The sequence below is a fragment of the Schistocerca gregaria genome, chromosome 1 (genome assembly GCF_023897955.1).
Source record: "Schistocerca gregaria isolate iqSchGreg1 chromosome 1, iqSchGreg1.2, whole genome shotgun sequence".
NCBI lineage: Eukaryota > Metazoa > Arthropoda > Insecta > Orthoptera > Acrididae > Schistocerca > Schistocerca gregaria.
The window spans coordinates 324,431,217-324,575,395 of NC_064920.1; the positions used below are offsets into that span (position 1 = coordinate 324,431,217).

At 41.4% G+C, this 144,179-nt stretch overlaps 1 protein-coding gene across 1 annotated transcript; it reads left to right on the forward strand.

Annotated features, from left to right (window-relative positions):
- The first annotated feature begins 47,467 nt into the window (after positions 1 to 47,467).
- Positions 47,468 to 99,011, forward strand: LOC126284436 (uncharacterized). Its single transcript, XM_049983769.1, has 12 exons — positions 47,468 to 47,525; positions 51,584 to 51,708; positions 51,975 to 52,042; positions 58,410 to 58,501; positions 59,074 to 59,259; positions 59,873 to 59,987; positions 66,698 to 66,755; positions 75,964 to 76,105; positions 79,910 to 80,048; positions 82,444 to 82,593; positions 93,834 to 93,997; positions 98,540 to 99,011. The coding sequence occupies exons 2-12, from the start codon at positions 51,627 to 51,629 to the stop codon at positions 98,712 to 98,714; spliced, it is 1,371 nt and encodes a 456-aa protein (XP_049839726.1). The 5' UTR covers positions 47,468 to 47,525; positions 51,584 to 51,626; the 3' UTR covers positions 98,715 to 99,011.
- Positions 99,012 to 144,179: the final 45,168 nt, after the last annotated feature.

Below are 144,179 nucleotides of genomic sequence, written 5' to 3' on the forward strand. Positions count from 1 at the left end.
CTATTGTAGATATCATCAATATTCAAGATTTATTGGGATCACCATTAAATTTATGAAGGACGCTAGATCAAATTTTCTGTGGCTTCATTCCCTGCAATACTACAGAATTAAATAATTCCCATAAATGTTTCCCTTTATGGCCTATCTTGGGGCCTCCATACTTAATACTGGTGCGCCTCCTTGGCCACAAGCGGCTGGTACTGGATTTCCCTATGACATAGGTTCTCGTCTGTCTCACTCGCACACTACAGCGCTTAGACCTCAATAGACAATAGACGCCTTTGAGTTTCCCCATCTCGTGGCGAATCTGCGCTCTTTGTGGCACACGGTTCCGGAAGGCAGGATTCGTTTCACAATTCCTGAAGGCTGACTCTTTCGGCCGTATACTTAAAATGAGAGCGAAATGCTCGTTAACTCGCAATGAAGAGTAACGAATGGAGAAGTGATCATCGTCACAAAATAAGAGAAATGAGAGCTCACACTAAAATATTTAAGAACTCGCTTTTCCTTTGCGCTGTTCTAGAGAGGAACGCTAGAGAAATAGTCTTAAGATGGCTCGATGTACCCTCTGCCAGGGACTTCAAGAATACCACTTTCTCTACATTAGTGTTTTCATTCTACATACTTCCACCACTCAGAACGTCGATTCACTAATTACTTTTTTTGAAGAATTAAGACAAAGAAAGATACATGTCTTATAACGTACGCTGACTGAAAAAAAACATCACCGACCAGTTGTGTGACGTAAACGAAAGATGATGTCTGTTCAAATTTCGCGCCGGTGGCATAAGACTGGCGCAAGTAGCACTATTATGGTTTAAACACACGCGGTAACAGTCGTGATACCTTTGATACTGGATGTGGTGAGTTGATTTTAGTCGAGAATGCCTTTTTAAGGCAACGTAGGCATTGATTTTGAACGAGGTTGTAGTAGGCCACAAGAAGCTGGATGTTCCTTCTGCGATACTGCAGACAGACTTGGCAGGAATGTTTGCTGACAGCGGTGGTCACGAAAAAATACAGTCGCAAGAAAACCGAGCTTCGGACGGCCTCGTAGCATTACCAAGAGGGAATACCATCGTGTTCGGTGTATGGCTGTGGCACATCGTACTGCATCTGCAGCAGCAATGTGAGTAGCAGTTGGCAGCACAGTGAAACCGCAAACTGTTACGAATCGGTTAGTTCAAGGACGGCTCCAAGCCAAACGCCTTGTAACGTGCACCCCTGACACCGCTCATTGGACTTCAGTGCTACCAAGCAAGAGCTCATTGGAGGGAGAGTGGCGGCTTGTTGTGTTTTCTGACGAAATCTGTTCCTGTCTCGGTGTCAGTGATGGTCATGTGTTGGTTAGGAGGCGGCCAGTTGAGGGGTCCGAGATCAACATGTCTGCGTGCTATACACACTGGACCTACAACTGGAATGAGATTTTTTGTGAGCAGGGCCAATCTCGTGATCTGGTGATCGAACCTATTGTACTAGCGTTCAAGAACAGCGTTCAAGGGGATGTTTTCCAACAGAATAACAATCACCTATATACCGTTATTGTTGCTCAACATGCTCTACAAAGTGTCGACATGTTGCCTGCTCGATCAACAGATCTGTCTCCAATCGAGCACATATGGGACATCGTCGGACGTCCACTCCAGCGTCATCCACAAACAGCATCAACCGCCCCGTATTGACCGACCAAGTACAACGGCATATCTCACGCTTACAATAACCTGCGATCTTACGATATTAATCATATAAATTTGTTACCTGGACCAATCTATTCCTGAAATTTCATTACTATACATTAATTATTTTTTGGTGTTGCGGTATTTCCCGTCTGTGCATATTAATTTTCGTGTTAATTACTATGTTGCGTGTATTGTAAGGTGCCAAAGGAGGTGTGGTGACAGCAGAACCAGCTATCAGAGATAAACTGGTTCACAAATGGTTCAAAATGGCTCTAAGCACTATGGTACTTAACATCTGAGGTCATCAGTCCCCTAGACTTAGAACTACTTAAACCTAACTAACCTAAGTTATACACATCCATGCCCGAGGCAGGATTCGAACCTGCTACCATAGCAGCAGAGCAGCGCCTAGAACCGCTCCGCCACAGCGGCTTTAAGATAAACTGGCATACAGAAAGTGTCGGTCGTCTACACCATAAATCACAGATTAGCTTCTTACTATTAAAATTGTTGTAATGAATAATATTCCCTCATTTTCCGGAAGTGAATTGATGTATGTAAGTTTTATGGAGAGAATGAAGTCCAAGTCAGCCATAGCAATTTGGTGACATAAAAATATGTAGTATACGTTTATCTTAATACGCTGGATGATACTGAAGGAGCGTGTTTCAATTCTGAAGCAAGACGTGGTGTTGAGTTGGCTTGGAACAAGTTCTGTAGATTATTATTGCTAGATTTATGATGATAGATAGAAGGCTGCGGCTGAAGAGGAGAAAGTCTCATTTTGTTTGGGTTTCGTTGACTTTGCCAAGTAGGATTAGCTCTGATTTTTGTTTCATATTTTTTGTGATGAGTAAGCTTAGTTTGGAAAGTGTAATGGTTAGACGTTTACTTTCACTCAACGCCATGCCAATTGTGCGAGATAAAACTCCCGAGGTTCAGCAGGCCTGATATCGAAATTGTAGTTAAATATCTTGCAATTTTTTTTACAATCCTGAGGTCGAAGTACTTACATGAAAACAGCAATGATATTTAAATAAAAGTAGTCACATGCGTACCAGCTTAAAAATACGAGTTAAGAGTTTTAATATTTTATTAGAAACAATGAAGTTTTTCCTTTCGTGCAATTGTCTATGCATCGATATTTCTGAAGGTGAGATATTGCTATCGAAGCAAGCCGCCAAACTATTCGGCATTGCACAATGTTATTTGAAGTTAAAAAAATATCTGCTCATCTAAGGGAAAAAAAACTGAATTCCGTCCGAAAAGGCCATAAATTCCCAACGGTATCGACCGGCCGCCGTGTCATCCCCAGCCCACAGGCATCACTGGACGCCGATATGGTGGGACGTGTGATTAGAACACTGCTCTACCGGCCGTGTGTCAGTTTAGGAGATTGGAGCCGCTATTTCTCAGTCAAGTAGCTTCTCATTTACCTCACAAGGGCTGGGTGCACCCCGCTTGCGAACAGAGCTTTGCAAACCGGATTGTCACCCATCCACTCTTTAGCCCAGCGCTTAACGTCGGTGACCTGACGGGAACCGCTGTTACCATTGTGGCAAGGCTGTTGGCATCTGCTCAGCTAACGAAGAGAATTTGTAGTTATAATTTGTTGGAAGGTTTTTTAAATACAAATGTGTGAACGCATTGCACTAAGAGCATCTCGTAACTATAGCACTATCCGACTACGACTACCATAGCTCCACAGAGTGTATTAGACACGACTATATTACAGTCGTACAAGGCCAAATTATTATTTTATTGGGCGACATGTTTGACTTTCGCCGTCACAGTTATTTTACAAAGTCGGAAATAAGAACAGAAGGATGAGGTGTCTGACACATTTAAGTATGAATTGCGAAGTAGTCATGTAGATGTAGATTTATCTGACAAGGTAGTCAATAACATGTACAAGTGACGTTCAAACTTTACATTTTCGCTGAACTGCAACAAAACGCAGTGCGCACAGGGTGTGACACGGAGCTCTTTGTTGCCTAAGCTAGTCAAACAGTCTGTGAAGTCCACCATTTTACATTCTTGGGACTGATGGTTTATGGAAGAGTTTCTTGGGAGTATCACCGTCAAAACCTTGTTCAGAAACTGATACTGCTCTCTTGACTATAACAATGATCTCCGTTATCTCTGAGACTAAAACAAAGTTCTTTTACTTTGCTTACATTAAGTCCATTATTGTTATGTTTTTATATTCTCTGGAATCTTTGCACACTCACCACCAACATTCTTATCTAAGAAGAGGGGGGGGGGGGGTCTTAACGATACATTGTGTTAGTTCGCTAACTTCGTGTAGTCCGTTGTTTAAGTGTCTTGGGATGTTAACTACACTATTTCATCATAGCATCTGTTATTGCTAATGTTAATTAATTAAGGAGACTCATTACGAAGACACAGTTCAGTGAACACTTTACGGAAAAACGATTTGCACTTCGTAATATTTTCTAAATCATTGCAAAGAAAGGTATGAACTGTTCGGCAGAACGTATAAAATTTGTATGATAAATTCCAAGCACTCGTTCTAAATTTTAAAGATTGTCTGTGTTCCATACAGGAATTCCCCACAGTATTGAGAAATTTTCGCTATAATGTGTTATTTATAAGTAAACTCTATTACAATTTTTCGTGTTTCATTAATTATTAATTTTTAAGTCACCATTCTTAACATTACATGCAGACTTGTTCTGCGATCAAGTAATTGTGTTTTATCTTGTGCCACGGAACCTAATAGATAAATAAAAAAAAATAAAAAAGTAGATAATAGCTTATCTCTTTCGAAGTACAAAAAACATTTCAATGTGAGGTAATAAGCCTCTTAGTTCAGTACGTTGTAGAAATGCAGTAAGGTCCATGACAAAACAGAATAATTATTAGATATGGTAACTTTCCCTTTGTACTGTTATTTAATAAGGAAATAATTATCTGCTTCTTCCTTTTTCTCTGCTTCAGTTCCATCTACAACAGTATTGTCCATATACGATGGAAACAGAAAATAAGAAAACTTCTTATTTTATGGCTACAGCGTAGGCCTTAATCTAACTCTCTCTCGATTAATTAAACACACAAAATAAAGCTGAATAATTCATCGCAATTTTTATTACGGCAACAAGTAAACTTCAGACAAAAGGAAAACAACACAACCGAGATGATGAATAATAGGTTGTTAGAGAGATATTGTGATTATATGCCACACGTAAGAGGAACACTGGGCAACAAAATTAATGAAAGATTAACGTATAGATGTAGCGCGGCTAAACAAAATGATGAAAATTCGTTTGATGGAAGTTAACAATACAAGAAATCAGATAGGCTCTAACATACCAAAAAATAAATTGAGATGGTTTGAAAAGAGTTAAGTTGTAGAAGTAAGAGGAGAGGAACGAGACATTGACTGTTGATTTTGTAGGCTAATACATTTGGGTACTCTAATGCCTTTGCTTAGTGTTCTTGATTACGCAAAACGAAAGCATAATGAACGCACGCAGTGCACCGCAAAGAAATCTAGTAGGCCTGTGCATTTCATGTGGTTGAGGTAAAGTGAACGTTCGCCATTCTTTCTACCTGATCTCTTCTGAAGGAGTAACTTCTTCACCAAGGAAAATAAAGATTCTGAATATAGCAAACATAACTGATGCTGTATGGCCAGAGGTCTGATATGAATTAGATTTACTTTGGTGCCAAGAGATTAAAAACGTCAATGATAAAGTCAAAACCTGTAGTCTTCCGAATCTATAGCCCACACGCAGATTACTGTGTGGTTTGTTCCAAAGGCAATTGGCCAAACTAGCGAAGGAGGTGAGTTTCAGATCTGTGTATAAGTACAGGCGCTATTCTGAAAGATTTGGGTGATACGTTGCAGCTAAACTATCGTTGTAAGTGTCTGGTAGTTTACGAAAGGTACCGAGAATCACAGTTACTAAGAAACTACGAAGAATGCAAAGCGTTGCTTATATGGTCGCATACACCATAAATAAGATTGATAAGGATTAATCTGAACCAGCTAACAAAAATGCTGCACATATGACAGGCAAACTTGAGTCCCTTGCAATTTTCAGTGCTTTTAGTGTGCTGAGTTACATAAAAGAAGTACAAATTACTTTAAATGCAAATAGTACTGTATTTTTCATGTTTTACAAAGACAATGAAATATCTAGCTCATCTGGAATGATGCGGGAACCATTTATTTAAGTGTAACAGTGTAACACGGTGCAAGCGATCACGGGGTAAGGAAAAAAATTACTAAATTTCGCAGACCAACTTTCGGTGTGGTGTTAGACTCAAATTTGATTGCTTAGGGTTCATGTTTACATCCAGGTTTCGTGCTCATCTTGATAATAAACGGGGAATATTTCCTGTTAGTCATACAATTTCGCCTCACAAAAAGTGTCTTGTTCTCAGCTTTCGAAGAGAGATGACTTTTTAACATATCTCAATACAAGAGTTACCTACTCCAAGACACCAGTCGCCTGATAACGAACATGTCGAAATCATTGACAATCGTTCTTACATAAGGTGAGGCAGCTAAGGCAGAAGAGCCCAAACACGCCCACAACGAGTAAATTTATCGAGCTCCGTTTTCCATTGGGCTATAACAGACAATGTGGTGGATGATTTGCCGCACCAAAATACCTTTTAGCCTCTACAGCCGCCGAATTAACATACAAAATTCTTGTGTTTTTGATTAAACTACACACATTTTTAGTGACACGGGGAAGAGCAATGGAAGAGGATTCAAGGATGTAACATGTCTGGAAATTGATCAAATAACAACAAGTTAACAGCGCAAACCGGTGTTCCAACGCTTAACCCTGGTAAGGTTAGATTGTGTTCCTCTGCATTGAAGCACATTAGTTTGCAGTCTACTGTTTTAGCAATCAAACAACTTGCTCGTGAAGATATTCTCACTTTCACTAAGTATATTACAGCCGAAAATGTAAACATGGTTTTCGTTTATGTCAAATGTCGCCGAATGCTTATACCGCAATACGGATGTATGTTGAAAGATATACAGATGCTGCCAAGCTCTCACTGTCTATATTTCCAAACATTATAAAAAATTTCAAGGTACAGGAAACGTGAAGAAAAAATACTCACGAAAGTATAGTGACTGATGACAAACCTTTTTGTAGTGGTAACACATCACCTACACGTCACCATGAGGCGTCTTCTGTATTCTAGCAAGATCAACTAAGGAAGTATAATGCAAATACTACATTCCAATATACCCCACCCTATCAACATTTCGCTTCGTCACGACTTTTGAAATCGCTTACAATTTTCCGAATGGCCTCTACGAAAACTGCGAAGCGGTACAGCGACACTATGCAAGGTTTTGTTTGTAGTTGAAGCATTGTTCACAAAGCAATCATCGTACAGTCTACTAGTGGCCAGTTGAAAATCAACGTTCGCTGAGAGAAGTCAATAAACGATATTAGTCTATCTATGGGAGATCATTATTTTTGATGACTGTAGTTACCTACTGATATGCTGCCATATTTATTGGAAGACTTCCTACCTGTTACAAAGCCGTTTTAGCACAAGAATATATTTAGCAACAGACAATAGAAGGACGTGGGCTCGGTGGTTCTAGACTTTAATTTGTTTAGAAAATTAAACATGTCTTCTACAAGATAACAGTGACTACTCTCGAAAACGTGACATGCTTCTTCGAAATCGATGTATGGTTTTTTTCAGCACTCAGGACCAACATTTCGGCCACTTAATATGACAGTCATTATAATAAACACACGAACGGTATCTGAGTTACGTGTTTCCTTACATTTGTTGCAGTAGGGTGGACGTTCCTTGGACTATTTTCTCATGGCGAAAGCACCGTGGTTTCTGACTTCTTTATCTTGAGGCTATTTGATCAAGTTCTAAAAATTTTATTTCGTTGAAGTCTCCTTCAAAGGAGCTTTCGCATGCCGAAGGTAACGTATGTAATCCCACTGAAAGTAACAGTAAAGTCAGTATATACATGAGTGAGTTAGAAAACTGGACACTTTGTCCTTTACATCTCGGCGAAAAACACAGCTCTAAATAATTAGTTGTTTTGGATATGGCTGGCCTCGTCTTAGATGCCTTACTTCCGACTTATCATCCTCAAATCGAATGAGATTTAGTGCTACGTAATGTACCTTTGGTGTTGGAATACAAACTCGGTGTGATAATTACGGAGAAAGTGGCGAACATTCCGTTGAAAAGAACAAGAAGCTTCCAACTGTATGTAGTTACTAACCTGCAGAATAATATTTCCGGAATCTGAACCGTGAAGTACGTTGTTTGCTGTCCGGCGGCTACGGAGGAACTGTTGGTAGCCGTTAGTGCTCTGAGTAGTATGTTAATGAAGTAAGCTGTGACAAAGAAACCGTAAGGCTATTTTGGTGTTAATGTGCTCCAATTACTCACGCATAACGTTTCTTCTGCTCTGGTCGCTGCAGAGAATAAGAAGATGCTTTCCGGTCAACTATGCCACTACTAGCTTGCAAAACATTTTATCGTGTCTGGGCCCATTAAATAAAATTCTCACTCTCTTTGTACAGTTTCTGTGTCTCTTAAGCTGAGTGGAGAAACATTAATAGGTAACACAAACATTCTTCTAGAATGGTCTGTGGTTAATGGCCTGTCACTAAATTTTAATTTATGGTAATTGCCTTAGGCAGTTTTGTTAGTTTGCTTTTCTTGAAGAAACATGTTTCTGCGCGTCAGCAGTGGTGTATTACTTTATTACCATCCTAATTAATAGTCGATTAGGCTGTGTAGGTCCTTCATGAACTGATAAGGTAACTCGTCAGGATTTGTACCACTGTCCTTGTCATCGCATACAAATTTCTCTCTTGCACACGGAGGCGCTGATACTCTGTCCTTGTAGTTTTTATTATTACTACCACTCAAAATGTTTACTCTCCAAACTTGACGGATATTAATTAAGACTTCAGTAAAATAATAGCGCCTGATAATGGCCCAACTTTTCTGGAACTTGTTCGACTATGAGAAGTAAAAAAAGATTTGATGATTTGCGCAAAAGGGTGGAAGCTGCTATTAGAGCATCAAAAATCTAGAAGACGAATGATGTCTTTACTTTTTGCTAGATTTTTAGAAACTAAAAAACTGCTTTTAGCACCATAATATCGTCCTTATTTGGACACAGCCGGATTGTATCTCAGTGTCATCATTACCTGCCAAACTTTTTGTAGCGTCCCTCACCATCACTTCAGGGATTACGTTTTAGCACTTGTCCACAGTATCATGTTAAATAATGTTTCAGTTGCCGTTACAGCCATCTCTCATCCAAAAAACTAATGCCTACAAATATCAGGCATGAAAAGGACATTCGATCTGAGTTACGACCTTTTTTTCAGTTTCATTGATTTTGCAGCCGGGTGTGTTGCACACATCTTCAGAAATGTATATCACTTGTACTGTATATCGTACGTGGGGGAATATAATAAAGTAGAGTGACGGTTATAAACTGTCTACTACTGTTTAGATACTTTTAAACGTGTCGAATGTATTAGATATCCATTAAATTTAAAATACCACTCTCCTAGACATGATATAGTGAGTGTTGAATTCTGCTGTGTGTCGTCCTGACCATTCTGTACCTACGAGTGTCTTTACAATGTCGTCGATCCTTTCTGAGACAAAGAGAAGAAATTGTTTCTGTTTATGAAACAGTCGAGATGTCGGCACGATTCCAACTGTGATACAGAAGTACTTATTACTTCGAAAACATAATTTGGTGTAACCTCTGGACATGTAACGAGTCTCTAAGCTCAGAGCCCGTATATCTGTCAGTCGATTGACGTTTTTATAGCTCTTTAAGTCTTACGGCGCAACCGTAGATTATCGCCTTCTATGAGACAGAACTGAAGTTTCTGTTCTATTTTTCTCTTTATCTGGAGTCCGGCAGCTAACTGCCATTTAGTCACCTAAAACGTACACAACTGCCAAACAGAACAAACATAAATTAATGACATAATATCAGAGAATATAGAGACAAGTTTAGCAAAATGTTTTAGAAACCTGCTATAGAGGACTATGCATAGAACATATTTTACATGGTTTGGTAATCTCAAGGAAAACACGGAAGAATAATATAACAATATTAACGGTTAATAACGGTGTAACGGCAGATATATAAAAAAGGTGAAAGTACACACAGAACAAAGCTGTTTGACATGCTATGTGAAATTTTGTACGGTAGTTTAACAGAGTTATTTGTTCTGGCGCCACAAATTCAAGGATTAAAACAAAAAGAATACAAACAATGAAAATATAAATGTTCAGTGGCTAAAAGATAAATGGCTATACATATAAATATATTACCAACATGGAACGATGTCTGATATAGTTCCCAGGGCTGAGTTATTACTATTAAGATACCTTGGCAGCCAGTAAATATTAACAAATGTCCTCATTACGTGTGGGATACCCCAAAGGAAGTACAATGGCGGCACTGGTAGGAAACTCTACTTTCAGACGACTTAAATGTTACAAAAACGATTGTCTGTGTATTTCCTATTTTCAACATTCAACGAGGTAGCGACTCACCTCACCTTATGTAGTGTGCAGTCACAGGATGGGTTAGGAGTAATTTCAGTGTGGAGAAGGTGCATCGAAAAACTTGCGTGGTTGAATCTCGTACGGTAGAGAATGGTTACTGGCCATCTAGGTAGGCAAACATCGCAGAAACAGGGTGTACATGGCATAACAGGCTGCACGCAAGCATAATACCTTCTCCTTAAGAACTGAGATACTTTGCACTTCATTTTCCATTTTTGAAAGGCGGTTTGTGTGTGCAGACCTATAGTTCGGAAAGTGGAAGTTTCAGGCCGGTGAATTTCCGGATTTTGTGGCCTACTTAGCAAGAAGATTGTCTTCTTCTGCAGTGAGATTTAACCTACAGGATCTCTGTCACAAGACTTGGGATTTCACAATGGATGAATTGCCAAATGGTTGCCAAAATGAGGTTGCTGGTATTTGAATTTCTTTTCTTGTGCTTCAGAGATTGTAAAACCGACATAGAATCTGATAGAATGAGTATCTTGGAAGCCTGAAGAGAGCAGAAACATTTGACGTTTCTAGTACTGCTACAGATTTCGCAGGAAACTCCAGTTTCTTTTGGTTGTGGAAACATTTTTGAAAGTTGTATTTGTAGCGCGATACAGGCACAGCCCACATTTTTTCCCTCTTTTCATCTGGAGACATCGGTATCAACGAGCAAAGGGGACTACTTGGCACATTGTATTGCGATATTTGAGTGGATTTCCCGTTAGTTTTGTACTGTCTAGATAGATACGCATTTCATGCGAGAGGACTGAGTGAATGTGCATATAGATGTGCTGAGAACTTTTAGTGGCGAGTGACCCCATATTCTACAGCTAATCACCAGGGCAGGGAGAGAGCGGGGAGCGAAGGCCTCATGAGAGCCACTCTTGTTTGGAGTGCGAAGGAACTCCTGTTTGGAGTGCGAAGGATGATTTGCAAAGGACACACCATTAAGGAGAAATTTTCCAGCTTGTAGCTGCCTTTTGATATGAAAGACAATTAAATGGGCATCAGTTAAAACAGCAGTCGTAGGGAATTAGATTAGCAAATGAGACACTTGAAGTAGTAACGGAGTTTTGCTATTTGAGGAGCAAAATAACTGGTGATGGTCGAAGTAGAGAGGATATAAAATGTAGACTGGCAATGGCAAGGAAAGCGTCTATGAAGAAGAGAAATTTGTTAACATCGAGTATAGATTTAAGTGTCAGGAAGTCGTTTCTGAAAGTATTTGTATGGAGTGGAGCCATGTATGGAAGTGAAACATGGACGATAAATAGTTTGGACAAGAAGAGAATAGAAGCTTTCGAAATGTGGTGCTACAGAAGAATGCTGAAGATTAAATGGGTAGATCACATAACTAATGAGGAAGTATTGAATAGGCTTGGGGAGAAGAGAAGTTTGTGGCACAACTTGACCAGAAGAAGGGATCGGTTGGTAGGTCATGTTGTGAGACATCAAGGGATCACCAACTTAGTATTGGATGGCAGCGTGGAGGGTAAAAATCTTAGAGGGAGACCAAGAGATGAATACACTAAGCAGATTCAGAAGGATGTAGGTTGCAGTAGGTACTGGGAGATGAAGAAGCTTGCACAGGGTAGAGTAGCATGGAGAGCTGCATCAAACCAGTCTCAGGACTGAATACCACAACCACAACATGTCTAAACTGAAATTTACGTAGTTTTCTCAGATTATCCTCTCGTCAAGTATGGAATGCCACCAATTAATGGGTTAACATGAGACACCCATGACTACAGCCATTACACTGGGTAACATTCTGAACCTAGAATAATACCATAGGGAATAAGTTGGTTGGAACACTTGTTGAATACAACGAAATATGACTCATCAACCGAAGCTTCAATGCCGTGTGTTACGCGCCAGCTTTCCTCACGGGACGTGGCATAGGAAAGTATGTCTACATATTTCTCAAAAAGAAGTGAACTGAGTTTACAAACATCATCTGCGTACCAAAGTATATTCGTCTCCCCTGTGGGAGACCATTTGAGACACTGCGATGGCCTTTCGTTTTACCCTGTAACCTGATTGTTACGGCGTAAAGTCAAGCAAAGTCACACCAGTCGGGGACGAGACAGCAGAGAGGGCTGTGTAGAAGACGCCAGACAGTTGCACGCTGACCGACCTGTCTCCAGGACGACACCACCACAGCAGCGGCCTCTATGCAAAGAGAACGTAAGCGTCGGGCCCGACTGGCCGTGGCCTTAGTTTTATGGCAGCTTGAAGACTAGCTGCTAGATAGAAGCGTCAAAACATTACTTTCCTCCTACGTTCTATTATGCTCAATCTTGGAGTGTTATACTGAAGAACATTGTTTATTTCGGATGTCGCCCTTTGCTTGCGACACAAGTTAAGTATTGTAAGTTATTTTCCGCAATGAAACTCATTACTACGATTTGCTTCAATTGTTGTCTAGCGATCTGAGAAAGCAGGTTTCCTAGACGAACCGTATTCGACGACAAGGCAGGATCCAACAGTGACGGTGAGTAAGAAGAGCCCCACGCCTGGCTGCCACAAATTCTTGATTTTTCGTGGGCAATTGTGTTTTGCTGGTTCCTTAATTCTACCTTGTCTTTTCTTAATTGAAGCTCGTGTTCCGTCACTAATAACATCGCTGCTAATGGGACGTTAAACATCAATCTTACTCCCTTCCTCCCTCGTCTAGGTATTTAGATTTAGGTTTCCCTTCGTTCCCATATATAACTTGAGGAAACGGCAGAACGGTATCCATTGGAACGATACGCTTCAAATGAGCTCTTCAAAGCTAAATTTTGTTGTGCTTACCTTGTTACTGGAAGAAACTGAACTGTGTACATATGAAGAAAATCAGCCCGTTTTCCGAAATATTAATGCTCTCCACACCTCTCAATTGTCACTCTGAATGTTAACGATGCTCAGATTATGGTTTCCTGTTCACTGCGCCTGTATAATGATTGGTGCCTAATTCCTAATGAAAATTTTCTTTCTCTGTCGGATGTAAAGTGATGGGTTTTTCGAATAAGAAAACAACGGAACTGAATGTTTAGCAACAAACAAGGCCGCTGCAATTTACATATAATTATATCTAACTGTAGAACAGTAAATTTTTAGTGTTATTATCACTGTTCCTGTTCAGAATTACCTTCTTTTTGCATGTAATGTTATGAATTTTATATTACAAACTTTCACGCTCGGTCACTCTCACAAACGCATGGTCGTCACAGTGCCAAACACTCAACCGACTGAGCAACCTTCCTCGTTACTGGTTACTATGGCGTTCACTAGAGACACCGAATAAACACTAGTGTAACAAACAAAAGAGAAATTATCTTACAGGAGCACTGGGTGCTTTACACCAATTTTTCCACAAATTATCAGTTGGATTGAACCAGTTTTCTGTATTCACACCATCCGTAATTGAAGATCTCTCAGACAGAGGACGATTTTTGATCCAGTTGCGTGTAGTCGACAGAACAACAAAGATCTTGAATTTACGCCGTAACAATCAGGTTACAGGGTGAAACGAAGGGCAATCGCAGTGTTTCAGCTGGTCTCCCACAAGAGACAATTTTCAACCTTTCACTACACGCTGTGTCTTTTCCTTGCGTTGATAATGTCTTTTATAGTGTTTGTGCTAATCAGTGTTCTCAGGTGAGCTTTGCGGAAATTTTCTTCGCTTGTGTGCTTCTTTTTATTGCTTGCCTTGTCTGTTTATTGCATTTGTCTCTTCTGATATGAGCAACCGACCTCTCCCACCCCCTGCTCAGGCGTCTCAGCTGCAAGCAGTGGAAGCAACGCAGTTAGTACACATGTTTCAGTTTCAGACGCAAGAAATTGTTTCGCAGCTAAACACGGTACAGAAGCTCCTGACGACTCAAGCCACAAACGCAGCACAAAATACAACTGTAGCTCAGGGGCCATGCCACTTTTTTACCAGTTTAATGAAAAAGACGGGGTTGCCACAGTTTGAAGTCCAGATGATTGCTCACAATGTGCCAGGTACTGCGAAAATACACTACTTTTTGTCCCGGAAGGAAGTGCAGTGTTTCAGAAATTGTTCCCTAACGCCACTCCAAGTGAACTTTCGTATGACCAGGTTGCAGATTCGCTAACAAACTGATGACCAGTTGACCCGCAGCGAGCGCCCGCCTGCCTTGCAACTTCTGCTGCGCCAGCCCGCAGGTGTGTGAAGGACATTGAGCCCGCGGATTTAGAAGGCTTCCACTCCCGCTGCGCTGCACGGTTATCGCCAGACAAAATTTCCGCAGCAATCCCAATGCGGGCGTCGCCCTTCGACAGCTGTTTAACCTTACGCCACACTTGAAACCATAAGCATAAATAACTCTTACTTAAATTTTCCCGATGGACAGTAAGAACGGCACAAAAATGGAAGGTCACCCATATTTAGTTGTATGTTGTTTAAGAACTGCTTGAATGCTGTACTGCAGATAATCTGCACATTTATAATTCAGAGATGACATACTTTGAAAGTGGAAACTTCGGAAATGACATACACTCGTTACGTAAAGAGCCCGCTGGAGAGGTACCTTCACATACAACATGCTGTCCGACCCAACAGCAAAGACTGCCTACATAAATACCGCTGCCACAACACATGTCGGCCTCAGTGCGTCACAGTGAAGACATGACAGTGAAATGGCGTTTGTTGTTCTGCCGACTACACGCAACTAGATCCGAACTCGTCCTCTGTCTGAGATCCTCAATTGCGGACGGTGTGAATACAGAAGAATGGTTCACTCCAACTGATAATTTGTGGAAAAATCGGTGTAAAGCACCCAGTGCTCCAGTAAGATCAATTTTCTTTTGTTTGTTACAATAGTGTTTATTCGGTGTCGCTAGCGAACGCCGTAGTAACGAGTAACGAGGAAGGTTGCTCAGTCGGTTGAGTGTTCGGCACTGGGAAGGCCAGAAGGCCATTCGTTGTGAGACTGACCGAGAGTGAAAGCTTGTAATATAAAATTTAGAACATTACATTCAAGAAGAAGGTAATTCTGAACAAGAACAGAGATAGTAACACTAACAATTTACTGTTCAACAGTTAGATATAATTTTGTGTAATTTTTTTTAGTGCTACTTATAGCGGCCTTGTTTGTTGCTAAACAGTCATTCAGTTCCGTTGTTTTCTTATTCGAAAAAACTATCACTTAACATCAGACAGAGAAAGAAAATTATCATATGGTATTAGGCACCAATCATTATATAGGCGCAGTGAACAGGAAACCATAGTCTGAACATCATTAACATCCGAAGTGACAATCAGGTATTGGTATGATGTTGTAACTATCTGTTTAGAGGTGTGGAGAGCATTAAAATTTCGGAAAACGAGCTGATTTTTTTCATATGTAAACGGTTCAGTTTCTTCCAGTAACAAGGTAGGCACAACCAAATTTAACTTTGTTCGGTGAATAGCTCATTTGAAACGTATCGTTCCAAGGAATACCGTTCTGCCGTTTTCTCAAGTGATATACGGAAACGAAGGGAAACCTAAATCTAAATGCCTAGACGAGGGAGGAAGGGAGTAAGTTTGGTGTTTAACGTCCCATTAACAGTGATGTTACTATGTTACTAAAGACGGAGCACGAGCTTGAATTAAGAAATGATTCGCAGGGAATTTCTTTCAAAGGAACCTTCCCAGCATTTGCCTTAAGTGATTTACGGAAGCAACGGAAAACATAGTACTGAATGGCAGGACGGGGATTTGAACAGCTTTCAGATTTACCAGTTGGTAGAACCAAAAATATTGCACGTATTTAGGAAGCAGCACTGCTTCTGGATGATTTAATTGAGAAAAAATCATAAGTGGAACATCATTCTGGGTTTAAAACAACAATTAAATATTTTTGAAAACTCTGCTGAAATTATGATGTTTCTTAAAACAAAAATGTTCTTTATTGACACAGTCTGTGTAAGCAGTCTTCTGTGTTGTGATTTGACTTTCAAGCCTCATATATTACGTAATGTTGAATGAATCAATTGTAACTGCTATGTTTTGTTCTGGGATATAAATTACTAGCTGTAGTGGCCGTAATTTTTCGGGATTTTTAATATCTACGACACAAAGTGACTGGCACTGTAAGTTAGTGTCGCTTTTAAGAAAAAATAAAAGTGAAACACGGACGAAAATTTCGTCTATATGTCATACATAACAACGGCTACTGATCAATAAGTAAGATCTTGCAGTCATATTTCTGTCGAATTCTCTATCTGCCGCTCGTCCCGCGATCTATTTACGTCGGACGATACTATCGCAAAGATGGGTAGTGTCGCTGTAGTTTATTCTCGCTATAGGAATTACAGTCAGTTTACCGCGATATATTTCCTTTGTTATTCCTTCAAAGTTTCACTGATATTCTTCTATATTTCATGTGAATGGAGAAATGTGAAGTAAAATGGCTTATATTTTCACATCAAAAAACGTTATTCATCACCTCGGTTCCGTGAGTTCCGGAACCTGTATAGAAAATTGGAACAGACATCAACATAAACATTAATTCCCCTCTTTTTATTGCTCATGAAAACCACATTACATGTTGTACCACCATACAGCGAGACCTTCAGAGGTGGTAGTGCAGATTGCTGTACACACCGGTACCTCTAATACCCAGTAGTAGCACGTCCTCTTACATTCTACATCTATATCCATACTCCGCAAGCCACCTGACGGTGTGTGGTGGAGGGTACCCTGAGTACCTCTATCGGTTCTCCCTTCTATTCCAGTCTCGTATTGTACGTGCAAAGAAGGATTGTCGGTATGCTTCTGTGTGGGCTCTAATCTCTCTGATTTTATCCTCATGGTCTCTTCGCGAGATATACGTAGGAGGGAGCAATATACTGCTTGATTCTTCGGTGAAGGTATGTTCTCGAAACTTTAACAAAAGCCCGTACCGAGCTACTGAGCGTCTCTCCTGCAGAGTCTTCCACTGGAGTTTATCTATCATCTCCGTAACTCTTTCGCAATTACTAAATGATCCTGTAACGAAGCGCGCTGCTCTCCGTTGGATCTTCTCTATCTCTTCTATCAACCCTACCTGGTGCGGATCCCACACTGCTGAGCAGTATTCAAGCATTGGGCGAACAAGCGTACTGTAACCTACTTCCTTTGTTGTCGGATTGCATTTCCTTAAGATTCTTCCAATGAATCTCAGTCTGGCATCTGCTTTACCGACGATCAACTTTATATGATCATTCCATTTTAAATCACTCCTAATGAGTACTCCCAGATAATTTATGGAATTAACTACTTCCAGTTGCTGACCTGCTATTTTGTAGCTAAATGATAAGGGACCTATCTTTCTATGTATTCGCATCACATTACACTTGTCTACATTGAGATTCAATTGCCATTCCCTGCACCATGCGTCAATTCGCTGCAGATCCTCCTGCATTTCAGTACAATTTTCCATTGTTGCAACCTCTCGATACACCACAGCATCATCTGCAAAAAGCCTCAGTGAACTTCCGATGTCATCCACCAGGTCATTTATGTATATTGTGAATAGCAACGGTCCTATGACACTCCCCTGCGGCACACCTGAAATCACTCTTACTTCGGAAGACTTCTCTCCATTGAGAATGACATGCTGAGTTCTGTTATCTAGGAACTCCTCAATCCAATCACACAATTGATCTGATAGTCCGTATGCTCTTACTTTGTTCATTAAACGACTGTGGGAAACTGTGCATGCCTTTATTCTTCGTGGCATACTATCCACAAGTTCATCAAGGCACTGTTGGTCCAGATTGTCCCACTCCTCAAGCCTGAACGGCAATTCGGCGTAGATCCATCAGAGTGGTTGGTGAGTCACGAAACAGCCTTTTTCAATCCATCCCAGGCATGTTCAATATGGTTCATGTCTGGAGAACATGCTGGCTACTCTAGTCGAGCGATGTTACTATCCTGAAGGAAGTCAATCACAAGATGTGCACGATGGGGGCGCGAATCGGCGTCCGTTAAGACGAATGCCTCGCCAATATCTTCCCGGTATGGTTGCACTATGGGTCGGAGGATGGCATTCACGTATCATGCAGCCGTTGCGGGGCCTTCCATGACCATCATCGACGTACGTCGGCCCTACATAATGCCACCCCAAAACAGCAGGGAACCTCCACCTTGCTGCACTAGCAGGACAGTGTGTCTAAGCCTGACCGAGTTTCCTCAAGAAACGTTTCCGAAGATTGTCTGGTGGAAGGCATATGCGACAGCGGTGAAGAGAACGAGATGCCTATCCTGAGCGGTTCATTCGGCGTGTTGTTGGGCCCATCTGTACCGTGCTGCATGGTTTCTTGGTTGCAAAGATGGACCTCGCCGTGGACGTCGGGAGTGAAATAATGCAGCCTATTGTGCATAGTTTGAGTTGTAACATGACTTCCTGTGGCTGCACGAAAAGCATTATTGACCATGATGGCGTTGCTGTCAGGGTTCCTCCGAGTCATAATAGGTAGGTATTGCTCATCTACTGCAGCAGTAGCCCTTGGGCGGCCTGGGAGAGACATGTCATCGACAGTTCTGTCTCTCTGTATCTCCTCCATGTCCGAACAACATCGCTTTGGTTCACTCCGAGGCACCTGGGCGCTTTCGTTGTGGAGAGTCCTTCCTGGCAAAAGTAAAAATGCGGACGTTATCGAATCGTGGTACTGACCGTCTAGGCATGGTTGAACTACAGACAACACGAGCCGGGTACTTCATTCCTGGTGGAATGACTGGAACTGATCAGCCGTCGTAAATGTACATTATGGAATCATCTAGGAATTCGAAGTAAACAGGCCAAGAACATTTAGAGGTATTTCTTTACAACCATTCACCTTTATATGCTACATACATATATGTATCAAGTCAGATTACGAAATCTTATGTAGACAGTGGCCTTCCTCTTCTGTTGAAGGTAAAGTGTGCAAAGTAGCTTTGTATGAATTACAAACAAACAAAGAAACTGATACTCTTCTATATATGTATAGATAATCAGGCTGGAGTACATTTTTTTTTTCTTTTTGCAATATGAGGTGAGTCTCAGACTTATTATTTGGAGCTTGTCACATGTGGAGAGCTTCCCATTAGCTACTTCATACCAAAGATAACTTACATTGGAGCGTAAAGCAGGATGTTCGATTTTTCGTTATATCTTTGTCAAGTTCTTATCTTTATATTTCATTTCAGTTGTATTCCTGGGATGAGCATTATTATGTGTACTGTATAATGTACGAGTACTAACATCTTGCATATTGTCGTACACATACCTTGGACGAAATATAATCGAACATAGTCCAGTCGGGACCGATTCGTTCACCATTTGTTGGAACACATCGATCATTAGAGCCTAAAGCTCTGAAGAGGTTTCGTGATCCGCTGAGTTGGTTACTGTGCAGTAGTTTGGAGGTGCGACTGAGAAACATCGCCGTAAATTGAGACTGAATGTCTTCAATACCCAGTCTTCGATACTCTGAGGACGTTGTCACTCGAAACATACCAGCATGCAACCACCCTATTTTTTTTTTCTTTTTGAGCGATGGCAGTGGGTAGTGGTAACACCGTACCAATGTGACACATCTCGCTTATTACAAAACTGTTGACGAATGGGATCCTCTGCAGTCTGTCTAATGACCTCATATTATGATCTGTGATCATTGTTCGTATATAGTGTTGTGTTTCTGATTCCAATTTAACTGATCCATTACTCGCAGGCTGATAGTAACCGTCATGAATAGGCGGTGAATCAAGTCAGATTTCTAGAAACTGGAGTAACCATATGTTCGGCATAAAAACCTAAAGAAATTATTTCGTACTTTCTGAGGACTAAGAAAAATTGGACTATGGGGACCAAACTGCTCAGGTCATCGGTCCCTGGGCTTACGGCTTACTTATCTAACTTAAACAAACTTATGCAAAAGAGAACACACACACCCATACCCGAAGGAGGACTCGAACCTCCGACGAAGGGAGCTGCGCGAACCGTGACAAGGCGCCTAAGACCGCACGGCTACCCCGCGCGACCCTGAGGACTAAGGCTGGAGCCACAAGAGTCAGCACGATGCATGATGATTCCTCGTACTCCATCTGTCTCCGTCTGATTTATAACAATAATACTAACGTCGTTTGCGTGACCGTGACACATCGTATTTGTATTTAAAATCTGCAACCCTTGCAATTTGAGAAGTAGCGTTTCGACTGCAATCACGTGCAAAGTCATGGTCAGTATGCAACCTACCCTGACTGATTGTTTGATAAGTACAGAAGCCATTATTTGGCCATTCATTTCAATCTTAGACTATATGCCACATATACTGTTTTGTATATGTTGCATGAATTGACCATTTGAACTGATTTTTCTGTTTGTAATCATTAAGAAATTCTGATTCCCTCTTCAAAAACCTTATTAAAGTGTAAAGAACATAATGCCAATTCGGTGTTTGCAGATTCACATTAAATACACTATGTCTCTACAGTCAAATATCCATCGCTGACCTTAATGGGACTGTACAGGCTTCATATTCTCCCATTACATTCACAAAGACTGGATTTGTTCCGATGTTTATCGGACTCGTAAGAATTTAAAGTCGTTGGGAAAAGTAAGAAGCTGCAGATCTTGCAATGTTTTCCTTTGCGGTTTCTTGGGAATCAGGACAACTGTGCCTTAGGTATTGGAAGGGAAGAACGTGACAGCAGATCATTGTACATGTTAGTAAGCTCGTGATCGGCCAGATTTCAAAATTTTGGATAAAATTCAATTGGCAGGTCATCAGAAGTTACAGATTTCTTGTGTGCGGGCTCGACGACAGTAGTTTTTATTTCTTTGTCTGTAATGACCTCTTAAAGTCCAACCTTTGCATCCTGATGGATTGTAATCTGGATTTTGCGTAGGAGATAACCTTCGGTGACGCATATGTTGCCGATTCGGAGCATAGGTTGATGTAGTATTGGACAATGTAGTTTCTCATATCCCCTTGTTCAGAGAAATCGTTACCATACTCGTCACTAAGAGTGATGATAGTCTGTCTAACTCGTTTACTTTCATTCAGCGTATGGTACTTCGACACGTGTTCCTGTTTGATTTTATTCGTGTTATGTGCACATACTCACAAGCGGTCTAGAGATTTCCGAACCAAAGCAGCGATCTTCGTTTTCATGTATTTCACCGTGAAGATGTTGTTTGTGAGCTTTGCTTTTATGTTATGCAATTAGCGCAGCAGGTGCAGTAATTTTACAGCGTGTTCCGTCACCAGTAAGCTACGTTGCGATCATATCGGAAAATGAATTTCCAGATTTGAGGTTTGACATACTGTGTCCACAACATTACTTGCTCAGAATACACTGGTAGTCGCTTCCACGTTCCAGTTAATATCGCCCTGCATTTAGGTGCGATAAGTCTTGTCCTAAGTAGGTTTTCTGCAGAGGTTGTTGAACCGTTAAGTGGTATGCAGAGTGTTCGGAAAAATTAATAGGCCAGGTAGAAATCAACATGTGACAGAAGGATCGATCCACTATGCTAACAGATACAGTTACTCTCTTGCGTATAACGTAGGAAGTGTGGGTACAGGTTAACTGAAGTACCTTTAAAATCGAAGCCATTTGTTAAAAAGTTCGCACTTCGGAAAGTTTAAATTTGGTAGCTATTCTTCTTTTCGCAATACAAAATTAATATCTCCCACCTAGTATTATACTGGATCTGATATTTGTTAAAAGAATGGCAACTCAGTCTTTAAAGAAATTCCTGTGATCAGTCTACCATTGCTTCCTGACGGAGCACATATGTTGACCAAATGCCGATCATTGATTCATATGCTATTTTTTAGAATTGCTTTTCCTGCAAAAGTTATTCCCTTCCCGAAAAATATTTCTGTTTCAGATTCATTTCTGACACTAAGAACGATATCATAACCCGGGATGTCGATTAGCTTTGATGTAATTACCTCTTTAAGGATTGGGGCCTCTATGTCAGCGGCGTAGAGATAATCTTTCAGGCGTTGGAATTTCGTGTCCAATACAATTACATTGGTGTTCTCTGTAGATACGAGTATTTTACAGGCTTTCATGAGTGAAGAGAAACTTCTTGTATTGTTTGGTGTCTGCAGACTATCTTACGTTCTTCTCAGGGGTATGTGGGCGCTCAGTTTCTATCACTCGTCAGTTCTGGTTATGGATATCCATGTTAACACCTCTCTCTCTAGTATGGACAATGTGTTTATTGTCTGCCTCGTCTTTTGTGATGTCACCACCAGTCTCTAAGGATCTTGCTCGTACGCTGTAATCTCAACGTCTCGAAAATCATCTTCACATTGTTTCTTTACTGGTGTTTTCGGTTCCATAGATTTTCGTCTGCGGCTTTCACTTTTGCTGTTATTTTCTACCTCTCGATCATTTGCGGTTTTATACGGATTCCCCTGGAACCACAGGAGCATCAAGAGAAGTACTAGACCGCGTCACGTCAGAATTATGAGGAACTTGACGCTGCTCGCTTACTTGCTGCGGGTTGGTCTGTGTAGGTAGCTGCGGCGACTTATCACACAGATTTGTGGTCGGATTGCAAGGAACGGCGGCCTCGCAAACTCTTTACTATCTTTGTTGCAGTTTATGGATTAACATTTTTCCTTGTCATTGGATTCCATGGACTCCATGGACTCCATGTAATTATTGGAACGATCTTTTTAATAACATGCTCGCTTCGACAATCAGTAAATCAATTATCACCAAGAGGCCGGGTGTTCCCTCTTGGGGTTGCCAGCTGCTGGTCACCCGACGGAGAACCAGCATGCATTTCCGTGTCTGTCGCTCTACGTGTTGCATCCCTCTCGTCTAAACTTCCGCGTGTATTAGGGTTTCTATGCACAGATTTGACACACAGACAAGCGGCTTTAACTTGCCAGGGATAAATCTAAACCACTTACATATCTGGATGCCAGTCATAGACAACAAGAACTTTGAAAACATGGATTGTTGTCTATGGAGGAATGTGCTTGCGTAATTCGATTTTCACAGAACGCAAAAATTTTTACTATAGATTTGTCGCACTGTACCACACGTAGAAAGCCAAATTTCGATCCGTGCAAGGTCTATTTCAAAAGGCAAATTGAAAATATGGATAGCTCGAAGACCTAATGCTGCATAAGTAATCTCGACTTCATAGACCTCACCACTACAACAACTGAAAGTAGCAACACCATCAGCTTTAGTCATGACATGAAGACATGTTTGATCGTGTAGCAGGTTGACGTAAAGGCAGTTTCCTAGAAAGTGATGTTGCATTGCGAAAACTTTTTCGACTTTCAAAGTAATGCTATCGAGTAGAATATCAACTGCTTGAAATATTTTAAGCACCTCAGATCCATACGGAAAGGCGATATTCACTGCATATTACATTATTGGGCTTCACTGGTACAAACATGAACTGGGTACTCACAAAGTTGCTCCAAGCTGCAGTCACCAGCAAGCGCGCGCGATGAGAGAGCTGCCACAACCGCTCTCGGACACAGCCGCGACGAAACTGAGGTCGCCTCGCTCGGTGGCTGCACAAATGCTTGGATCGTCGTTATCCTGAAAGCGAGCCCAATGTTTTATATTTCAGAAACAGAAAATATTTCAGAGAATAGATCGTCAGTTGTTAAACATCATCAGACATTATATATATAAGGTGCCCACTAAACACCGGCGGCTGTGGACGAGTGGTTCTAGGCACTTCAGTCCGGAACCGCGCTGCTGCTACGGTCGCAGGTTTGAATCCTGCATCGGGCATGGATGTGTGTGATATCCTTAGGTTAGTCAGGTTTAAGTAGTTCTAAGTCAAGGGGACTGATAACCTCAGATGTCAGGTCCCATAGTGCTTAGAGCCATTTGAACCACTTTCTTGCCCACTAAATGTAGCGGTGTTTTGTATTGAGGTTAAGGATGAAGACCACGCATAAACGATTCCTTTATTTTCGTGCAGGTTTTCTTGAATGCAATCGTCATAAGAAGTGTGGGAATTAATAATTTCCACTGTAATCGATTTAATACCTGTACAGTACCTGACCAGAAGTAGATCGAATTGATTTGTGGAAGGGGCAAGGAGTAGTAAGAGATTAAACAGCGTTAGTCCATCTAGAGTTAGCCCGAAATTCGATCAAATTGTGATAGTACCTATGAGTGGTAAAATCGAGGGTCTGATAGCAATATTTACGCCGAAGACGAGAAATAAATGAACGACAAGTAAGAGCCAGTCGGTAGGCATTTTACTTCTATTTGTTTATTTTACATTATAACAACTAGACGTAAAATTTAGCCATGGTGGATCGGAACAGTGGTTGTATGTCTAAGTCGGTAGACCATATGTCCATGAAAGGCAAGGGCCTTCGGTTTGAGAGACGCTTGGTATTCATCAACCAGGGGTTTTCAAATCAGAGCACACACAACTTCAGAGTAGCAAACCATTCTGGGAACAATCTTCCATCCTGTGGCTTAGCCATTTCTCCGCAACAGCAATGAACGCAGGAAGAAGCAAGGTTTAACGTGCTATCGACATCGAAGTTGTTAGACATGGAGATATCCACCGAGAACTTCCGTGAAGTTTGGGAGGTGGGAGAAGAGATACTGGTGCAGGTGGAACTGTGAAGATGGGTTGTGCGTCATGTTTGGATAGCTGCTTGGTCAATCGTTTGACCAATGAAGATGGGTGAGCAACGACGTATTGTTGCCTAAGACAGATTTCATAAGGCAGAAACCGCATTCTACTTATACACAGAGAGAAGCAAACTTATTTCACCATAGAAATATTTAATTTACAAATACAGAACAAGATATTTCACCGTTTGCTCTTACTTTTTGTTAGCATTCTCCTTAAGCACAAAGAAGACATTATTTTAAGTTCTATGAATATGTCTGTTTATCAAAGATGTTAAATGTCGATTCTTCAATCAGACATGATGTACTTTCCTCCAGCTGTTACGATAGGAAGTAGGAAGCCTGCTTTCTACGTAGAAGACGTCTTTTCTTAAATGAAATTGGTTTCTAATTCCAGACTTCAAATTATTATGAAAGAGAAATATTTTCACAAGTTACTAAAGCTTACGAAGCTGACCGAAGAAGGAAATTAAGTACAGAGATTGGCATGGCCTAGAAGGGATAAGGTTTGGACACACACACACACACACACACACACACACACACACACACACACACACGAATCTGCTTGGAAGCTTCAAATCAGTACACACTCCACTGCAGAGTGAAAATTCGTCTCGAACAAAGAAAGACATGTATCGCTTTAATTTTAGGGAAATTTTTATTTTAGTTATTGGTTGTAAATAGAAATTTAAAACAGCTGTTTTGAGAAACGTTAAGTAACACAAATAAAAATTCCATAATTGTAGCTTTAACAACGACAATGAAAAACAAGATGATACAATACTCATGGAAGAAATCGTTTGGCTATCAGTCCAACTTTCAAACTCGAGTCCTATCGACGATGATAACTGTTCTGTGCAAATCATATCTTGAGTAGTGGTTATATTGTATGTCTTTTACAATGTTTCATTATTTAACAGAAATAATGTTATTGAATTTATTGTCTTAGCATATTTTGTATATTTTTATTTCTTCCAGTGTTTTTTATTAGTAGTGTAGGTGACTATTACATTATTGTTTGTACCCGACCTCGAAGGATATCTAATGACTGGCTCCTTAAAGATGCAATACAGTTAGGTTGTTTCATTAGTTAATTTCTTGTATCTGCCTAAGAGATGACGGCGTGCATAGTAACATTCCTTACAGTGTTCTTGAGTATATAATTGTTGTGTGATTCTTCAATTTCTCCAAGCGTATTTCATGACGAAATAAATCTCGGGTGAACAGCCTGGTGTGAGTGTACAAAGGACACAATATTTCGGCAATCGACCTTGTTGCCATCATCAGCACACCTGATGATGGCAATAAGCTCGATTGCCGACCGGAGTGGCCACGCGGTTCTAGGCGCTACAGTCTGGAACCGCGCGACCGCTACGGTCGCAGGTTAGAATCCTGTCTCGGGCATGGATGTGTGTGATGTCCTTAGGTTAGTTAGGTTTAAGTAGTTCTAACTTCTAGGGGACTGATGACCTCAGATGTTAAGTCCCATAGTGCTCAGAGCCATTTGTAACATATTTTGAACAAGCTCGATTACCGAAATATTGTCTCCTTTATACACTCACACCAGGCTGTTTACCCGAGATTTATTTCGTTATATAATTGTTGTACGAAAATGGCATGGAAAAATCTTCAGGAAATATTCCTCACGCAGAAGAAGAACACATATTAGATGGATGTTTCCGGAAACGCTTTATTTCCACGCTAGATATCTTACTCTACAGCTCTTCATGTAAAACACATAGGAACGGAACGTAGCAGCATATCACGTGAAATTCTGTCCTGTGTGAACCAGTGCTCTCCATCGGGACTAATACATTCATCAACCTACCATCGCATTACGCTAGCATACCTCTGAAGTACTGCCTATGGGCCCGAAACCTTTGACAACAAGGGTGCCAAGGAACTCTGTACTTTCTCCCAGTCCATATTCATCTACTACTTTTTCTTCTTTTCCTCCTCCTAAAAATGAATTCTAGTTCCTCGTGACTATTATATTATCGTCTCCCTTAACTATCTGAATAATTTCGTTTACCTCATCATACATTTATTCAATCTCTTCGTCACTAGATGGTGCATCAACTTCTACTATTCTGGTGGGTGATGGCATTATATATGTCTTGGCTGCAATAATAAATCCACTATATTGTTCATTATAGCTTATCTGCATTCCTATTTTCTGATCCATTATTAAACCTACTCCTGCCTTGCCCCATGGTTTCAGTTTGTATCTATAACCTTCCATTTACCTGACCATAGGTCCTGTTCCTCCTGCTCCCGAAATTCACTAATTTCCACTATATCTAACTTTAACCTATCCGTTTCCCTTTTTCAAATTTCTGACCAACCTGCCCGATTAAAGGATCCGTCATTCCACGCTCCGATTCTTAGAATACCAATTCTGCATTCTGATAAGGACATCCTCCTCAGTAGTCCCCACCGATAAATGCGAATGGAGGACTATTGTACCTGTGGAATATCTTACCCAAGATGATGCGATCATAATTTAACCATACAGTAGCTCCGCATGCCCTCGTGGAAAATTATGGCTGTAGTTTCCCCTCGCTTTCAGCCATTCACAGAAGCAGCACAACAAGATCATTTTTGTTGATATCGCAAGTCTACGTCAGTCAATCATCCAGACTGTTGCTCCCGCAACAACTAAAAAGGCTGCTGCCCCTCTTCACTAACCGTCTGGCCTCATAGCAAATACACTCCATTGTGATTGCACCTATGGTATGGCTACCTGTACCACCTCCCAACCAACGGCAAGACCCATGGTTAATGGAGGAGGGGGGGGGGGGGGTTAAATATCGTTTGAACCTAGGCGCAAAAACGCTTCGATTATGAATCAAAGACACTGCTCCAAAACCACGTTTCTGTTGAAGGTACTGTTAGTTATTTACATACTACTATAGGTACCGGTATTCCTTCAACTAGACAGAAGAATCTAGACGCTGGTTCATAGACAGGAAGAATACATGTTGGTGACCCTGTCGACATTGTTTTAACGAACTATAAGCGCACGATCACTAACTGACAGAGAAATATCGCTTCGATAGTTTCGTACATCGTGTGGCGCTCGCTTTTTTTTTTTAATGAAGCCTGAATTAAGTGTTATTCAGTGCCGAGTGCTAATTTCAGTAATAGTTTTGTTCTCTGCATTTGACTAGAGTGAGCCACCGCTATAAGAGGCCTAAAACCAAAACCCCTCAATATTTGAGTTACCAGTATAAAAATGCAAAGCTGCGTCCATAATTTAACCTCTGCTGCACTACGAAATGTTCCACCAGTTCTGGCACCTCTCATAAAACAACTAAACAAAACGACAAAAAAAAGTAGGAATGAACGTTTATCTGAGGTCACGCAGCTATTAAAACTTGCTACCACGCTCTGTATAAATTCATTTTTTCAATTAAACCATTGTTTAGTGAATTAAAAACACAATACATTCTTCAAATAATATTACAAGCAGTGCCTCCCGTAGAAATAACATCGCAACGGTCTTCGAAAAATATCGGTGATAACTGCAACAGGTTTGGCGCAATTATGACTCTGTCAGATCAGTTTGAATATGGGCAACGACTGACTGTTAGTTTCGTTTGTTCATCCTTTTGTCAATCCTTTTAGAATGTCCAGTTTCATGTCGCTTTTTCCAAACATCTGTCATCGTCGATGAACATTTCCCCGTGCGCCAACCGCATTCAGTCAGTTTTCCGTGTACTTCTGCATTCCCCAGAACGAGAAGCTTGTTGTCTTCTCGGACATTCTTAGCAGTGAACATGAAGCAGTTTCTTTAGAATAATGACTAATAAAACCGTTTCTCTCGCTTGTCGCCCCAATCCCTTTGCTCGGCAACAGTCTGATATTTCTTACCCTAGCCTTATATTAGAAATTAGTACCTTTGCAGGGGAGTAAAGGAAACGTAAAGAACTGGATCATTGCATCCGGATTACCTTATACAGCGAAAAACAAAATCTCAAAACTCCTAATAATCTTGGAATAATAGCAAAAATATTCGTTCCCTCTTTTCATCACCTGAGGCTGAGTTGTTGTTGATCAATAGTCCTTGCTTCATTGGATTCTTTTTTACTTTTATGTTTATTTTTTAAAAGGGCATTGGATCTGATAATGATTTTGCTTCAGCACATGTCACACTTTAAAACCATCCGACATGTATACATTTCATCTTCAAAAATAAGCATTCTCACTGTAGAAATACAGTAACATGAGACGAGTGCAAGCTCTGCACACTGTGAAAAAGTTGCTCAAAGGCCGAAACTACAATTTTGAAATAAAAAATTTATACAGTCAACGACGAATATAATCTTCTTTAAAAAAACTCTACATGATGCCCGACCATGAGAAATTAATTAATGGAGAACGTTCAGTTTATTGTGCCTTATGGACTTTGCCGTAACGACTGACTTATTATATCCTTCAAAGGGGTTTTTCTAGATACCTCACGTACAACCTTAAGGCAAACGGTACTCAACAAGCAATTAGCATACGAAACATCAATACTTATTTCCCGTTGATATTACACAAGTTCCTTAAATATTACAATCCCACAATCTTAAACTTATAAAATTATCCTTCCTCATGACACACTACTTTGGTTCTAACACGTATTGTGGGTAGATTTAATCTGACACGCTAGTTGTACTCGAGGGACCGCTGACCAAACAAACAAAATCTGTGCAACGATTGTTCACTTTTAATCCATTCAATTCAGATAGCACTTATGATAGGTAATTTAGAATTGGTGGTTGACTCCCTCGCATCTAACGAATGAAAAGAATCACCACGGAATGAGTGCAGCACAAAAATATAAAGGAAGAAAAGCTCGCAAATAACTCGGTTTCTCTGTGTGTGTAGCCCCACATGTATACTAGAGTACAGCCCTGGAGAGCTCTTAGCGGCACAGCTTGCAAGGCAGTTCTAGCTTTCCAGAATTTGGCCCACACTTGACTACATTTCCCTGAAGGCCAAGGATTAGCACGATGCAATCGAGCACTTTCCACTCACGGCCTGTGCTGCGCCCACCTTGTCGGCACGTCCAGCATACAACTTGATGGGCCTCGATACTTGAAGACATATGGTGTTATTGGCTACACTGAGTACCTATCACATGTTCCATGGGTTAGTTTCTCTGTCTCATTTTCATCATGGGTTAAATAGTTCTTATCTTTCTGTCGGAGTTACATACACTCCTGGAAATTGAAATAAGAACACCGTGAATTAATTGTCCCAGGAAGGGGAAACTTTATTGACACATTCCTGGGGTCAGATACATCACATGATCACACTGACAGAACCACAGGCACATAGACACAGGCAACAGAGCATGCACAATGTCGGCACTACTACAGTGTATATCCACCTTTCGCAGCAATGCAGGCTGCTAGTCTCCCATGGAGACGATCGTAGAGATGCTAGATGTAGTCCTGTGGAACGGCTTGCCATGCAATTTCCACCTGGCGCCTCAGTTGGACCAGCGTTCGTGCTGGACGTGCAGATCGCGTGAGACGACGCTTCATCCAGTCCCAAACATGCTCAATGGGGGAGAGATCCGGAGATCTTGCTGGCCAGGGTAGTTGACTTACACCTTCTAGAGCACGTTGGGTGGCACGGGATACATGCGGACGTGCATTGTCCTGTTGGAACAGCAAGTTCCCTTGCCGGTCTAGGAATGGTAGAACGATGGGTTCGATGACGGTTTGGATGTACCGTGCACTATTCAGTGTCCCCTCGACGATCACCAGAGGTGTACGGCCAGTGTAGGAGATCGCTCGCCACACCATGATGCCGGGTGTTGGCCCTGTGTGCCTCGGTCGTATGCAGTCCTGACTGTGGCGCTCACCTGCACGGCGCCAAACACGCATACGACCATCATTTGCACCAAGGCAGAAGCGAATCTCATCGCTGAAGACGACACGTCTCCATTCGTCCCTCCATTCACGCCTGTCGCGACACCACTGGAGGCGGGCTGCACGATGTTGGGGCGTGAGCGGAAGACGTCCTAACGGTGTGCGGGACCGTAGCCCAGCTTCAAGGAGACGGTTGCGAATGGTTCTCGCCGATACCCCAGGAGCAACAGTGTCCCTAATTTGCTGGAAAGTGGCTGTACGGTCCCCTACGGAACTGCGTAGGATCCTACGGTCTTGGCGTGCATCCGTCCGTCGCTGCGGTCCGGTCGCAGGTCGACGGGCACGTGCACCTTCCGCCGACCACTGGCGACAACATCGATGTACTGTGGAGACCTCACGCCCCACGTGTTGAGCAATTCGGCAGTACGGCCACCCGGCCTCCCGCATGCCCACTATACGCCCTCGCTCAAAGTCCCTCAACTGCACATACGGTTCACGTCAACGCTGTCGCGGCATGCTACCAGTGTTAAAGACTGCGATGGAGCTCCGTATGCCACGGAAAACTGGCTGACACTGACGGCGGCGGTGCACAAATGCTGCGCAGCTAGCGCCATTCGACGGCCAACACCGCGGTTCCTGGTGTGTCCGCTGTGCCGTGCGTGTGATCATTGCTTGTACAGCCCTCTCGCAGTGTCCGGAGCAAGTATGGTGGGTCTGACAGACCGGTGTCAATGTGTTCTTTTTTCCATTTCCAGGAGTGTATTTTCCTGCTCTGATGACTTTCCGCGGCATTTTGCAATACGTTACGATGTATGATTTACTTTTGTCATCAACTATATCCCTTAATGGTTAACGAAGTTACCTTTCTTTTTCATGACAGTGGGATATTATCTATTAGCATGGGTTTTTATGTACTTAATTTACTGTGAATAGTTATTTGTAGGGCAACAGACTGGGAGCTGGTCTATGAAATTTGGAAATCTGTGGTAAGCTCCAGTGGGACCAAACTGCACTACGTAATCTAACTTGACCTAACTTACGCTAAGGAGAACACTCTCTGAACTGACAAAATCACTTTTGAATCGTTATCCTCCTAGTTTTCCAATTATGTATCTATGTTTAGTTATCTTTAGTGCAGGCCATGCTGGATGGTCTGATACGAAGTATGGGAGCCGTTGATCTTCCTATATTGTTGCATCAGGCTTCAAAACATTTGTTGGTATTCTGTACGCTTCCGGTGGAGGGATATCACTACGGTAACTGCCACGCATGCCTCGTAACTAGTTTTCTGGGACATCTCACACAAGTATCACTGACTTAAGTCTCAAATTCTTAACATTATACCTTTCAGTGCGAACATTATTGTCGTAGTTCGTGACGATAAATGGTGTAATTTGGATTTGAATATGTTTGCACTTTAACTTCTTATGCCTTCTATATTTGAGGTAGAAAATGGTAACAATAGCTGTAATCCTTAACAGAAAATCGATTTCAGCGCATCGAATCGGTTGTATGAATTACGTCTGGAAGCTACTGAAACTTCCAGACATTGAATTTCAAAACAGTCTGGAAAATGCTTTTTGTCTCCATGGGTACGTGAATTCACGCTCGATTGTAGGGCACGTTGATAAAGACCAGTAGATGCCTGATATTGCAACCGTGGAAACCGAAATACTGTATCGTAATGGGTGAACAGTCATTCACGTGCTGCAGGTAGAACCAATGTTACTTTTACTGTTATTATGTGGAGTGTAGCGACTCAGGCTTGATCAATCCGAACACTTTTTAATTTATAGTTATGTATTTTCTGTTCAGTGATTATTGTTTGCAGTGTACTTGTTAAAGATTTTGGAAGAAAGTCAGCTACTCGACTATGGAGTGGAAAAGATCGTCAAGGAAAAAATATCAATTGTTGATATTCCTCATATTTCATGTCTTTTAGAGATAAAATCATATTTTCACCTTTTTTACGATTATGGACATTGTCATTTCTTTTTCAATGCAATGGATCAGGAAATACAAATATCTCAAATGTACAGCATAATTCTTCAAAGGTTATCAATAAGTGATCGTCAAGCCCTATGCTATTGGGCGCTTTACGCAGGGAAAATCTTCTTCCTCAAAGACGATTTTCACCAAGAGACATCACAGAACGAAAACGGGGAAAATAACCAGATAGTGATTCACATTTCCCTGACCCTTGCAGTCACACAATGTTGCTGATTTCAGTTGCTTAAGAAGTCCGACATGTATCTCTTTCAATTTATTTTTCATAAGTACAATCAATAATTAAAATTATTCTGTCTCTATAGGTAACTATAGAGAGCTACATATGGTTCATTACTAGTGACTTATCTCAAAGTACTTTATACCAAGAGACCTCAAAGAACGAAAACGGGGAAAATAATAAGATGTTGTTGTTGTGGTCTTCAGTCCTGAGACTGGTTTGATGCAGCTCTCCATGCTACTCTATCCTGTGCAAGCTTCTTCATCTCCCAGTACCTACTGCAACCTACATCCTTCTGAAACTGCTTAGTGTATTCATCTCTTGGTCTCCCTCTACGATTTTTACCCTCCACGCTGCCCTCAAATACTAAACTGGTAATCCCTTGATGCCTCAGAACATATCCTACCAACCGATCCTTTCTTCTAGCCAAGTTGTGCCACAAACTTCTCTTCTCCCCAATCCTATTCAATACTTCCTCATTAGTTATGTGATCTACCCATCTAATCTTCAGCATTCTTGTGTAGCACCACACTTCGAAAGCTTCTATTCTCTTCTTGTCCATACTATTTATTGTCCACGTTTCAGTTCCATACACGGCTACACTCCACTTCCTTTGGCCAACACGTGTACACACACAGTGTATGGTGCAAGCGTTGTAAATAGTTAAAAATACACACTTTATTCTTTGTATTCTTTTACTAATAAAGGTAAATTTATTTCTTTTAACTGAGTACAAAGCACACGTCATACTTGTTCTTGTTGTTGTGGTCTTCAGTCCTGAGACTGGTTTCATGCAGCTCTCCATCCTACTTTATCCTGGGCAAGCTTCTTCATCTCCCAGTACCTCCTGCAACCTACATCCTTCGGAATCTGCTTAGTGTATTCATCTCTTGGTCTCCCTCTACGATTTTTACCCTCCACGCTGCCCTCCAATGCTCCAATTTGTGATCCCTTGATGCCTCAGAAAATGTTCTACCAACCGGTACCTCCTTCTTGTCAAGTTGTGCCACAAACTCCTCTTCTCCCCAATTCTATTCAATACCTCCTCGTTAGTTATGTGATCTACCCATCTAATCTTCAGCATTCTTCTGTAGCACCACATTTCGAAAGCTTCTATTCTCTTCTTGTCCACACTATTTATCGTCCACGTTTCACTTCCATACAATACTTTCAGAAACGACTTCCTGACACTTAAATCTATACTCGATGTTAACAAATTCCTCTTCTTCAGAAATGATTTCCTTGCCATTGCCAGTCTACATTTTATATCCTCTCTACTTCGCCCATCATCGATTATTTTGCTCCCCAAATAGCAAAACTCCTTTACTACTTTAAGTATCTCATTTTCTAATCTAATTCCCTCAGCATAACCCGACTTAATTCGACTACATTCCATTATCCTCGTTTTACTTTTGTTGATGTTCATCTTATATCCTCCCTTCAAGACACCATCCATTCCGTTCAACTGCTCTTCCAAGTCTTTTGCTGTCTCTGACAGAATTACAATGTCATCGGCGAACCTCAAAGTTTTTATTTCTTCTCCATGGATTTTAATACCTACTCCGAAATTTTCTTTTGTTTCCTTCACTGCTTGCTCAATATACAGATTGAATAACATCGGGGAGAGGCTACAACCCTGTCTCACTCCCTTCCCAACCACTGCTTCCCTTTCATGCCCCTCGACTCTTATAACTGCCATTTGGTTTCTATATAAATTGTAAATAGCCTTTCGCTCCCTATATTTTACCCCTGCCACCTTCAGAATTTGAAAGATAGTATTCCAGTCATCATTGTCAAAACCTTTCTCTAAGTCTACAAATGCTAGAAACGTAGGTTTGCCTTTCCTTAGTCTAGCTTCTAAGATAAGCCGTAGGGTCAGTGTTGCCTCACGTGTTCCAATATTTCTACGGAATCCAAACTGACCGAGGTCGGCTTCGACTAGTTTTTCCATTCGTCTGTAAAGAATTCGCGTAAGTATTTTGCAGCTGTGACTTATTAAACTGATAGTTCGGTAATTTTCACCCCTGTCAACACCTGCTTTCTTTGGGATTGGTATTATGATATTCTTCTTGAAGTCTGAGGGTATTTCGCCTGTCTCTTACATCTTGCTCACCAGATGGTAGAGTTTTGTCAGGACTGGCTCTCCCAAGGCCATCAGTAGTTACAATGGAATGTTGTCTACTCCCAGGGCCTTGTTTCGACTCAGGTCTTTCAGTGCTCTGTCGATCTCTTCACGCAGTATCATATCTCCCATTTCATCTTCATCTACATCCTCTTCCATTTCCATAATATTGTCCTCAAGTACATCTCCCTTGTATAGGCCCTCTACATACTTTTTCCACCTTTCTGCTCTCCCTTCTTTGCTTAGAATTGGGTTTCCATCTGAGCTCTTGATATTCATACAAGTGGTTCTGTTTTCTCCAAAGGTCTCTATAATTTTCCTGTAGGCAGTATCTATGTTACCCCTAGTGAGATAAGTCTCTACATCCTTACATTTATCCTGTAGCCATCCCTGCTTAGCCATTTTGCACTTCCTGTCGATCTCATTTTTGAGACGTTTGTATTCTTTTTTTCCTGCTTCATTTACTGCATTTTTAAATTTTCTCTTTTGATCAATTAAATTCAATATTTCTTCTGTTACCCAAGGATTTCTACTAGCCCTCGTCTTTTTACCTACTTGATCCTCTGCTGCCTTCACTACTTCATCCCTCAAAGCTACCCATTCTTCTTCTACTGTACTTCTTTCCTCCATTTCTGCCATTTGTTCCCTTACGCTCTCCCCGATACTCTGTACAACCTCTGGTTTAGTCAGTTTATCCAGGTCCCATCTCCTTAAATTCCCACCTTTTTGCAGCTTCTTCAATCTACAGTTCATAACCAATAGATTGTGGTAAGAGTCCACATCAGCCCCTGGAAATGTCTTACAATGTAAAACCTCGTACCTAAATCTCTGTCTTACCGTTATATAATCTGTCTGATACCTTTTAGTATCTCCAAGGTTCTTCCATGCATACAACCTTCTTTTATGATTCTTGAACCAAGTGTTTAGCCATGATTAAGTTATGCTCTGCACAAAATTCTTCCTCTTTCATTTCTTACCCCCAATCCATTTTCACGTACTACGTTTCCTTCCCTCCCTTTTCCTACCACCGAATTCCAGTCACCCATGACTATTAAATTTTCGTCTCCCTTCACTATCTGAATAATTTCTTTTATTTCATCATACATTTCTTCAATTTTTTCGTCATCTGCAGAGCTAGTTGGCATATAAACTTGTACTACTGTAGTAGGCATGGGCTTTGTGTCTATCTTGGCCACGATAATGCGTTCACTATGCTGTTTGTAGTAGCTTACCCGCACTCCTATTTTTTTATTCATTATTAAACCTACTCCTGCATTACCGCTACTTGATTTTGTATTTATAACCCTGTATTCACCTGACCAGAAGTCTTGTTCCTCCTGCCACCGAACTTCACTGATTCCCACTATATCTAACTTTAACCTATCCATTTCCCTTTTTAAATTTTCTAACCTACCTGTCCGATTAAGGGATCTGACATTCCACGCTCCGACCCGTAGAACGCCAGTTTTCTTTCTTCTGATAATGACGTCCTCTTGAGTAGTCCCCGCCCGGAGATCCGAATGGGGAACTATTTTACCTCCGGAATATTTTACCCAAGAGGATGCCATCATCATTAACCATACAGTGAAGCTGTATGCCCTCGGGAAAAATTACGGCTGTAGTTTCCCCTTGGTTTCAACCGTTCGCAGTGCCAACACAGCAAGGCCGTTTTGGATAGTGTTACAACGCCAGATCAGTCAATCATCCAGACTGTTGCCCCTGCAACTACTGAAAAGGCTGCTGCCCCTCTTCAGAAACCACGCGTTTGTCTGGCCTCTCAACAGGTACCCCTCCGTTGTGGTTGCACCTACGGTACGGCTATCTGTATCGGTGAGGCACGCAAGCCTCCCCACCAACGGCAAGGTCCATGGTTTATGGTGGGAATAATAAGATAGTGATTCATATTTCCCTGACCCTTGCGGTCACACAATGTTGCTGATTTTAGTTGCTTAAGAAGTCCGACATGTATCTCTTCCCATTTATCTTTCATAATTACAATCAATATTTATAATTATTCTGTGCAACTCATTAAATCCAGTCTGTAGAGGTAACTATAGAATGATAGGGAGGAGGAGGAGATTACCGTTTAACCTCCCGCCGACAACGAGGTCACTAGAGACGGAGCACAAGCTCGGATTAGGGAAGGATGCGGAAGGAAATCGGCCGTGCCCTTTCTAAGGAAGCATCTCGGCATTTGCCTGAAGCGATTTAGGGAAATCATGGAAAACCAAATCAGGATGGCCGGACGCGGAATTGAACCGTCTTCCTCCCGAATGCAAGTCCAGTGTGCCAACCACTGCGCCACCTCCCTCGGTAACTATAGATGCTACTCGTGGTTCATTACTAGTGACTTGTCTCAACTAAGAGAAACAGAGGTTGCAGTAAATCATTTACTAAGCTGTTTAAAAACGGTTAAAATTTTAGCACCGTCATCATGATATCTTTCTTTTCTGTTAAGGCTAGTGTGGTATTTGCTTTTTTAACGCCAAGACTCATGCGCTTTCATATATATGCATGTGGTTTGTTCAAGACGTATTCCTTTTCTAATAGACATGTGTGTGCTATTACGTGACAACTCTGTTCATAAGAAACCCAAAATCACTACCTTAACTGCATGTTTACCATACAACTCTTCATGTCACCAGTTAAGAGAGAAATCTCACCTACATTATCAGTAAGTTCATACACTTTTTTGTCTCACATGACACCTTCTATCATGAACATGTGCGTCATATATAGCACGCTTCCTATGTTACATTCTATCACAGGTCAATTGATTACTTGCTAAACTTACTTCTTAAGTGTATTCTAGAGATTTAGCATACCACATTCAAAAATAGGTTCTGAACATAGAGAGACATATATTTTGTTTCCTTTTATTCATCTCTATAATCTAGTACGCCACCATAGCCTTTACAAATATCATTGTAATTGTAGCCACCGTTTTGCTTTCTTTCTTTCTTTGCGTCTTAAGAAAATAACGTGAGCATCGTTTTGGTAGAAATGATTTAAAAACAAGAAGAAACATCAGATTCCGTCTACAAAGTCGAATCCTCTGACAAATAGAAAGAAAATTCGGATGTATTCTAAGAGACATTAGTACTGTACTTGGTGTTCTCTATAGTTTAAATTTTTGGTTGCTTCAAAACATTACTTTCGAGAACTGGAACCTTTCCGTAGCACCAATCCGCTTAGACTTACGAGGACATCAAAATGGCAAACATAAAACCACTAATCGAAATTCATAATGCTAAAATGCACTCCGCCTCATGACTAAGTATCATTCTCATTGTGTTACATTCGTTGCTTCCGCGAATGGCAATCATACTATCACCTAGCCTACACCTCGAAGTGCAGTAGAAAATATTAAGTCACCACAATTAAGATTTTATATTTTATTTGTTGACTTCTTCGTCACAAACAAAGCTATTGCCTTCTAATCTAGCATAAAGGTCGTTCAGCCAGTCAGATTATCACCTAGCCTAGACCCCGGACTACAATATAGACTATTAACTCACCACGACTAAGATTTTATATATTAATTCGTTGGCTTCGCCATTTCAGATAAAGCTATCACCTTCTAATCTAGCATACAGGTCATTCAGTCAGTCAGCACACGCTATATTTCAAGAACCAATACAAAGTAAAATAAATATTTTAAATATTATATTCCATCTCTTCTCAGAAACACCTGGCATCACAAATTGCAAGATAATAACGTCACGGCTCAAAGCTAATACCCAGCAATGATAGTTAAAGTTCACTCGTGATCGTGCTGGAATGATTCTATTTTAGCTTAGTGCATCAAATGAAGTGTTATTTTATGCGCCCACATGTTTATCATACAGATTCTCAACAGTTAGCCCAGTTTTTTGGGTGTAAAGCATCAGAGCAAGCAAGGGTAGGGTATAAACCTATCCCAAATAATGGGAAAAATCATTATAAATGACAAAGTTAGCCCAAATATTTGGCTTCTTTTAACAAAATAAAGGTAACCAGTACCTTATTGCGCAAAATATGATATACATAAATAGATATGGTCACTAGAGGTTTTTAGTCTCTTATTGATAACTTTATCGTTACTGATAAATTACGAGTCAAAGTAAGAGACGCAAGAGTCTAAACGGGGTATGACATAGGTTATGACCATTTCTTGGCGAAATATGTAGGTACACCAAATGGAGAAAGAACAAAAAGTTGACAGAAGACACTATGAAGAAAGAAATTTACAGAATACTTTCACTATATGTACGTAGCATACAGGTCTGTACCCGAGAATACTTAATCAAGAATTAGAAAAACAAGGAGAATCAGGGAAATATAGAAGAAATGGGGAAATATGAAAACTGTACGTAAGAAAGCAGCTGAGGAAGCATTATAAAGAAAGATAAAGAAAGTGTTAAACATCTGAACATCAGAATTTAAAAAATCTTATAAAGACAAAGCAAAACGCTTATCTCAGTGAACCAACAGCGGAGAACCACCAAATTTACCAACAAGAGGCAATGCAGAACATCGAGCTCTCATACGGGATCGTTGAGAAATTTGGGATAGATTTATAAGCGTAATAGAAGACGCTATTCACGGAAGGTAAACTAAAGCGTGTAAAAAATATGAAAATATTCAGTGAAACAGACAGAAAGCTACTGAAATAGCTAACATCCTACCAAAATGGATAGAAAATTACAAGACTTTGTGGTACGAAGAAACATGCTACACGTAGAATAAAAGGTATGAAATTGAATCCATTTATAGACGATTGATGTATGCATGAATTAATAGAACCCATCAACTTCAAAAAGAACAGAATGAATGACATAAACGCTGAACTATTAAAATACCGAAGCACCCTACTACAAGTGATACTACTAAGTTTATTTAATGTGTGCTGGAGAAATGGATCTACTTAAAAAAAAAATGTACCATAGTTACGACGGTCCCTTCAGAACCGTAGAGGAATCAACTTATGGTACACCACATTTAAAATTTATGGAAGAAAAGTAGACAAGAGATTGTAGGTCATAGTTGAGAAGTTATTAGGCGAAGAACAAATGGGATCTCGGAGGGGCCAGTAGCTGCAGTATTTATAATTAAAAAAATTAAACTACGTGTATTACATGAGTATGTGGTGTTCTTTTGGACATCTCTGAAACAACAGACACTACGCGAAATTCGCAGCTGTGATACATATTATGTTAATTGCTGGTGGAGAGGGGAGAATGAAAGGGAACTAATGACATCAACACAGCAGAACTTTTTGCAGAATCAGCTGCGACGAGTGATATTGATGGATCTAGACTCGAACTCGGGATTTCCTACTTACTGGTCAGTTGCGTTAATCATTACGCCATCCGGACGCAGTGCTTAACCCAAACGCTTGGATTATCTCTGCTCGCTTCCCAGCTGACCCGCTTTCCCACGTAGCACCACCTATCCTGAGTCCCCGTCCATGTCCTCCACGTTCGCTAATTTTTGATTTGCGCGGGGGTCTAACGTAAATGCGTATCTGCATTGAAGGTTGTGAATTCATCGCTACACACTGCTACACACAGCCATTGACACAAACAAAAGAGTGAACACAAGAGTGCAGCGTTTCACCCACACTTTCAACATTTATTTACGGAAGGAAATTTTTAACTGGGGAATGAAGACTAACAGAAATACCCACCTGAATCGCCTTCTATATGCAAATGACGTCACATTGATGACGGGGCAAGAAGATAACCAACAAAGGTAAGTTTTGAGAAGAGTACTACTTGACGATTTCAGGAAAGAAGACGAAAACCGAAGGCCTTCAAGAAGAAAGACCGTGATTAACAACATAACTGTAGAACATGTCAAACAGTTGAGCTATTTATGTTGCAACATCACATATAATTAGGATGAAGACAGAGAAGAAATTAGCAAAGTTTGGTAATATATGGGTCTAGTGGTTCTAGGCGCGCAGTCCGGAACCGCGGGATTGCTACGGTCGCAAGTTCGAATCCTGCCTCGGGCATGGATGTGTGTGATGTCCTTAGGTTATTTAGGTTTAAGTAGTTCTAAGTTCTAGGGGACTGATGACCACAGCAGTTAAGTCCCATAGTGCTCAGAGCCATTTGAACCAATTGGTAATATATGTGGCACAATAAACATGCCTAAAAAATAAAACTAGAGATAGAAATTTTATAAGACTGTGGCAGTTCCAATGCTTGTGAATCGCGGGGCATAAGTAAATATCAAGAAAGCCGCATACAAGCAACAGATACGATATATCTAAGGACAGAAAGAGAGATGCACAAGAACTGACAGGTTTAGAAATTTGCACATTACGGAGAACTGAATATTGATAATATCTTCAATAAAATACAAGGAAATAGGAAAATGGGAACGAACATCTCAAAACAATGATGGGAGGAAGATTACCCCTTCAGATAAGATGATTTATGCCAGTCGGGAGAATAAGTCAAAATGACTGCCATTACAGGCAGAACATAAACCAGCCTAATGCTGATGATGATGAACTGTTTATATTTTGTCGTATTTGAAATACACTCCTGGAAATTGAAATAAGAACACCGTGAATTCATTGTCCCAGGAAGGGGAAACTTTATTGACACATTCCTGGGCTCAGATACATCACATAATCACACTGACAGAACCACAGGCACATAGACACAGGCAACAGAGCATGCACAATGTCGGCACTACTACAGTGTATATCCACCTTTCGCAGCAATGCAGGCTGCTATTCTCCCATGGAGACGATTGTAGAGATGCTGGATGTAGTCCTGTGGAACGGCTTGCCATGCCATTTCCACCTGGCGCCTAAGTTGGACCAGCGTTCGTGCTGGACGTGCAGATCGCGTGAGACGACGCTTCATCCAGTCCCAAACATGCTCAATGGGGGAGAGATCCGGAGATCTTGCTGGCCAGGGTAGTTGACTTACACCTTCTAGAGCACGTTGGGTGGCACGGGATACATGCGGACGTGCATTGTCCTGTTGGAACAGCAAGTTCCCTTGCCGGTCTAGGAATGGTAGAACGATGGGTTCGATGACGGTTTGGATGTACCGTGCACTATTCAGTGTCCCCTCGACGATCACCAGAGGTGTACGGCCAGTGTAGGAGATCGCTCGCCACACCATGATGCCGGGTGTTGGCCCTGTGTGCCTCGGTCGTATGCAGTCCTGATTGTGGCGCTCACCTGCACGGCGCCAAACACGCATACGACCATCAATGGCACCGAGGCAGAAGCGACTCTCATCGCTGAAGACGACACGCCTCCATTTGTCCCTCCATTCACGCCTGTCGCGACACCACTGGAGGCGGGCTGCATGATGTTGGAGCGTGAGAGGAAGACGGCCTAACGGTGTGTGGGACCGTTGCCCAGCTTCATGGAGAAGGTTGCGAATGGTCCTCGCCGATACTCCAGGACCAACTGTGTCCCTAATTTGTTGGGAAGTGGCGCTGCGGTCCCCTACGGCACTGCATAGGATCCTACGGTCTTGGGGGTGCATCTGTGCGTCGCTGCGGTCCGGTCCCAGGTCGACGGGCACGTGCACCTTCCGCCGACCACTGGCGACAACATCAATGTACTGTGCAGACCTCACGCCCCACGTGTTGAGCAATTCGGCGGTACGTCCACCCGGCCTCCCGCATGCCCACTATACGCCCTCGCTCAAACTCCGTCTACTGCACATACGGTCCACGTCCACGCTGTCGCGGCATGCTACCAGTGTTAAAGATTGCGATGGAGCTCCGTATGCCACGGCAAACTGGCTGACACTGACGGCGGCGGTGCACAAATGCTGCGCAGCTAGCGCCATTCGACGGCCAACACCGCGGTTCCTGGTGTGTCCGCTGTGCCGTGCGTGTGATCATTGCTTGTACAGGCCTCTCGCAGTGTCCGGAGCAAGTATGGTGGGTCTGACACACCGGTGTCAATGTGTTCTTTTTTCCATTTCCAGGATTGTATAATTGATTTCGGTGTCCAGAAGCCTAATCCAAATACACTCACGCGAAAGCGAAAGCATTTAACGCCTCTTTTATTCATTCCACCACCTCTGATGCACTCACAACATATAACGTGTAAGGATCGTGAGAAGTTGGTACGAGATGTTAGGGCCTACGGTGAGGCACACAGATAACGCTCGAACAAAAGGATGAAAACGGTTAATATTGGTACGTAGCACCCTCCGCTTTGCAGTGTACACTGACTTTCATTGTGCAGATATGTAGACACAGATTATCTTTGGTACGCACATATTTAGCTTTTACACTGTCGTATGAAGGAATATCTATATTTTTTACTATTCCCCGATGTAATTTTCCCCTTTTCTTTATCGTATATGGTACCAATACTTTCGTTATTGATAACTACTTCTGAGGTCATTAGTCCCCTAGAACTTAGAACTACTTAAACCTAACTAACCTAAGGATATGACACCCATCCATGACCGAGACAGGATTAGAACCTGCGACCGTAGCGGTCGCGCGGTTGCAGACTGTAGCGCCTAGAACCGCTCGACCACCCAGACAGCCAACTACTTTTTCGGATATGGTTAATTTCTTGTCGTCCTCTTTGTTAATGTGCATAAGTTTTATTAATCTGTCACTGACTTAATGTCGACTTGCTAATCTGTTATGACGTTTGTTAATAGTGGTTATGATGCAGTGAGCCTTCTCAAAATAGCCCGAGTATCTCACTAGCTTTCACGGTTTTACGTAAAGGTAACACACACTGCCGTCTTTTCCTAGATCTAGCGTTAAAGTTATTTTAAGAAACAGAAAACTCATTTCAGCTGCAACAGCCTCGATTTAGGGATCCAAGTAAACAATAATATTATTTCATCCAAGTAACGCTCTTAATAGTAATATTCTTAAATTTATTCGTGAAAACACTTCAGATTACTCTGTTCCATGACCGTTCACAACGCATGGGTTACTGATGCCTCAGGTAGACTCTTGCTCATCCATATAGGCCGCCTAGTTGCTGGTGATTTTTCCCATTAAGTCGAAAATATTTACGACCAAAACCAATTCAAACATTTTAGTTAACTCCACATTTTCACGAGTAAATTACACTCAATTCATCTTAAGAGGGATTTTTATACAAATATTGGGGGGTACATCAAAGAACCTATGGCAAGATTATGTCAGAAATTCGTACCTGTTCGAAGTTTCTGACGTACCAAAACGAAGATGACGATGACATTGGTGTACGTAAGTGTAATATCTGATGACGTCATTGTGGTCTCTGTAAACACTGTCTCTGTGACTTTCTCTGTTAGTGCTTCACTACTAATAATTTTACAAGAATTTAGAAGAAGATAGGCAGATCGAAGTCCAACAGTTTATTCGTGTTACAGCTGAATGATCCGACGATGTCCACCATCGGCTTTGCATGCTTTTGTAATCAAACCTGTGTCCATAGTTCAGGAGAGATGGAGTTAAAGTCACAACTCCATCTCTCCTGAACTACGAGCACGGTTTGATTCAGGTAAATAAATACAAGACTGCCATATCGCAACTTCCATAGATCCAATAGTATATATTTATTATTATTATTATTATTATTATTATTATTATTATTAGACAACATAAATTACGCAAATTCATGTCTTCGCGGTAAAATGAAGTCTGATTAGGTGTAAGAGAGGACCGGAATATCATACTCTTGCCAGTGTGAAATGCGAGATAAATAAGCAAATATTTGACCGTGCGTGAGATGGTTGCTCCACAGCATGGTTTTCTACGTAAATGGCAAATATAGTTATCATGTCATAGTCTAATTTTAGCGCACTTTCAAGTTAAGAAAAACATTAAAGGCTATTGAGACTCACCTATTTTTAAATGAAGTAGCAGTGTTTTCTTGTTAACGTTATACACAGCACACTTTTCCGCTTCAGTCAAGGCTTAATATCACTGTTTAGTCTGATACGACGTGTCTCGAAAGAACTGTGGCGGCATCAGGTGTCTAAATAATAATAATAAGACAGTATTTTGCAATGAAATTAGCCAAAAGCGTGATACCGAACGAGGTGGCGGAGTGGTTAGCATACTAGACTCACATTCGGGAGGACGACGGTTTGAACTCGCCTCCGTCCATCCTCATTTACGTTTCCCTAAATCGCTCCAGGAAAATTCCGGGATTGTTCCTTTGAAAGGGTTCGGCCGATTACCTTCCCATCTTTAGGAAGCACAGATAAAAAAGAATCATGCTATCTGCTGCGATATGGATTTCATGAACGATCAAAGCAAGACGGGTTTCATACGAACGGGCTTCGTGAGAAGTGTTTCAGTTCCTTCAACTTCCATGTGTGTTTAGTTACAATGTTAATAGCTAGTAGAAAATAATTTAGCTGACGATTGCAAATGACGTACAAATAATTGGTTGGTAGGCAGTAATTGCACTATCAAAAAGTCGACCACCTTTTGAGAAAAAAATATTTAAGGACAATAATCTATTGCGGAAAAGAGCACCCTTAGAAAAAATGATCCATCCAGATTAGATTAGACTGCGTGACAAAAGTCATGAGATATCTGTATCAACATAAACACATGGTGGTAGTATTACATACATAAGGTGTAAAAGGGCAGTGATTTGGCGCGGCTGTCATTTGTACTCGGATGATTGATTTGAAGGCGTTTCTGACCTGATTATGAATTCACGACAGGAATGAACTTTGAAGGCAGAATGACTGTCGGAGCTACGTGCAAGGGCCATTTCATTTCGGTAATCGTTAGGGAATATAATATTCCGAGACCTACAGTATCAAGAGTGGACTGTCTTCACTTAACGACCGAGAGCAGCGGCATTTGCGCAGAGTTTTCAGTGTTAACAGACAAGCAACACTGCGCGAACGAATCGACGTGGGACTTAAGACGAACGTATCCGTCAGGATAGTGAAGTGAAATTTGCCGTTAATGGGCTAGGACAGGAAACGACCGGCGCCAGTGCCTTTACTAACAGCACTACATCGCCTACTGTGTCTCTCCTGGACTCGTGACAGTACCGGTTGGCCCTAGACGACTGGTAAGCCGCCAGGTAAAATGAGTTCCGATATTCTTCCAACCCATCTTTGACACGAATCAGTAAACCCGTGTTTAATAGTATTAGTTGCAAATAGCCTCGGCTGCAGTTGTTTTTTATTCATCAAGTTCGCGTTTCACCTTATTTAGGTATCTTCATACTGATCTCAATTTGGTATGTCTAATGGATCGTCCTGAGAAGTGCCAAATTCAGATGAGTCTGACGATGCCTAAATAAGGTGAAACGCGTAGTTGATAAACACAGAAACTAAAATACCTATCAAGACTGTTTTCAACTAATACTAAATGAGTTCCGAATTCAGATTGTAAGAGTTGATGGTAGGCTCGGAGTTTGGCGTAGACCCCATGAATCCATGGATCGAATTCGTCAACAAGGCCCTGTGGAAGTTGGCGGTGGCTCCATAATGGTGTGTGCTGTGTTTACATGGAATGGACAGTGTATATAAATATACTCAACAAACAGTATTTTAAAACACTATTCTGCGAATGAAAATTCTGCTAAATGTTTCCTAACCTATTACTGTCGGTACCATACTAAAAAGTGCTTATGTGCAGCTGTTGACCAACGGATGCACAGTCAGTTGTGAATAATATTTGTAAAAGTCGATGGGCTCCTTCTGATGCAGTTAGAAAAATGAGAGCGAACAGAGGATCTAAATACGGATGGCAAAGTGAACTAGCTTTTATTACGGTGGGAAACAAGACTGCGATTTGTTACTTCTAGTAATAAGTCTATGGGGGCAAAAACATCGACAGCTACATGGTTACTCTGCAATTCACACTTAAGTGCCTGGCAGAGGGTTCATCGAACCACTTTCATACTACTTCTGTACCTTTCCACTCTCGAATGTCGCGTGGGAAAAAGAGACACATAAATCCTTCCGTTTCAGCTCTAATTTCTCTTATTTTATTATGATAATCATTTCTCCCTACGTGGGTGTGTGTCAATGTAAGGATCTACGAACAACGACCTTCTCAGTAGCGAGTGAAATCTTCTTAGGCATAAAACATTGATTTACAACAAAAATACGTGCTTGACATTTCATAATCCTCCTGAGAGACAGGGAGATAGCTATAGCGGTTAGACAAACAGATCACAGCTGCCGGCAGAACAAAAGAGAAGCTAATTCAGAAAACAAGCCAATCTTGTGCAGGTGACATACGGTCAAGTACACTGACGAAACTGCGGCGCCATGAAAGATAAACAATCTCACAGAGTTTGAACTTGTCATAGGGTTATAGCAGGTGTCGATCAGTTATCTTCAAATCTCTCGCCCACTAGAATGCTGACACTAATGTTATTGTTATCGATCTACCACTGTATAATTGTGAAGTGTTTGCCAGATATCATGAGTCCAATAGTACTTATAGAAGACCTGCTTCTCAAGTGTAAACAGTGCTTGCTGCGACGCAACCTGTGATAGACACAGTAAGTTCTATTTTTCTAGGTGTGGTATGATACAGCAAGTCTCGTTTCTGTTCTTCTTCTGTCTCCCTCTGACGATCAATTTAACAAAAACCAAACACCAGTATTGTTCTTAGGTCACTTTCCCGTATCATTGTTTGGTATAGCTTCCCCGGAAAATGGTGTAATCTCGATTTGAGTATGTTTTCATTTTAATCACTCATGCCTTGGATATTAGAGGTAGAAATTTGGTGCAATAGCCGTACGCCCTAACAGAAAATCGATTTTAGCGTGTCGAATCAGTTGAAGAATTAATTCTGGAAGCTAGTGAAACGTACAGACATTGAATTGCACAGTAGTCCGGAAAATACTTTCTGAGTATATGGGTACGTGAATTCACTCTCGATTGTACCACACTTTAAGAAAGATTGAAAGATGCCTGAACTACGGAACCAAAATACTGTATCGTAATGCGTAAAAAAATCACTAGCCTGGTGCAGATAAAACCGATGTTACTTAATCTGTTATGATGTGGCGTCGAACTATTTAGGCTTCATCAATCGAAACACTTTTTAATTCATAGTTATGTATTGTCTATTTACAGTTATGTTGGAAGATTATAGAAAAAGTAAGCTACTCGACAGTGGAGCATAAAGTTCGTTAAGGAGTAAATATTAGTTGTTTATGGTCATCATACTTTACGTCTTTTAGAGATTAAATCTTATTTCCACCTTTTCCTCAAAGACGATTTTCACCAAGAGTATTACACCAAGAGACTTCAAAGAACGAAAACGGGGAAATATCAAGATAGTGATTCATATTTCCCTGACCCTTGCAGTCTCACAATGCGGCTGATTCTAGTTGCTAAGAAGTTCAACATTTGTCTCTTCCAACTAGTTTTCATAAGTTCATTCAGTAGTACAAATTATTTTGCGCTGTTCGTTCAATCTAGTTTTCGTAGGTAGCGGTAGCATCCTACTCATGGCTCATTACTAGTGACTTTTCACAACAAAGGGATACAAAATTTGCAGAAAACCATTTAATAAGCCATTTAAAAACAGTTTCCCTTTTTGCACCGTTATCGAGATTTCTTTTTTTTTCTATTAACGTTAGTGTGGTATTTGGTTTTTTAACACCAAGAGGCATTCTCTTCCCTACATGGAGATGTGGTTTATTCCTAACATGTTTTAAAGAATATTCGTCTGATGTAATGTAGCTTCAAGTAAACCACTAAAGACGAACATGAGATCCAAAATTAGTTCGGCATAATAATTGTTTCAAAATAAGTACTATGCAGCCATTGTCAACTTCTAGACATGACAAAGTTAATATGGATCAACACTAACAATAGGAATTATCATGTACAAGTCGAGCTAATAACTGTGTATTAAAATCAATACAATTGTTATTTAAGCTAAGCACTGCAGGGCACAAGATCAAACCACTTTGTTCCCTATTACTGATTTGACAACAACCATAACTTTTTCCATCTTCCTCATTGACTACTATTACTCTATTACAGCAGCATTTTTATGAAGCTTGAATTTTCTAACAAAACATCTTGAATAACACAGACAAATCTTCTCTAACAAACATAAAATTACCCATTGATGCTAATAGGGAAATAGTATCGAGAAACAGATAATACTGCTATCTAATATTTAATGTTTGAAGGATATTTTTATGACTAAATTGAAATAATAGTCTAAAGTGCCTTACACTAAGAACTATTTTAAAAGGATATGCCATATTTTAACTGTTTAGAAAAACATTTGTAAATGAAGTCACATTACTTATTTTGATCTCAGCACCAAACTTTTGCGAGAATTCCACAATTTAACGATTTATTGTAAAGTCCGATCAGAATTGTTTTGTATTTTAGTAGGGGTATTGAATGACACCTTGACAAACACTTAGCGTTTTTCCTGGTTGTTCTTCTAATTCTCTCGAGTATATCGAATAAATGATTATTAAGATGCTTGCTTATGAATTATTTGTGAATTGCCATTTCTTATAATTTCCTTTGAAATAATATTGGGTTTAACACAATATTTTGTTGGTTGCACTGCAATGTATTTTCCTGTAGTCTATAGAATTCTAGTAATGTTATCTAATTTGTTAATTTATACCCTATTGTATACAAACTATAGGTTTTAATAATTTACCTGTATTGACCTGAGTAATTTTTACAATGTGCAATTGGCCCTCTACGCTTTCTCATGTTTACACTTATTTATTCAAATGGTTTACGGTTTAATGTAGTATATGAACTGTTAATGTAGTTATTAAATGATTTGATGTGAAAGATACCTTACACCACGAATTTATCAAGAAATATAATTAATTCTGCATTGTCACCTTGTTTATGTTTATGATGTAGTTTATAACTTTCAAAATACCTAAGCTACGAATAATTGATATACGTGTCGTTGACAGTCTGAGCCACCCTACCTTCTCGTACAACTAACTAGGTTCATATTTCTACATTTTCATTTCACTAGAAAAAAGCTAATGGATTATGTAGAGGTCAGAAGTCGTATTACCTGTGTGTCCTCCCTTCCAGCCTTTTTCGAGATTCCTTCAGATCGGGAAAATAACATTTCGAGATTTTTGATGTAGTTCATAGAGGATTACTCTATTTACGTTGTTCAGTAGTTTTGTCTCTTTGGCTTATTTGAGAATGCTACTAAAGATCTTTAATGTGATATAATATCCTTACTGCACGATCTACAGAAATAGCGATAAATTAACAAATATTTTTCAAACGTTGTCCAGTAACAAAAACAGTGATTTTGTACTGAAACTAAGAACCATACACTAAACGAACTCTGAAATAATTGGAATGTGATACATACCGAGGTGACAGAAGTCATACCTCCCAGTTTTGTACAGGACCTCCCCTCCCGCTCCTTAGTGCAGCAACTCTACGTGGCATGGACTCTAAAGTCATTAGAAGTCCCCTGCAGAAATATTGAGCCATGATGCCTCTATAGCTGTCCGTAGTGGAAAGAGTTGCCAGTGGAGGATTTTGTGCCCATAAATTATTGACTGGATTCATGTCTGGCAACTGGGATGATCAAATCACTGGCTTAAATTGTCCAAAATGTTCTTCCAATCAGTCGGGAATAACTGGAGTGGTGACAAGAACTCTTATGTTGTCTGAGAACATGAAATCCGTGAATGGATGTAAATGGTCTCCAAGTAGTCCAAAACAGCTATTTTCAGTCAATGGTTGGACTTAGCTGGACCACAAGACCAAGTCATATCCATGTAAACACAGTCCATACCATTATATAGCCACCACCAGCTTGAACAGCGCCTTGTTGACATCTTGAATCCGTGGCTGCATGGGATATGTGCCACCCTCGAACCGTACCCCCAGCTTTTATCAACTGAAATCGGGACTCATCTGGACATGCCATGGTTTTTCCAGGAGAGGCACCAGAGGCGCTAGCGTGCTGTTATCAAAGATACTCGCGTCAATCGTCTGCTGCCATAGCCCATTAACGTCAAATTTCGCTGCACTGTCTAACAGATAAATTCATCGCACTTGTCACATTTATTTCTGTGAATGTTTCGTGCAGTGTTGATCGTTTGATAGCAGTTATAAGTCCTCACCAGTTCCAGTGCTGTCGGTCGTTAACTGAAGGCCTTGGGGGACCGCGTTCTCCGAGGTGATAAGTAATACCTGAAATTTGGTATTCTCGACACACTCTTGACACCGTGGATCTCGAAATATTGAATTCCCCAAGAACTGCAAAAATGTAAGGTCTCAAGCGTCCAGTTCCAAATGCCATCCCGCTTTCGGCGTCCGTTAATTCCCGCCGTGTGGCCATAATCAGGTCGGAAATAATTTCACATGAATCACCGAGTACAAATGAGTGCTCTACCCCTTTATACCTTGTGTACACAATTTTACCACCATCTGTATATGTGCGTATCCCTATCCGATGACTTCTGTCACCTCATTGCATTTCAACATGGGGAAAATAAAGAAACAGTTCTTTTATGTGGCACTTCGTGTAATTAGTGGTTGGCTTTATTTCATGCACATGCTTACTATATTTGTTTTCTACGTGTAGGTAGGTATCGTGTAGCAAATGCTGGTCATCTCCCGGTGACAACATGCAAGCCGCCTGCGTACCGTTGCTCATAGCCGTTGCCCTTGCTGCTGTTAAGGCCGACAAGCTGCATGGGTCATCTCTCGGTGCGTATCGGTGCATTGTCATAATAAATGTAATATTCCTCTACACATGGCATCAAATATTTACATGCATTCTAACGTTTTGTAATTTTACTGTACACAAACAAGAGAGCAAGAAGCAACTCTGAGCAAGTATAGAGGGAAGCCCATTTGGTGGCACCTATTAAACAGTTTTTACTACATAACCTTCTGGTTCTGAATGTAATTTACTTACGATAATATCCTTTCAGTGCCAGACAACCTTTTTATCTTTCTGGTTTTTCTCGTAGTTGCCAGTCAGGCCCTAAGAATTGCAGTGAAGAATGCAGAGCCTCTATTCAACAGGCGAATTGCCGCGGTAAGTAACAAGTGCCATTACAAGAAAATCTGCTCACCATAAGTGATATTTGTAAGGCATTATGAAACATTCACATCCTGGGCGATAGGTTACAATAGGCACTTGTGTCATTATCGCCTTTGTGAAGCTACTACGAGCTAAGTTCGTACAATTATATGTTCATAAGATTGCTTATTTACTTCTTCAAGCAGTGTATTTACGTTCCGTACGAACTATAGCCTGCGGCCTTAGAAAGATTGTATCCTCTGATCCTTTCTATGCCTGTTTTTATTTCCTTGTTCCAACAGATAAAAATACATTGCTTGAGAACTTTCTCCAAAACTGTATGAATTTTATTTGTTGTACATCTCCTCAGTTTCATGGTATTGTTGTTAGTAAACAATACATCTACTATGCTGTTAAGTATTATCAAATAATACGGAGTCTTTCTCCAACTCATGACGTACCTTTTGTTCAAATTGTGTTACTATTTGTGCTGTGTGTTTATTTTTACAATTGTTACAGGGAAGAATTTGTTATAATCGTTTCTATTAAAGGGAAAACTGTCACTACAACAAATTCAGGAATACTTGCCAGATACTTACGGAAACGTCCAAAATGACTCACTCCTGCAATCTACATACATTTTCTGAAAATGTTATTTGCATGGTAGGAGGATATGTGTATCACTCTAGAAGCTTAATGTCATGTGTAGGTAAAGGATTTACGGCAAGCTGTAGCACTGAGGTTCCATGTAGTAAAGGAACAGCTTCTGTACGTCTGGAGACTAGTATCTACGGAGAGTAGCGGTACAGTCATAATATACTCTACTTTATCAAAGGTATCCGGACAAATACACTGCCTGGGAAACCGAGTGAAGCGCCCATACGTCATGATGGGATGTAAATACAAATTCGTACGTGCGCACACTTTCGGCGGCTGTGGAAACGATTAGAACTGCAACTCTGCGGTAGGTAGATCGCTCTCCAGAACGCATTAGTGTTGCTCGCGTTAAGTGATGTTCTCAGATCTGATAGTGTACATAAGGAGCGTAAACGTCGTCAGCTGATGAGCGATCACAGTGAAAGACGCGGAGATGCTACGTACTAGTCTGAGACAGTGTTGCCAGCGTCTGAGTGCTGAAAGGTGCCTCCGTGTGGATCTCCATTTGGCTGGCTGTTCGAATCATGCAAAATACAGATCTGTGGGGCAGTCGTATGTGACAGTGGCCCGATGTTGGACTTAATGGGAACGTGATTGCAGACATACTCGTTGTAAAGGTTCTGGTCAAGCACGTCTGATTCCCACAAGAGTAGGTCGCCGTATTCTGCGCCAAACACACCGTAGCCCCCTCACTTCTGAAACTCCCATCCAAGAACCAGCAATCAGTTTCCGGCGACTTTCTGTGTCATCCCACACCACTCGTCGGAGATTAACCGCAGCGGAACTAGGGCTATACGGTTGTCCCATGCATAGTCTGCCGTTATTCTACGACACTATTACTACGTTTAGAGTTGGGCATTGAGCAGCAATAGTTCATTCCTGATGAATTGCACCATATTGTTTTCAGCGATGAACTGATGATTGTTTACGAATCCGTAATTGTTTCACGTGGCATACAGACATTGTCCTGGATGAACATAGCCGGCGAGAGACTCCGTTCTTCGAAACTTTCGGAGGGGCACAGCGGTGTTATTGCTGGCATCATGCTATGGTGAAGCATTGGCTAATACTTCAAGTCAATGCCGCAAGTGGTAGAGGGATCACTGTAGGGACAACGCTACGTCACGGACACTTTGTGTCCTCACATATTGTATCTAATGCAACAGTACCGTAAAATCAGTTTTCAATAGGAAAATGCTCATTCAGAAATGGCAGATCTCTCTGCGAACTGTCGGCCCAATATCGACGTCTTCCCCTAGCCGGCAATAATCCCTAATTTGTCCCTCATAGAACATCTACATCTACGTGATTACTGTGCTATTCACAGTAAAGTGCCTGGTAGAGGGTTCAATGAACCACCTCGAAGCTGTCTCCCTACCGTTCCACTCTCGAACGGCGCGTGGGAAAAATTAGCACTTAAATTATTCAGTGCGAGCCCTGATTCCTCTTATTTTATCGTGATGATCATTTCTCCCTGTGTAGGTGGGTGCCAACAGAATGTTTTCGCAATCGGAGGAAAAAAATTCTGATTGAAATTTCATGAGAAGATCCCGTCGCCACGAAAAACGCGTTTGTTTTAATGATTGCCACTCCAATACAGGTATCATGTTTGTGGCACTATCTCCCCTATTGCACGAAAACACAAAACAAGCTGGCTTTCTTTGAAGTTTTTCGTTGTCGTTCCTAAGTCCCACCTGATGCGGATCCCACACCGCACAGCAATAATCCAGAACAGGGCACACAAGTATGGTGCAAGCAGCCTCTTTAGTAGACCTGTTGCACCTTCGAAGTGTTCTGCCAATGAATCGCAGTCTTTGGTGTGCTCTGCCCACAATATTATCTGATCTTTCCAATTTAGGTTATTTGTAATTGTAATCCCTGAGTATTTGGTTGAATTTACAGCCTTCAGAGTTCTGTGATTTATCGCGTAATCGAAATTTAGATTTAGTTTATTCAGGGTCAATTGCCACTTCTAGCACCATACAGAAATCTAATCTAAATCATTTTTCAATTCGTTTTGGTCATCTGATGACTTTACAAGATCGTAAATGACAGTATGATCCGCAAACGGTCTAACACGGCTACTTAGGTTGTCTCCTATATTGTTAATATATATCAGGAACAAAAGAGGGCCTATAACACTTCCTTGGGAAACGCCTGATATTACTTCGGTTTTACTCGATGATTTTCCTTCTAGTACTAGAGACTGTGACATTTCTGACAGGGAATCACGAATCCAGTTGCACAAATGAGGCGTTGTTCCATAACCACGCAGTTTGGTTAGCAGACACTTGTGACGAACGGTGTCGAAAGCCTTCTGAAAATCTAAAAATATGGAATCAATTTCACATCTCCTGTCGATAGCACTCATTACTTCATGAATATAAAGAGCTAGTTCTGTTTGACAAGAACGATATTTTCTGAATCCGTCCTACGTGTCAATAAACCGTTGTTTTCTTTTCTTTTTTTTTTTTGAGGTACTTCATAATGTTCGAACAAAGTATATGTTTCAAAACCCTACTGCAAATCGACGTTAGTGATATGTGCCTGTAATTGAATGGATTACTCCTGTTTCCCTTTTTGAGAATTGGTGTGACTTGAGAAATTTTCCAGTCTTTAGGTACGGATCTTTCTGTGAGCGAGCGGTTGCATGTAACTGCTACTTATGCAGCCATTGTATCAGCATATTCTGAAAGGAACAGCCTGGACCGGAGGCATTCCCTTTATTAAGCTTCTTTGCTACGCCGAGAATATCTACTTCTTTGTTTCTCATCTAGGCAGTTGTTCTTAGTAGGTATTCAGTAATATTTACTTCGTCTTGTTTGGTGAAAGAGTTTCGGAAAACCGTGTTTAATAACTTCCCTTTTGTGACACTGTCATCAGTGACTTCATCATTGTTATCGCGCAGTGAAGGTAATGACTGCGTCTTGCCACTGGTGTGCGTCATGTATGACCAGGATCTCTTTGGGTTTTATACCAGATTCCGAGACAGAGTTTCGTTATGGAAATTATTAAAAGCATCTCGCATTGGAGTACGTGCTATATTTAGAACTTCTGCAAAAGTCTCCCAATCTCTTAAATTTGGCATGCTTTTCTCGTTTCTTCTGCAACAGCGATGTGACCAATTTTGTGGACCATGGGGGAACAGTACCATCACTTACTAATTTATGTGGTATATATCTCCCAACTGCAGTCGATACTACCTGTTTCAAATCATTTCACATTTTTTCTACCCTTGCATGATGACATCGGAAGGAGCAAAAAATGTCTCTTAAACAGGTGTTAAGAGCATTTTTATCAGCTTTTTTAAATGGATACAGTCAGTATTTGTTTTTGATGGTTGTTGGTGTTACGGTATTCAGACCAGCAGCAACTGCTTTGTGGTCGCTAATCCATGAATTCGTCACGGTACTCCCTATTTGCCCGGATTATTTGTTGTTAAGAGGTCAAGTATGCTTTCGCACCCATTTGCGCTTCGACTGGGCTCTTGAACGAATTGTTCCAAATAAGTTCCTAAGAAGGCATTCAGTAGAATTTCGGATGACGTTTTGTGCCTTCCGCTGGCTTTAAACGTATAATTTCTCCAGCATATCAAGAGTAGATTGAGGTCAGCACCGACTATAATTGTATGAGTGCGGTACCTATTTGTATGATGGATGACCTCGGTAGTTAACAATATCCAGGTGGCAGTATGAGAGATATATGGGACCAATAACAGCAGATGTTGGGCAGCTCACCGCAGCAAAGTGGACAGTTTAGGTGTGACACTTTTCCCAAGAAAATATGTGCAGGTACCCAGACCAGAAGGGCTACAAACCCTATGAAAACGTGGCTTATGTTGCCAGTTCATCTGAAAATATGACTCGATTTTGTAACCAATGATATAACATCACAAACTTACTCGACCCATGAGGTTTCATTTCCTATCCTCCTCTACTTTTGTGTGCTGTTTTTGTCGGGCTGGGTACTAGCGAATTTTAATGCGGGGTGCACTCACCTTTAGTCTTTCTAGTGACTTTAACTCTGCTGGGGACACTTGAGTTATGCGTCTGCATGTCTGGGGAAATGACACGCCATTCTTCCTCTAGAGCCAAAATCACTTATGGTAGTGATGTTGGGCAGTCGGGTCTACAACGAAAGTAGTTCCATTCTGTTTAGACTGGGACTCTTGGCAGGCCAGTCCGTTTCGAGAATGTTACTGTTTACAAACAACTGCCTTACAGATGCTGCTTTACGACGGGACAAATTGTCGTTTTGGTACAGTCATTCAGTGTTTCCGCAAGCGCAGTAAGGTGACCACACTCCGACCACAAAAAAGACCCCCACTGCGTAACACCACCTTCCTGTTCTTCGGTGCTGTCACTACATATGATGGCAGGTGATATTCTCTAGGCATTCACCAAATAAATATTGTGAAAGAAGCGTCACGCAGAGAGATTTAATCCATGCAGTGGGGAAATGAGTATCTCAGCGACCTAGGAGCGCTCAAACACAGTGTATTCACTAGCGCGTGAAATACTTCCTGAATTGTTTGCGAAATGCGGAGAATTTGGCGTCTTATTTCATATTTTAAAATAATAATTTTATTACATAAGTTGCAAATTAGTAGCTACATCGCGGTTTTATATGAAGCTGAATAATGCTTGTTAAGGAATCAATAACTGTTTCAAGTGGCACATAGACAGAGACTACACATATTTTTAAATAAAACTCTGTCGCCAGTCTTTTTCAGGTTGTTGTTAGGAGCTTAGGGGTATTCGCTGATCGACGAGTTCGGAAGACCTGGTGAGGCATTATATAGTGAAAACCAAAAATCATATTGGGTTTTCAGCGTGGACTGTCGGTAAAGCACGTTTTCGCCGTATAAACGTGCGTCTGGTAGGCTGTGTCATGATGTAAACTGTCAAGTGAAACTTGGGAACCACGTCGATAGAGAAACACGAAATACAGTCCGCCGACGAACGTGGATTCAAAAAACATGTACTTATTGATAAATGCTTCCTTATTGGCGAAGCAGATAGCAAAAAGTTGCTCATCAATGTCAAAAACTGAAGAGGACAATTTAATCTGGTTGTGTTTGCTATTATTGGGTTGCTAGCCTACGATCATGTTAAAGCATTGTAATGACAGGTTATTAACAACAACATTTTCAAAAGACGTAAGTCTGAGTGTAAAAGGTGTAGGCCTTGCTTTGAATGATTAATGTATAGGGTAATGAATAGCGTAGGCACGTGGTTGACGGAAAATAATTATACTCACTGCCTAAAATCTCAGTTAGTGAACTTTCATGAAAAGTATGTTTTACAATATGAACATGAATTAGATACTTCTAACCCTATCTTTCAAAATTTGTACTTCTGACTTTTATATGCTATTACAATACTGTTAGTTTGAACTGGTTACAATAAAAATAACAGAAGGTTTTGTATTCAAAGTTGGATCAGTGTCTTGTCCACTTAAGCTATGATACACAAGTAATATACGAATGTAAGTGTAATATCCTGTCTTCTCCTAACTTGTGAACCTGTAGTAGAGATGGTTAATTAATTTTCCTATAGTTTTCGAGTGAAATGAAGAATCAATGAAAGAGAGCTAGTCTGAAATTAAATTACAGAGTGTCAAAGGTTATTCCATGAGCTAGAATGTAGTGGGAATTCGTATTATACTTTCTTGTATGAATTCTAACTGTTTAAGATTAATGATTTTCTTTTTCGTTTACTCGCAGGGTCTCGAAGCGTTACCAGTTATCCCTGTGATAAAAGCTTCGCAGATGGTTGGTAACGACTTATTCTTCCAGATAGACTCCGATACGACCGTGTGAGTATACTAATGCAAACTAACTGCTTACGTGGTCTTTTCCTTTCTCGTCTACTAATTTTATTGAAGAAACAAATTGTTCAACCAGTTTATATCTGCACATTAATTTTTACAATTTACAATAAATGAACAAGGAATTTAACTGGGCGCTAGGTAAATCATAAATACTAGCGATGACCGGAGCAGGAAATAAAAGCTACTCTTCCTTAAAAAAAAGTGCTACAAATGAATACATTTCCATGTGGTTAGCTTTTTCTGGCTTTGTCCAGGCTGTCATTCAAGGAATTAAACCCTAGCCGTGGTAATACAGATGGTCACCATCAACCACTGATAAGGAGAGCATTGGCCAAATGATAGCGGCTGCTAATCTCTTAAGTCATCGATGACGGCTGCGAGTACTTTTTTTCAGAATTTTAGCTGTTGGTAACATTTAATATGAAACCTTTGAATTAACTAATCCATAGCACCTACTTTATCGGACTGTGTTAACATCATTTTATATTTCACCGTTCATAGGTACGAAGAAAGACGAAAGTTGTGATCAAATTTTTGTGAAAACTGCGTTGTTGCAGTGAAGTGAAGGGCGTGCACGTGGTGTCTGTTCCGCGCCTCAACGTGTCCTCCGTCAGCGCCGACCTCGAGTACTTCAACATGGCCGTTGAGGGCATCGTCGGCACCATCGTTGTGGACGGCAACTTCTCCATCTCGTCGCTTTCCAGCTTCAAGATATTACCTCTCGTTAGCGAAGGCAGCTTCAGGTAGGTTACTACTGACACCTATTGTATCCAGTGCGCCATAAACGGTCTTACATACGTATACAGATAAGAAAGTATAGTATCTCAATGTGCTATTGGTATTTCCACAGCAAGACCCAACAAAAAATAAGAAAAGTCGTTTAACGAACAAACGCAAATGAGCAGCTCCTTAAAGATACTTTTATTACGTGTCCCGCACGACGTAGCCCCGTGGTATGAGGCGCCTTGTTTCGAGTCCTTTCTCAGGCATGGGTGTGTGTGCTGTCCTTAGTGTCCTAACCGTATGCTAGTTTAAGTTAGATTAAGTAGTGTGTAAGCCTAGGGACCGATGACCTCAGCAGTTTCGTCCCATAGGAACTTAACATAAATTTCCAATTTTTTATTACCTGCATCTACCTTCAGTGAATCATTGAAATAAATCTCTGTTTTTTTCACATCAGTTCAGACTCTCTGTTCCCTCTCTAATGTGAGGAAAATAAATGTAGGCTAGAAATTTTGACATGTGAAAAATAAAGTATCAGTAGAATAAAGTAACGATTTTAGTTATTAACGAATTAAAATCACGAATCATAAATCAAGAGTTTTAATTTTGTACCGGTACTCCTTCTTTCCGCAGGCTGGTCTTGGAATCTGTGACATTTAAGGGCTATACTGGTCTGAGAGTGGCTGGTGACAGTTTGCTCACCGAGAACTACGACATCGACTACGTTCCGGCAGCAGTAATCCTGACAGTGAGTACTGCGTGATTTTCAGTGTATCTGACTTCCCAGCATTGCTTTACAATTTTGCGATATTTTCATGTCGATGGTTCAGTCAAATGAAAACGAGATACATGGAGAAAACTCAGTAAATTGTTCATTGTTTCGAAAGTAATGGCCATAACTGTTAATACATTATCCCACTGTGAGACAAGACGGTCATTGCCTCAATGGAAAAATGGTGGAACGGTAATTGTACTCAGGCGTGCACGTCTTCGTCCTAAGAAAATCGACGGGCACGAATGTCTTCCAACAGGGGTGAAAAAGAAGTAGGCAAATATCTGGACTGTATGGAGAATGTATAAGAGATATCGAGCAACGTTTCCGCAGCGTAGTCGAAACAACCTTGGTAACGTGTAGCCGGCGATCAGCCTGCAATAAACCACCAGCTATCAACATTCCTGTCGTCTGGACTGGAAAGTTCAATATCTCCAAAGTTTCCACGTACCTCTGTGCGTTAATTGTGGCGCCGTGTTCCAGAAAGTCAAAGAGCAGCGGGCCCTTGCAGTCAAAGGAAAGGGGCATAATGACTTTCCCAGAGATAAGGTGCACGTATTTGGGTTTTTTCATTAGAAATGAATTCATGTACTTTCACTGTTGGCTCTGATGCTTGCCCTTCGGTTGAAAATAAAAACACCATGTTCCATCTCCCTCTACAATACGGCATAGGAAACATTCCAGAATGAGATTTTTCACTCTGCAGCGGAGTGTGGGCTGATATGAAACTGTGTGCCAAACCGAGGCGCGAAAGGCAAAGGTCCCGAGTTCGAGTCTCGGTTTGACACACAGTTTTAATCTGATACTAAAATGTAGACTTTCACGGCCGGAAATATCATGTCCATTATACTTGTCCGGGCTGTTATGCCGTGGTCGGCTGATGAATTTTGTCTCAATTCCCAACGTTGGGAATTGAGACAAAATTCATCAACCGACCACGGCATAACAGCCCGGACAAGTATAATGGACACAGTTTTAATCTGCCAGGAAGTTACATAGGAAACATTATTTTCCGTGATACTCTTCCAGTTTCTTCAGATATGTCGTCATTTTATTCAGCTTTTGATCCTCCGTCAGCCACTGCGCCCAGATTTTCCGGAACTTTAGCTGCGCTGTCGTGATGGCGAGAGCGGTACCCTGACAGAAGCCCAAAACGTGACGAATATCTTCCACTGTCCGCTGTCGGTCATTTTGGACGACAGTGTCTTCTGCAGCAAAGGCAGAAACTGTAGTTACTCTGTGAGTCTATCCTGGCCGACTATTGGTATTCAACGATACGCGACCTTCTCCAAATCGTTTATTTCACGCAACCATCCGCGCACGTGACATTAAGCATACGTCATACACGGCATACATTCGGGCATAATTTTAGCTTTCTGACCATCCTTTCAGACTCGAAAATTTACGACAGCGCGCAGTTCCTCTTTCTCGGCCTCTGTAGTAAAGTCGGACGCATTCATGAGTAGCTGACCTCACGACGAGCACATCTAACAGACAAGTGGTGCAGCGGTGAACGTTCGCGCTGTTCGTTCCTGATTCCGAATAAAGGGCACCTTTTTCTGAGTGACTACTGGTGACGGTAAAAACGTTCGACGCTAGATGACATTGCATATGCAGGTACGATGCTATCTAGAGACATCGTTTTTTTTGGTTTATTTTTTTTTTTTTGTCTAAACATAGAAGAAAAAGCTATCACGATAAAACATAAGCACGGCTACAGACCACAAGTGCAAAAGAAGACATTGCATTACCAACGTCCGCATCAAGCTCATTACGTAGTTTGCCTCGTTTGCATTTGACTGATCTTTATAAGTGATAATTAAGACGCTGTTAGGTATTTCCTTGGCAAACTATGAAACGTTGACAGAAGGTTGAGCAGGGAGAGTAAATTTTGGATCAGTAATAAAGACGCAGTTGAAATCATATAAATATTATTTTTATCACTTTTGATACACATACAACAACGTAAATCAAATGCCACCTAGATCTAGGTTGTTTGTTCAGTTGTCGGGTCAAAGTTGATGTTGCGTGTGGTTTTCGTTCCACACACATTCCACTCCCTCGCCCCATACCTTCCTCCAAGCCACTCCCTCTCCCCCTCGCTTACCATCTACTTACCGCGCTATGTGCTGTCCTACTTCGTCCTGTCCACATCGAAGGAACTTAACACAACTGTGACGTAAAGTCACGAAGGAGATAAGTGAACATATTGAAAAATATTTGCAGTTTTTAATATGAAATGCTTAATAGTTCGCTTAGGGAAAAGTCACTGAATGAATGAAAAAGATTTTATTAAACCAATATTACGCGTTTCGGTGTTTGCTATCATCAGATATCTGTTTAAATAAAATAAATCACATGAATACGTATGAAATAAAAATGGGTTACCAAACCAACAAAGACACTCATAAATCCTGGAACTTCAAGTAACCAGTGGACGTAATAGTTACATGTTGTAGTGGTAACGAACATGAGCAGACTTATATAAGATTTCTGAGCAATATACGTGGATGCAAATTTTGAGCTGCAGATGGCGTTGCAAAAAAATGGGCGTGGTGCTCTACAGCGCCATAGTATGAAATTACACTCCTGGAAATGGAAAAAAGAACATATTGACACCGGTGTGTCAGACCCACCATACTTGCTCCGGACACTGCGAGAGGGCTGTACAAGCAATGATCACACGCACGGCACAGCGGACACACCAGGAACCGCGGTGTTGGCCGTCGAATGGCGCTAGCTGCGCAGCATTTATGCACCGCCGCCGTCAGTGTCAGCCAGTTTGCCGTGGCATACGGAGCTCCATCGCAGTCTTTAACACTGGTAGCATGCCGCGACAGCGTGGACGTGAACCGTATGTGCAGTTGATGGACTTTGAGCGAGGGCGTATAGTGGGCATGCGGGAGGCCGGGTGGACATACCACCGAATTGCTCAACACGTGGGGCGTGAGGTCTGCACAGTACATCGATGTTGTCGCCAGTGGTCGGCGGAAGGTGCACGTGCCCGTCGACCTGGGACCGGACCGCAGCGACGCACGGATGCACGCCAAGACCGTAGGATCCTACGCAGTGCCGTAGGGGACCGCACCGCCACTTCCCAGCAAATTAGGGACACTGTTGCTCCTGGGGTATCGGCGAGGACCATTCGCAACCGTCTCCATGAAGCTGGGCTACGGTCCCACTCACCGTTAGGCCGTCTTCCGCTCACGCCCCAACATCGTGCAGCCCGCCTCCAGTGGTGTCGCGACAGGCGTGAATGGAGGGACGAATGGAGACGTGTCGTCTTCAGCGATGAGAGTCGCTTCTGCCTTGGTGCCAATGATGGTCGTATGCGTGTTTGGCACCGTGCAGGTGAGCGCCACAATCAGGACTGCATACGATCAAGGCACACAGGGCCAACACCCGGCATCATGGTGTGGGGAGCGATCTCCTACACTGGCCGTACACCTCTGGTGATCGTCGAGGGGACACTGAATATTGTACGGTACATCCAACCGTCATCGAACCCATCGTTCTACCATTCCTAGACCGGCAAGGGAACTTGCTGTTCCAACAGGACAATGCACGTCCGCATGTATCCCGTGCCACCCAACGTGCTCTAGAAGGTGTAAGTCAACTACCCTGGCCAGCAAGATCTCCGAATCTGTCCCCGATTGAGCATGTTTGGGACTGGATGAAGCGTCGTCTCACACGGTCTGCACGTCCAGCACGAACGCTAGTCCAACTGAGGCGCCAGGTGGAAATGGCATGGCAAGCCGTTCCACAGGACTACATCCAGCATCTCTACGATCGTCTCCATGGGAGAATAGCAGCCTGCATTGCTGCGAAAGGTGGATATACACTGTACTAGTGCCGACATCGTGCATGCTCTGTTGCCTGTGTCTATGTGCCTATGGTTCTGTCAGTGTGATCATGTGATGTATCTGACCCCAGGAATGTGTCAATAAAGTTTCCCCTTCCTGGGACAATGAATTCACGGTGTACTTATTTCAATTTCCAGGAGTGTATATATGACTTACAAACGGCGTTAAACCAAGAGAATACAAGGCAATATATAATTGAACTAAGATAAGTTTACAAAAGACAACCGTAATGTAAAATAACTGCACAGTATAATGCACAGCATTTTCTGAGTGCCTACTGGTGATAGTAAAAACGTTCGACGCCAGATGACACTGCACATGCAGGTACGATGCTATCTAGTGACATCGGTTTTTAAAACATAGAAGAAATAGCTATCACGATAAAACATAAGCACGGCTGCGGACGACAGGCACGAAACAAATAACCTGAGCAGTAAAATCCTATGCGTTTTCTAAATTAAAAGTAGCGTACATAACCGTTAAAATAGCTACATGCACTGTATGGCATAAACAATTACAACTAATAGCTCACATAAGCGCTAAAGTAACTAAATGGCTTGCATGTCGTAGATAATTACAAAGAATTAAACGTTCAGTGCCGACATATTACCAAAATGAGAAAAATAAAATGATGTTCATAGAACTAAGTACAACTGTAATGAAAAAGCGCCATGGCGCTACCCAGCATAACAATCTGAACAGATAATGCGTAACACTTTGTTTATAACAGAGAACCAATGTTGAAACGGCCAGCGGTCCCCCAGACAAGACTAGAAATGAAGATCGTAAATTTGACTATAAGCTGTTAGCAGTACACACGTAAAGGAATGTGATAAAATATGCGGAGGGGTGGGTTGGGGAGGTGCAGTTGGGGGAGGCGGTAATTAAAAATAACATATTGACAAGAACGCACAGGAAAGAATCGAGATGCTGATACAAGGAAGAGCAAAACCAGAACTGTATACACATTTGCGATTCGCGTTGATTTGCTCGTTCAGGACGTTGTGTGGATTATTCATGCGTTTGCAAATATCAAGTTCTTTAAGTGTATCTAAACCTATAGCTTTCGACTTAAATCTATATCTTTCGACTCGAAGAGCAAGATGAATACTGCAATTTCAATCGGTCCCATAGAAAAATTCTCGGTTGCTAAATAACATCCTTAAATAACTAGTGTTCGTATAAGTATGCCTTCAAAATCTAGTCTTAAAGTCAACGACCAGACTACCCACGTATATACGATCAAATGATCCGCAAGTAATCTTGTAAATGTGTGACTTCAAAAATCTATCTATCTCTTTGACTACTGCATGAGGCGGAACTGAGCTTTCTTCGCGTATTGGGGCTAATCTGTACTTTAACTTTTCTGAAAGCCGTTAGCGATTCGTTCACAAAATTGCCCTAAATGTGTAATGGAAGCTTACTTAATGTTGCCATCAACTGGATCAGGACTGGAAGCCTGTCTATTAGAAACTGCTTTGCCTATATTACACATAAAGTTTTCTCTAAACCCATTGTCGATACCCATTTCCACAATAACACCAGTTTTGCAGGTCTATAAAACATTGCATGAAAAAATGCCTTCTCGTGTGCGCGGGAATGGCACGAATGTTTTTAGTGGTAGGCTTACCACATATACCCAAACTAAAATCTGTACCTTCCCTTACAACCTTCAAGTCAAGATAGTTTCTGTTTCAAAGGTAAAGTGGATATTTACGTGCTGCTGACAGAGTTTATTGGCTAGATTCATTACCTCACTCTCATCACCACGGAGTACATCATGGCAATACCTGTAATGGATCTGTTATTCTTAAACAAAATTTCATTAAATCATTTGTGAAATTGTCAGCTAAAATGATTCATAGACTACAGCCTATCGCTAGGCAATCTTTCTGAAAATTTGTTTTACTGTGAAAAGCGAAGGAGCTGAAAAAAAGAAATAAACGTGTTAATTCTAGTAGCTCAAGTATTTCTCCAACTCTCATCTCCTTTTGCATTAAAAGCTTTGTGTGTACAGTTTGCAGTATCTCGTCAATTGAAATATTACTCTGACGGTTGGTGGTATCTAAAGAGGCGATAACATCCCTTTTAGGGTTGGTGCTGTCCCGGGCAGCACTGCAGTTTCATATCACTTTTTTAAAGTACAAATTTCAGTAAACGTAAATGCAGCTACAGCTTTGCATAGCAAAATCTACTGACAAAGTAATTAGGCTCTTGACAACCATTCACTATCGGACGAATAGGTTGGTTCATTTTATGTTACTTGATCTGTGAATAGGAGGGAACATTAGGATTCGTTGAGTTGTCACTTCTGTTTGCATAACCTGAAGAAAAAAGAAATTAGAGATTTTTCTAAACTTTATTCTACCATTGAAACATCATTGAAGTAGGAATTTACTGAGTTACACGAGGTTATTAATTTGAAAAATACTCTGTAGTTTTCAAAATATAATCTGAATCTGAAATAACTACAGAGTTACCTTATCAACTCTCGTGGCAACGACTTTATTTTCACGTCATATATTATTCAAACTTTGTGAATGTAAAACGCTTTCAATCCAGTGAGAAGAGTACTGGAGCTGCAGACGGGCATTTTGCAGGCCTTTCAGGATTGCAGTACAGGAACAGAATCCAGTAGTAGTACTGACCTAAGAAATGTATATTTTTTGCGCTGTCTCGAACGATTTTCATCTTCCCCAAGTATATTTATCTCTCTCTAAAGAAATCAATTTTTCGCAGATGCATTCTGTTCTCAAGGTGTGTTATAACTCACGAAATTAAATATTCATTGTCAATCTGTAATATGACCGTAAACTGTTTCAGGCACACTACTACACACCTCACGGTCCAGTCAAAACGCAAATTTCTACACGGTCTTTTGGTAAGTATTCAGAAAAATCTAACCATTAATTACATAGAATTTATTCTTCCTAACACGTTTCAACTGAATCCCAGATGTAAGAAACACAATAAATAACTTTTAGTAAACCTAACGTATATTTCTGCAGCGTCTTCAATGACTGTGTAACGCCAAAACTGACCATGTTAAACGGCAGTCGATGCTAACGTTAAACCTTTGTGAGGAATTCTTGAGAAACCTGTGAGCGTGAGGTAACCTAACGGGAACAGAGCAATCACACCGGGATTCGTTTCTGAAACACTCCAGCAGAGCATAAGCAACAGTAAACACGTGGGTCGGAAACATACGTTCTCGCAGCACAGAGGCAAGTTGTAATATTACGTATTAATATCTGTCACCGGCCTAATTAGGCATTCTCGTGTCAAGAAATATAATAAAGCAGAAGGCAGTGCTAAGGCTAACCTAACCTTCCTTGATACGAACACTAAACTCTTTCTTTATATTGGTTCACACTACAACACAGTTACCTAACCTTGCGGATATATGTACTACTAACTTGGAGGTCAGACAAACAAAAGGCCACTGATATAGCAAACAGAACACATACCCCTCTAAACAACATCTACCTTAAATGAATTAGACGCAGGAGTTTATCACCAACACACAAGAAACTGTCCGCAGCTTATGGTCTCGCTGTCGTGCTCTCGCTTCCCGATCACGGGGTCCCGGCTTCGATTCCCGGCGGGGTCAGGGATTTTCACGTGCCGCGAGATGTGTTGTTCTCACCATTTCCTCATCATTCATGAATGTGGTGAGTTTGGACTGAGCAAAGGTTGGGAATTTTTACGGGCGCTGATAACCGCGCAGTTGAGCGCCCCCAAACCAAACACATGAAACTAATAGTAATGCTAAACAGAGAAGAGCATGAAACGATTCTGGATTAAATCAGGGGGTTTATTAATGATCATACTCTACAACATTATTGCTTAGTACAGGGTCTCTATGTCTGTGCATTACCCAACTTGCAATCCATTAGCCAACTTGCAATAGACTAGCTAACACAGTAAATATTTCTTTCTTAAGCTCGGTTTGGAGCAATTAAATAGAATGCAAATCCAAATGCACTGACTCTGGAGGAACCTTTGATTTGCTTCATTAACTAATTAGCCTAGAACATGAGGTCCCTCTAACCTTCGTGGTTTGAAGAACCATGCTTATTAACAAAACTACACAACTCGGTGTAAGAATTCTCATCAATAATTAGTAATTAAGTAAGACACACAAACGATAACTCTTTAAATAACAAATTTGCTTCGATAAATAGTCTTTCCTGCTCAAAATATAGTAGGCTTTAAAAATGCCAACACTACATTAGATGCAAGTTCAAAAACTTTCTCATGAGATCAATAGAATGGTTATTTTAACCAACAACTTTACTGTTTTCAGGCAGCTTTTCAAGTAAGGCAAATCATGTAAGAAAATGACTGCAGATTGATGTAAAAATGCACTGGAATTGGAGTGTTTCTCAGACTTCGAAACTGAACTTTAAACACTATAACTCCAAATATTAGAAAGCATTCACAACTACTTTTACAGCTACCGAATAATTCTTTCCATATTGAGTTAGGACACTCGGAATTATATTCACTAGGATATGATTCCTGTGGAGGTTTGTGATCTGGTGTAAGACAGAGTTTGTAGCAACACGACGATTATTATTAAAATCAACCAAATTTCACTGCTACCTGGTCCATTTACAGCTTGACTAATATAAACTATTTAGTGGAAGGGTGGTATCACTGCTGGCGTAATTTGCAGTGGCTGTTAACATGGTGGCGATGCAGTCATGGCAGTACTGTTGGCCTCGCTCTGTTAGAGATCTTCTCTATATTTTTACAGGGCAAAACCCATGCCACGATAATAATAGCCAAATTCAGCATCCGAGGCCACATAAATACTGCTCTTAAGCTCCCCTGGTCTCAAAACTCTAACAACATGAGCCACAATGATCCGCTACTGCTAGCGAGATGTTAGCCACAGCCCTGCTCAGTCCAGACTGCTTACCGTCACAAAGGACGAGTTTCCACTTGTGCGCTTAACACACCTTTTCCACCCCGCCAGGCTACTTCCGTAGGTGCGTGGCTTCTCCAAATGTTTTACATTCAACCCTACGCTCCCTAATTATGAACCAAGTCATTTACAGTAAGTGCACTATGTAATAATCGTTCCAGTAGTTATTTAAATCCACAAGCACAATTTAGACAACATCGTTTAGAAAGTTCACATAACTGAAATATGTATACAAAGTCAAAGAATTTCCACGACAAATACAACACTGCAAATTGATAGAGACAGGAAAAAGGTGGAAAATATGTGTTAAAACTAGAAATATACTGTTAGAACGTTTTAGAAGTTACACAACGACAAATTTCACTAGCAGTACATGTTATTAACGTATTATCATTGTAGTCCATAATACTCGTACAAGAGTGAGCCATCGCTGTCAATATTTGCGCTCTGAGGTAACATAATGGAAGGAACCGACTATCTTCACATGTAAGGAATTGCCTCTCTCCTACAAGAACTGCAGTACAGACTATTTTTGGAGATTTGTTAAGAAATTTCGTGGAGATGTCCCAAAAGGTATTTGCAGTGTATTATAATTATTTCCTCTTGAAGCGCAGATACTTACGACATGTACAGTAAGTCATTGTTGCTTAGGTAAAAGTAGGTGTAATTACTGTCACGAAGTACAGAAATGATCCATGTACTACTTCTCACGGCGATGCCTGTACTATTGTCGAGTCAACACATAACTGAAATAGTCGTTAGAAGCTCCTGTAGCGGTAATCTGGACACGAACCCTGATTTCATCCTTATTTACGTACCGCCAGTGGTTCTTTTCCCAAACACCGCATGACAGAAAAAAAAGTTCAAATGTGTGTGAAATCTTATGGGACTTAACTGCTAAGGTCATCAGTCCCTAAGCTTACACACTACTTAACCTAAATTATCCTAATGATAAACACACACACCCATGCCCGAGGGAGGATGACTCGAACCTCCGCCGGGATCAGCCGCATAGCCCAGGACTGTAGCGCCCGAGACGGCACGGCTAATACCACGCGGCACCCCGTGACAGAACTTCTGATTGTTTAGAGATCGTAGACAGAAACGCCAGTAACAATGAAGGTTTGTGTTATGTCTGGCGACGTGCTAAGGTAATCTAATGGTTAAGGCGAATACTCGCATTAAGTAGGAAATCCGTTTAAAATTACGGGTAAGGATGAATTTCAGTTGTTACTGCGCAGTCCTTAAATTTCAGGTCCAGCGTATATGAACGGTTTGGACTGATATCATTTTATTTCGCTGCATTTTCATTGATTCCATCCCCATGATCCATTCACTTCACCTCAGCACATTTAATATATCTACAGGTAATAACTGTCGTTATCGAGGAAATTATTTGTTCTCTGGTGGGCTCTGAATTAGTTGAGGAACAGAAGAACAGGGAAGAAAATAAAATAATAAGAGGTATTTGATCTAAAAATCATCATCACGGTTTGTTTTGCATTTATTTTATTTATTTATTGTTCCGTGGGACCAAATTAAGGACTAGTCTCCATGGTCATGGAACGAGTCAATACATGAAATTATAACGCGATATTAGAAACAGATAAAATGAAATACAAAAAAAAAAAAACATATTCAGGTGACAAGTCGTAAGTTTATATAAAGAAAATCAACAATGTAACACTGTTACTTGCTTAATTTCTTAGCTCTTCCAGGAGCTCCTCGACAGTATAGAAGGAATGAGCCATGAGGAAACTCTTCAGTTTAGACTCAAAAGAGTTTGGGCTACTGCTAAGATTTTTGAGTTCTTGTGGTAGCTTATTGAAAATTGATGCACCAGAATACTGCACTACTTTCTGCACAAGAGTCAAGGAAGTGCATTCCACATGCAGATTGGATTTCTGCCTAGTATTAACTGAGTGAAAGCTGCTAACTCTTGGGAATAGGCTAATATTGCTAACAACAAACGACATTAAAGAAAATATATATTGTGAGGGCAATGTCAGAATTCCCAGACTATTGATAGGGGTCGACAAGAGGTTCTCGAACTTATACCACATACAGCTCGAACAGTCCGTTTTTGAGCAAAAAATACTCGTTTTGAATCAGAAGAATTACCCCAACAAATAATACCATACGACATAAGCATATGAAAATATGCGAAGTAGACTACTTTTCGTGTTGAAGTGTCACTTATTTCAGATACTGTTCTAATGGTAAATAGAGCAGCATTTAGTTTCCGAACAAGATCCTGCACATGGGCTTTCCACAACAGCTTACTATCTATCCGAACGCCTAGGAACTTGAACTGTTCCGTGTCGCTTATAATATCCCCATTCTGTCTGATCAAAATATCAGTTCTTGTTGAATTGTGAGTTAGAGACTGTAAAAACTGAGTCTTACTGTGTTTTAGCATCAAATTTTTTCCACAAGCCATGAACTTATTTCATTAACTACATTATTTGATACTGTTTCAATATTACACACAATATCCTTCACTATCAAGCTGGTGTCATCAGCAAACAGAAATATTTTTGAATCACCTGCAATACTAGAAGGCATATCATTTATATAAATAAGAAACAGCAGTGCCCCCAGCACCGACCTTTGGGGAACGCCCCACTTAACAGTGCCCCATTGGGACTGAACATCACGACCACTCTCAATATTGCGGAGAATTACCTTCTGCTTTCTGTTCTTAAAGTAACAGACGAACCAATTGTAAGCTACTCCCCATACTCCATAATGGTCCCACTTCTGCAGTAATATTTTGTGGTCAACATAGTCAAAACCCTTCGTCAAATCAAAGAAAACACCTAGCGTTCGCAACCTTTTATTTCATCCATCCAAAACCTCACAGAGAAAAGAGAATATAGCATTTTCAGTTGTCAAACCATTTCTAAAGCCAAACTGTACATTTGACAGCAAATTATGTGAATTTAAATGCTCCAGTAACCTTGTATACACAACTTCCTCGATAACTTTAGCAAACACCGATGGCATAGAAATAGGTCTAAAATTGTCGACATTATCAGTGTCTCCCTTTTTATAAAGTGGCTTCAGTACCGAGTACTTTAATTGGTCAGGAAACTGACCACTCCTAAAGGAAAAGTTACAGATATGGCTAAGTACTGGGCTAACATACATAGAACAATACTTCAGTATTCTGCTAGATACCCCATCATATCCATGAGAGTTCTTGGGCTTTAGTGATTTAATTATTAACTCAATCTCCCTCTTGTCAGTATCATGGAGGAGCATTTCAGGTAACAGTCTCGGAACACTTTTTTTTAGTGCGCTATATGATTCCCTGTTGGGACTAGGTTTCTATTTAGTTCACCTGCTATATTCAGAAAGCGTTTATTAAATACTGTACACATATATGACTTATCAGTGACACAGACATTCCCACTACGCACTGATTCTATATCCTCGACCTGCCTGCAGACCAGCCACTTCCTTTACGACTGACAATACGGTTTTAATTTTATCCTCAGCTATTCTATCTGCCTACCACATACTTTTTGCCTTCCTAATAACATTTTTAAGCACATTACAATACTGTTTGTAGTGGGCTGCTGCATTTAGATTTTGACTGTTTCTAACGTTTTGATATAATTGCCACGTTGTTCTACAAGACATTCTTATCCCTCTAGTCAGCCACTCAGGCTGCCTGTTTGTGCTAGTACCCTCTTTTGAACGTTCTAATGGAAAGCAACTTTCAAAGAGCACGAGAAAAGTCTTGAGAAAAGCATTATACTTATCGTCTACTGTATCAGCGCTATAAACATCTTGCCACTATTGTTCCTTGATAAGGTTTACAAAGGTCTCTACAGCAACTGGATCAGCTTTCCTAAACAGCTGATGGCTATATTTAACACGTGTTACAGCACAAAAATCTTTTAGAGTTAAAATTTGTGCATCATGATCTGAAAGGCCATTCACCTTTTTCCTAACAGAATGGCCTTCTAGTAATGAGGAATGAACAAAAATGTTGTCTATGGTTGTTCTACTGTTCCCTTGGACTCTCGTTGGAAAGAATACGGTTTGCATAAGATTATATGAATTAAGGAGGTATACCAGCATCCTCTTCCTTGCACAATCACTTATACAATTAATATTGAAGTCACCACATATAACTAACATTTTGTAATTCCTATGAAGTGAACCAAGAACCTCCTCTAGCTTTAGCAATAATGTTGTGGAATCTGAGTCTGGGGATCTATAAATAACAACAGTTAGAAGTTTAGCTCCATTAAATTTAACCACACCTGCATAACATTCAAATACCTTTTCAGTGCAGTACTTTGAAACATCAATTGACTCGAATGGGATGCCGTTTTTCAAATACATGGCTACTCCCCACACCGCAAAGAGCTCCTCGAAAAGCTGCTAGCCAACCTGTATCCTGGTAAAGGAAGCCCCCTTATTTAGAAATGTTCAGATATACCAATAATTTCAATTTCAGAGTCAACGTCTATAAGCAGTTCATTAACTTAATCTCTAATGCCTTGTATATTTTGATGAAATATACCAATTCTCTCATTACTCGGATACCTAAGCTTTGTCAAAAGTGGTTCCTTTGTTAGAGAGACTTCCCTTAAGCAGGAATACCTATCAGCTGACTTCAATCTAAAAAAGGTGCGGCTCTAACACTCACTACTGCAGGAATTTTCCCATGAGTGATTCCACCAACCCCACCTATGCTGTCACCTATAAGCTTTGCCAACTTCCCCTTCCCATACCTTTTGAGGTGCAGGCCTTGTCTAGTGAAACCCGTCCTGCTGATAGACTCCACCGACACCATTGAAATGTGACCCATGCTTTGTGTCATCAGCGCACCCCCAAGTCTCATGTTATTTACGCCTGAAGGCTTTATTAAGATGAGGCCGATCATGACACTGAAACAGTTCCACGAAATGCACATTCGTGTTGCCAGTCTGAGTGGCTAACTTCATAGGAATCAGCACAAACATCTCAGTCAAATTAAAAGTGTATACGTTTTATTCTTATTAACAACTGGTTCATTAATTGAACTCAACGGGCTCCAAGTAGGTGAAAAAGACGATGAGCTTTATAGAAATCAGGTATTTAAACTCAGTTTATGGAGAACGACCCCAGTTTTTGGCTCTAACTGCGCCAGTAAGCAATTGTTTATACCACTGGGCATGAAAAGGACGTAATAAGAAATAACCATCGACGAGGCATCTGGAGAGCATTCTAAAGAGCATGGATCCACTGTCATACTGGAGAGAGAGAGAGTCCTCACTAAGAACAAATACAGCAGTTGATGTCATGAAACTTTCTGACAGATTACAATATTCCGAAACTTACAGCTCCACTCTTCGCAGTACGTCTCTCCCACAGCTACATGACTACTGTGAATTTCAAACCTAAGTGCCTGGCAGTGGGTTCATCGAATCACTTCCACTATTGATCTACGTTCCACTCTCGAACTGAGCGGGAAAAAGGAACGTTTATATCTTTCCGTGGGAGATCTGATTTCTCATATTTTATTAAGATCATCGTTTTTTATTACGATCGTCGTTTATCCCTATCTACGTGGACGTCAACAAAACACTTTCTCATTCGGTGTAGAAAGCTGGAGTTTTCGTGAAAAGATCTCGCCAATTCGCGTATCATATCCGTGGCACTCTCTTCCCTATTTCGCAATAATACGAAACAAGCGGACCTTCTTTGACCTTTTTCGATGTCCTCCATCAGTCCTATATGTAAGGAGCTAATACCGAGCAGCAGTACTACAGACAATGGTGGACAAGCGCAGTGTAGGCAGTCTCTTTAGTAGACGTAAGTGTACCACCAACAAATCACCGTATTTGGTCCTCATTTTCACAACATTGTCTTTGAATGTCTCCAGTTTAAGATCTTAGTAATTGTAATCTCTAGCTACGCAGGTGGGTGACTTCATACTCTCCATTATTTAGTCAGTTGCTGCTTTTCACATGATACAGATAGCGTTTGTATTCTGCAATTGGCTTTTATCTTCCGATTACTTCACTAGACGGTAAATACCAGCATCATCTGTAAAGACTGTAAGAGGGGTGCTCAGATTGTCTCCTTAATCGTTAATACGTATGAGGAACAGCAGAGGGCCTGAAACACTTCCTTTGGGAACGGCAGATATTACTTCTGCTTTACACGATGTCTTTCCGTGAAATACTACCAAAAGTGACTTTTCTGACAGGAAAACACAAATCCAGAGACGGTACTCCGTAGACACGCAGTTTGATTAAACAGTCGCTTATGAGGAACGGTATCACAACCTTTCTGGAAATCTGGGAACGTGGAACTGATTTGAAATCCCCTGTCGTTAGCGCTCATTACTTGATAAAAATAAAATGCTAGTTGTGTTTTACAGGAACGATATTATCTGAATCAGTGCTGTCTATGTGTCAATACATCGTTTTGTTCATTTGCATTAATGATATTCTAACACAGTATACGTAGCAAAATCCTACTGCAACTCGACGTCAGTTTTATGGCTCTGTAATTCAGCGTATTGCTGTTTCCTTTCCTGAATATAGGTGTGACTTTTGCAACTTTGCAGTCTTCGGGGATTGTTTTTCGTCCAACGAGCGGTTGTATATGATTGTCAAAAACTGAGATGTTACATCAGCTTACTCTGAAAGGAATCTAAGTGGTGTACAACCTGGACCAGAAGACTTGATTTTATTGATTTCAGTTGCTTTGCTACCCCGAATACGTGTATTTTTAAGTTACTCATCTTCGCTGCAGTTCTTGTTTCGAATACTGAAATTTTTACCTCTTCTCATTTGGTGAAGGAGTTTCGTAAAATCGTATTTAGTAACTCAGATTTAGTGACACTGTCATTGGTAACATTACCATCGCATAAGTAAAGTGAAATTTGGAAGTTACGAAAGTTATGAATGTTACTGAGAGAAGTGAAACTTTTAGCGTGGGTCATGGTCGCGACCGGAAAACTCAGTCGGTAGGCAACTGATCGTGAAATGCAGTTTCAGGGTCAAGTCTCGGTTCTTTTAAGCTATCAGTAAGTTTTTCACCGCTAACTCTGGTGCTTAGTAAAACATTCATTCTGGAAAGATGGGATCACTTTTTAAAGTATTACAGTCTAAGTCGATTCTGTCCTCCACATCTGAATCTGTGTTGCTTTCAGACGAGACCGTAATTGCCAAGATTAAGGCCCGTCTTCGCTCCGTCATGAACAGACATATGAAGAAGCAGTTCGACGCCGTAGCCAGCGAGTTCTCGCTTAAAGAGTTGCTCCTTGATGACGAGCCCACCATCACCAGCTTCATGTAAGTAATCTGTCACTTAATCTGTAGTATATCAAACTGATCTGCAAATGAAGTGATTGTACATTTCCACATAATCGTCTCCCAATTAGACCGCCTGGACTACAATATTTTTTTAGACACACTCCTCTGACTGCATTCGTCCACTTTTAGCGGATCCTTTCCCTTCCGTAAGTAAATCTGGAATCATGGGACTGATGACCTTGCCAATTAGTTCATAACCCTCCTCAATTACTCAATCAATCAAGACATTTTCGTTTATTGACGAAAATGCTTTACAGAAAAGCAGGCACCCATACTAACAGTTCACTCCAAGACGACTCTTGGTGCGCTAGCTGACGGGAGTGGCTGTGTGGACAGATTTCGGAAGACGCACATGACTTCGGACGGATAATCATTTGTTTCCAGTAGCTCCGAGTGATAGATTTAGTACTGCGAGGACGCAGTGTCTTCATTTACCACATCAATAAATTTAAATCAAATCCAACAAGTTAAATATATCATTTTTATAATTATCTCCGTGAGTCACATCTGCTTTCGTTGACGCGTAAGAAGACGCAGCGAGCGCCGCCTCGTCTGCTGGCTACAGTTGACTGACCGAGTAAGTTGCTAGTTCATCAATCAGGTTCATTCGATTTTTATTGATTCGCTACTCAGCCAACGGAAGAGAACCTTCTCAGGGTGAATGATTAATAATATAATTCTAAAGGTCTGTGCTTAGGAGAACAAATGAAGAATTTCGCTATTTTAAAATAAACTGTATTGTTTTTTCGGCTTCAGAATAGCAGTTCTTGATACGACAAATTCAGAGATAAAATTATGTCACACGACTGCCAAGAAATTACCGAATACGAGTGCATTTGGTTATTTTGTTGTTACCGACATTAGCTTAATAGCACTCGATCAGGAAGTCTGTACTACTGATAAATGAAAATATGTTCAACGCGACGGAAGGTACATGATCTGTTGATAGCAATTTCTGTAGGATTTGAAGGAAGTGCTGTGGAAAGAAAGGATAAGCCCTTTCTACTCTAGAGTATGCCGTTTACTGAGTATCTGTCAGATTCATCAGAGTGTGCGCAAAGCTTTATCGAGCGTTATCGACAGGAACAGAACTATACTTTTCTATACACATTACGAGGTGTCTCAACCAACACTATCTGCTGTGAATAGCGGAGATTAATAGGGAAACGCTACAGTAGGAAGGAAGGGATATTCATTTGAAAGAAACGGAGATTATTTTTAAAAGTCACGGCGGCGATGGTACTATTTTGGAAGCACTATCATATCGGAATGCGAAAGAAAATGACGGAAATTGCACTTGCCTGTTTCAAAGAAACCACTCTCATTTCTGCCTTAGCTGAGATAGGGAAACTACTGAAAACCTAAATCAGGGTGCGGGATTTCATAAATGGACAAACGCTGAACCGCTACCCTCCCGAAGACGCCACTTTCTCAATCGCTGAATTCGAGAAGTCGTTGAGTTCCCCTCCTGAAAGATGCAGATCATAGGTCATCCATTTAGTGGATGTTCCTCTTTTCTTGGCCCTGTAATAGGTTCCGCTTATTCACTGCTTGCCCCTCATATCACCTTCCTGCTGCACAGTTGAGTGCCGATCACACATGATCCTGTTCTAGTAAGCAACACAGCTGAAACTAGAGCTGCGAAGAGAACTATAGGCTTTCCAAAATAGTTTGATTCGATACCACATCGTATACAGATACTCTAAATGCATTTCACAAATACCTCAGTAAGTATTGTATTTTAACAAGTAATACCTTTTTCTGAACTGCATGTTTAACCACTTTCTGCCCTTGCGAGTGTGTGTGTGTGTGTGTGTGTGTGTGTGTGTGTGAGAGAGAGAGAGAGAGAGAGAGAGAGAGAGAGAGAGAGAGAGTGTGTGTGTGTGTGCGTGTTTGCCATATATTACTTGTTCTTACCTTCTACAAATTTCAAATTTTCCCTCTAGTGCTGCTTCCAGCTGTTCTCGGACAACTTGCCAGGTACTTAATAAACATGGCCCCTTTTGCATAGTTTTTTTCTATAAATACCTTCGCCCCACTGTCCTATGAAATGTCTCTTTATTTCAGACTTAGTGTCCATTTTGAAGCATAATATGTGAGATATTTTCAGTGGCTTCGTGATATAAATTAAACTCACTAGAGCTCCACGAAAGACAAATTATTACTTCATATTAAGGTTATATTTTTGTGTAAAGATTATGTTTTATAACGCTGAAGTGACTGTTTTGAGCCAGCCAGTGTGGCCGAGAAATTCCAGGCGCTTCAGTCCGGAACCGCGCGACCGCTACGGTCGCTGGTTCGAATCCTACCTCGGACATGGATGTGTGTGATTTCCTTAGGTTAGTTAGGTTTAACTAGTTCTAAGTTCTAGGGGACTGATGATCTCAGATGTTAAGTCCCATAGTGCTCAGAGCCAATTTTTTTAATGTTTGATGAGAACGAGTAGGGTGATTCATAATGTTACGGGATGCGTAACCCATCACGGACGTCCTAGATAAGTTATAAGAGAGAATATGATGGGTAGGAGTATCCAGATGTTGGAAACAGAAAGATTATGTAAGGTAATAAAGTTAGGTAGGAACTTCGCTATCGCCAACGGTTGCGCCTGTCATCAGAGTAAATTTTGTTTGTGGCGGGTGCCGTGTAGTGTTCTTGTTGTTTGATGACACGTACAGTATTGAATCTTAAGATTATTTTTATCTTCATGGTCACTCCCTACTTACGAAAATACATATGAATGGGCTATTTCCGGGTTGTGGTATTTATGTTTCTAAATATGGCGCTGATAGAAATATGCGACTTTTAATCGAAATTTATTAGAACCTAATGTAACCTCTCCAATAAAATGTTCAATTATTGTTAACAGTTTCAGTGCTTTCTACTTCGGTTCCAAGATTTTTATATTTCCAGCATTATGTGGGACCTACTATTTACTTGGAGAGAACGCTTCAGCACTTGATAACTAGCTATATTACGTTATGACTCTCCGTAATTTTTATTTGAGCCGCTTAACTGTCGGGTTTGTCTGAGGGTCTTTGAGAATCACCTGACCCCCTGATCTCGGAACAAACCGTAAGAAAATGCACTCCGATAGTCAAGACCACAGGACGGCAACGATTTTGTACTATCAGGTCCCATTGTCAAAACCAATCTTATGGCTCTCACACGCAGCTTTTAAGGTACTGAGTAAGGAATAACAAATTAACAACTTTTTTGTTTTGGTCAAATAAACATACCAGATATTTAAAGCATAATTTATAAGAAGGAAAAAAAAGACAGTATAAATAGCCTTTCTGGCAAAGAGATGATTTACATGTACGGGTCAATATAACTTCACTTTAAAGAAGAAAACGGCTCAAGGTAAAGATGTGGAGAGAAAATTTGTTGCCATTGTGCTGTATATCGGTATGCTAGGGCATAAAAAAATGGTTCTAATAACTCTGAGCACTATGAGACTAAACATATGTGGTCATCAGTCCCCTAGAACTTAGAACTACTTAAACCTAACTAACCTAAGGACATCACACACACCCTTGCCCGAGGCAGGATTCGAACCTGCGACCGTAGCAGTCCCGCGGTTCCGGGCTGCAGCGCCAGAACCGCACGGCTACCGGAGCCGGCTGCTAGGGCATAATTATGTTAATATTTATCTGGTGTTACCAAAGCCCTATGTGCCCAAGAAAAGTTTATGGAGACCGGTTGTCTACGCTATTAAATTATCAACTATTTACGCAACTACACTGTTGTATTTGGAGTCACGGAAGGATCTGTTTTCTATGACAGGTTGCACTCGCGGGCCATGACGGCCAACGTCAACGAATACGTCGACGCGTTAATAGCAGAGATCACCAAGCAGCTGACGAACGCCAACTTGCGTACCATCAACGTACCCGCTGAATTGCACGCGTCCTTCTCCAAGGTGGTGAGTAATGATCACTCTACTATGGAACAAAAGTCAGGGGTTGGCAACGGCACATAGCAGATATAAGACACATAGTTAAGTCAGCAGATTGAGAGTGTCTGCTTATACGGTAGATGTTTCAGTCGAGATGATTTCAGCTGAGGGCCTTCAAACAGCTATTGCCATTACTGTCGTAAAAGCACAGCTTAGAAAAATCTCACAGCTGCAACAGTATAGGAGAACCAAACAAATGCGATATGTGACACCAATGAGTCAAACAGAGACATACACAGGCCTATTTTAAAACAGAAACTTTACGTGCGAGCAGTCCCTCGGGCATGGGTGTCTGTATTATCCTTAGCGCAAGTTAGTTTAAGTTAGAGTAAGTAGTGTGTAAGTTTAGGAACCGTTGACCTCAGTAGATTGGTCCCATAGAACTTACGACAAATTTCCAATTTTACGTGCGAAACTGGAGAAGAATGAGGTAAACCTAATAAACAGAATGTGCAGCAATAAGTTTAAAAATAAAACCTTTCATTTCCGTTTATTAGTACATTCACTCGTATTTTTGCATATTTCATTTGATACAAATGGGCTCCTAAGGAACTTCGTTTTATGACATAGAGAAAAGTTCCAAAGATTTTAATGAGACTAGTTGCCATATGGGATTCTCTGTCTTCTTAGGCTACAGGATAGCTTTGTATAAGCTGGCACTGCGTGGCAAATGTTTTTTCTACCAGAAAATATATTTTTCTACAGTACAATTTCTTATGCTACTAGATCAGATTGATACTATACGTCCATCATAGATTCAGCGTGGTTTCGTGTTGGGTACTACAGCCGAGCGGTTGGCCTCAGAGAGAGGACGTAACTCATTTTACAATTCTGGTCCGCTGGCCTGTTGCAGACCGCAACGCCATTGTAAGATGGGATGGAAACTATAACATATCTCGCTCCATGATGAAGAAGAAAAAATCTGGTACCGTCAACACAGCCGAAAACGTGGAGCGAGTTGAGACGTCTGATACAGAGAGCACTAAACAGTAGACTTCGGCACTAATGAGCCAATAGTGCCAAGGATTATGCACGAAGGTCTTCATTATCACCGTCCCACGATTCATATATGTCAGTAACTTAATTAAGGTGATTACGAATAGTTTCGCGCCTCTTGTTTAACCATGGTCAATAATCTTCATTGTTCATCTCGTTCCCCTGATCTCAGCTTATTTTTCTTCTTTTTAGGGATATATCAAGTTCAGAATTTATCTGAACAAACGACACTACCCTGTAGATCATAAGACGGCAGTCCAGAAGGAAATCGTTTGCACTCCACGCCAGTCTTAAATGGCGCTACTAGGAGTTTTCAGGACCGGCTACAATAATTAATAAACTTAAGTAACCAACAACGGAGCGACGTAATCTTAAGAGCACAAATGAAGCAATGAAATTCCGAACTTAACTATGTATTACCAGAAATAAAAATATTTTTGGAGGAAAAATGGCTATGTAAATCTAATTGGAATGCCGTATGACCCCCGTGACAGACCTAGCATTATGGGTTTAAGGAACTTGACCACTGATTGTACAAGTTTCCTTTGCCTTTAATTTCGCGGGATGCAAAAAAATTTTATACTTTTATAACATTGTCGACTGGCAGGTCTCCAGATAAGGAACAGGTGTAGTTGTAATAGTTATTTTTATTCGCACCTTTGTGGGATCTTTGCTTCAGACACCTGTCATATTCTGTTTTAATCTATCTCCGTCGCACCTGTGAATACGTGCTGGGTGAACTGCTTGTCTTATTGTTGCCAATAAGAAAGAGACACGAGCGCCGCTTCTCGGCAAACATCGACGGGCCCCTGATCTTAAAGTTCTGACAGACAGAACCCAATCAATACCTCGACGCCTTAACACCATAAGAGACTGGTCACAGTTTAGGATTTTACTAAGGGTGCTGGTGCCACTACATCATGTTCCCTTTATAACTTAATACAGATCACGGACATTTCTTTCTCCATTAATGAGCCCGTTAACGGAGGAGGGGCTGATACCTGGCTCAACGAATAAGTATGAGAAGGCGCTGAGCTCCTGCCTCGAACCAGCTGAACAATAGTGGATTGCACATGACCGTTTGGTACAATACACCACATCTACTAGCACAGCCGGGAAGACCACGATCTGCAGCAGTTCTGCATAGTAAATGTTGTGAGTGACTGATGAATGTGTAAAACGAAAACCCAGAATATCCTCCAGGACAGTCATTTCATTATTTGTTAGTGCAGCAGGGGTGAAACCGTAAATTGTTGAAAACCACGTCAGTATTCACCAGGCAGTATCTGCCTGAAGGTCTTAGCAGTGTGTAATATTACACCAGATTTTCTGGATCTGGAGTAGTGCTACTTTTGGTTGTTTCCAGATCCTGTGGATCACGTGGCATGGCTCTTTCACCGCTACGGGAGCCTGGGCTAAGGATCTCGCCACCATCCGGAGGACGGGTGACATGAGCATCGTATACGACAAAGGTGTCCTCACAGTCTTCGGTGCCCTTGGACTTGGAAACTTACAGGTATCAATGAAACTAACCATTTTCTTACAACAGAAAGTGAAGTTCATGCGATAATGTCTCATCTTCTTAAAATTGCTTGCAGTTGTCATAAGACCGACTTAATCGTGTATGTTTCGAGAGATTCATCACAATTGGCTGCATTAGAACAAATTATTGATCTGTTACTGGTTTCGCTCACTGACCAACATCAGATACGAAAAATTGGCTACTGCAAGCCACAAGGCAGTCAGGATGAATCGTGCCTTAACTGTCAGTTGTATGAGTAATAGTACAGAAGAGCAATGTTTTTGACACATCAACAACCTTCCACATGCACACTCAAAGGGCAATTCGTCATGACTAGTCAGGACATAGCATGAGTAGGCAAAGCACTTCCAACCTCAAAGACAACACTTATGAACTTTACAGTTAATGCGATTGTATGGTTTAACGTGATTGACGTTTGGCTTGCAGTAGCCAACTTTTCGTGCCAGATGATGGTCAGCAGCCGAAAGAGGTAGCAAATTAATAAATTGTTGTAATACAGTCAAGTGTCATAATTTTTCTGAAACATAAACTGACAGTTGCCTCAAGAAAACATTTCAGTTGTGGAAGTTTGAATCCTAACAACATGCACATGAGATGAAAACTACTACATCGTTAACCAAATTGCGTAGGCCGGCAGACCATTTAATGAAACACAGTAACTCGGTGCGAATAGACCTCCCGCTCATTTTTGTACAGTTTTTACAAAAGAAAATTTTAAAGTTGCAGGAATCACTGAATGGAATGAACAATTTAATGAATTCGCATTACTGAGTGAGAGTAAACTGAAGAAAGACTAGAGTAGTGAGGAGTAGTAAAAGTGAAATCAGAGACAAATTTGACTTTGAAATTAGGAACCACGAATTAGACAAAATAAAGAAATTCCGCAGTCTTAGAAGCAAAGTAAGCAATAACGGAGTAGGATATAAAGTGCAGACTAGCATAGACAAAAAGGGCAATGCTGACCAATAGAAGTCCTCTAGTATCAAAAATTTGCCTTAAACTGAGGAATAATTTACTGAGAATGCACGTCTACCGCATATCATTGTATGAAAGTGAATCACGGACTGTGGGTAAACGGGGAAAAAAGTGAATGGAAGCGTTTGAGATGTGATGACGCAGAAAGATGTAAGAAATCTGGTGGATTGATGAGAAATGAGGTTTTCTGTAGAATCGACGAAGAGAAGAACACGAGAAAAACATTCACAAGGAGGAATTACTTGACAACAGGACGAATATGAATACATCGACGAATAATTTCCATGGATCTTGATGTAGCCGTAGAGCGTAAAAAGTGCAGGGGAAGACAGAAACTGGAATAAATCCGACCAATAATTCAGGACGTTGGATGCAAGTAATTTTTTAAGATGAGGATGTTGTCACAGTAGAGCAATTAATGGAGGTCTGCATGAAACCAGTAAAAATGAAAAATGGAACAGCTGATACAGGAGGCAGCTGCAAGTGTCATGTCTGTCAAGAGAGGATTATGTATAAAGGCGAACAACTATCAATAAGAGATAAACAAGGAGCAGCTAGGAATACACTCTGTTCACAAGAATTTGTCCCTGCCACATGGCTACCACATTTGTTTGGCTGTTTCTGTTCTTGAAGAAAACGCATGATACCTTTCTGAAAGCTCTTGCGAATGAGGTCAATCGGTAGGTATCATCGTGTGAATTCCATGGTGACTCACGTGCATAGCAGACTTTCATTTTAAAATCAGATTAATTCTTAGAACATACAAAAATTGACGTTAGCTATGGCTCATTTACTGACACTTGGGTTTACAGCAAATGTCATGGTTGTATACTTCTTGATGCACCAATTGCAAGACTGACTATAGCAGTGAATTAAATGTTCTCTATTTTTATTTTTTGATTTACGTGTCTAGTTCCGTAGGAAAAAATTGAAAAGCATATCTCCAAGGTCATGAAACGTGTTAGTACATGCAAGTACAACATAAAAGTAATAACAGACAAAATAAAATGTTTATAAAACCAAAGAAAGACAAGTCCTAAGTTTATGTGAACGCAGTCAACAATTTAGCGCAGGAATCAACTTAATTTTTCAAGGAACTCCTCGACAGAATAGAAGGAATGACCGTAGAGGAAACTATTCCGCTTAGTTTTGAAAGTGCGTAGATTACTGCTAAGTTTTTTTGAATTCTTGTGGTAGCTTATTGAAAATGGATGCTCCATTATACTGCACACCGTTTTGTACAAGAGTCAAGGAAGTGCGATCGAAATGCAGATTACATTTCTGCCTAGTATTAACTGAGTGCTCGGGAATAAGCTGATATTGTTAACAATAAATTACAGTGAAGAATATTTATATTGAGAGGCCAGTGTTAAAATACCCAGATAGTGAACAGGGGTCGACAAAAGGTTCGTGAACTTACACCACTTACTCTCCGAACTGTCCGTGTCTGAGCCAAAAATATTCTTTGACAATGGGAAGAGTTACCCCAAAATACAATACCATATGTCATAAGCGAATGAAAATAAGCCAAGTAGACTGCTTTTCGTGTCGAATTATCACTTACTTCAAACATCGTTCGAATAGTAAAAATAGCAGCATTAAGTCTTTGAACAAGATCCTGTACGTGGGCTTTCCGCGACACCTTACTATCTATCTGAACACCTATAAATTTGAAATGTTCAGTTTCACTAACCATATGCCCATTCTATGAATTTAAAAAGTCGAGTTTTGTTGAATATTGTGTTAGAAACTGTAAAACCTGGGTCTTATTGTGATTTAGAGCTATTTTCTACAAGCCCTGAATTTATGTCACGAACTGCGCTATTTGAAATAGTGCCAATATTGCACTCAACATCCTTTACTACCAAGCTAGTGTCACCAGCAAACATAAATATTTTAGGATCACCTGTACTACATGAGGGCGTATCATTTATATAGATAAGGAACAGAAGTTGCCCCAAACTGATCCCTGGGGCTTCCCCCTCCCCCCCCCCCCCCCCATTTGACTGTACCCTGCTCAGACCCCACATCACAGCCATTCTCAACACTATGGATAATTAAATTTGGCTGTCTGTAATTAAAATAAGAGTTTAACCAATTGTGAGCTGCTTCCCGTATTCCATTATTATCCAATTTCTGGAGCAATATTTTGTGATCAACACAATCAAATGCCTCAGGTACATCAAAGAAGATGCCTAGCGTTCGAATCCGTTTGTATAACCCATCCAGTGCCTCACAGAGAAAAGAGAATACAGCGTTTTTAGTTGTTAAGCCACTTCTAAAACCAAATTGTACATTTGACAGCAAATAATGTTAAATATAATAATAAATTATCCTTACATACACAGCCTCCTCAATAACTTTAGCAAACACTGATGGCAAGAAATAGGTCTAAAATTGTCTCCATTATCCCTTTCTCCTGTTACATAAAGCTGCTTTACTACTGAATCAGTCAGGAAACTGACCTTTCTTGAAGGAAAAATTAAAAATATGGCTCAGTACAGGGCTAACAAGTGCAGTACTTTAATATTCTGCTATATCCAAGAGAGGTCTTAGCCTTCAGTGGTTTGATTATTGGCTTAATCTCCCCCTTGTCAGTATTACAGAGGAGTATTTCAGATATCAATCTGGGAAATGCGTTTTCCAAGAGGACCATACGATTCCCTATGGAAACTAATTTTTTATTTAATTCACCCATAATACGCAGAAAGTGACTGTTAAAACTGTACATATATCTGACTTATCAGATACTGTTTGTAATGGACTACTTCTAACGTTTTGATATAATTCGCACTTGGTTCTACATGATATCCTTATTCCACTTGTCATCCACCCAGGCTGCCTTTTATTACTAGCACCCTGTTTAGAGCGATCTAATGGAAAGCAACTTTCAAAGAGCATGAGAAATGTGTTAAGGAAAGCATTATATTTGTCATCTATGTTATGGTCACTATAAACATTCTGCCACTCTTGTTCCTTAACGAGTTTGAAGAAACCCTCTATTGCCGTTAGATTAGCTTTCCTACATAGTTTGTAATTATAGATAATACTTTTGAGTACCAAAACCATTTAGTGCTGAAATTTGTCCATCATAACCTGAAAGGCCGTTCACCCTTTTACTAACAGAATGTCTGTTTAGTAATAAAGAATGAATAAAAATATTGTCTGTGGCTTTGCTACTGTTCCCCTGCACCCTAGGCCGGCCGTGGTGGCCGAGCGGTTCTAGGCGATTCAGTGCGGAACTACGCGACTGCTACGGTCGCGTGTTCGAATCGTGCCTCGGGCATGGATGTGTGTGATGTCCTTAGGTTACTTAGGTTCTAAGTTCTAGGGGACTGATGATCTCCGAGTGCTCACAGCAATTTAAACCATTAGAACCCCTGCACCCTAGTTGAAAAAAAAAACACTCTGCATCGGATCGTATGAATTTAGGAGATCTTCCAACATCCTTTTTCTTGCACAATCACACACAAAATTAATATTGACGTCGCCACTTGTAATTAAATTTTAATACTTCTTGTAAAGTGAACCAAGAACCATCGCTAACTTGAATAGAAATGTACAGAACTCAAAGTTAGAGGACCTGTAGACAACAATAATTAGAAGTTTAGTTTCACTGAATTCAACTGCCCCTGCACAACATTCAAATATCTGTTCAGTGCACTGTTGTGATAGCTATATGGACTCAAATGGTATATTGTTTTTTATGTACATACCCACTCCCCCAACCCGCAAGGAACGCCTTGAAAAACAGCCAGCTAACCTGTATCCTGGTAAAGGAATCCTCTCAAATGTAAAATTATGTTAGTGGTGCTGCGATACGCCAATAATGTCAGAGTCAACATCTATAAGCAGTTCACAAACTTTATCTCTAAAACCTCTAATATTTTGATGAAATATTGCTAATTCCTTCACTATTTGGGTATCTGACCGCCTCTGAAGGTGATTCCTTTGTTAGAGGGAGCAGGGATACCTATCAGATGACTTCAATCTAAAAGAGGTATAGCTCTAACGCCAACTACTACAGGAATTTTCTCATGGGTGATCCCACCACCACCCGCTACACTGCCGGCCTCCCCTTCCCATACTTACTAACGTGCAGGCCGTGCCCTGTGAAACCCGATCTATTGATAGACTTAACTGGCACCACTGCAATGTGAGCCATGCCCTCCACCATCAGTTCCTTCTCCAGACCCACGTGAACACTTCCAATAGCAGCATGAAGACGAGGGAAATCATGACGCTGAAATAGACCGAAGTGCACTTTAGTGCCACCGGTTTAAGAAGCTGTCTCTACCAGGTCACCATCTACATCATACTCCCCGGCCCAGCTCCACCCAAAATTACTACGTGATCCTCTTTCATAAAGTTCGTGCACAACTCCCTTACCTTAACAGTCACCTGAGTCAAAGCTGCACTAGGCTTCACAATGCTGGTGACCTGGTACTCACTCCCGAACACTTCCTGCAACTGCTGGCCCACACCATTGTCATGCGAGCTACCTAGCAGAAGAACCTTTTTTTTCTGTTACAATTTGCAGCTGTCTTAGGCTCCAGACCTTCTGAGGACTGCTGCATGTTTCCTTTACCTACAGCTAGAAGAGGCTCCTCTACACGCTGACAGTTGGTCAGATCTACTGGTTACACGCAAAGTAAAACGGTCTAAATATCTCCTCTTCCTTGCTGCCTTCTTACGAACTGCCAGTTACCATTTCTCAGCACCCTTCAACCTCTTCATCGCATCTAGTTCCTACTTTGCGTCTTATGACTGCTCATGAAGGGCATAGATCTTATGCTCCTGCTGCTCTATCAACTTATTTCTTCTACAAATTCTGCATTTCCAGGAGAGGATCTCTCCAGAATGCCCATCGGCTTCCCCACTGCATTCTTCCCAATTAAAATACTTTGAATAAATCTCACACCGTAACCTACTACTCAAGAAATTACGACAAAGCTCACACTTCTTACTAACGGTAAAATTTTAACAGTTACTGAAAAAACAAAACGTCTACGCTACCTAAGTTTAACTGCAACAGTAGAACTTTTTAAAGAACTAACAACAGTGATTTCGAATTTCGCTCTCTACTAACAAAGCAACTACTTTTATTAATACAACTAGACCACAGCCAATACCAATACCACAATAGCTTCACACAACTTATTATCTAAAATCAAAAGTTCAGGCGACGACTGGAACACTCAACGAAATTAAACATAGAGAACGAAAGTTTTACTGAAATACAATAAAAAACACCAGCTGAAAACAATCGTACTAAATTTAATAAACGACTTCAACGCGCAACCAGCTCTAAACAACACTGTGGGCGAAATTTTTCGAAAGTTTATTAAATCGTTATTTAGCCATAAACAGAGGGAGATACCGTTGAAAACTACTAAATTTAACAACTGAATAACAGCACACAAACAACTTTGCCAGTACTTAGTTTCAAATCGGCTACAGCTGCAACGGCTCAGAGCGAAATGTAAACACACTGCTGAAACTTCGGTGAACTACGTAAGCGCATTCACTAATAACAGACCTTTGAATCAATAACACAAAAATAAAGATTAAGACGAATGGAATCCGCTAATAAGTTACTTTTACAGCAGATATTTACATAAATTATCTTTAAAATAAGTATCTGAAGTCTAAAACTTTATAAAATATTGGTGAGCGATTCGAACAGCAGTACAGCACGCTTGATGTGACACTGAAGATCTGCAGAGACGGGCTTACTGTATATCATGCAATTCAGGAAATGTATTACAATTGCTACCCACCGACGGAAGTTAACGCTGTGAAGTATATTCTTCCTCCAGTTTCCCAAATAGCTTGCCACTTGAGGTAATAAAAGCTACCAGAGGAGTATTCGCCCCGACTCTTCCACGAACACTCCCTCAGTCTGCAGTAATCGCAGGTTATGGTAAGGTGCGTTTTGAAATGAGGCCCACTCGATTCGAGAACATAAGGACCACTTGAGAGGGAGCAGTGAATCCGGCTTTGAAAGTCAACATTACGTCCAGGAGAGCACTGCGCAAATATGTGCTTCTCCAATATCGCCGACCGAAGACTGGCGAAGCAAAGAAAGACGCAGTAATCGATTGTTATACCACTGACAGTAACGTTTTATCGCGAAGGAGCTTTATTATGCGTTGAAAAAAAGGCGTCTACATGTCAACATCATCTTATTGCTTCTGAATAGCGTATTCAAGTATTACCCTAGTGTAGAATACTGTGGAGAGGTGGCAGGGAAAGTCATGGAGGAGTATGGACATCGTATGAACGCCATACGTATTCAGAAATCATACTTGCTCTCTTCCCATACTGTAACCGGAAGTAAAGAGGATCATAGTATTTGAAACGAGGAACTACAGAAGACGATAAGTGAACACAAGAAATGAGACTGTGCTCCACAAAATCGGCGGGGATAGTAACATGTGTCAAATCTAGGGGAGGACAGACAGCGAAAACACTTGTAGCTATACGGCCCCCACTGTGTGACAGCCTAAACTACAGCTCGCCGTTGTAACACGATCCCTTTCTCTGGTATCCACGTTTTCAACAGGAAGGGAGAAGAGCTTGGTGAAAGAAAACTTTCAATAGTGAACTATGGTTCAAATGGCTCTTAGCACTATGGGACTTAACTTCTGAGGTCATAAGTCCCCTAGAATTAGAACTACTTAAACCTAACTAACCTAAGGACATCACACACATCCATTCCCGAGGCAGGATTGGAACCTGCGATCAGAACCGCTCGGCCACATTGGCCGGCTCAATAGTGAACTGCTTGTATGACATCGTCTATTATGCTCTCACCTCCAGATTGATTTTGGAGTTGTTCAGTAGCATTGCTGATACCGGTATGTTGCAGATGATGTGCTGGAGTTCCTGTCTACATATCGCAAAATATGGAAAGGGAGAAAGGCAGGAAGGACAGTTAGGGTCTAACGACCCTTTGTCGGCGGGGCTTTAGAGCCCAAGAGCTAGTTCGGGTTGCTGGAAAAGGCCGAGTGCTTTCCAAAGGAAGTATTGTTATATGCTGTACAGTCACGTAAATGTGACTGCCGCCGATGTTCGATGTCACTGTTCAATAACTATAAACAGACAACAGGTGGCAGCATTAACAGTGGAGGATACAGAAAACATGTGTGGAGGGGGGGGGGGGGGGGGTACGTGGAAAACCCGGCATTCGTTGTTATAATGCGGATGCGGATCGATTTGCCTGACGTCCGAAAGGAAACGATCATCGGCTTTCAGTACAAGGATGGACACGTTTCCGAAACGGCCACGTTTATAAACTGTTCGCGTACCGCGGTGGTTGAAGTTCACTGTCGAAGGCAAAATTGCGCTAAACAACACCAACGCCGAGACAGCTGTGAAGCAGCACTGGCCATGAATAACAGGGCTCAACGACAGGGGAAAAGATGTGTGCGGGCGCGTTGACGTGCAACTGTTGATCAACTGATTAGCCAGATGCGCCAAGGGGCCACCTATAGTGACTCATTAACGACAGTCCAACGAACATTGCTGAGTATCGGCCTCTACCGCAGGCGCCTGGAACATACAGCCACGTTGTTTGCTGTTCGTCATCAACAAAGGATGGAATTTGCAGACTTCTCCCGCAGCTGGGCGTCCACTGAGTGATGAATCTCGTTTAATGCTCCATCGGAGAGATGGCCGTTGGCGTTCACAGCTTGAGACATCATCTGAAAGCAGACACTTTGCAACAATCGTAGCAAGCGTCGAGGCCGGAGGGCAATCCCTGGGTGATCTCGCCGTTCTAAAAGGCACAACGGATCAGTGGCCATTGTGGTGTCAAGGGATTAGTGCATCCTAGAACATCAGCACATGTTTTAATTGTGTGTTACTGCATTTATGACATGCTGATGTCAGTAGCCACGTTTTGTTTCACGCAGCATTTCCATGTGACTTTCAGTGTTGTAACAAACACGTACCGCTAATAATTGTACAGGATCCGATGTTGACAGCGTAGATCTGCCGAAACCACACACAGTAAGAAACAGAGTTGCTAGCAATCTTACAACTTTCAGATCGCTCTCTAACCGACACAACCTGAAACATATATAAATAGTAAAAACAGTGATACAGATCACAAAAAAATCTTAATTCTACCAAAATAATATCCACAATCGATTAACTAAATGGAAATCGTATGAAAATGGGAGAGATAAAAAGTAGTGCTACTGAACACTGTTGCGATCACACTTCTGATATCATAAGTCATTTCCACCTGAATTACGTTCTTTTAACAATAAAATACAGAATAAATCAGTATTTCACAACGACAAATTTAAACAGTACAACACAATAAACTTTTATAAAACATTCAAACATAATTTAAAGAAGTACACACCACCAAGTTCACAGTTTATGGATCAAAAAACACAAAAGGCTGCTTACAAAAATAACGAGAACGACAGGGTGCTTCCAGAGTGCTTCGGAGAACTACACAACTGCCATTCACCAAAAAAGAATTTCATTTTGATAATTTAATCCAAATACGACCAGATTCAAAGTCAATAGCAATAGGGGAAATCAGAGAAATCATAAAACAACTTAAAAATAATAAAGCATCAGGATAAGACAATATAGTTGCTGAATTACGAAAACGCCCTAGAGACACAATTATTAAAAAATAAAGAAATAAATAAATATCAGAAACACTAGTTGTAAATTTGGACAACAAACATCTTACCATCAGAATTGCCTTATTATATCCACTGCATGAAAGAAGGAAAGAAAAGTGATCCTGACAGTTATAGAGTGATCTTCTTACCAGCAGCACATAAGATCTTGTCCATGGCACTTTTAAAGAGAGAGCTGAAGGAATACTCGACCCAAAATACTGAGAATATCGAGCAGGATTTAGGAAGGGAACATTTTTGGCAGAGCAAATACTAGATACACAGAACATAATATAAATGAATAAAATCAGAAACTTGAAATGCATGATGTGTTTTGTAGATTTTAATAATGCACGTGAATCAAAGGACAGAAATCGCGTGAAAAACAAATTTCATCACCGGTATCAATAACGCTCTTCCGAATTGTAAAATTCATAAAATGTTAAGACAAACTGTCTTAAATAAATAGGAGAATGAGTAACAAGCTACACAAAAGCAGAGAAAACCATAGAAAATAGAGTACTTAAGATGGAAAGGGCATTCCAAATGACACGCGCTCGTAGGTAGCTACCGCGGCTCGTAGACACCATCGCGGCTGTCGGGGGTCCCAGAACGAAGTTACGACACCTGAAGACGGGCGTCTAAGAGCCCGAAACCGGTCGTGTAGTAATAAAAGAAATTTTCAACTTCAGCGGTCTTTTTAACCTCTGGTATAATGCTCAGTTGCGGATGTTCCACCAACAGGACTGTTTTTAGATACAAAGAAGCAAAACCAAAGTCGATTTAACATATCCTCCAAAAACGTTATTCGAAGAAGTAAAATATTTCTCATCTATCAAAGTACTGGTGATTCAATGAAGAACTTTTGAATAATGCACCTTAGCCAACGACGTGAATAAGAAAATAAATCGAATGATTCTCTCAAGTATTCGTATCGGGGCACACTTGCATGCAGCCAATCAATCGCTGTCACTGAATATTAATATTTTACTCTTTTACAGTGTGACTATGTTAAAAATAAGACTGCTTTAATAGTTGCATAAGTGACAGTCAGGGTAGGCGAGCGTAATTTAAAAATGATTTTTAGTAGCGATATGGTTCCGACATTAATTAAGAGTTTTAAAAGCATTATTACTACTAATAGTCATCATTAAGTAAGTGATTGAGTAAGAACGAAAAACTGAGTAAATTTAAGTGATAGAAGTCATAAAGTAAGTGATTCAGTGAGGACGAAAAATTGAGTAAATTTAAGTAATGGAAAGTTTTGAAGATGTAAAAAGTAGTTCATTATATTGTAATATGCCAATCAAATGCTGGTTGTAAGTGAGTGATAAAGGCAAATACAGTTCTATATTGGTCATAGCTGTGTCCCCGTTCAAACTGTTTCGCCTTTGTTGAGACTCACATAATTCAGGCTGATCTCAGCGTCAGGAAGTCACTGGTGACAGGCGGTTCTCTGCTATAGCTATACTTTTTCAGCTCGAAAAGAATTTAATGCTATTCTAATACTTCAGAAAAGAGTGGTATCTCTGGCTATAAAAGAGTGACCTGACTTTTGGCAGGTGCTGCAACCCAGTGGGTGTTCTGTTGCAGGTTGGCTTCAACCATTACCACGCAGAGTTCATGGATATTGGGCCGAGCGGTACCGTGAGCGCCACGGTCGGCTCTAACTCTCTCTTCTTCAAGGTCAGCGTCGACATGAGGGAGCTCCAGCATGCTACTGCCACCATCGAGGAGCTTTACGTTGAATACATTGAGTAAGTTCCAAGAGCAGTGTGTTACACACTGTGTGCTTTCGTTATAGATGCTTTCATCAGCCGAGGAAAGGTAAAGATGTATAGTGGGACACGATTATCGATTACCATGTTTTTGTTCCGTGGGAACGGCGGTCCTCAACATTTCAATTAAACTAGGATGAGACAGCAGAGACTTCCTTAACCTCAGAGAAATATTGCAGTGCTAGAACAACTAACCCACTGACATTATCTCCACACAGTAGAAACATGTCAGATTTTATACCACTATTGTGCAATGGAGGTACTGAATAAGTTGGGCCTAAAACGTTTTCAGTAAACGTTTAGTGTGCAGTTCACGTTCTAACACTAGTAATTATCTGTGAACATGATATGTTGTATCTTGTCCATTGATGCACATACTGTGTTTACGATACTCCTCTAGATACCGAATAATTTCTTATTCGGTATCTAGCGTAGTGGCTTCCCCTGCGAAAAAAAAGCCTTGGACTGTCTCACCTTATGATACGTACATCGTCAGAGCAAAACAAATTTTACTGGAAACTGGAAATGTCAGAAACGTTGCAGGTTAAAACCCAAGTCGCTTGACAGGGGTCCCGCAATACTTCAGTGAGGATGTCTTCCTCTTTAGGACACCCATCTAGATTAACGGCTTCAAATATAGTGTGCTTTAATGATTTTCTGATGCATTTTTGAGAATCTCAGTATTATATCAAGTTTATCAAAAGACCGCGACGTAGTTCTGCTGTGTTAAGAAACTTTGTAGGTTAATGAGTTAGTAATTCTCTTTGATGGAGCTACAAATGGAAAGGTCAAAAGTATTAAGCTAATAACTGTGTTGACACCATCGTTATGGGAGAAGTGATTGCTCTGTTGCATTAATGGTTATCTGAGTGGCAGTACTCAGCCAAACTGAGAAATTTTATCAAAACTAGTTTATACAACATTTGAAAAACCAAAGGGAAATGCATTTTTTCTTCTTCGTATGTAATCACGGTTTCCTCACAAGTTCCTTCACATATCAGATGAGAACATCAGAAGTTTCAAACTTCGAAACTACTTCATCCAAAGATGGCCCTCCGCCCGCTAAAATAATATGTCGGGATGCGCAGATAGCAGCATCTCTTGAATATTGAATTCTGCACCAAATAAACTTTAGGAACTATGCTACAGACTTAGTACAACATTTACACTTCGTACATATTCTTAAACAATAGCAGCTGGACATTATTATCCCAACTTACGGTATTTATTGTCTTTAGTTGATTACTATTTATAATAAGCAGTTGTGAACTTCTGGAGAAAACTGTTATAAATGTGTTCTAGGTTCTCCTTAGTCTTCCAACAATGACCAACCTATAATTCTATCGCTTAACATGGACAGCAAAATTTGTCCTTGAAAGTACACAAACACAGTTCTGCACACGAAAATCTCTCCAGGTTTTGATCTATCACTTGGCTTGCTAATGTCACCATTTGTTTGATTGCTAAGTTTACGAATACGTGTTGGCTATAATTAAACTGTCGCTACTTGAACCAGCGTAGAGTACTGTTTATCGCTTGTATACTCAACTTCACAGGAACGACGCTAAGACTATGCACTGCGGGATTCGCGTTGTTAGTAGCGTAAGTGTCATGCCTTGCCGTTAGGCGGAAGTACTGGCACGGCGACATGGGGTTGAAACACAAGCATCAGTGTGCAGACTGCCAACACAGGTCAGGACAAGTTGAGCAGGACTTTACTCATAAAGATATTTTATCAAAACGACAGCAACAGTGCTGCTGCTCTTCGCAAGTATCGACGCATGGCTCGTGAGATCACTCGGATACTGCGAAACACATTTAGGAAATTTGAATTATTGGATGATCGTTCCAAACTGCTTGGCACCCCGGATCGCAGGATTTCGACCGGTGTGATTTTTGGATGCAGGACTACCTGAAAAATGATGTATCAACGGAACACTAACACAGGGTGGGGATTGTAGATGACCATAGTTAGGAAATTAGCATACATCTCCCTGAGATGTTTCGGGCAGAAGTAGAGCAATCTATAGTGCAGTTACAGGTTGTCACGGATGCAGGGAGTAATCACATTGAGCAACGCCTGTAACCTGGAACATAAAGCTAATACGCAACTATCAAATGTTACCCTCTCATGTGGAAATCAAAAACACTTTCAATGGTTTATTCGTTATTTCTCTACCACATATCTTGTTTGCACGAACTTTCACTGTCCTACGATCATTAGTTCATCGTGGGGGCCCTCTAAAGTAGTGAAAGTTTAATATAACGACCCTTTTGTTGTCATATATTGATCTGCTTTAAGTCATTGTTCACTCCACCTTTATCGAACTATAGCTGTGGCTTTGTTATTTATTTTTGTCAGTCTCGTGTAGACAATCTTTCATCCCTGTGAGCACCGTTGTAGTTCTTCTTGCTATCTGTACGCAATGTAGATACACTACTGGCCATTAAAATTGCTACACCAAGAAGAAATGCAGATAATAAATGGGTATTCATTGGACAAATATATTTTACTAGAACTGACATATGATTACATTTTCACGCAATTTGGGTGCATAGATCCTGAGAAATCAGTACCCAGAAAACCACCTGTGACCGTAATAACGACCTTCATACGCCTGGGCATTGAGTCAAACAGAGCTTGGATGGCGTGTACAGGTACAGCTGCCCATGCAGCTTCAACACGATACCACAGTTCATCAAGAGCAGTGACTGGCGCATTGTGACGAGCCAGTTGCTCGGCCACCATTGACCAGACATTTTCAATTGGTGACAGATCTGGAGAATGTGCTGGCCAGGGCAGCAGCTGAACATTTTCTGTATCCAGAAAGGTCCATACAGGACCTCTAACACGCGGTCGTACAATATCCTGCTGAAATGTAGAGTTTCGCCGGGATCGAATGAAGGGTAGAGCCACAGGTCGTAACACATCTGAAATGTAACGTCCACTGTTCAAAGTGCCGTCAATGGGAACAAGAGGTGACCGAGACGTGTCACCAATGGCACCCCATACCATTACGCCGTGTGATACACCAGTATGGCGATGACAAATACACGCTTTCAATGTGCGTTCACCGCGGTGTCGCCAAACACGGATGCGACCATCAGGATGTTGTAAACAGAACCTGGATTCATCCGAAAAAATGACATTTTGTCATTAGACCACCCAGGTTCATCGTTCAGTACACCATAGCAGGCGCTCCTGTCTGTGATGCAGCGCCAAAGGTAACCACAGCCATGGTCTCCGAGTTGATAGTCCATGCTGCTGCAAACGTCGTCGAACTGTTCGTGCAGATCGTTGTTGTCTTGTAGACGTCCCCATGTGTTGACTCAGGGATCGAGACGTTATAGCCATGCGGATAAAATGCCTGTCACCTCGGCTGCTAGTGAGACGAGGCCGTTGGGATGCAGCACGGCGTTACGTATTACCATCCTGAACCCACCGATTCCATATTCATCTAACAGTCGTTGGATCTCGACCAACGCGAGCAGCAATATCGCGATACGATAAACCGCAATCGCGTTAGGCTACAATCCGACCTTTAGCAAAGTAGGAAACTTGAAGGTATGCATTTGTCCTCCTTACACGACGTATCACAACAACGTTTCACCAGGCAACGAAGGTCAACTGCTGTTTGTGTATGAGAAATCTGTTGGAAACTTCCCTCGTGGCAGTACGTTGTAGGTGTCGCTACCGGCGCCAACCTTGTGTGAATGCTCTGAAAAGCTAATCATTTGCATGTCACAGCGTATTCTTCCTGTCGATTAAATTTCGCGTCTGTAGCCCGTCATCTTCGAGGTGTAGTAATTTTAATGGCCAGTAGTGTGCATGAACTCTAGAAATACGTGTCCTCTGTAAATGTGTGTAGACCTCTGAGTATCACAACACGTAGCATTTCAAAAATACAGCACCGTTTGGTGACGGGAGACTGGCGGGTTGAAGAATGGATACATGACTGGCGTAAGTGACACCTCAGAGTATACTACATGCTCACCATCATCACAGTCAGTTGGAAATGAATCACGTGCACCTCAGGCAAGCCTAAAGTAACTGTCTCTCACCTCGTCCCCCATCACACTGAAAACTATAAGTACAAAGAACAAGATCGCTCCGTTTATCAACGGATGTGCCTAAGGATTCGTTTCTTCCCAGAAATGAGAACATAAGCTGCACAAGCTACACTGTAATCATACTATCTTTTCCACAGAACTTTGATTAATACGTTGGAGACACGTAAGGTGCACGAAATCTGAGCCCCTCCCAGCTACCCAAGTTTACGTTTCACATGGTTTCCATACATTTGTTAACCCGAATATCGGGAGGGTTCCTTGTTCTGTCTGAGCTTTTCCTACATTTGTAATGGGACCAACGGAATGCTAAACCCTAATCTTCTATTAGTAATGTATCTTGGACTAGGGTGCGACGACCAGACCTGCGAAAGCATAAATACTTGTTAAAAGGTTTTCGATATCTACGGTATGAAACTCAGTTTGCTCATACCTGTTCTTTCTGTGTTACAGTGATATTGATTTGGAAGTGACTGGCCTGGGTATCCTCAACTGGCTGGTGTCGCAGATCGCTACGTGGGTCTTGGGTTTCTTCACGGACAGCATCGCTCCATTCATCAACAAGTATCTGCAGGATATTGCCTCAACCAGCGTCTCCTTGGTCAACCCGTTAGACTACTTACAGTGAGGGCCTCAACGGCTCTCTTTGTAGAAATACGCACTGAAGACTTGAATCCCTACAGCCAGACATAAAGTCTATAAAGCAGACGTACTTCCCAACTCAACAGTCGTAACGCATACAGCGCCGTCCGCCACTGCAGATCACGGTATCCGTGATCCAGGCCCGCAGGTTAAGTAAAGGTTTTCTTTGCCTGTTGTGTATGTTGTACGATACCGTTGCAATGTGAAGTTAATATGGATATTACTGCTATGGGCACAAGTTCTCGTGTTTCTGCAAAATAAATATCTAAATTATCCAACACTATCTGCCTTTGTTTTTTTATCTACACTGAACAACTAGAACGTGCGAAGGAAATGACCGTGCAATATACCTTATGTTTCCATCGGTGCTGTTTTGCAGACCACGGTCACTGATAAGTTGCCAAGCTCAAAGAAAACAAATACCAGATCAAAATCGAAATATAAAGCTAAAAAGAAGGGGGCGTAATTAAAAAAAATATTTCGGAACAATGGGTTACCAAAAAGTTAAAAATTTAAGTAATTATAAGACTACGCTTTACGCTTGAGACCAAAACTATATTAGTTTGAAGTGGATAACATGCCATTCCCAAATCTGTCAAAAGAATAGCCATAAACAATGGTTATTTTGATAATTACGCTAATTATCAGAGATGATAGTATGAATGAGAAGCTGCTATTGTTAACTCATAATTAACATTTATGATGTCATCAACCGAACTATAATACTAACTGACGTCACGTCAAATACTCCCTCAGGTGGGTATTGCGTGTGGTAAAACTGAAGAGTAAATAAATGTCGTGTGACTAGGGCCTCCCGTCGAGTAGACCATTCGCCAGGTGCAAGTCTTTCGATCTGACGCCATTGAGGCGACCTGCGCCTCGATGGCGATGAGATGATGATGATTAGGACAACACAACACCCAGTCCCTGAGCGGAGAAGATCTTCGACCCAGCCGGGAATCGAACTTGGGCCCGTAGAACTGACATTCTGTCGCACTGACTACTCAGCTACCGGGGGAGGACAACTGAAGAGTATCTCTGGTACATGCGGAGCAAACGTTAAAACTCTCGTGTGTTTAAATCATCTCCGCATGTCAATCGAGTAACTGTGTGTCATTGAGATAACGTCTGACAAGCATAGCCCGCTAGTAAAATCTACCAGCCTCGGCATTCCTTACCTTAGTTTGTTATGATGAGAAGATCAGCCGACCGCCGCAAAGCTGCTACTGAATGGAATGTCTGTGTTGTTAAACGCGCAGCAAATTTCGATTCGGTGGTTTGGAGGCCAAGAACTTCGGTTTTACGTAAACTTCTGCAGCAAAGGAAAATATCTGCTTCAGCACAAATGGTAAGATAGATTTACACGAGCACTACGAAATATTGAATACTTTTCTCCACTGTCGTAACAAAAATGTTGCTTTTCCTAGTTCTGGTATTATATACGTTCCCAACTGTTATCTTACACCGTAAGTTTGCAAGTATGCTTGCCACAAAATACGATACTGCATAATAGCAAATTCACAAAGGACACTTACAGACAACGCATGCTGTTTCCAGTGAACTCACGGGAATATATCAAATGAATTAATGGAGATCGTTGTGAAGTGGTTTAAATCAGATGTCTACAGGTTGAACAGGATATTTCCTTTGACTTCTTTCATTATGAAGTAACCAGTGATGCGACATCAGCCAATTTCGAAAGCTTAGAGTATTAAGTTGTGTATGTGAGGAGAAGTACGAAGCGCCTCATTGGCAGATTTAGTTTGAAATTCTGCAAATTTAGACTTTAATGGTTTTCAACTACTTTTAAAAAGTTATTTATTTGCGGAAAATGTAAATTTTTCTTTTTAAAGAAGGTATATTAGGGTATTTTAATACTGGCGTCAGCATAAGACAGTGACTATTATACACACAAAGAGTTACGTTGCGCTTCGCGCGTAGTAGCTAGTTTTGTTTTTCCCATCAGTGTGAAGTAGTGGTGGTTTTTTTTTTGCACAAGGAATCTCCTGTCATAATCTGGTACGCGTTATTTCCATACTGTGCAAGACGCTCTCATAGCAAGCAAATGTACCATTTCTGCTCCTTAGTCTGTTGTTCAGTCTCTGTATGCACTTTTTTGTCACCTTAGTTCTTTTTCCTACCCATTTTTTAAAGTAATTCGTTTGCTATTGGAACTACAACTTCCGTGAATTCAGTGGAACATTTGTAAAGGTTTCTTGCGTAGGGTTTGCAGTTCTTTCACTTTTACTACACACTGCGTAACTGAAAGGCTTAAATTCAGTATGGCTCCTAATTGTTACTGCAACTGGAATTTTATATAGAATCTATTGTGGAAATATGCTAAAAATGCTACCCATTTCTAGAATTTTTCTCTTCAAATTCACCTCAACAAAACATTTACTGCAAACTGAATTGACAGTTTTTGTCGTGATGTTTTCTCGAGAGATCAGTCCAAGCCACATATTTCTTGGGTCAATATGAACCGGAAATTCGTATTAAATTACGCCACTAGCTTTTTCCTTTTTCATTCTTACAGAACAGAGCACAGCAGTGAGGCATCTATCAGGAATAATGAGTATGTTTCAAAGTATTACATTTCCCTGAAACGTAGTATCAACGAACTTTAGAGAAAATATTCATGTCAGCAACCATCACAGCTGTAGTATGAATGTTAATACTACAGCAATATCTTAAACTAGAAATGTTTTTGAAGTGGGTCCGCCTTGGCCAAAACACATTATTCTTTTTCTTTATATTCCTCAGGCATGTTTCGCTGAAGTTTCAACATCATCAGTGGTTTGTTTTGTTACCTTCTACAAAAGAGGAAAAATCGTTTTTACTACATGTACACATAAATTTGGGATTTAAAAACGAATTTACATGTGTAAATAATAGAGAAATTTTTTTATGTATACCATGCTGTGGATATCCTGGACCTTATAAATTTAAACCCATAAACACCAAAAAACGCCTTCCAAGCATACACACACACAAACACCCACTCACACACACAAACACCCCCCTCGCCCCCAACAAATACACAATTAATAACAATAAATAAACAAAAATTAATGAATGAAACAAAAATAACAAATTAAATTAAAAACAAAAAAGACTAATTAAATGAAAAAAACTGACTCCAAGTCACTCACCCCCCCCCCCCCCACATACACACACGGACACAAAAAGGGATAGGTGCATCCCACAAAGATTCAAGACTCCCACCCAGAAAGTATTCAACTGTTCAGCTGTCCACCATCTTCTTTCTAATGTTTGTAAACAGTGACACGAAAAGTTACATTGTCCAGGTTTTACAGCGAAGATGATTGAGAAATCAGTGAAACACACATGCACACGTCTTCCACACAGTATTAGTTAATGTTAGGAATAACCATAACACGCCCAATCGTTAATTTTCGAATAAAATAACTCTTCAGCAGTACGTTCTGCGTGGTTGCAGATAACCAAATGAAAAACAAAATAATGGCATAAATTCATATAGTCCAGGAAATCTACAGCATGTAGTAATAAGTTAAACACACAAAAGTTTGTCTGTTTTTCAAACATGTAAGCACTGTTTTCAAAAATTCAAATTTATATGTGCACAAGCAATAAGAAGCATTTTTCCTGTTTTATAAAAGAGAACAGAAAACCCACTGATGTTGCTGAAACCTCAGCAGAACATAACTGTGGAGTAAAAATAAAAATTGTGTTTGCTCGAAGTGGACCCTCTTCAAAAACTTATCTACACTCCTGGAAATTGAAATAAGAACACCGTGAATTCATTGTCCCAGGAAGGGGAAACTTTATTGACACATTCCTGGGCTCAGATACATCACATGATCACCCTGACAGATCCACAGGCACATAGACACAGGCAACAGAGCATGCACAATGTCGGCACTAGTACAGTGTATATCCACCTTTCGCAGCAATGCAGGCTGCTGTTCTCCCATGGAGACGATCGTAGAGATGCTGGATGTAGTCCTGTGGAACGGCTTGCCATGCCATTTCCACCTGGCGCCTCAGTTGGACCAGCGTTCGTGCTGGACGTGCAGACCGCGTGAGACGACGCTTCATCCAGTCCCAAACATGCTCAATGGGGGACAGATCCGGAGATCTTGCTGGCCAGGGTAGTTGACTTACACCTTCTAGAGCACGTTGGGTGGCACGGGATACATGCGGACGTGCATTGTCCTGTTGGAACAGCAAGTTCCCTTGCCGGTCCAGGAATGGTAGAACGATGGGTTCGGTGACGGTTTGGACGTAGCGTGCACTGTTCAGTGTCCCCTCGACGATCACCTGAGGTGTACGGCCAGTGTAGGAGATCGCTCCCCACACCATGATGCCGGGTGTTGGCCCTGTATGCCTCGGTCGTATGCAGTCCTGATTGTGGCGCTCACCTGCACGGCGCCAAACACGCATACGACCATCATTGGCACCAAGGCAGAAGCGACTCTCATCGCTGAAGACGACACGTCTCCATTCGTCCCTCCATTCACGCCTGTCGCGACACCACTGGAGGCGGGCTGCACGATGTTGGGGCGTGAGCGGAAGACGGCCTAACGGTGTGCGGGACCGTAGCCCAGCTTCATGGAGACGGTTGCGAATGGTCCTCGCCGATACCCCAGGAGCAACAGTGTCCCTAATTTGCTGGGAAGTGGCGGTGCGGTCCCCTACGGCACTGCGTAGGATCCTACGGTCTTGGCGTGCATCCGTGCGTCGCTTCGGTCCGGTCCCAGGTCGACGGGCACGTGCACCTTCCGCCGACCACTGGCGACAACATCGATGTACTGTGGAGACCTCACGCCCCACGTGTTGAGTAATTCGGCGGTACGTCCACCCGGCCTCCCGCATGCCCACTATACGCCCTCGCTCAAAGTCCGTCAACTGCACATAAGGTTCACGTCCACGCTGTCGCGGCATGCTACCAGTGTTAAAGACTGCGATGGAGCTCCGTATGCCACGGCAAACTGGCTGACACTGACGGCGGCGGTGCACAAATGCTGCGCAGCTAGCGCCATTCGACGGCCAACACCGCGGTTCCTGGTGTGTCCGCTGTGCCGTGCGTGTGATCATTGCTTGTACAGGCCTCTCGCAGTGTCCGGAGCAAGTATGGTGGGTCTGACACACCGGTGTCAATGTGTTCTTTTTTTCCATTGCCAGGAGTGTATTTCCAAGCAAACAAGGTCAGAAGAGTTTAATCCTCAAGATGATTAATTTCAACATTTTCTTTCTGTACTACTTACCTTCGTCAGAAAGTCAGTACAGTCCGACAATAACCTTCAGACATAATAAATTCAGTCAATCATATTTTTCGTATTCACTGTCCACAACCCACGCAAGCACATGAGATTTTGACACAATTCGACAGTCTAGGATTGCATACGCGGAGCTCACTATCATACTGACGGCCTATGGCATGCGGAACCGACGGCGTGTGTCACCATGTGCTGGAAAACGTGCAGACTCCACCGACTCGATCACTGCATATGACGGCGGAAAGTGCCGAGCCTGCAAGAACGTTCAAGGTGACTAAGGTACACATATCAGAAAAAGATTTGCATCACTTCGTTTCTGAGAGTTCCGGAACCTGTGCAGAAAATTGGAAGAGAGATCAACAAAAACATCTTTTGCCCCCGTTTCATTGCTCATGAAAACCTCACATTGCTTGTTGTACCACAATATAGCGATACTTTCAGAGATGGTGGTCCAGATTGCTGTACACATCGGTGTCTCTAATAACCAGTAGAACGTCCTCTTGCACAGATGCATGACTGTACGCGTCCAGGCATACTATCCACAAGACACTGTTGGTTCAGATAGTCCCTCGTCGTCCATAAACAGTTCTTTACAATCCATCCCAGGCACGTTCGATAGGGTTCATGTCTGGAGAACATGCTCCCACTCTAGTCGAGCTACGTCGTTATCCTGAAGGAAGACTTCCACAAGATGTGCACGATGGGTCGCGAACTGTCGCCCTTGAAGACTAATTTCTCGCCAGTATGCTGCCGAAATGGTTGCACTAGCGGTCGGAGTTCACGTATCATGCAGCCGTTACGGCACCTTCCATGACCTCCAGTGACGTACGTCGGCTCCACGTAAGGCCACGCGAAAACAGCAGGGAACCTCCTGCTTGCTGATCTTGCTAGACAGTGTGTCCCAGGCGTTCAGCCTGACCGGGTTGCCTCCAAAACGTCTCCGACGAGTATGTGGTTGAAGGCACATGGGACACTCATCCGAGAAGAGAACGTGATGCCAATCCTGAGCGGTGCATTCCGCATGTGGTTGGGCCCATCTGTACTGAACTGCATGTGTCGTGATTGCAAGACGGACCTCGCATGGACGTCAGTAGTGAAGTTGCGCATCACGCAGCCTAGTGCACACAGTTTTATTCGTAACACGACGTCGCGTGGGTGCACGAAAGCATTATTCAAGATAGTGGCGTTTCTGTCAGGGTTCCTCCGTGCCATAATCCGTAGGTAGCGGCCATCCACCGCAGTAGCAGCCCTTGGGCGGCCTGAGCGAGGCATGTCATCGACAGTTTCTTTCTCTTTGTATCTTCTCCATGTCCGAACAACATCACTTTGGTTCACTCCGAGACGCCTGGACACTTCCCTTGTTGAGAGCACTTCCTGTCACAGAGTAACAATGCGGACGAGATCGAACCGCGGTATTGACCGTCTAGGCTTGGATAAACTGACAACAAGAGCTGTGTACCTCCTTCCTGGTGGAATAACTTGGAACTGATCGGTTGTCGGACCCCCTCCACCTAATAGGCGCTGTTCATGCATAGTTGTTTACATCTTTGGGCGGGTTTAGTGACATCTCTGAACAGTCAAAGGGACTTGTCTGTGATTCAGTATCGACAGTTGTAAGGTGTCAGGCAAATCCAACACCTTCCATGAAAACCCTGACATAATAAGCAAATCTAGTAGTATGTCACATAGCTCCGAATAAATCGTGACATTAAGTTAACCAAAGTAATACAGGTAACGAGTGAGCAAAATGGAATACCACAGACTAACACAAGAACGCCTACATGCATGTCGTACCTTCCCACTGTGAGACCGACGCAGTTCCGAGGGAGAAACGAGAACAGAAGCCGAGAGCAGAACCGTGTTAAGCTAGAAGGCCCTACGATAAGGGACGGACAGGACACCCACGTCGCCAGCTAACCACTATGGCTCACCACCTGCACGTTTTAGCGTGAGACTTTTTCGTGTCCCTGTTATGTCAAGGACCACCCCGCAGCCCGTGTTAAAAGCTAGAGCCCTCCAGAAAAACAGTATAGATCTTACGATAACACCAAAAGGGCCACGACCACCATAAGTTTTAGCGCGAGACTTTCTCGCGTCTCTGTTACATTAGGACCACGCCCCCCCCAGCCCATGTTAAAAGATAGAGCCCTCCAGAACAACAGTATAGATCTTACGATAACGCTAAAAGGACCACACCAGCTGCAGGTTTTAGCGTGAGACTTTTTAGCGTCTCTGTTAGGTTGCAGACTTTAAAAACATTGCACCACCACGAAAAGTATAACGTTTCTCATTGTATAGACAGAATTTTTGTAGGCCGAGCTTAAGGTTAACATTGAGACCCTGATTGGTCAGATGAAAACACAGCCAGATAGGTTTTTTTAGACCAACTTCGGTAAATTGTAGTAAGGAGAAGTTAGGAGAGAGTTGCTTCCGAGATGGCGAGCTGGATGGCTGGTGCGCTGGCCGCTGTCGTCCTGACGCTGCCTAAACACCGACAAGGTAATGAACGCACGCGATGCCGAATTTTTGAGCGCATAAGGCTTCACTCAGAACTGCAGAAGACTCATCTGTTACACCCCTTTTTTGCGTAATACTAGTGTCGATCGTTAATTAAAACTCAAGGTGTTCACATTTGTCACTTGAAGAGAAGATCTGAAACGCAATGATTTTTCTTTTATATAGTTATTGAGAAGCCACATCAGCCACTGTAATTTACGACAAGTTAAATAAGTAATTAAAGATAACTGAGGGTCACTGTAGACCATTTTGATAGTTTTCTCTTTTGTGAAACTTAAATTAAACCTAGATTATAGAGCTGATGTGGCATAGGTCATCCTTCGATCGATTGTAGAACTTGGATACCCATTCAGGGAATATTCGTTCACATTTTTGTTGAACGTAGTTGGTTTTTACCATCCTGTATTAAAACATTTCCTTTTATCAATAGTGCTATTTATAAATGATGTTTTGTGAGTAGAATAAAATTTCCAATGGTAAACTTAACTGCTTTTTCGACGTTATTTTACCAGCTAACTAAAAATTGGAAAGCCTTGAACCCTTTCCACTAAATTTAGTTAGTATTAAGATTCTTTTACAGGGAGTGCAGTGGAGCTGACGCTGAGATCATTTAGTAATTGGTTATATCATCGCTAGTCTCACTGAACTCTTCTGAATTCTACATGTATTGTGTGGTCTGGCGTCTCCTTACCAGCAACAGGTCCCAGGTTCAAACTAGTCAATTCCCTAGAAAAAACGCTCAGAGCGTCGTTGCGCCAAAGTGGTAGGGAGACACGATATAGAACAAACAGACACCACCATGAATGTTTAGACAGTCAACGTCTATTTTCAGGAGTTCTGGGAACCAGGGTGATGAAAAACCTTTTTTTTATGTATGTACAAATGTCCTAATCATCGTTTTATTGCGAAGTGTTATTTCGTTTTCCTTTATTTGTAGCACTTCTTTGATCACAGATTACAAGAGTCCATGATATGACACAGTTTGCAGGTTGGCAATTCATCATGTATCCTTGGCTAATGCTCTGCTCTGTCACAGTACACTTCTCATCCTCACCTCAGCAGACATTTATTTTGTGTGACCCGCAACGTTGTGTGGTATATGGTTATACAGCAGTACCAGATACTGCAGACGACATGCGTCCTTGGCTGTCTGTGATCTTCTAATGAACCCAGAAATCTTTAAGTTTAACATATTGAGTAGAGTACATTATTTATGATATTTTTATTCAGGTTTTGTTAATCTAGGTTGGGTCCCATGTCAGTTGGTAAGAACACCTGGCATTTGATTTATTTTACTTCTTCAATATCATCATTTTTTGTGCCTTTGACATTTTCTAAGTTGATGAGCTCCTGGAAATTACGCCTGCACTGGGGGTGAAGGAGGGGGGGGGGAAGATGTTTCCGTCTTCAAGGAGTAAACTAACACAGAACTGTACCTAAATGACAAGGGTTGCCCCATTCAGCACAGTATAATAGAAGAGCCATCGACGTGGCACCGAGGGCGCAAACAAGATGTTGTCAATCAAAATACACAAGAATTTGAGACTTTCTGAGTAAACACCTACTCCAAAATGAAAATTTAATGAACTCCTCGGATGATTAATACTAACTGATTGATTTTATCATGGTTCAAAAAATGGTTCAAATGGCTCTGAGCACTATGGGACTTAACAGCTGTGGTCATCAGTCCCCTAGAACGTAGAACTACTTAAACCTAACTAACCTAAGGACATCACACACATCCATGCCCATTCCTATCGTTCTTGCGCCGACTATAGGACCACGTTCAAACTCAATTAGATCCTGCTAACCTGACATTGTAGCAGTAGTAACCGATCTAACAACTGCGCCAGACGCTTCTTGTCCTGTATAGGCGTTGCCGACCACAGCGCTGTATTCTGCCTTTTTACATACATCTGTATTTGAATACGCAAGCCGATACCACTTTCATTGGCGCTTCAGTGTTTATATCTTAATACAGAAAACGATCAGCTGCCGATGGACTGTCGAAGTGAAGTACCGTTTAATACAAACTTTAGTCTTTACAGTCCTGAAAACAAGCAGAAGAACAAAAACAAGCCAAAGGAGATGGAAGAGAAAACACATGGAGGAAGAGGACACAAAGTGCCTGCTTTTCTTATCGAAACGGAGACCTGTTCTAGCGTGATTACCGAAACGCAGGGCAGATACGATAGCAGTGTGATGTCAGATAGTTCTAGGCTACGTTAAAGGAAACGTGGAGCTACGTACATACGTTTTTGTTACCTTTCTTGGTTAGAGCAACAACATATTAGTCAAGTAAAGCAATCCACTTTGACGTAACGTGGAGAGCAGGTACGAAGTGTCAGCCTCGAACAGACAGAAAAGTTAGGGGTAACAAAAAACAATATCAGCCGGGAGCTGTTTAGCACCATGTGTCCTGCAACCCTGTGATCAAAAAAAAAAAAAAAAAAAAAGATGTTAATATTGGTAAGTAACGAACCTTTTAAAGGACATAACGTTCTCCACCAAAGTTCTACTTAAGATGCTGCCGACACTGCAATGAAGCTGACAGTTCGGGGTAAAAATATTTGGAACCTAGAGTCTCTCTCCCACCCCTCTCTCTCTCCCCCTCTCTCTCTTTCTCTCCCTCTCTCTCCATCTCTTCTCTCTCTCTCTCCTCTCCTCTAATTAAAGTTAACTTGTATTACACTCTCTGTGGACTTCGACTGAAATAATTACTTCACTGTAACGATACATTGTGGCCAACAGGGGGCATATTTTACGGACTATAAGACGCACTTTTTTCTTCTAAAAATTCCATCCAAAAATGATGTGCGTCTTATACTCGAAATGAAAAATGTCCAGGATTTCCTTTTAAATTACTGCCAGTATTACAAATATTCGATGCTGCGGGAAACCTATCTCTATCGGGCAACTACGGATTCAACTGACAGTAGTCGTGTACCGATGGAGGGATGTGATTTGGGGGGGACTCACAAGCTTCTTAACACTGCGTTCCTCCCGCCCCGCCATCCCAAACACTGAAGACTGTCTAGCCTACGATGTGTCAGTGCAGGCTTCTGTGCCAGTAAAATAGAATTAATAGTGATTTGTGTTATCCGTAACAGTACGTATTTTTGTTAGTAGCTAGTTTCGTAATGTAAAAAGTAAAAGGTAATTCATATATTGCGGGCTTTGATTTGAAAGTAATAGCACATGCAGAAGAACATGGAAACAGAGCAGCTGAGTAGCATTTCGGCCCGCCACAAAAAAAAGAAAAAAAACTATCGCATTTGGAGGGCTAGTGAAAAAGAATTGGAAACAGCAGGAGAGCTTCTGTGAATTTTGGAAGGTAGGAGACGAGGTACTGGCGGTACTGGGTACTGGGTAGCTCAGATGCTAGAGCACATTCCCGCTAAAGTCAAAGATCCTAAGTTCGAGTCTCGGTTGGGCACACTGCCAGGAAGTTTCATATCAGCGCACAATCCGCTACAGAGCGACAATCTCATTCTGGAAACATCACCTAGGCTGTGGCTAAGCCATGTCTCCTCAGTATCCTTTCTTCCAGGAGTGAGGTAGACTAAATTTGCAGATACAAGATTGAATACAAAATGACAAAAACTAGAAGAAGACTATTGAAATAGATTTAATGAAACCGTCAAAACGGCATTGGAATTAATACAAAAATGATTCAAATACACGCTCCTAAGCTAGCGCTACATTGGAACAACTGATTTTAAGGGTGAAGTTGGTTGGTGCTATAGGTTTATGAAGCGTCATGGGCTTAGCTCGTGAACCAAAACCAAAATATCTCAGAAAATGCCACAAAAGTATGAGGAGAAAGTATTGTATTCCCATCGCTTTATTATTCAACATCACGAAAAAAAAGTCAGTGTAGAAATAAGCGAATATGGACGTAACTCCCCTGATATTTGATGTGCCGAGTAACAGAACCGCTGCCATGTAAGGTGCTAAAATTGTAACTATAAAAACAAGTGTACATGAGAAAGTGCACTATACATTTGTGCCATCATATTGTGCTGACGGTATTGAACTTATTCCAATGATCATTTAAGAACGCGAAACCGTGCCAAAGCTTTCCACAACTGTTTTATTCACGTACATGACAAGGATTTGATGGACGATGCTGGTGTGAAATATGGACTAACAGGGTGCGGAAGAGAAGGAAGATGCTTTGTTGAAGCAGAGTTCTCTTGTTTTGCTAGATAAGTTTAGTAGTCATTTGAAAAATTCTGTGAAAGAGAAATTGAGACAGGGAAATACAGAGCTTGCTGTTATTCCGGGAGGATTTACTTCACAATTGCAGCCTCTTGATGTGTCAATATATAAATCATAGAAATGGAGCAAATGGATGATGAATGAACTCGTGGAAGGGAACTTCAGACGTCCTACAAAGAAACACGTGTGTTAGTGGGTAAAACAGCCGCCATCTAGAGTGAGAGAAGACATTATTGTTAAATCTTTCAAGATGTGCAGCATAGATAACGCTCTCGATGGCAGTGAGGCCCATCCTATATATATGAAGAAGACAACGATGAAGATGAAGACGAAGAAGAAAAACAAGAAGAAGAAAAAAGAAGGAAGTTCTGATGACGATTTTCAGGGATTTTAATGGTTAGTTCAGTTTTATAAACTAAATTTTCCTTTAGCCTGGCTTTGCAATCTAAAAACATAAATGTTAAGTTGATATCTTTAATAAATTGTTTACAAATTAAAATGCATCTTATTGCTCGTAGCGTCTTATAGTCCGTAAAATACGGTATATGTTGCCCACATTAGGATACAGGAAGTGCGGAACAGGCAGTCTGTCAGTAACTGCTTGTCTTGACAGTTCAGCCACCCGGAGTGGCCGTGCGGTTCTAGGCGCTACAGTCTGGAGCCGAGAGACCGCTACGATCGCAGGTTCGAATCCTGCCTCGGACATGGATGTGTGTGATGTCCTTAGGTTAGTTAGGTTTAATTAGTTTTAAGTTCTAGGCGACTGATGGCCTCAGAAGTTAAGTCTCTTAATGCTCAGAGCCATTTGCCATCTTGACAGTTCGGTTTCTCAGAGAAACTGATTTGTAAAAGTAAAAGGAAATATACATGGACGTAACGAGGACCATGGTAGTAGGGTGCTTAAGGCTCTCTGTATAAGGCACTCTGCAGTGTAACGGGCTAATTGGAGACACGCCACTAAAGACATACCGTCAATAGTTGACAATACAGCAGCCGACCATATCCGCGGCACATGCGTACTGCAATCCAAAAAACTCGGACATCAGTCGTAACAGAGCTTCTCGGAAACACAAAATGGCCTAATGAAAGAGCCCGTTGAGATTGATGGAACTACGTCGAAACACATCAGGGAAAGAAGAGGGTAGGAGATATTTTTGGACGTGACAGCGAGTGACTGTGACTTTTAGGTCCAAACAACGCCTACTTTCCAGTCTAGTTTCTTATCAGACCATGACTCGAAGCTCGAAGTGACAGGCTGCCATATGTGAAACAAAAGGTTGGGTGTTTCAACAATTCGTTCTTCAAATCTCTCAGATGCCTTAGAGCTCAAGGACTTTTCTATCATAATACCGAAAGACATGCATCAGGTTCGTCCTTTATTGTTTTAATCTTCGCGACATGACCAAAAAGAGAATTTTTTGTTGAACTCATAAAGACTGAGCACAACGTTTACCGCAGTTGAAGTCGATGTCACCTACTTCAGAATAGGTTCACTGGGGTCAAAACACTGTTTTCACTGTTGCTCCGTTTCGATATATACAATCCACCATAATAGACACAGAAAATGTGATGTAACTTGTTTTAAAGATCGAAACGCGTTAGTCAGTTAGTTAGTTAGTTAGTTACCACCTTTGGAAACGTTGGTCGCAGATTCCTTCTTTCATCGACACTGAATGTGTTTTATCAGTTTCAAACCTTTGCATACAATATTTCATTACGTATGTTTTCCGTGATACATTCACAGTGTGGAATTACAACAATTTTCTTAAGAAATGCAAACCGTTCCTCATTTTTGAAGGGATTAGTGAGCTGCGTTGTACCTTGGCATGACGTGTTGTGTTCGCCCAGAGATAAAAAATTTTCTTGGAACAAATAATTTAGAAGAAAACATAATAACATTTATACGGAAAAGTAATTATACTTATGTGGAATGGTAACGTGGTCTGGAGATAGCAATCAGCAGAATTTGTTTTAACGTATAAGCTGTTTAAAACTGCTCGTAGAAGTACGGGTCATAGATTATTTTAATTGCCATGGAGTAGGAATATCTGTGGAGTGAGCATCTTGTACGGCGCTCGTCGCCAAAGGAACCTGTAATTGTTACGTCACTTTCGTATACCCCATTAGATTTCATTTTGTGCTACGATCGAAACTATGGTGCCACAGTATTTGTACAGTTTTTACACTTACATTAATTAATAACAGAATTTATGCGTAACTGTCTCCGATACTTAAGCAGATCGGAACACGCCAAAGGTGGAGAAGTTAATAGTCATAAGTAAGTACCGCAAAGGTCTAATTACGATTATCACTCTACGGAGAGGTATTTCATGTGTCAACAAAACGTCTAAACAATGTTGAGACATATTTCAATACCGGGCTTATACCGGAGGGCTAATTTATGTGACTATATGGCTACATGTTTACAAGGAAAGTGCTACAAATACGATTGTGTTGGAGCGTGTTGCCAGTCCTAACCGTTCATTGTGTACACATATCATAAGCAGTTTTCACCTGCAGATAAAATTTATATGTGACAGAGTCATTTCCTCCTGATTGCACTGATTTCCAAGTCATTATGTTTACTCTACAGTAGTTACATTAAGGAACTGTACTTTACAAGTGTCTATGACGTGTAGAATGATTATGTACGACTAACATTTTAATTTTATTAAGGATGAGTGAAGATTAAATTGTTTGTTCCAGAAAGTGAAAATGAAATACCGCGCAGCATAGTTTTTTAAAATAAAGACTCGTTAATCGGGTAAAATGCAGTACAAAACCTAAACATTAACCGTGGTTATCCTTCTTTTTCTATTTCTTTAAACCAGTATGTTAGATGGTGAAACTTGTCGGATACAAGTCAAATGACCTGGAGTTAATCCCTTACAGTCTCTAAGTTCATCCCAGATACCGAAAACTTGCTACTGAGATGCAAATGAACAGCGTGTACAAAATCCACGATGCTATGAAAAGTATCCGCACGTACCAGCGATGTAATGAAACGCTGAATCTAAGGTGTTCCATAGGATTCAGGTCAGGACTTTGTGCAGGCAAGTCCATTACAGGCACGTTATTGTCGTGTAACCACTCCGCCACAGACCATGAATTATGAACAGGTGATCGATCGTGTTGCCATCACCATCCCCGAATTGTTCTTCAACAGTGGGGAGTAAGGAGGTGCTTAAAACGTCAGTGTAGGCCCCTGCTGTGCTAGTGCCACGGAAAACAACAAGGGGAACAAGCCTCCGCCTTGAAAAACACGACCACACTATAACATTATCACCTCCAAATTTTACTGTTGGTACTACACACGCTGGCTGATGACGTTCACCGGGCATTCGCAATACCCACACCCTGCCATCGGATCGCCACATTGTGTACCGTGATTCGTCACTCCACACAGCGACTTTACACTGTTTATACTCCTTACACGAAGCGAGGCGTGGTTTGGCGTTTACTGGCGTGATGTGTGGCTTATGAGAAAACGCTCGATCATGAAATCCAAGTTTTCTCACCTCCCTCCTAACTGTCATAGTACCTGCAGTGGATACTGATGCAACTTGGAATTCCTGTGTGATGGTCTGGATAGATGTCTGCCTGTTACACAATGCGACCCTATTCCGCTGTCGGCGGTCGCTGTCAGTCAAAAGACGAGGTCGCCCTGTACGCTTTTGTGCTGTACATGAGCCTTCATGTTTCCACTCCACTATCACATCGGAAACAGTGGACCTAAGGATGTTTACGAGCGTGGAAATCACGCTACAGACGTATGACATAAGATACACCCAATCGTATGACCACGGTCGACGTCCGTGAGTTCCGCGTAGCGCCCCATTCTACTCTCTCAATGTCTAATGACAACTGAGGTCGCTGATATGGAGTACCTGGCAGTAGGTGGCAGTACAATGCACATAATATGAAAAACGTATTTTTTGGTGGTGTACGGATACTTTTGATCACAAAGTATAGCTGTCAGTACGATTGAAATTGGCGACTTTCACCATAGCACAGCATCGAAAAACGGAGTTTGATTGCCTACATTAAGTCTGCGTTTTTGAAGGTATTTTTATTTTAGTCACTGATTTGCTTTTAATTTCATTTTTTTGCTAGTTCTCTCATAACTCATTACATATTCCTTGGTTATAAAACCGTGCAGTAAGGGTCCATCGCGTTTAGTTTCCGTTCGCTGTGTATTGTTGATCAGATACTATTCATATTAGCTGAACTTTGAGGAATTAATTTGCTACATTGTGTTACACTAAAAGCAGGATTTGTTTCCATTGTGTAAGTGTCAAGAAAAGCTTTAAGCCATCATAAGGGTTTACAGTAGGATAAAAATCGTCAGAGCGGGGAAGCCTAGTATAGGCACCTTGCAGTCGTTAGAACTCGAGTCTTTTCTATCTGAAATTGCCTCAGTGTGACTTCTTTTCATGGGCGCTTTCATTCATATTTCATCGGCCAGAGATAATGATCTCAACGCAAGTCGTGGAAGGCGCTCCAATCCTATCACCTACACGAATTTAGCTATTCCCCGCAGTTTTTAATAATCACAGTTTTGCTGCTCAACATATATAACGAATCATTACTTAAAGGCCCATAAACATTTTACCACATATAGTGGATTGTAGATCTCTTCATTTCGTGTCACGTGGTATATGAGGTACTAGCGTACGGTATTTCTTATCAGCGACTAACACACGGAGATATACCTACGAAGCACTAAATACAACCGAATTTTCACGATCATCGTATTAGCGAATCACCAACACTTACTTCAGCGTCATATAAATCGTTAATGGTGCTGCACGCGCACCAATGTATCCACAGAACCATTAGCGAGAGAGACACAGCACCAGAGCCAACGTAACGTATCGTAGTTCACACTCAAATGCATAATACGAGGGCTGGAACTTTAATAGTGGCTACTATTTGTTTACAGCCCGTACAAAATAGATACGTGTTTCAAAGTTTTACTGACCTTCAAAGTAGTTACCAGAATTGTGTATAACCCGTTTCCAGCGATGTGGAAGTCGAAGGATACTCTACGCAGTGCCACTTGTGTTGATAGTTCGAGCGGTGCGGTCTATTGCCGGACGAATTTGTAGCAGCTCTGAAGCGAAAGCCGTGAAGTGTTTCCTTCAGTTTAGAAATCTATTTGAACTCACAAGGGCTTTAGTCAGGGGAGTGCAGTAGGTGGTATAGCACTTAGCAGCCCCATCAGTCAAACAAATCAACAACAGCTTGCAATGTACGTGCAAAATGATGGTCAGGTCATACAGAAAGTGTCATCACATCTGTCTCTAAGCTGGTCGTAGGTTGTGTTCCAAAAACGAACAGCATAAATACAGAAGTGTTGACACTTTCCTGAGTATTGTAACAGAAAATCAGAAATTGAGCATCGTTTTTATGTCTTGTACAAAAGTTCAGTGGTCTGCGGAGTTCTCAAAGAAACGAATCAAATTAAATTTACGGGGATCAACAGCTGCTCACGTTCACTGAAAAAATGCAGTAGACACTAAAACAGCATGAACAATTAAGATGAGGTTGAACACATAGTGTGTTACAGAGACTTCAGCTTTACAAGATGCAAGGAAGACTAAGGTGTAACACCTCCTCGATGACGCGAACCAGTATAATCTATAAAAGACTAAACTACATACTAGGAATGCTAGAGAAAATCTAAGTGATTTATCAAATATCATTACCTCCAGATATTCTTCTAAAAATTCAGTTCCATGGTAAATACACATTATGGCTGCAGGGTTCCACTAATGGTGACATTCGAAAAAAATTCACGTATATATTTCTTAAAACTGTCTTTCGAACACCGCGAAAAAAGTAGATAGATATCAGAAATGGCTTGTAGGCCAAACACTAAAAGTGGGCAAGTACACAAGTTAACGTTACATAATTCAAGCTGTATATACACTACTGGCCATTGAAATTGCTACACCACGAAGATGACGTGCTACAGACACGAAATTTAACCGACAGGAAGAAGATGCTATAATATGCAAATGATTACCTTTTCAGAGCAATCACAAAAGTTGGCGACGGTGGCGACACCTACAATATGCTGACATAAGGGAAGTTTCCAAACGATTTCTCATACACAAACAGCACTTGACAAGCATTGCCTGGTGAAACGTTGTTGTGATGCCTCGTGTAACGAGGAGAAATGCGTATCATCACGTTTCCGCCTTTGATAAAGGTCGTATTGTAGGCTGTAGCGAATGCGTTTTATCGTCTCGCGACATTGCTGGTCGCGTTGGTCGAGATCCAATGATTGTTAGCAGAACATGGAATCGGTGGGTTTAGGAGGGTAATACGGAACGCCGTATTGGATGCCAACGGCCTCGTATCACTAACAGTCGAGATGATAGGCATCTTATCCGCATGGCTGTTAACGGATCGTGCAGCTACGTCTCGATCCCTGAGGCAACAGATGGGGACGTTTGCAAGACAACAACCACCTGCACGAATAGTTCGACGATATTTGCAGCAGCATGGACTATCAGCTCGGAGACCATGGCTGCGGCTACCCTTGACGCTGCATCATAGACAGGAGCGCCTGCTATGGTGTACTCAACGACGAACTTGGGTGCACGAATGGCAAAACGTCATTTTTTTTCGGATGAATCCAGCTTCTGTGTACAGCATCATGATGGCCGCATCCGTGTTTGGCGACATCGCGGTGAACGAATATTGGAAGCGTGTATTCGTCTTCGCCATAGTGATGTATCACCCGGCGTGATGGTATGGGGTGCCATTGGTTACACGTGTGGGTCGCCTCTTGTTCGCATTGACGCACTTTGAACAGTGGACGTTACATTTCAGATGTGTTACGACCCGTGGCTCTACCTTTTATTCGACCCCTGCGAAACCCTACATTTCAGCAGGATAATGCACGGCCTCATGTTGCAGATCCTGTACCGGCCTTTCTGGATACAGAAAATGTTCGACTGCTGTTCTGGCCAGCACATTGTCCAGATCTCTCACCATTTGGAAACGTCTGGTCAATGGTGATCTAGCAACTGGCCCGTCACAATACGCAAGTTATTACTCTTGATGAACCGTGGTATCGTGTTGAAGCTGCATGGGCACCTGTACCTGTACACGCCATCCAAGATCTGTTAGACTCAGTGCCGAAGGACGTTATTACGGCCACAGGTGGTTGTTCTGGGTACTGATTTCCCAGGATCTATGCACCCAAACTGCGTGAAAATGTAATCACATGTCAGTTCTAGTATAATAAATTTGTCCAATGAATACCCGTTTATTATCTGCATTTCTCCTTAAGTACCCGGCGGTTATAGTTAAACTTTCCCAATTTCACACATTATTACACGGAAACTAATTATCGCACAAGGTTCAAATGGTTCAAATGGCTCTGAGCACTATGGGACTTAACATCTGTGGTCATCAGTCCCCTAGAACGTAGAACTACTCAAACCTAACTAACCTAACGACATCCACAAAACCCAGTCATCACGAGGCAGAGAAAATCTCTGACCCCGCCGGGAGTCGATCCCGGGAACCCGGGTGCGGGAGACCGTACAAGGACTAAACTTGGTAGCATTACTGTCAAGGACATGGGGAAGAGAAATAATGGAAACACTTTTCGTATGATGCTACGGTACATCATCCCATTACATACCGGTGCCAGTACTGCTACAAAAAGGGGTTCAATATGACACCCTTCAGGGTCCAGAAGTGTCTGAAAGCGCATGCTTGCATTATGCATAGTAGGACGAAGCATGTTCCTAGGTATGCTGGTTATCTCTCTTCATGTATTGCGCTTCCGATCTGCACATATGTGAATGTTCCTCTGGTAAACCCTCTCCTTCAGGTTGCCCTTCAACCAGAAATCACAGGGAGTGAGATCAGCTGATCGTGCCCGCCAGGCATTTGGAAACGATCGGCTGATACCGTTTCCAAACGTGTTTCGGAGACGCAGGTGAACTGCAGGAGCGATGTGCGGTGGGGTCCCATCTTGCACGAAAACTATTGAGTTCAATGCCTCTCTCTCCATTAGGGCTGGTATGACATGCTGGCCGGTCACACTGCACCTCTTTGGTCCTTGAGCGCAAACCTGCTCAAAAGAGAATGGCCCAATGATGAAAGTATCCGTTAAGCGACACCATACGGTGACACGCTCACCTTACACAGGAACTTCATGCACAGTGACTGGAGGTGAAGATCCCCACACTCGACAGTTCTGTGTGTTCACCTCACCAGTCAGGGAAAACAGAGATTGTTCTGTCCGTAGGATGGTCTAAGACAGCCCTCATCAACTTCAATCCTTGCTAGAAAGTCGAGATCAATGTCAACACGATGTGACTGTGATAGGATATTAAATTCGGTTATAATTATATGAAATATTGAAAAATCAAAATTTTGTTTCTTCCCGAAACCGTCAGGAAAGACAACTTGCAACTGGGACCTTGTGCCGTTTAGCAATACAGATGCATTTGTGTACAATCCATGTCCGACGTTTAACGAACCTAAGGATTACAGAAGTTTAAAAAACAACACCGTTTAAAATACAATCACTACTAACAGATTAATTCATTATGAGAAGTGTTGTAAATGAGATGTTATTCGTAAAACAACAAATCATTTGATTATATTAACACATGAAATACCCAAGGAATCGTATTAACTGATATACAAGTTTTCATTTTCTCGTATGTGCAGGCTTTGTTCGTCATCGAAGTGTAAATACGGAGTTCCAGTAAGGCGATTAAAGGACAGCAGAATCCAATATGTCGTGGCAAATGCGAGAATAACGTGGTCACTATGCATTTTTGTACTGGTCTGCTAAACAACGGGTAACAAAAATAACGTCACGTGTCCAAACGCTACTCATATAAAGCGTACTGAGCGCTACATGCATCATTTCATTGAAAATCAGCACATGCAGTACGATGATGAATAAAGGGAAGATTCTTACTTAAATTTCGTGTGAGTTTCGTATAGGAGGTGTAATTTCGAGTTTTAGTTACTGTAATCGTAAATTCAGGCAGAGTGTAGCGCAGTCGTTAGGCATTTGTACAGGTTAGTTGATACATTCTTTGCGTGTTTTGCTTGCGTTATCTAGGCACGGACTCGTGTTTCAGTAACTGTTGTTCTACATCGATTAGAATGGACAGGGACTGCGATTGCTGTGTTCGGATGAGGGCTGACTTGGCATCCCTTCGCTCACAGCTACAAGCGGCGCTGACTTCGGTCGCGCAGCTTGAGGCTGTTGCCAATGGGCACCACTGTGGGGAGCCGGACTTGGGTATCACGGGGATGTCAACCTCGTCCCGTCTGTCCCCAGATCGGTCTGCCGCTGTGGTTGCCCCGGTTGCTGCCCGCAGTGGGGCTGAGCCCTCGCCTGTGGTTGATTGGGAGGTCGTTCCAGGGCGTGGCAGGCAGCGAAAGGCGTCCCCGGAGGCTGATCAGAAAGCCTCCCCGGTGCGTCTGACAAACAGGTTTCAGGCACTGTCTCTGGCTGAGCCAGATGCAGTTGCGTGTCCTGTTTCAGAGGATCATTCTCAGCCTTCAAGGTCCGGGCAATCGCAGAGGGGGGCTTATTGGTAGTTGGGAGCTCCAATTTTAGGCGCGTTATGGGGCCCCTTAGGGATATGGCGGCTAAGGAGGGGAAGAAATCCAGTGTGCACTCCGTGTGCATTCCGGGAGGAGTCATTCCTGATGTGGAAAGGATCCTTCCGGATGCCACGAAGAGCGCAGGGTGCAGCTAGCTGCAGGTGGTGGCACATGTCGGCACTAATGACGTGTGTCGCTTTGGATCTGAGGAAATTCTCTCTGGATTCCAGCGGCTATCTGATTTGGTGAAGGCTGCCGGTCTTACTTACGAGATGAAGGAATAGCTCACCATCTGCAGCATCATCGACAGAGCCGGGTGGAGGGTCTGAATCAAAGGCTCAGACGGTTTTGCGACCGTGTTGGCTGCAGATTCCTTGACTTGCGCCATAGGGTGGTGGGTTTTCGGGTTCCGCTGAATAGGTCAGGAGTTCACTACACTCAGCTGGTGGCTACACGGGTAGCGGAGGCTGTGTGGCGTGGACTGGGCGGTTTTTTAGGTTAGAAAGGCCTCGGGAAAGTTCGGGGTGGGCTGCAATCTCAAAGGGTGCATGGCAAATGCAGGACGTGCTTGGATCAAGGAACAGTCGGAATTGTAAATTGTTGTAGTTGTGCTAATAGACAGCACAGAAGCTGATATCGTTATAGGTACAGAAAGCTGGCTAAAGCCTGAAACATGTTCTGCAGAAATTTTTACGAAGTCTCAGACGGTGTTCAGGAAATATGGATTAGGCGGAATTGATGGTGGAATGTTTGTGTCTGTCAGTAGTGGTTTATCTTGTATTGAAGTCGCAGTAGATACTCCGTGCGAATTGGTATGGGTGGAGGTTATACTTAACAGCCGAACTAAGTTAATAATTGGCTCCTTCTACCGACCCCCAGACTCCGATGATACAGTTGAGGAACAGTTCAGAGAAAGTTTGAGTCTTGTAACAAATAAATACCCCACTCATACGGTTATAGTTGGTGGGGACTTCAACCTTCCCTCGATATGTTGGCAAAAATACTTGTTCAAAACCGGTGGTAGGCAGAAAACATCTTCAGAGATTGTCCTAGATGCTTTCTCCGAAAAGTGTTTCGAGCAGTTAGTCCACGAACCCACGCCAATTGTAAATGGTTGCGAAAACATATTTGACCTCTTAGCCACAAACAATCCAGAGCTGATAGAGAGCATCATGACTGATACAGGGATTATTGACCACAAGGTCGTTGTAGCTAGGCTCAATACCGTTTCTTCCAAATCCATCAGAAACAAACGCAAAATAATTTTATTTAAAAAAGCGGATAAAGTGTCACTAACAGCCTTCCTAAAAGACAATCTCCATTCTTTCCGAACTGGCTGTGCAAATGTAGACGAGATGTGGCTCAAATTCAAAGATACAGTAACAACAGCAATTGAAAGATTCATACCTTACAAATTGGTAAGAGATGGAACGGATCCCCCATGGTACACAAAACAGGTCCGAACGCTGTTGCAGAGGCAACGGAAAAAGCATGCGAAGTTCAGAAGAACGCGAAATCCCGAAGATTTGCTAAAATTTACAGACGCGCGAAATTTGGCACGGACTTCGATGTGAGATGCCTTTAATAGGTTCCACAACGAAACATTGTCTCGAAATTTGGTAGAAAATCTGAAGAAATTCACAAGCGGCAAGACGCAGTCAATACCTTCGCTGCGCAGTGCCGATGGTACTGTTACCGACGACTGTGGCGCTAAAGCGGAGTTATTGAACGCAGTTATCCGAAATTCCTTCACCAGGGAAGACGAATGGAATATTCCAGAATTTGAAACACGAACATCTGCTAGCACGAGTTTCTTAGAAGTAGATAGGGGTTGCGAAGGAACTCAAATCGCTTGATACGGGCAAGTCTTCAGGTCCTGATTGTATACCGATTAGGTTCCTTTCAGATTACGCTGATACAATAGCTCCCTACTTAGCACTCATATACAACCGCTTGCTCACCGATAGATCTGTATCTACAGATTGGAAAATTGCGCAGGTCGCACCAGTGTTTAAGAAGGGTAGTAGGAGTAATCCATCTAACTACAGACCTATATCATTGACGTCGGTTTGCAGTAGGGTTTTGGAGCATATACTGTATTCAAACATTATGAATCACCTCGAAGGGAACGATCTATTGATACGTAATCAGCATGGCTTCAGAAAACATCACTCTTGTGCAACGCAGCTAGCTCTTTATTCGCACGAAGTAATGGTCGCTATCGACAGGGGATCTCAAGTTGATTCCGTATTTCTAGATTTCCGAAAAGCTTTTGACACCGTTCCTCACAAGCGACTTCTAATCAAGCTGCGGGCCTATGGGGTATCTTCTCAGTTGTGGGACTGGATTCGTGATTTCCTGTCAGGAAGGTCGCAGTTTGTAGTAATAGACGGCAAATCATCGACTAAAACTGAAGTGATATCAGGTGTTCCCCTGGGACCTCTGCTGTTGCTGATCTATATAAATGACCTGGGTGACAATCGGAGCAGTTCTCTTAGGTTGTTCGCAGATGATTCTGTAATTTACCGTCTAGTAAGGTCATCCAAAGACTAGTATCAGTTGCAAAGCGATTTAGTAAAGATTGCTGTATGGGGTGGCAGGTGGCAGTTGACGCTAAATAACGAAAAGTGTGAGGTGATCCACATGAGTTCCAAAAGAAATCCTTTGGAATTCGATTACTCGATAAATAGTACAATTCTCAAGGTTGTCAATTCAACTAAGTACTGGGTGTTAAAATTACGAACAACTTCAGTTGGAAAGACCACATAGATAATATTGTGGGGAAGGCGAGCCAAAGATTGTGTTTCATTGGCAGGACACTTAGAAGATGCTACAAGTCCACTTCAGAGACAGCTTACATTACACTCGTTCGTCCTCTGTTAGAATATTGCTGCGCGGTGTGGGATCCTTACCAGGTGGGATTGACGGAGGACATCGAAAGGGTGCAAAAAAGGGCAGCTCGTTTTGTATTATCACGTAATAGGGGAGAGAGTGTGGCAGATATGATACCCGAATTGGGATGGGAGTCATTACAGAAAAGTCGTTTTTCGTCGGGGCGAGATCTTTTTACGAAATTTCAGTCACCAACTTTCTCTTCCGAATGCGAAAATATTTTGTTGAGCCGATCCTACATAGGTAGTAATGATCATCAAAATAAAATAAGAGAAATCAGAGCTCGAAAGGAAAGGTTTATGTGTTCGTTTTTTCCGCGCGCTGTTAGGGAATGGAATAGTAGAGAGATAGTATGATTGTGGTTCGATGAACCCTCTGCCAAGCACTTAAATGTGAATTGCAGAGTAGTCATGTAGATGTAGATGTAGATGTAGATGAAGAACGCATGACAACACGGTTTTCCTAATTGTTCCTCTGTAAGTACTGTATGTTTTAACATACATTGTTTCCAGCAAATATTTAACTTTTTTGGCAAATAATGTCCCATTGTCGATTCTTTGCGTCTGTTGGTGAGATAACTGGTTGATGATCGGTATCGTTTCTTCATTTACGTTTTTGTATGTAGTCTATAGTTTCGTTGACGTCGAAACATCATTCGAATAAAAATGGGGAGCTCTGTAGATAAATGACCTCAATGGGTGGTAAAAAAGACACATCTTCTTGTTTATAATTATTCTTAGTCGATTTTCGCCGTTGGTCGGGGGAAAGACATACACAAGAAACTGGAAAGTGTGTTGATCAAGAATTTTTGGTACGAAAATAAAGCGAAACCAGTAAGCTCATTTAATATGCATAGAAGCAAGTTTCGAATATGAAATACGAAGACTGATGGACAATAAAACATTTATTTAAAACGTCATTTGAAGCAGCGGTTACAGTCATTGGAAAAGAAAACAACGTTGTAATATTTTCGTTTCACGCTAAACACGGGATTCTAAATGTTAACAAAGGGGTAACGTAACTACTATCACTGTATTATTGACTTCTTTCAATGGTTTCGTATCGTCCGTACCGCCGATAATAATTTTTGAATGGCGACATTGCACAGTGAATGAAAGTGTATCTTGGCTAAGCAACGCAACAAACGTTATGGCACGCTGCAGCTTCTCTCAGAACGATCTCATGAACGATCAGATGGATTTCTGGTTCTGTACTGCATGTGTTATCGGTGTTGACAATCGTGTTTCATTCGGTCCTGATAACAAAATTGGAGAAGAGTAGTTGCCCACAGAGGTTTCTTCCGATGCTTTCTGTTAAGTGAATAAGAGTAGTACGCACAGATTCTCATCGTTTGCTAACCGAAGCCTGTATCTTTGTTTAATAATGGCGTAGTGTTACGTGGATTAATGTCACATTAATTGACGGCAAATTTTAAATGATAATTTTCATAAAGAAAATCTTAGAAAATCTTCAAACCAATCGGCGAGGTACTACTTGGAAAACAACCTGCAACGAAATTCATATGGTTTCTTTGTTACGGTCTATTCCAAGCTCATTAAAAACATTGTAAAAGAGTTCTTGCTTCAACACTTGGAAACTCAAGTACAATTAAACGTTCCGCAAACCCCTGTAGCACGATTCTAGCCTAGTGACACTGATCGTTGTGCTGCTGCAAGATGTTGTCGGTGACGGGAAAGCATGCAGGTAGTCTGCAAAAACACTTGCGCAGTTCACATGTGTTACAACTTCTTCTATTACTGCCACAGGTCCCGTGGAGCCCAGGTGAATGTCTCCCACAACATAATACAGTATCTTTCGTAAGTACCTCTTGTGTTTCAGAAAAAAAACTGTATGAAAACAACAAGACATACAGAAGAAATATAGTTATCCATCCAAGTCCTTGACTAATTTTACAGGAGCACACACGTCCCAACATTTCATGATGGGCATAATCGAACGTCATAATTATTCTTCCCTGCAACTCTTCCAAATTAATATGCAGTCTAGACAGAAACACGCGATTTTCGACATAACGCTGTAAGAATAAATCACATGCAGTTAAGTCAGTTTACCATGTGGGCTACTAAGAAGAAGGAAGTTAGGATGGGGAACACTTATAGTCCTACGCTGAGGCGGTTCAGCAATGTCATAATCACCATCGTCCGAAAGATAGAATGGTAGACCACCGTCTTGTTGGATAATAAAGTCTTCACTGTGTTGCTGTAATTGTGATATTAACCATAATTGCTGAATATCCAGGTAAACGGAACACGTTGCAGTTTTCTCCGCAAAAAAAAAAGATTCATGTACTTGTGTAGAGGATGGTCTGAGCCAAAAACGCACACTCTACGGCGATCCATCTTACCAGATAGATGTAACGTGGCTTTGTCACTAAAAAACCAATTCTGTGGTAAACAATCGTCATTCAGCAGTGGTGCAAACTGTTGCAGAAGTCACAAAAAAGATAAATATCTCGACTATTCAAATCATGTAACAACTACAGATGGTATGGTTTTACAGGACGCCCCCACGTCTCGTTTATTTCTTGGTGTTCCTGATGAATGATTCCCGTACACGCTCCAACTTCTTTGCTGCCGGTCCTGGTGAGTTTGTTTTCCTCGCTTCATACAAGTAGCAACTCTCGCGGAATGTGCTGTACCTGCCGGCCGGAGTAGCCGAGCGGTTCGAGGCGCTACGGTCTGGAATCCTGCCTCGGTCATGGATGTGTGATGTCCTTAGGTTAGTTAGGTTTAAGTAGTTCTAAGTTCTAGGGGACTGATGACCTCAGAAGTTAAGTCCCATAGTTCTAAGAGCCATTTATGTGCTGTACCTCCCACTAATTGTCTACTGTGTTGGAGCTTTACGAGATATTTTGTGCGAAACCCTCGCACTCTATGAATCTAAACTTCGAGAGTTGCTCTACTCATTAAAGCGTTGCTTAGGTTTTCACGCAGACGCCTTCTGAAATCCCGGAGGTGCTTACACATAGTCCTGTACTGCCTACAGTGGGCTGCGTGCTTGGTAAGGTGCATAATTCGACCATCATTCCCCTGGATGATGGCATGAGATTAAATTCTGGGTGTTCACATATTTTTACTTTCAGAAAAATTTGAGAGTGTGAAATTAATAGCGTCTGCTGTATAACACTTGTGCTTATCAATAAGTTTATACAATTACAGCCACTGGTAATAATAATAACATCAGCAATAATAATAAGATGCATAACTTACCTGAAAAAAAAAAGAATTGATTCTGTGGAATTATGTTGTTTTGGAAATAATGAAGTACACATTAAGGCAGTAAAGAAATAATGCGTAAGCTTTCGCAACTCTCCATTTCGCAATTTTATTCAAGCGGGAGGTTTTCCATTTTTCCGGAAAAATGTACAAGATTCCTAACAGATGTATTACACTGAAGAGCCAAAGAAAATAAGTTCACCTACCTAATATCGTGTAGGGACGCCGTGAGCACGCGGAAGTGCCGCAACAAGAGGTGTCATGGACTCGACTAATGTCTGAAGTAGAGCTGGGGGGGGGGGGGGGTGAACTGACACCACGAATCGTTCAGGGCTGACCATAAATCCGTAAGAGTACGAGGGGTGGAGATCTCTTGAACACCACGTTGCAAGGCATCCCAAATATGCTCTATAATGTTCATGACTGGTGATTTTGGAGGCCAGTGGAAGTGTTTAAACTCATAAGAGTGTTCCTGGAGCCACTCTGTAGCAACCCTGGACATGTGAGCGTCGTATTGCCTTGCTGGAATTGCTCGAGTCCGTCAGAATGTACAATGGAAATAAATGGATGCAGATGATCAGACATGACGCATACGTACGTGTCACCTGTCCGAGTCGTATCTAGTCCAATATCACTCCAACTGTACGCGCTGCACAACGTTACAGAGCCTCTACCACCTTGAACACTGCCCCGCTGACATGCACATACCGGCGACGGACACTCACTCTTGACGAAGCTTGTATACAGGATATTACAAAAAGGTACGGCCAAACTTTCAGGAAACATTCCTTACACACAAATAAAGAAAAGATGTTATGTGGACATGTGTCCGGAAATGCTTAATTTCCATGTTAGAGCTCATTTTAGTTTCGTCCTCCTACGCTCAATGGAGCATGTTATAATGATTTCATACAGGATACTCTACCCGTGCTGCTAGAACATGTGCCTTTACAAGTACGACACAACATGTGGTTCATACAAGATGGAGCTCCTGCACATTTCAGTCGAATTGTTCGTACGCTTCTCAACAACAGATTCGGTGACCGATTCCGTGCCCTCCACGCTCTCCTGAACTCAACCCTCTTGACTTTCTTTTATGGGGACATTTGAAAGCTCTTGTCTACGTAACCCCGGTACCAAATGTAGAGACTCTTCGTGCTCGTATTGTGGACGGCCGTGATACAATACGCCATTCTCCAGGGCTGCATCAGCGCATCAGGGATTCCATGCGACGGAGGGTGGATGCATGTATCTTCGCTAACGGAGGACATTGTGAACATTTCCTGTAACAAAATGTTTGAAGTGGCGTTGGTACGTTCTGTTGCTGTGTGTTTCCATTCCGTGATTAATGTGATCTGAAGAGAAGTAATAAAATGAGCTCTAACTTGGAAAGTAAGCGTTTGCGGACACATGTCCACATAACATATTTTCTTTCTTTGTGTGTGAGGAACGTTTCCTGAAAGTTTGGCCGTACCTTTTTGTAACAGCCTGTATATCTTCGAAGGCTCAAGTTTTAATTCAGAAAATGACTAGGCTTCTACACCAAGTGGCCAAGGTACTTATTGATGTGTTAAACTGGAACAAATTTTGTGGTAATTGTATGAAGTTTTAGATGAAACGTTTCAGGAACTGATGTGCTGGTACAGAAGCTCCTGGACGGTCTTATGCACGTGACCACTATCCTTGACACGGAAGCTAAATGTTTGTCTAGAACATTTCGAAAGATTTCGTATATACAGTAAAGCGATTAGCACGTTTGGCAACGCATTTAACACAAATAGAACAACAACTCGTACGCAATGAAGAAGACAGAGAGAAAGAATTACAGGAAGCGTCTGTGCACTAATAAATTCCAACTGCGACAGATATTAAGGATTATCGTAGCGTTCGCCGCAGTGTGACGTCAGAGTAGCAGTTGCTAGGGCGACGCAGGCAAAATAAATAGCAACGCGGATGCACTACTTGTGGGCAGAAACAGAGCAGCGGACAGGCCGCGTAGGTTTCACTGGCCCCGCGGAAATTAGTTGGGCCGCAGGCGGGCAGGCGCCGTGAACTATGCGGCAGGCTGCGTGTTGCCGCTCTTCCAGAGATATATGAGTTTAATATATCAGCGGCACGACGGCCGCGAACAAAGGAATGCAAATGAATCGCCGCCGCTGTATTACCGGCGATATTCGCCCGATAAGCGTGATTCATCGCCCCGCCCGCCGCCCGCCGCCTGCAGCTTAATCGAGTCGCCGGCCGCGGCGCCAAGACTAGCGCGGGCGCCAGCGGAGGTGAAGGCGGCGACAGGGTGTCAGCTGTCAACCATGGCGCGGACACCATTTCAAGTACTCCCGCCCGGAGGTACATCAATGAATTTTTTGCTTTGTTCCCATTACCTGTGGTCAGTCTTGTGATTGGTTCGATACGGTTCGCCATTACCTTTTCTCCTATGACAGCAGTCTCCTCTCAGGGTACCCCTTACAGCAGACATCCCCAGTTACTTGTTGTCTACAACCCAGTCATTGTCTTCTCCTACAGCTCTCTCTAGGCCTTGCAAGGTTCTCCCTGTTGTCTTAATACTCGCCCTTTGCCCTGTTCCTTTATGTCTGTGTTTTTCACCTACACATTTCCACGCTGGTTCCCCGCAGAAGCTGATTTCTTAACCTACTGGTCCACTTTATTTTAAACGTCCTTCTATTGCACTACATCACTCACTGCCATAGGCTATTGTTCCCAGATTGCACGTCCTCAGAAATTTCTTCCTCCAGTTGGAGCCAATGCTTGAATCTGTACGATTGTCTTTACTGGAAATGTCCCCTTTATACGAGCTAGTCCGCCTTTCGTGCTCTCCATGCTTCGTTATTCTGCTACCAAGTTAGCAGAATTCCTTAACTTTGTCTGCTTCGTCTAGTACATTACTGGCCATTAAAATTGCTACAATAAGGAGAAATGCAGATGATAAACGGGTATTCATTGGACAAATATACTGCAACCGACTTGTGATTACATTTCCACGCAATTTGGGTGCATAGATCCTGAGAAATCAGTACCCAGAATAACCACTTCTGGCCGTAATAACGGCCTTGGACATTGAGTCAAACAGAGCTTGGATGGCATGTACGGGTACAGCTGCCCATGCAGCTTCAACACGATACCACAGTTGATCAAGGGTAGTGACTCGCGTATTGTGACGAGCCAGTTGCTCAGCCACCATTGGCCAGACGTTTTCAATTGGTGACAGATATGTAGAATGTTCTGGCCATGGCAGCACTGGAACATATTTGCCTCCAGAAAGGCCTGTACAGGATCTGCAACATGCGATCGTGCATTTTCCTGCTGAAATGTAGGGTTTCGCAGGGATTGAATGAAGGGTTGAGCCACGGGTTGCAATACATGTGAAATGTAACGTCCACTGTTCAAAGTGCCGTCAATGCGAACAAGAAGTGACCGAGACGTGTAACCAACGGCACCCCGTACCATCACGCCGGGTGATACACCAGTATGGCGATGACGAATACGCGCTTCCAATGTGCGTTCACCGCGATGTCACCAAACATGGATCCGACCATGATGATGCTGCAAACAGAACCTGGATTCATATGAAAAAATGACGTTTCGCCAGTCATGCACCCACGTTCGTCATTTAGTACACCATCGCAGGCACCCCTGTCTGTGATGCAGCATCAAGGGTAACCTCAGCCATGGTCTCCGAGCTGACAGTCCGTGCTGCTGCAAACGTCGTCGAACTGTTCGTGCAGATGGTTGCTGCCTTGCAAACGTCCCCATCTGTTGACTCAGGGATCGAGACGTGGCTGCACCATCCGTTACAGCCATGCGGATAAGATGCCTGTCATCTCGACTGCTAGTGATACGAGGCCGCTGGGATTCAGCACGGCTTCCGTATTACCCTCCTGAACCCACCGATTTCATATTCTGCTAACAGTCATTGGATCTCGACCAACGAGAGCAGCAAGGTCGCGATACGATAAACCGCAATCCCGATAGGTGACAATCCGACCTTTATCAAAGTCGGAAACGTGATGGTACGCATTTCTCCTCCTTACACGAGGCATCACAATAACGTTTCACCAGGCAACGCCGGTCAACTGCTGTTTGTGTATGAGAAATCGATTGGAAACTTTCCTCATGTCGCCAGCGGCGCCAACCAAGTATGAATGCTCTGAAAATCTAATCATTTGCATATCACAGCATCTTCTTCCTGTCTGTTAAATTTCGCGTCTGTAGTACGTGATCTTCGTGGTGTAGCAATTTTAATGGCCAGTAGTGTAATTGTGATGATCTCTTCCAAATGTTAAGTTATTCACGAAGACGCTTTATTTATAGTAACTATAACCACAAAACTTGGCTACAAGGTAAAGTCACACATAAAAACCTAATGAAACATGGCTATGTGTAGCATTCTGTTCCAAGGAATTACGTTTTGAGGTACCACAACTTATTTAATAATTACGATACCGCAGTGCCTGTGTTGTTCAAAAGCACGATGCAAAATTCTTCTGAAGGAACTCTGCATGCATGTCTGAAGGAACTTACTACTGAAAAACATAGACAGTGCAATACCTTTTATTCGCCAACTCCAAGTAAGAGACTTTTAATTAAAACGTCTGCCTTGTAAGGGAATATTTATAACGAATGTACGAGGGCAGATTGGCACATGGCTCGCGAAATATGAAAGTTTGGGACTGGCCATGGAGTGTGCTCGGGTACCCTAACGGTAAGGCGGCCGCTTGTAAAAAGCGGGAAATCCGGATTCGAGTCCCGGTGAGACGCAAATTTTCGCTGTCATCCTTCCGTTATACAGCTAATGAGTCTCCATATTCACAACTGCGAATACATTTCATGTATTACTTAATAATGATATATTCCGACAGGAGTCATATTGCACTGCACCTTGTGCAACACAGACAGCAAACGATTTCATTACTACGATGATAAGAACTACTGATAGGCGGAAGATAAATACAGATTACGTTCCCACTGACGTTCATACCAGTAGTTTCATTTTACATTCTCGCACTACACAAAAATAAGGTATAAAAGAAAACCATTTGTAAGCCATGACTTGACAGTACAGAGTATGTGTACACTTGTACGGAAAATGAATGAAATTAGTCGGTGTGAAATAATTACCGAACTCTTGTAGAATGCAGCACATGAAAATTACGGTGAAGAATAAGTTTAAGACTGGCTACTGCGAGATCCTAATTTACTAGCACACAGCACAGCAGGATTATATTAGAATGGCCTTGGTGTTACGATGTTAGAAGTGAACAAAGAGCTATCTAACATCTCAAATTACAATCATTTACACATCTATGTCTTTTAAGTTGAATGGAGTCTATTTTGGGTATCTTTCAATTTTCTTACTGTTGCGTTTATGAGCTACACAGTAGTTTTCTGTGGTATTTGATAAAGTCCTTTGAAAGAAAATGCGTATGTGGCTTCTATGTTCAATTAGTTTTGATAAACACCTTGTTCCGTAATGGTATATATAATTGTGAATGTTTTTATATATACCGTTGTAGGACAGAGTGCTACTTGCTGCCTAGTACAGAATAGTGCCAAGCTTTAGGGATCCTCCAGGGATGTCTGGAAAAGTAGTTACATCGCGATCCTGAGATTTCCTGCTTGATCCAATCCTACTACAAATGAACGGGTCCTCCCATGTTTTTAAGCTTCCCTGGAGTTCACCGCCAAGCCAGGAGTATGCTATTTTCTCTAAAACGTGAGATGATATGATTTAATTTGAGTTAGTCGGATATAACGGTTATTTTATTGGTATGGAATCATTCATCTGTTTCAGTTACGTATTCTTATACGTTTTTTGAATGTAGTCGCGGTGTAAGTCCTATGCATTTACTGTGAGTGAACGAAGTTAAGGTTGCCATCTGCCTTCAGCATTCCAAGGTGGGCAAGTCATTTGGACTTTTGTAAGTTATCGATATGCACGTCAGAGAGAGAGAGAGAGCTAGTTGTGTTACTGTTAAACTATCTTTGGTCTTGCTGAGGCACAGTGTTTCCCTCAGCGCAGTTTGGTACATTCTTAGTCGATGTGTGGTAGCTGATGGATGTGCAGTGTTGACTTGTGATTTTATCTGTTAGATGAAGAAAGGTTTTATAAAGGACAACAAGGATGAATATGATTTAATACTGAAAGGCGAAAAGAATATAAATTTTTTATAACAGTGTTGTTTCTAAAGAGAATAAGTTTTGAGATAAACTTTACAGATGTATGAAACGATATCATAATAATATTATCCATCAGTGTAAGTGTTTGGAAAGTTTTAGAAGTGAGGATGAAATTCATCACTCGCGAGGTGTGGCATGGACAGACAATATACTTAGAAAACAAAAGGCAATACGGGAAATCAGATGCAGGAGGCATGTGACATAGTAACGATGGTTATTGCTTTCTTTTCAGCTTTTTTGTTTGACATAGAATAATATTATTTTATATATATTTTTCTACTAATAAGTGTAACATTACAGACTGTCTGTCTTCTCGTATATACATATGATGTAAAATACTAACGCCCATTGCTTTATCTTGAGGAATTTTCAGGTTGAATTTACCTGTTACATTTACGCCATTTATTGAGTTTCCTTATATTGTACATTCTCTGTATAAATTGTTACTATAGCAAGCGCTGCCATTAGTATAAATGTAGTACTGTAGTGAGCTCTCGTAAGTCAGGAAAGATGTGGAAGAAGTCAGGAAATATCTGTAAGGAGCCTTGAAAGATGTGCATGGAGGAAGCAAAGAGGAAAAAAGTAAGAAAAGTCGTACAACATATACGCCAGTAAATAAATGGTTACAACGATGAATTTGAGATGAAATTGCTAGGTACAATGAATACCAGATGAAATATGATTAAGTGGGTCAAAATCGACAAATGGTTACTTTGGGGAATGGAGCTAAATAATGTGAACTTATAAGAATGTATGAAATATATGACAGAAAAAAGCAAAGAGATAATGTAAACAGTAGTATTTCTTGGAAGTTTAATGAAATTCTAGGTAAAATGATGGCGAGGTACACAAACTAAAGGAGGAAACATAATGAGATAGCATGCTAATCACTGATCATGTTAGGTGTAATAATGGACTCACGTTTGACTGACTGCATAAAGTGTTCCTTGGCGTCAGTCTTGGTTACTCCCTAATGTATGTTTTTCCCCATTATTTACTTGTGTTCTCCTTATCTGTTTGTGTGGCCACCATCATCACGTGTTAATTTCTTGTGTATGATCACTAGCTTTATGTGTCTCTTTCTACCTGACTATCTATACTTTTTTGTATCTCATTAACGTTGGACAAACATATTTATTAGAAATGATTCAGAATTTTCTGTATATCATTCTGTACACATATAACAATTGTTTCTTGCCATGCCTATTACTGTACCCAGTTTCACATGATTCACTTGTCTGAGTTTCTCTAATTCATTATTGTAAAACTGTGATGATGTTTTTTTCTTACTTTTACTATAGAGTTAGAAATCTGTTGTTACCATTACACTACATGAGCAGTCCATAAGTACAACTATGTAAAATCTTGTTACTCCTGTCTTAATATAGGTAATTGTGTACTCTAAATGTAACAAATTGTAATTGATGGATCATTCACTAAAAATGACTGAGATTTGCCAGAGCAGAAGAAATACGTCTACTCATTATATACTGAAATATTCTCTGCCAAATGTTGGTATACTTCATCGATAGAAGCTGCAACTATCTTTTGTAAGGAACTCTTCGATACTACAGTTTGCTTCAAGCAGGTATTACTCCATAATTTACTGTTTGTGCATGTTTGGGGTTGCCAGCTGAGAATTGTCCTCAGTCCCACTGAGTCTGCTTTCACATAACTTCTCACAGCAGTGACATAACTGCAACGAGCTAGAGAAAATTTGATCGTATGTGACAAAGTCACTCTTCTATTTCCTTTTATCGTGCAAATTACTACTATCATACGTGATTGTGCTTCAGAAATGTAGACTTTGTGTGGCATAGGCCCTAAACTTCCTGCCTGCTACAAAAACAGTGTAGATCACCAACACTACTTTAATACAAAATGTGACACATAAACATTCAAAATAGCCCTGTACAGAACGTTTTTACAGACATAATTAAACATGATAGTTTAACTGTGATGAATTCCACTGATTACTTCATTCACATGCTCTGGAATTCCCAAATATTTTTTACTTATAGTTCTTTAACTCATATACATTTAGAGCGACTTTTCTCTTTGTGTTTGTAATATGTTTTGCATGTTCCTATTCATAATGCTTAGAATTTTGTCCTCTTCTCATACCAATAAAAATTAACCACGTGCCAAATTCTGCTCGGCGAATGTGGGCTTGTCTTTTTAGTTTTGTAAATTGTCGATGTGTACGTCAGAGAGAGAGAGAGAGAGAGAGAGAGAGAGAGAGAGAGAGAGAGAGAGAGAGAGAGCAAGTTACGTTACTGTTAAACAATCTTTGGTCTTGTTGTGGCACATTCTTTGTCTCTGCGCAGTCTGATACCATTCTAGTAGAGGTGTGGTAGGTGATTTGTGTATTTCGTGGTGCTGTGTTGACTTGTGATTGTATCTGTCAGATGAAGTAAGGTTTATTATTAAGGACAGCAAGGATGAATATGATGTATATATTGAAAGATGAAAGGAATATAAATTTTAAATAATGTTATCTTTTAAAGAGAAGAAGTTTTGAGATAAGCTTTATATACGTATGAAAAGATGTATGAGTTAAGACTGCAGCTTGCGCACCTAATTTGTCGAGATGAGTACTGGCAGCTAATTAACTGTGTTCGCTTGCTCGTAGCTCAGAGAAAGACCACCTTACTTCCCTGAGGCATGCATTAAGCATAATATTGTTCAGACTATTGTTATGTGTGAAGATCAAGCAAAGTTTTACTCCGTCTTTCTTAATACATACATCATTGAAAAACCATTGTCTTGGAATATCATTTTATGGGAATAGTTACTATCCCCATTAAACTGTTTAAAGAAGAGTTATCATTACTTATTATCACATTGCATCATGTGGTATACAACAGTTCGTATATTTATTTTAAAAACAGAAATCGATCTTAGCTGCTGTCCGCTTGCTGCTTGCTGTTGTGCTTTCGGGAAATCTACCACAACGTTGTCAAGACGGGAGGTAAATGTAAATTTTTTTGGGGGCTGGATAATTGTTGTACTTCACTTGCGTATTTAATATGAAGACATATTGTATTCAGACTAGTTATATTTCGGTTCAAATTAGGTTGTGTTTAGTCAAAGGTTAGGAAATGAGTTTAAGTTGGATAACAGTTTGTGGGTATATAGTTTTGGTAATACGTAGACTTTTTTTTAGAGTGGAAGGTACATTTTGGCTAAATTTCATACACAAATACATTGTGGGGAGCTTTCGTAGCGCTTGTTGCTGAATGTTTGGGATGTAAGTATGTTAGAGAATATTAGTGATAAATTTGAGTGTCATGCTGGTGTTGAGTAAAGTCTGTAACCGTTTGGCTGAATGATCATGGTCAGTGATCTACCCTTGCTTCACGTGTGTGTTTCGGTTAATTCTACCGCGGACATTGTAACCGTTTCCCGCGCGTTAGTGCTTCAACATTCGTCTCGCACGGTCGACACATGTGATTGTAGTAGTAATTGTAGTAACTTCCTCGTAGTTGTGGGCAGCACCAGTCAGAAGACCAAAGTATTCTACGCAGAAAGAACCCCTATTCGAGTGGTGGGAACCCAATTGAAATGAAGTTATTCTCCCTCTCATGAAGTTTCCTAGTTTTCATATCCACTCCCTTACAAGCCACGTGTGCCAGCGCTCCTATTATGTCTTGGCAGAGTGTAATCATTACATTTATTCATAAATGAATGGCGTGCTTTCAGCAGGTTTTAAAATTATTATAGATTACTCATGTTTTGATCGTAAGTGAAACATTTCCATATCTTACGAAATCTCACAAATCGAATGGTCAGTATTTCATGCTGTTCAAGAGATGACACAATAGATTGTGAAATGCTCTCCACCGTAGATAAAACACGTTATTTGATTTGTATTTCGTCTCTGCGTGTCCGTACTGTATTCATAGCATCCCGACGGTGGGCAATCTAAATTCAGGAGTTAATAAAGAATGTATGCTTCGAGGAACGTAGGGCATTGCACGCACGGCAGACGAGTGTGGGATGCAAGAAAACTACTAGCTTCCGCCCTCTCCCTTACGAGTCAAAACTGAATAAAAAAATTCGTTCTTACATGGCAAGAAGCGTATCTACGAGCTTTCAGGGCCCTTCCTTTTTTTATGATGTATCTCTTGTACCCAAATACTTCCTCCCTCTCGAATGAACTCACTAATTGCGCATTATACATGTGATTAGCCGTGGTAGAGCAGTTCAACTGCCACCGGTTCATATATAAATATTAATAATCATAATGTCATAATGTTTGAATCAGTATATTAGTAGGATAACGATGACCATGTTCGATTCTTACTGTTTTACACATTGCTTACTTGCACGGCATAGTTTCTTTACAATATCACTTGTGTGCACATTGTAATGACAACCTAAGTATGACTTAGGAGTGCGAGTAAGCTACTACAAACAGCATAGTGAACGCATTATTGTGGCCAAGATAGACACAAAGCCCACGCCTACTGCAGTAGAACAAGTTTATATGCCAACTAGCTCTGCAGATGATGAAGTAATTGATGAAATGTATGATGAGATAAAAGAAATTATTCAGGTAGTGAAGGGAGAAGAAAATTTAATAGTCATGGGTGACTGGAGTTAGAGAGTAAGAAAAGGGAGAGAAGGAAACATAGTAGGTGAATATGGATTGGGGGTAAGAAATGAAAGAGGAAGCTGTCTGGCAGAATTTTGCACAGAGCGTAACGTAATCACAGCTAACACTTGGTTCAAGAATCATGAAAGAAGGTTGTGTACATGGAAGAATCATGGAGATACTAGTAGGTATCAGATAGATTATATAATTGTAATACAGAGATTTAGGAACCAGGTTTTAAATTGTAAGACATTTCCAGGGGCAGATGTGGACTCTGACCACAATGTATTGGTTATGAACTGTAGATTAAAATTGAAGAAACTTCAAAAAGGTGGGAATTTAAGGAGATGGGACCAGGACAAATTGACTAAACCAGAGGCTGTTCAGAGTTTCAGGGAGAGCATAAGGGAACAAGTGACAGGAATGGGGGAAAGAAATACAGTAGAAGAAGAGTGGGTAGCTCTGAGGGTTGAAGTAGTGAAGGCAGCAGATGATCAAGTAAGTAAAAATACGAGGGCTAGAATAAATCCTTGGGTAACAGAAGAAATATTGAATTTAATTGATGAAAGGAGAAAATATAAAAATGCAGTAAATGAAGCAGGCAAAAAAGAATACAAACGTCTCAAAAATGAGATCGACGGGAAGTGCAAAATGGCTCAGCAGGAATGGCTAGAGTACAAATGTAAGGACGTAGAGGCATAGCTCACAAGGGGTAAGATATATACTGCCTACAGGAAAATTAAAGAGACCTTGGAGAGAAAATAACCAGTTGTATGAATATCAAGAGCTCAGATGGAAACGCAGTCCTAAGCAAAGACGGCAAAGCAGAAAGGTAGAAGGAGTATATAGAGGGTCTATACAAGGGCGATGTACAATATTATGGAAATGGAAGAGGATGTAGATGAAGATGAAATGGGAGATATGATACTGCGTAAAGAGTTTGCAGAGTTCTGAAAGGCATGAGTCGGAACAAGGCCATGGGGGTAGACAACATTCCATTAGAACTACTGACGGCCTTGGGAGAGCCAGTCCTGACAAAACGCTACCATCTGGTGAGCAAGATGTATGAGACAGGCGAAATACCCTCAGACTTCAAGAAGAGTATAATAATTCCAATCCCAAAGAAAGCAGGTGTAGACAGATGTGAAAATTACCGAACTATCAGTTTAATAAGTCACAGCTGCAAAATACTAACGCGAATTCTTTACAGACGAGTGGAAAAACTGGTAGAAGCCGACCTCTGGAAAGATCAGTTTGGATTCAGTAGAAATGTTGGCACACGTGAGGCAATACTGACCTTATGACTTATCTTAGAAGAATGATTAAGGAAAGGGAAACGCAGGTTTCTAGCATTTGTAGAAAGTTTTTGACAATGTTGACTGGAATACTCTCTTTCAAATTCTGAATGTGGCAGTGGAAAAATACAGGGAGCGAGAGGATATTTACAATCTGTACAGAAACCAGATGGCAGTTATAAGAGTCGAGGAGCATGAAAGGAAAGCAGTTGTTGGAAAGGGAGTGAGACAGGGTTGTAGCCTCTCCCCGATGTTATTCAATCTGTATATTGAGCCAGCAGTAAAGGAAGCAAAAGAAAAAACCCATGGAGAAGAAATAAAAACTTTGAGGTTCACCGATGACATTGTAATTGTGTCACAGACAGCAAAGGACTTGGAAGAACAGTTGAAGGCACTGGACAGTGTCTTGAAAGGAGGGTATAAGATGAACATCAACAAAAGCAAAACGAGGATAATGGAATGTAGTCGAATTAAGTCAGGTGATGCTGAGGGAATTAGACTAATAAATGAGACACTTAAAGTAGTAAAGGAGTTTTGCTATTTAGGGAGCAAAAAACTGATGGTCGAAGTAAACAAGATCTAGAATGGAGACTGGCAATGGCAAGGAAAGCGTTTCTGAAGAAGAGAAATTTATTAACATCGAGTATAGATTTAAGTGTCTGGAAGTCGTTTCTGAAGGTATTTGTATGGAGTGTAGACATGTATGGAAGTGAAACATGGACGATAAATAGTTTGGACAAGAAGAGAATAGAAGCTTTCGAAATGTGGTGCTACAGAAGAATGCTGAAGATCAGATGGGTAGATCACATAACTAACGAGGAGGTATTGAATAGAATTGGGGAGAAGAGGAGTTTGTGGCACAACTTGACAAGAAGGAGGTACCGGTTGGTAGAACATTTTCTGAGGCCTCAAGGGATCACAAATTGGAGCATTGGAGGGCAGCGTGGAGGGTAAAAATCGTAGAGGGAGACCAAGAGATATATACACTAAGCAGATTCCGAAGGATGTAGGTTGCAGGAGGTACTGGGAGATGAAGAAGCTTGCCCAGGATAAAGTAGGATGGAGAGCTGCATGAAACCAGACTCAGGACTGAAGACCACAACAACAAGAACAAGTATGACTTGTGCTTAGTACTCATTTAAAAGAAATAAATTTAGCTTTATTAGTAAAAGAATACTAAGAATAAAGTGAGTACTTTTAACTATTTACAACGCTAGCACCATACACTGTGTGTGTACATGTGTTGGCCAAAGGAATATGTATACAAGGGTATAAACACCAGTGTTGGTCTTCCAAGTCACGTCCTTTTACCCTACGGAACGGTACTGAGTAAACGGTACTTGTGTAAGCGCTATAGTCATACGTGATCGGTAAGATACGTTGTTTACAGTGAAGTATATACATGGATGAACAATTTACATATGGAAATTATGAACGGAATTACAAAGAAGAGGCCTCGCGGGATTAGCCGAGCGGTCTGGAGCGCTGCAGTCATGGACTGTGCGGCTGGTCCTGGCGGAGGTTCGAGTCCTTTCTCGGGCATGGGTGTGTGTGTTTGTCCTTATGATAATTTAGGTTAAGTAGTGTGTAAGCTTAGGGACTGATGACCTTAGCAGTTAAGTCCCATAAGATTTCACACACATTTGAACATTTTTTTACAAAGAAGGATAATGGTTTGCTAAATATCAATTTACGGTTTGCGGTGTAAAATAACACAGAACGACTGCAGAAAAGCAATATACTAACACGAGAAATGTTTCTTCAACAAAAGAATTCAAAATACTGGACGATAAAAGCCTAAGTATGGGAAAGAAATTCATATGGGTGCCGTTGGAAAGCCTTAGAAGGACACAGATTACACTAAGAAGTGCTACTGCGGAGAGGTGAAAAAGGAACTTTGGACGCAAACACACATACATACTTTCTCTTCCTCTTCCTATTTCTCTCACACACGCGAACACGCACAGACACAAGCACACTCACACACTCACACACACGCGCGCGCACACACACACACACACACACACACACACACACACACACACACACGCACGCACATATGAGGTCGATATGAACTGTTCCAGCATGCAATCGGCGAATGTTTGCTGAGCAGTCCTATACGATGACTAAATACGATCCATTGGGTCTTAATTCAATAATTCTGTTTCGTTCAGTTAACCAACTACACTGTTTTTCATAAATAGAGGAGCATTAAAAAATACATTAAAGTGTCTAATGTGGTTACGTGTCGAGTCTGACGAAATTTGTCATACGTGGTGTACAAGTGACAAAGCAGAAATACAAATTTCCACATATATATTGTTTTGTTTGAACTTAGAAAGTGTCCGAAATGTACAAGCTGTAAATGTGAGTTTGATACAGTGTGAGTAATATTATGACAGAATGTGTTTACCCCACCAGCATTGGTACCTATAACTGTTGCAGACAATTATTGCTCTTCTTAATTTCAAAATTTGCACCCGATGTAGTAAAGGTATGAGGAGGACAGCGTGTCGGAATATATTTCTCAAGAGAACCTAAAATTTTGTCTGTGTGATTGAGTTAAGGATACCCCGCAGGCTAGTCATTGAAGATATTCGTCGAGGAAAAGGTGCTGTCAACACCCCGAATGAATTCAGCTAATGCACCCGCATTAGTACTTAAGTTGACATCGACACCTCTGCATATCTACACATTGAAGTTGCACAGAAAGCATTATCTCCTGCACTTCCAGATATTCCACCCTAAAAACAAACGTTGCCTCATCCGAAAGCTTTCATATCTGGTCTCAAGGATCATAAGCGGTTGCAGATTTTCCCCAGTTCGAATGTTGCCTTCTGGCACTATGGACAATAAGTCTCGACTCTTTGGTGAAAAGAAAGCTCACATATTGGCGTGCCCAATACCGGTGAGCGGTGTGAGCATAGCTTGTCCCTTTGCAAACATACTGAATTGATGAAACGGCCGGAACTAGTACTATCTTCCTGGAAGTCTCAGTGTCTGCGAATAGACTTATCTGTTCCATTACCAAGCTTGTAATTTAAGCTTCCTTCACTTCAGTGTCAAATGATTTTGTGCTTCACCTGTAATTAGACGTGACATCGTCTGTGATAGGGAAAGACCTAATCAAAGATAAATTGCAGTTTTTCTCTCACAACATGGAGACTACGTTGACTTAAACGGTTTTATTTTTATAATTAAATCGACAAATTTGCATTGTATTGTGTGTCTATTTTGTAAATACACTGGATTCGTCACTGGTTAAAGACCTGGGAATTGGAGATCATTCATCCCTGTGGTCGGTACGATACTAACATCATAGAGAAATTCTCTGGGGATTCATGGGTCACATATCAGTAACTGTGCGGAAATAATTTAAAAATGGTGATAATGCAGAGCTTATATTTTCTAAGACGTCATGCAGGCTAAGATGTTTTCTTCGATACATTTTATCTCATTTGATGGAAATGCAATTCCAGACGAACCCGTAAATTTGTAAGTGCAACGTTCAAAGGCAGGAGGAGAAGGAATAGTGTAGACTCTTGATGGACCATCCTCGTTTAGTCGACGTAATAGGCTTGTGGAAAAATATTCATATCAGTACGGCACTCCCACACATCTCGATAAAAGTCATGCGGCCTGTTAAGTACCAACTCCTTTACAATAGAAGTCTCGAAGCACCAGCTATAGCCATTTATAAGAAAAGTAGTATTCCGTGTGCTTAGTCGTTTCACAACATATCTCCGAAAGAGATAAAAGAAAAAAATTCCGAATGAGATCCGAAATTAGTCATTACACCTCGGGAAAAGACAAAAGGCAAGCGACGTCGCCAGTAAGAAATGTTTTCGGAAATAACATTTTACGAGAGAAGCGGGCACTGAAGCGACGTGAACGCGCCCTCGCGACCCCGTTATGGAAATCATAAATGCGGAGCAGCAATCAGAAGGAAAATTGGATGAGACTGACAATGTCTGCGTCCGCCGTTAAGCGGGCACTCGGGAGGGCCGCCTCCCCCATTCAGCAGGCTAAGATACCGTCTCTGACGACGAGCGGCGCCCCGACGGCCGAAACTGTCGCTGGGGCCGGCACGGCGCCTACTGCAGCACGACTCTCTCGAACATCTTCCCGGCAGCGTCGTGGCGAGTCTAGCGATCTGCCATAAGTTGAGCCCCACTCCGTCATGGTCACAGCAGAATGTGAAGGACAGTGCTGCGTTACTTGTAGCGGAATATTGTGAACCAAATGGTTGTAAGGGGCAATGGCTGAGCGTACTATGCCTGACTTGTTTACAAAGCTGTACTTCAGACACGCAGTTTCAGAATTTTTGTAGGAACCACCGCTTGGGCTGACATCACGATTTTATAGAACAAAGGTATAGCGCATCCTGGATACTTCGAGTGGCTTTTCTGGCTTTGCCAAGCGACAAAAATTTGACAAAACTGATTTTGTCTTAAGATCATAGCAATATTTTGGCAATAAGTCTTCTGTCTGAGTGTGATGTCATGAAAGATGCAATAGCGTAACTAATTATAGTTACGAACTAGGAAAATGTACGTATTCACTGACATCTGCAGCTAGACCTCGGAAGTAGGGGTCTCCAAAATCTCTATAACACTAAAGACCGATCGGATTCAGCTGCCATTGACTCCACTTTTTACACTTTCGTATTTTGCGGAGAAGTCCGCAAGGCACTACCGCCCCAACTCTCTGGTTTATGACACACACTCATCGAAAAGTAAAACTTGCATTATGTTTTCCGCTACTCGCGATTAACTGTCGACAACGACATTGAAAGGCGATTCTCACCTACCTGGACGTCAATGAGCTTGTAAGGAAATTGTTAGGTTTTTAACTTTGGATTACATGTGAAAGAAATCAGTATATGCTCTGACTGGAAGACTATGTACTCTCATATACGTGATTTTGACTCGTGAATCAAATTTGACAACGTACTCTAACTACAAAGAATAAAGGGGGTAACAAGAAGGTAAGGCCAAACTTCCAGGATATATTCCTCACGCTTAGAGAAAGAAAATATGTTTTATGGGTTTGGATACGGAAACAGTTTATTTCCATGTGATGTCTCAGTTTACACATCTCTTCAACACATTAATCATCTACATTGAGAGGAAGCCTATCCGTGAAAGCACATTTGCACTGAAGTGAAGGTTGACACATTGTCGAACGGACCATTCTCAGAAGTGCACTCGTGTAGCTTCTGATGGTGCCTGCACACGCTGTACAATGTAGGGTACAACAGGATGTCATATAGCACTCTCTAGATATTCGTGAGATCAACATTACTTCTTGCAGATAATTGGCTTCCATTGTCACTAGAGTTGTCATGAAATGCACGAAGACGTTCATCCTCCAGCTGAGGTGTTCACCTTCTCCTAGGCCTCCCACAATCGGGCGAATAGCAGGCTTGAGCATCCCGCCCTCCCTAAGACAACGGTCGACTGCTTCAAAGGCCCTCTTCTCGGGGCACCGTCGTCCTGGAAATCTCTCCCGATACAAACGTTGAGTGCCACTGTCGTTTCCACATGCTAATCCGTAACTAACAACATACGGACAACTGCAAGTATCAGCATTTGAGTAAACACCCATTACACTGTAACGGAAACCAAATCCGTGAAGAACACT

Bases quoted from the DNA above. Each gene is read 5' to 3' on its own strand.
- LOC126284436 (XM_049983769.1), top strand. From the start codon at position 51,627: ATGCAAGCCGCCTGCGTACCGTTGCTCATAGCCGTTGCCCTTGCTGCT. The intron at 58,502-59,073 runs GTGAGTATACTA...GCGTTGTTGCAG, and splicing joins ATAGACTCCGATACGACCGT to TGAAGTGAAGGGCGTGCACG. The intron at 59,988-66,697 runs GTGAGTACTGCG...AAACTGTTTCAG, and splicing joins CGGCAGCAGTAATCCTGACA to GCACACTACTACACACCTCA.